Source organism: Athene noctua, chromosome 16 (assembly GCF_965140245.1).
Source record: "Athene noctua chromosome 16, bAthNoc1.hap1.1, whole genome shotgun sequence".
Lineage (NCBI taxonomy): Eukaryota > Metazoa > Chordata > Aves > Strigiformes > Strigidae > Athene > Athene noctua.
This window is the reverse complement of record NC_134052.1, coordinates 15,885,866-16,005,874: the sequence shown is the minus strand read 5'-3', so window position 1 is coordinate 16,005,874 and position 120,009 is coordinate 15,885,866. Positions and strand designations below refer to the sequence as shown.

Here is a 120,009-nt window from a genome sequence, read left to right as displayed (position 1 = left end):
GTCGGCACCGCGCTGCTGTTCGGCTCATCTCTGCACGTTCAACACTACGCCTCGGCCTCACGGCACGGCCTCCACAACCAAAGGGCTTTGCTTAAACAAAAAAACCACAAACAACCCCCGCTGTTAACTTCAAAAAAAAAAAAAATCCCAAAGAATGGATTTTTTTCTTTGGGAGAAAACTAGAAACAGACCCTAAATCCTCAGAAGTTACAGCTCTTCCCGGCCCTCTGGGTTTCTCTCCGCCCTCCATCCCCCAGCAGACCTGGGCAATGCGCCGCCACCTCCCTCACGAGAGCTCCCGCTTGTTTCTGCCACCCCAAGCCAGCACCACACGCAGAAGCCAAGCTCCGGGGGCTCGGGCCCGCGCCGCCACGCAGGGCACCCTCCTGGTTCCGATGGCTGCACCCCCCCACCAACCCCCCCACCCCCAGCATCTCCTCTCCCTCCCCAGAGCCCCCGGGGACGGGCAGCGGCCGGTTCCCCGACGCCTGCCCCGTCAGTTCACACCCGAGCCCGGATCGGTGCCTGCTCAGCGCTTCGCCTGCTTTCCCTTCTGCTCCCGCCCTCTCCCTGCCCTGCGCCCCAGCTCCTGCGCCCCAGCTCCTGCCCGCTCCTCTAAGGGATGCTGCTCCAACTACACCTGCAGACAAGGCATGGCTGACGAGCTAGAACGGAATGAATATTCCAAGAAAACAGGGGAGGAGAGCTTTATATAAAAATAAGGTTTTTTTTCCTCTCTCCTCCAAACAGGGCAGAGCGTTTTTGTCTTTCCCTTCTCCTCCCGCCTTCCCTCTGACCTGAACCTCCTCGTAACCAACGTGAGCTGCTCTGAGTCTCGTTAACCCGTGCCCCTCGTTTACACCGCTCCTCGTCCTGCAGCGCAGCCAGAGAAAAGGCAGTTCCACCCAGAGCGGCACGGCCAGCGTCCCTCCAGGCAAGTCCCCCCCTTCACTTCTGCTCCGCCTCGTCGGCCACTGCTGTCACCTCGATGGTGGTGGCGGCGTGCTCGTCCCCGGTGGCCTCGGTGGCACCGGACGGGACGGTCACGACCGTGCTCCCGCCGGGAGCCATTTGTGTCACGTTCTGGATGGTGGTGCTGAGTCCCGGCAGCGTCAGGAGCTGGAAGGGACTCACCACCTTCACCACGGTGCTGCCGTCCTGCACCGCCGCCGTGCTCAGCACCGTCAGGTTGGAAGCGTCCGGGTGAATCTCCACCGTCCCGGGGAAGGTGGAGCCGGCGGAGGCCAGCACCGTGTACCCGCCCAGCAGCGGGGAGGCCGGGGAGCTGGCGGCGGGAGGCTGCGACGGGCTCTTCCCCAGCACCGAGGGCGGGAGGGCCGAGACCACTTTGCCGAGAGGGAGGTTGGCAAGCTGGGAGACGGGCACACCGGGGGTGACGGCGAGCTGCGCCGGCTGCGACAGGACTTGGGAGGTGATGGCAGCTGGGCCGGAGGTGGCCCTGGTCAGCCGGGGACGTTTCAGAGGCGCGGGGACGGAGACGGGCGTGAGGGTCATCAGGACGTTGTTGAGATGCTGGGATTTGTGCTTCAGCTCCTTCGCCCGCTTGCGGTGCTCGTCACACTGCTGCTCCAGAGCTGGAGGGAGGAGAGCTGGGCTCAGCCTGGAGCCCCGGGACAACCATCCCGGGGACTGCGGCAACACCAGCAGCAGCAGCCGGTCCCACCGGGGCCGGTGCAGCGTGCGCCAGCTTTAGCACAAACCCCACTTTCTTCCACAGAAAGAAAACACATCAGCAGCGCCAGAGCAGTGGCACATCCCGGGAAATACCTGCTAAATCCCGGGCGTACTGCTCCCTCGAGCGATCCATCTGACACTTGTGGCTGGCCAGGACCTTCTTGACCAGGTCCAGCATACCAAAGTTCTGGACGACATTGTTAAGTAAAACGGCATCTTAAAAAAGAAGACACAGATCTTTGAAGAAAGCACAATTCCCCGTGCAAACTATACAGGGTAAAAAGCCATACGAGAACAAAAATGTTCAGCTGAGACAGGCAAAATCTGCAGGAGGGTAACACAAGAGGCAGGGGAAGAGGAGACAGAAGTCATGAGAAAGTGCAAGAGGTCACTAGTGGATAAATAGCACTCTCCTGCTTAGCAGGGGTGATAAGGAATCTGCTGGCAGAGTAGCTGCCTGCTGCATCGTTATGCCAATGGCCTAAATTCCACCTCAGCTCCCGAGCCAAGTGTCTGTTCAGACCCAGAGCCAGCACACAGGAAGCTCCAGGCACAGGGAACTGGACAACTGGGGCCACCTGAAGCATCCCCGAGAGTCTGCCTGGGGAACAGCCAGAAACAGGAACGAGTTTTGATGAATTATGTCCCTATAGAACCGTCCGGATATCCCTAAGGAGAAAATAGTCCCAAAGTCCCTCTCCTGAGAGGCCTCCAAGTGCCCGTGCCCAGGCCTTACCACCGAGCTGCAGCGGGGGGTCCTGCGCTCGCTGCTGCAGGCCCTTCATGGTCTCCACCAGCTCCTGGTGGAACTCGTGGATGACTTCTTCCAGGAGACCTGTGTCCTTCAGGCCTCGCCAGAAAGCAAAGGTGTCATCTGGAGAAAAAAAAAAAAAGCAAGGGAGAACCTCAAAATCTGCTCTGGGCTCCCCTCCTGGCCCCTACAAGGGTGCAGTCCTGCTGGGCTGTAGGTGCCGGGGCAAAGCCCAGCTGGTGCACGGACCTGAAGGAGCAGCTGAAAAGGGACCAACTACCCCCATCCTCCCTCACACACAAACAGGACACCGGTACTACAGAAAAGCCCATTCCTCAGAGCACGCCAGAGGAGCAAGAATGATTTTTATGACTCCTCTGTTGGTTTTGTTTTGTTTGCCCCCCAGAGCCACACCAAGCCTCCGCTTTGACACCTTAGTGCTTGGAAACAATTTCACCCCGAGACGCCGCCGCAGTCAGAGCGCGCCCAGGCAGGACGCACGGCAGCGCTGCGCGCCAGTAAGCGCCAAACGAACGACCCCAGGGGAGGCTCCAGCAAGAAGGATCCCGTTCCTCGTCCCTGTCCGCTGCTTCCCCTCTTCCCCTACAGCTCCTCCACCCCCTGCCCCGCACAGGATCCCGAGCGGTACCTCCGATGCTGGTGCTCCAATCGCTGGCATCCTCGCAGGTTTCTATGGTGATCGTAGCTGGGGATCCGTTCACTGCAACCAGTAGCAAAAAGAAAAAAAAAAAAAAACAAACCTGATTTTTTTCTCAGTATTTTTCACGGGCTGTTTCTCAAGGAAACAGCTCCCTTGCTGCGTTTCTGCAACTTCTCCTTTTCTCTATTTGGACGCAGCTCTCGCTGCTGCACGGACAGAGATGCCCAAGCGGATGCTGAGGCAGCACGCAGTTGCTGCACCAGCATTACTTATTTTTCCACACTGGAGTGCAACACCCCGGGGATTAATTCTGCAACCCTTGCCCAAGAACACGCGCCCAGGAGCAGCGTTGCCCTCCCGTCCCCCCCCCGTGTACCCAACTAGTACCACTTGGGGCAAAAGTCAAATAGATTCAGAGTCTGATTTTTGGCAATTTTTTTCGCCCGGCTTAAGCTTGCAGGACTGTGATGTCTGGAGGGTTTCTAAAGCCTCGAAAGGGAGAGCACCCCCCTCACTGTGCAGGGACGCAGGGGGGCTCCCCCCCTCTCTCCAGCTCTGTCAAATCCCCATGGTTTTGTCACCATAAAGCCGGGGGAACCGGCGTCGTTCGAGCCGCGTGCAGGAGCAGGACCAACGGGAATCTGGCCAGAGACTCCTTTACTCTGCAGCCTTCAGGGCTCTGGTAACTCCGTACGGGAAGTGTCTCCCCGTTAGTGAGCTGATGCCCGTGCTCAACGGGAGGGCTCAGGCCAGGCCACATCAGACTCCACCACAACAGCCGTGGTGCCGGAGCACGTGGCAGAACCGGCCATGGGGCTCGTCCTGGCCTGGCTCAGCTCCCACAGACACCATCGGGAGCTCGGGGCTCTCTGAGGGCTGTTCTTAACTCTCAGAAGCAAAAGGGGTTTAGAAATATATAAGTACTTAGAAATGAGAAAGCCTTCCTATAAAATAATTGTCTGTAATTACAGGTGAAATTAAGTTTAGGGCTACAGCTACGCAGCCACAACATCATTTAAATCCAGTTTTGTGAACTACATACACAAGTGCAGATAAAAAAAAATAATCTGTTGTATCCCCTAGTTCTCTTCAACCTTTCATCAGACAAAGCCAATAATAATTCAGCCAGGAAGCCTTAAATGAAAACTCTTGAATTATTCCAGAAGTTAGATTAGAGCTGGCAGGAGGAGGGATTCCTGCCCTGGCACCCTGCGCAGCAAAAGCTGAGCTGATCCCTGTCTCCTGGGACGAGCACTATGGACACACACCCGAGTGGCAGCGAGGACAGAAGGGGACTTCAAGCAACAACTACTGTTTTCTTACAGATTAACTGCAGTCGTCTGAATCCCAGAATCCTCTGGGTTGGAAAAGCCCCTGCAGCTCCTCCAGCCCAACCATGACCCTCCCCCTGACCCTTCCCAACTCCCCCAGATCCCTCAGCGCTGGCTCAGCCCGACTCTTCAACCCCTCCAGGGATCCCGGGGACTCCCCCCTGCCCTGGGCAGCCCATTCCAACGCCCAACAGCCCCTTCTGCACAGAAATCCTTCCTCAGAGCCAGCCTGACCCTGCCCTGGGCAGCTTGAGGCCATTCCCTCGGGGCCTGGCGCTGGGGCCTTGGCTCCAGAGACTCATCCCCCCTCTCTGCCCCCTCCTGGCAGGGAGTTGCAGAGGGCCAGGAGGTCTCCCCTCAGCCTCCTCTTCTCCAGACTGAACCCCCCCAGTTCCCCCAGCCGCTCCCCAGCAGACCTGTGCTCCAGACCCTGCCCCAGCTCCGTTGCCCTTCTCTGGCCACGCTCGAGTCATTCAATGGCCTTTTTGGGGTGAGGGGCCCAAAACTGAACCCACTCACCGAGGGGCGGCCTCCCCAGTGCCGAGCCCAGGGCTCAGATCCCTTCCCTGTCCCTGCTGGCCACGCCAGGGCTGACACAAGCCAGGATGCCATTGCCCTCCTTGGCCCCCTGGGCACACCTCTGGCTCATTCTCAATCCCCCCAGTCCCTCTCTGACTGGCAGCTCCCCAAGCCTGTGGCACTGCTGGGGGTTGCTGTGGCCCAAGTGCAGAACCTGGCATCTGGCCTTAGTGAACAGTTGGTCTGCTTTGGCCACACAGTCCGGGGTAAGGCAGGAGGCCAGAAGGGCTCGTCGGGTCACGCAGCGTTACAGAGCAGTTAGGTGAGTCACTGCATCGCCGCCGAGACGCCCTAACGACTCTGCCCCGCTCTGCTACGGGGAATCCTGCAACAGAGCAGGGTGAGAACGCAGAGGGTGGAACAACCCACAAAGCCCAAGAGGCGAGCGCAAGGGGCGCTGGTTACGCGGCGTTCCCTGGGCTCTAACGCTCCGAAGCCGCCGTTTCGGGTGTGAGGAAGGGCTGGACGTACCATCCGCAGAAGCGGGAGTCAGAGGGATGTACTCCGTCGATGTTTGGCTGGTCAAGGACACTCTGGCTCCTGTCAGGTCGATTTTGGTGCTCCGGCAGGTGTTGGAACAGACCTTCGTGTGCTGGTAGAAATCCAGCTCTCCCGAGTCCATGATCTTCCTGAAAGACAGGAGCAAGCCCAGGGACAGGCACGTCGGCGGGGGCAGAGAGCTCCCAGGCACAGCTCCTGGCAGCCTTCACCCCCCCAAAATTCTCCAAGGCCCAGGAAAAGCAAAAGCCAAGAGAGCAGGCAGAGACAACAGTCTGCATTTCCCTTGACAAGTCCCTGTGTCCTGACCTTAGAGGCAGCACTAACTGAGCGTTAATGAAAATAACATCCACAGCCTGCCACACGCACAGACCCACCAACACGCCATACTCCAGTGCTGGCAAAGCCTTTCAGGAGGCTGGGATGGGGAGGAAAAAAGCCCACTGTGCCGTAGCTGCAGCAAAGGACTGGAGCAGATTCGGTTTCTGATCACTTCCCCACCACAGCCTGCATCCTCCTGCAGGATGGAGGAGGAGAAGCGGGACTCGAGCCCGAGTCCAACCCAGAGAGGATGAATTTCCTTAGTCTGAGAAAGTCCTTTTCTTCACCACTGGAGCACTCAACTTGCACTGAGAGGCTCAAGAGGCAGATGAGCTTTTCCTAAGGATAGATCCCTGTAAAACTGAACATACCTTGAGAAGTTTGTGACAAACCACCCTGCTCCCAGCAGATCTCCTGCTGGCTACAAGCCTTCAGGGAAAACGTGGCGTTTAGAGCCCAAACACTGCCGTAACGAAGCAGGGAGAGCTCTTCCCCAGCAGCCTGGGCCACGCTCCCATGCAGCAGTTTTATCCCTACCCTGTGATGCTGAACAGGGTCGTCCTCCTCCCTGGGATCTCCTGACCTGCTCTGAGGACACCCCCCCGCCTTCACCCGAGCCACACACACCTACCCCCAGCGTGCCCACGCGTCTGTGGGGCTCCTCTCCCACTTCCTAACAGCCTGGCCTCCAAACAAGCTGGTTTCAGAGCTAGTCCTGCCTCTCTGAGCAGGCTCCTCTGCATGGGGGTCTGTAATTTTAGCTAGGAACCCTCACTGGGACTGATGAACATCTCATTCGTTGAGGGACGGAGGAAGGAAGGAGAAGAGAAGGTCCCAGTCTGGTCCCACCAGCACCTTCCCCCCCATGCCCGCCTGCAGCTCCCAGCAGGACTGGCTGACGTCTCAGTTCAGGGTGAGACAGCAGGAAGTCTCTTCCTTCCCTTTTTGACTCTACACCTCAAAAAGAGATGAGGCACAACTCTATTTATAAGCTAAAATAAGATCTCTCAGCTTAAGCAAAGGAGGTTCCAACACTGGCATATGTGACCTTCCCAGTCTAAGCACATTCCCTCCAAAGCATCCCCAGACTTTGCTGGCCAACAACCACCTCAGCTTCCCAGGATTTGCTCTCATGGGTTGCTGGGTTTGCCTTCATATATTTCTCAAGAAGTTTTTTTTCCCTTGAAAGACCTGCCTTGCCAAAGCATAAGCCTATTATGTGAAATCTATGTAGAGCAAAAGCTGCTTAGAAGGAATATGGGAGGCGCCTGCATTGGAGCAGAAGAACAGAGGCAAAGGCAACGTCACCCTGTGAAAAGAGTACAAACTCACTGACAATTCCTGGGGAAAGAGGTGATGCTTTTTTATCCTGCCTACAGGCAGAGGCAGGCTTTAATTAAATCACAGTCTCAGGCTGGTGTTCAAGGCCATTGAAGAATTAAATTACTGTAGTTAAGATTACAGAAGAGAAACGCTTGCATAAATAAGCTTTAAATAAGTCTTTGGCAGGAAAAAAAAAAAAAGGTGATGTAAAGCTGACATGCTGCAGTGGGAACATAGCTGACTGACTGCCATTTGGTAGGTCACACTGAGAACCCGTGGACACCACGGCCTGACCACCCGTGGCTGTTAAAACTCTCAGTGACCTTACGCCAGCTGGGAACTCGGCGCAGTTCAACTCCTAAGTAGGTTGAGGAAACCTTTTGTGCCCCAAATTACTCCCTAGGCACAAAGATAAAGCAAAGCCATTGGACAGAGCACGTGTGGGGCCAGGCTGTTATTAAGACAATCGTTCAGTGGCACATTTGCTCTCCCAGCAGCAAAACAATCATGTCAAAGGCTCTGTTCCACCCCGTTATCCCCCAGAAAGAATGAGTCCCCGCTGTTGCTCCGTGGATACAATCAGAGAGACTAACCGGAGCATGATCCCGTTCATCCGGATCGCCCGCTTCCAATCCTTCAGGGTCGACTTGCCCGCCAAGTGGACAAACTCTTTGGGGCTAATTAAGTGATCGTCAAACTGCAAAAGGCAGAAGTGCAACGTCAGGGTGAGAAGCCATCAAACAAGGAACGTGTGCCCCGGGAACGTGATCCCGCAGCGGGGCCAGGCTGCCTGGATGGCAGCTCCCGGCGCCCAGCAGCGAAGCAGACAGCTCACACACGCTTCCCCACCTTAGAGAACACTGTCAGAGTTCCAAAAATTAAAGCCAAATATTGCTTTGAGTTAGCGGCGGCTCAAAGCCAAGGGTTTGGGGGGTTTATGCAGCACTGAGGAGTTTGCCAAATGCCCAGGCAGGACGGTTGGGAAAAAAACCAGTATCTTGTGCAAAATATTATTAACAGCCACCCATGTTCCCACTAGCTCCCGAGAGCCAGCGCTGCCGGTGACATTTGGGTCCAGGGGCACGCTACGAAGGAGAAGCCCGTTTGGCCTTTGACCTCCTGCTACCGAGCCCATCGATACCAGGGAAACCTCTGGCCTCTCGCAGCACACACCCACTTCTACCGAAAACCAGCCGGAGGGAGTTGGCACCCGGCGTGTCAGCAGGCAGCTCTCCCCCTTCTTTTATTGCCCTACACGCCCAGTTCTGCCTGAACCCACGTGCTGACCTAAAAGCAACCCGTAGAATCAGGCAGTCCTCTACAGAGCTGCTTTACAGCCCGTCTCCAGAACCATTTCCCAAGTCCAGGCTCTTTTCAATGCCCATGTTGACCAACATAGAGCTCACTCACCATTACTGCACGAGAAAGTGCTTCTCTGAACACGTACGTGGGCTTTGGTGCAAAGAAAGGGCTGATTTTAGGCAGCAGCATTATCTGCAGCAGTACCTGTCCTCTGTCTCAGGGATGGAAAAGACCATCTCTCCTGTGAAGGGCAAGGAGAGCCCTCTTGCAACAGAGCCCAGGGGAGACACTCCTCAGCGGGGTATTTTAGTCCGTGTACAAATGCTTACGACAGCATCACTCACGGGATGTTCCTGAATTCAGGCAAATTTTAACTGTGAGTTATCCAGGACACAGTAGAAGCTCTTCAGTGGGTCCCCTACCAATAAACTTCAGCAAATTCTCAACTGAGCAAACACTGGAAATGCCCAAATTTCTCAAACCCTCCCACAACGCAGTTAAATTGAGGCAGCATCTCCCCAGCCAGGACTGCTCGACCTGGCTGAGAAGTATCACATACCACAGCACCAACGTCCTCCTTGCCCACCACGATGGGGTTCTGATGCGAAGCAGCTTACCAAAGCTCATCTAAACCAGGACAAGCCAGGTGAGCTCACAACGCAGGCACGGGAAGGCACGAGTCAAGCGTTGGGGCCCTTCATTCTCACCTGCACACACTTCACGTTGATCCCGGGGCACACAAACTTCCTCCAGATGAGGTTGGCTTTGCTGTCCCCACAGGTGATGGGGTAGACAATCTCTGCCTCCAAACTGTCCTCATCTTCAGCCATCTTCACTTCTCACAGGGAACAGAGGAAGGGACAGATTAAAAAGAAACATGAGTCGCAGCCCCTGATCCACCACCCCGAGGCACAAACACACACACAGAGTGATAAAGCACTCCTGAAGCTTGGGGTTTAAAAAAAAAAAAAGCAGACGGTGCATGGTGGGGTGTGTTGGGGTTTGTGGCCACCACTCACTTGCACTTTGCCACTAAAGCATCCAAACACCCAAATTTCTTGGGCAAAACAGCACCAGCAGATTTATACCGACCCAGTGGCAGCTGAGTGCATGACATCCGAGCAGTCAGTGGCCAGGGCTAAAAAAAAATTCATTTCTTGATAAAAATGAAAGGAATTATGTTCTTTGGATAATTATAAAGACACCCTTGGTTTTAGAATAAAACTGTTTTTAAGTCCCCTCCAGCTAAACTGGCCACAGCCTTCGCTCACTACATTCACTTCTATTTGTAACCATAGCCAGCGAGTTTGCTGCAAAACCAACATCCCCTGCGCAAGTTGGAAGGGCAGGAGCCAGCCATGGCCAGACACAGGGTCTCATCCTGCACCAGGAGAGGGCAGCAGCAGCCCGGCCAAGCTCCCTCCCTTCCCATCACCCAGCCCTGCAGCTCGCTGGGCTCCCCTGGGTGCCGGGTACCCCCGGGGGAGCACCCCGGTACCCCCGGGCCAGCCAGCAGCTCTGCACAGCAGTGCCCGGGCCCCCTCGGCCAGCTCCAGCACAGGATTGGGCCACGTTGGGGTGGTGGAACCAGCACGGCTCAACCGAGGGGCTTCGGCATGGGCCGGACCTACCTAGGACGGCTTCCTTCAGGTGCGTGGAGGCTGTGAAGGCGGCAGCAGCCGCCGCAGCTGCATTTTCAGTCTCCAGAGTGTCTTCGTTTATGTCACCGCTGGGAAGAGAGTGGAAGAGGCAGAGTTAAGCCACATGCATGTGCCACCCCCCACACCCGATGCCTCATGGAGACATTCCTCCAAAAGTCACTCGGACTGCATTTTCCCACAAGAGCTACAAGTCAGCTCGGGTTTTGAGAGGCTCAGCTCCATTTTTCTGCACAGAGATGAAGAGCCCCGCGGCAGGCAGGCAGGGAGGCTCGCTGCCAGCAGCCCAGCCAGCTCTGCCTCGTGTCACTTTTAATCCCAGCCCCATGGAGCTGCCTCCAGCGCAGCCCGTGCTGGGAGGTGGCGTGGAGGGATGCTGTCAGCACGGTCCCTCGCTCAGAAGCTGCTGCCAGCCTCTGGCAACTTCTCTTGAGATTTCCCCAGGAAAAAACATGTGTGAAACATGCTGCTGCTGTCTGGGCAATGGACTGGCTGAAGCTCCTGGTACGTGTCTTATGAGGAGCGGCGGAGGGAACTGGGGGGGTTCAGTCTGGAGAAGAGGAGGCTGAGGGGAGACCTCCTGGCCCTCTGCAACTCCCTGCCAGGAGGGGGCAGAGAGGGGGGATGAGTCTCTGGAGCCAAGGCCCCAGCGCCAGGCCCCGAGGGAATGGCCTCAAGCTGCCCAGGGCAGGGTCAGGCTGGCTCTGAGGAAGGATTTCTGTGCAGAAGGGGCTGTGGGGCGTTGGAATGGGCTGCCCAGGGCAGGGGGGAGTCCCCGGGATCCCTGGAGGGGTTGAAGAGTCGGGCTGAGCCAGCGCTGAGGGATCTGGGGGAGTTGGGAAGGGTCAGGGGGAGGGTCATGGTTGGGCTGGAGGAGCTGCAGGGGCTTTTCCAACCAGGATGCTCCCAGCAGCAGGACCTCAAGGAGACACAAATACACTATAAAGGAGTTTGACAAACCCTAACAGTGGATCCATGAGCAGAGATGACAGTGTGAGCTACAGGCCCTCACAACCTGATCTCTGAGCCTCTTACAGCACGATACACCCAGGACATTAACCAAGAGCTGGCTGTCCGACTGCTTTCATCCTCCCCACCCTGGAGATCTCCAGCTTCTCACAGTGCTGCCCCGATGGAGACCCACAGCTGGTCCTGCACCGCACCCACCCCCTCACTGCCGGCCCGTTCCGGCTCCCACCGCGGCAAAACAGAGCCCCAGCCCCTCTAAGGAGCTCCCGTGCACGCTCAGACAGGGTAGGGGTTGAGGGCTGTGACCCGGGACACGCTCCTCGCCCCCTGGGCTGGGAGGGAGGAAGCCCACACTGGTGCCCATCGGGATCCTGGCCAGCTCTAAGCATGGACCATTCCTAATGGTTTTTAAGATGTGCGTTTGGTTTTGTTATTGAAAATGTCTAATCACTGCAGCAAGCTTGTCCTGCAGGGATGGGGAGGGAAAACAATTAACTTTCCACATACTTCAGCATATAAACTTCCCAAGCAAGACTGTAAGGAAAAAATAAACCTGAAATCCACCCCAGTTTGGTACCACGGGAGAATTAAAAGAATGGTCCTAGTGACTCACTGGCAACCACAATTCCCACCTGCCGTGCCACAGGGACAAGCAGATTCAAGAGCAACTGGTTTTTCCATCCTGGCCTCCTAACACTCAGCTCCGGGGTGGAACTGCAGCTTCAAAGCATCCCCCTCCCCTTGGCAGCTGCAGGGCAGAGACCTGGTGGGGAGCAGCAGGAGATAAGGGAACGGGTGTGGGCGGCCGCTCCGCCTCACCGGGGAGTAAGGCAGGAGATGCTGCTTCAGAGGAGAGCTGAGGGCAGCCCCAGCTGCGGAAGAAAGGCACCGCGGGACGTCACGCTGCCCCTGCCCCTCGCAGGGACCAACCACCCAGACCCCAGGGAGGGAGAAAGGTGGTGGATAATGCAAAAGGACTCGTAAAGGCAAACTCAGAGCTAACGCGTTTGCGCACAGGTGAACGTTACAGAAGTGGCAGTTTGGGATGAGAAAAATAGAAGAATTGTAACCTGGTTTTTCTTCATCCCGTTGCTGCTTTCTTGCATTTCTCCAGATGTATTTGGAGAAGAGCCAGCAAAGGTGCTTCCGCAGGGCACCAGGGCTGCAGGAGGCAGCGGCCACCTCCGACGTGCAAAGCCCAGCCCTGCACAGCCCGGACTGACCTGCCACCAGATTAAAAACCTCCACCGACTTCTCTAGAAAAAACACCCCAGCAAAAAGTCAGCACCTGAAACAGGGCTTCCTCCGGGACTCCATCGCATTCACACCGCTCCAAAAAATGACCAGGAGGCACGACTGGACTGGGAGAAATAACCCCCATCCTCCAGAGAAAAAAAAACCAACCAACTTCAACAGCTTGTATGAAAAAAGCAACTAAAGTCTGTGTCTGCCACGGAGATGTAACGGGGTGGGGTGGAAGAAAAAAGCACAATAAAAGGTGAATTTGTCCACACTGCTTCCCCCATCCTCTTGCAGAGGAACAGACTGAGGCAGATGTAGGAAAAAAACCTCAAAACACCTTCCAAGCCCCAGCGGTGCATCCCACCAAGCCGGTCCTGCCTTCGCCGGTTGCCATGACGAAGCCGGGGGAGGATGGCTCTCATCTTCCTCCCCGGGAGGATCCATAAACCAGATGGGAGGAAAAGAAGAAAGCGCATGCTGACAAAGCAGCGGGCTTGCGTCTCCTTTCTGCTCTGCTCCTGCCTCGCCTGGAAACTTGAGAGAGAGAAAAAAAAAAAGTCTCCACCAGAAACCTGCGCTGGGGACACTGATCAAAAACACAAACACCTCACTGGAGCATCGAGCACCGATCCCTTCCAATTGCAGATGAAAGAGAAAAGCTTCTTGCTGATTATTCCTATTTTCCCATTTCCCTCTGCCTTTTCCAGTCTTAAAACCACATGAACTCAGCTCTTCACCACTGGTTGTGTATATTTTTTTCAAATAGCAACATCATACCCAGAGGAGCACTAGAAAGAGGCACCAACCCCCAAGCTGAGTTTGGTTTCTAAGTGCCGCCTAAGACAAGCTGAAAGCCCACGTCCCGTGTGAGCAGTGACTGAGGAATCCCAGCCCGGGCTTGCAGCTCCTGACGCCAGCTGGGGCTGCAAAGGGAAAACAGAGAGGAGAGGGAGAGGGAGCCAGTGCCACTATGGTGTTGCTTCAGGAGAAGCAGAGCCCAGTGGAGGCAACCTGCGAGGAGAGTCCCAGCAGGGAGTTTTGCTCCATGAGAACGAGATCCACGTCCTTCCCAATCACCCGGCGCCATCCCAGAGCAGGGGGGGAGCGAGGAGCCTGCCCACCAGCCCTTCTCCAGAGAGCTGCATGGAAAAAACCCCAGGGAATCTCATAATGCCCACTAAGATATGCTCTGCCCCTAGCTGCAACTAAATAAAAATCCTCCTCTCTCTGCTGTGTAGAGCTGACCTGCCCCTGACCATCCAGGGGACACTGGGAGGGTGAGAAAAGGTTTCCAAAGAAAAACAGGGTGGGAAATAAGAGAAAGGAAACCAGCCTCTGCCATGATCCATGTTCCCAGACAACGCTGCGCTGCTGCACGTGGGTCTGCAAAGGCTCGGAGCCACATTAAAAACAAGAAACTGTTCTGCATCCAAGAGCTGCCACATCCCAAGTTCCACATCTGGCTGCTTGTCCAGAGAGGGAGCCAAGGAAGTCACCACGGGCCAGAGAGCGAGGGGAGCGGAGCCTTCCTGCCCTTCTTTTGGGAACGGAAAAGGCTCTCGGAAGCGCTTGCGGACCCGGGATGCGGAGGAGCAGGGCAGCTCCTGCCCGCAGCACCCCCACTGCCCGGCTCTCACCCCCTTCCACTGCCACGGGGAGAGGGGAGGAGGACGCGGGGTGTCAGCAAGGCAGCACCTCGCTGCTGCCGGCCCCTGCCAGGAGAGAACAGGTTTGATATCAGTTACAGCAGAGCGAGGCGAACGACACCTGCGCTGTAACATAAGAGCTGTCCCCTGACACAGAAACAGCAGGACGTACTTAAGGGAAGGAGATAAATGTGTTTTGTGGAGGGCAATAAACAGCCACTTGCTACCTGCTTGTTTCAAATGCAGGAACTTCTGGATCAGACAAACCTGCCTGGATCCAGCTCTGGGTGTGAACTTGGATTTTCTGCCCACCGTAAGAGCAAAGCACTGAAATGTCTCTGGGCACCATCCTGTGAAAGGCTGCAGAGAAATAAAACAACGGGCCCTTTGCTACACGGGTGAAGGTACCAGCCAGGACCTTTGGCCATGGAAACCAAGACCTGAGCGACCTGCAGCTGAACGGACCAGACCTGGCCCAACAGCAGTCCCAAAATGCCAACCAGAAAGGCAAAAATTGGGCAAAGCAGCAACACTTTAAAAATTCCCCCCTGTTTGTTGTTGGTTTTTGTTTGGTTTTGTTTGTTGGGTTTTTTTTCTGAGGAGTGTCACCCCACCCCACACAAGGCCACCTCCCTCCCTCCTACTGCCGGCAGCGGCAGTTCCCGCAGAGCTCTGCCAAAAACCACGGCACCAAACCCGCCCTGGGGAGGGGAGCTCTGCCCCACCGCGCTGCGGACGGACGCTCACCCCTCAGACTTAGGCAGCTTAGTGAGGCAATCACAAAATAAACAGCAGAAAAACATTGATTTAGCTACTGGTGTCCTGTTCCAACCGGATTTGTGGCCATTCCAACATCGACATCACTGAGAAAAGATGTTTTGGTTTGGTGGCTTTTTTTCTTCTTTTCTCCAAAACAAATTGTTGCTCTGCTTTTTATTCTGGGTTAACACCAGCTTAAAACCACCAGTGGTAACTCCGCTTTAACAGAAAAAGAGCAGAGCCTGCTCTGCTCCATAAGCTGGGAGGTGCAGAGCCCACAGCCCTGGGTACGGTCCCAGGGGTGTCAGCGAGGACCCGACGAGGAACCGGAGACTGCCCAGACGTCGCCGAGGTCCCCGCTGTGATGGACGAGTCAGATGTAGATGATTAAAACCACCCGACTCAGCTGACCGCGACCACAGTTGGGAGGTTTTCCTGCACATCACCTTGGCGTGCGCCGACCCCGTCTCTTACCCGTGCTGGGACAGGTTGGTGGTGACCAGCACCGTCTTCACCTCCTCCACGCCGGCTCCGTCCACCGCGCCGTCGGGTGTTGTCACCACCACCACCTCCTCCATGTGAACGCTGACGTCCGGAGTCGCCATGGCCAGGCAGGAGCGGGCAGCAGCAGGCAGGAGAGCCCTCGGTCTGCGGAGAAACGAGGGGAAGCCCCACGTGAAAAAGTCTCCCTGCTAAAATGGGTCGTGGAGAGACCATCGGCAGGGTGGGAGCAAGGGGGCTGCAGGGAATCCGTGCTCCTACGGAGAGGGGGATGAGCAAATCCCCAACCGCTCCAGAAACAAGGAAGGGATGAAGGGAGGTTCGTAACCCAACACACGCTCCGCAGGCTGGGTGAGGGTGATGGGCACGGGAAGGGACTGGGGCACGGGGGGCGAGGGGCAGAGCGTGGGAGCAAGAAACCAGTCCCGGCATTCACCAGAAACTCTGTGAAGATACTCAAGTTTGCAGGTGCGTTTCCAAACGTATTTCAAACTATCTCAAAAGGATTTCACGCTGCTGGAGGAGCTCAGCACTGTCTCCTCCACCGCAGGAACTCTCCCCTCCTCCAAAGTCACACCCCGAAAAATGAAATTAAAAAAAGCCCTTCAAGCCTGCAGAAACGAAGTGACATCTGAAAACTATTTCCAAGCGTGTGTTTCTAATAAATCAGCAATAGATTTAGGATACCACTTAAAACCGACTTCAGCGCCTACCCCTGCAAAGCCATTATTTCACATGCAAGAAGAAACCTGGGAAAAAACCCCAAAATCTCGTGAAGGCCCAAGGAGACGGGCATCTTTGTGCTCTCACAGTTGCAGCACAGCCCTGGCTCCTCCAGGCTCCACACCCGGAGCACAACCCAACTCATGGGGGAAAATCCTGGTCCCCCATGGACACCATCGCCCCCCCCCCCGCCAGCTCACGCCCCAGGGAGTTTAGGTAACTCTAGAATTAAAAGCAGCTTTAAGTCATTTAAGCAACATAAGTCAAAAAAGCAAATAAATATCCTTTACCAAGCTTAACGTTATCGTTAACATTACAAGCAGAGCGCGATAAAACCCGCGTACGCTGTTTAGAGTCACCAAAAAAAAATAATTTCTTTGCAAATCAGCTTCTGAGGAGAACTTCATCCCTGTCCCACGAGCGAAGCACACCTGCATTTCCCCCCAACCCCCCGGCAGCCTCACCCACACACCAACACCCAGGTTTTGAGAAGCCCGGGACTACACAGCACGTCCCCTCGCACCGGCGCAGCCCACGCGGGGGTACGGGCAGATTTGGGGGAGCCCTTCGGGGCCGCTGGGCTCCCCCCACCTTCTCCCAGAGCCGTGCGCTGACACGACGTGTCCGAGCTGGCTCTGCAAAAACACCCGTGTGGACCCCATGGGGTGACCTACCCCCTCTGTGGGGTCCCCCCGAGCCGAGGGTCCCCCCGAACAGCCCAGCACGAAGCCACCGAGGGAAGCGCTTCGGTTCCTGCAGCAGGCGGCTGGGCTGAGGGCGAGAGAAACCAGAAGGTTTGCTAAAAAATAGCATTTTAGCGAGCGCAGAAATGGGGCAGACCCACGCCTGCTCCCCACTTCCCGGCCCCCCTCATTCCTGCAGCGGGACGGCAGGTCCCCACCGGGAGCTGTGTGAGGGGCACAGCGCGGCGCAGCTGCCTTCAGCTGAACTCCTGCGGGTTTTTTTGTCGCTGCTCTATGCCTCCACTTTCATTTTGGGGTAAAAACTTGCAGCGTTAGCATCACCCACGACAGCCTCCGCGGCAGGGCCCGGTTTTGGGGTGCTCTGAGCATCCTGCCCAGCTCCCACCAGGGCTGGCTGGGGGAAGGCTCAGCACTGGGTACCTCCGGGCAGGAACGAGCACGGGATGGGGAAAAACTGGGCTGAAAACACAAAAAATCATCAGTGGGGGGGCAGCTGGAGGGGGACAGGGAGCACCCCAGCTCTTCCAGGGCTGGAAGCACCCTTGTGCACGCCGCATGGCAGCTCCAGGAAAGATTTGGGGTGCGAAAAAAAAAATAAAAAAAAAAAGGCAAGAAAACAAACAAACAAAAAGGCATTGCACCACTGAAAGGAGGATTTTTGGGGTGCGCTGGCAGTGGAGGGGATAGAAGCAAGCAAGGGGGGGTGCACGGGGGACACCCAAGGAGGGTGCGTGGGGTGAGGGGGGGGGTGTAAACATGGGGGTGCCTGGGGTGGGCTGCAGAAAAGGGGGTGCACGGGGAGGGGGGTGTCGGAGGGTGCGGAAAGAGGCGACTGAAGGAGGGGGTGCGGGAACGGGGGTGCACGGGGGGGGGGGGTCGTGGCTGCGCAAACGGGCCGAGGCGGTACGGGGGGGTGCAGGGAGTGGGGTGCAAAGGGGGGGGGTCGGTTGGCCGCGTTCCTCGTGGCGGCGCCCCCCCCCCCCAAAAAAAAAAAAACCACCCTGTGGCGGGGCGGCGCGCGCGTTCCCGCCGGCGGCGCCGGGCGCGAGGCCGCGGGAGGGGAAGGGGGGGGGGGAAGGAGGGGGGGGTGCGCGCTCACGCTGGCAGCGCCGGGCGTGCGGGAGGGAGGGGGAGGAGGAGGAGGAGGAGGAGGAGGAGGAGGGGGGGGGGAAGGGGGGGGCGCGGGGCGGGCGGGCGGCCGGGCGCTGCCGCCGTCTCCTGCCGCTGCCGTAACGTCCTGACGCTCCGCAGGGACCCGCCGGCCGGACGGCGCGTACGGAGGCCCCGCGGCGGGGGAGGCCGGGCCCGGCTCTTACCTCAGGCCCCGCTGCCCCGCTCCGGCTCCAGCGGCGGCCGCTCCGGCTGGGCGGGCGGTGGGTGCGGGGAGGGAGGGAGGGAGGCAGGAGGGTGGCGGTTGGGGGGGGGGGGGGGGTGTGTGAGGGGGGAGCGGGGCTCCGCCGCGCGCGGCTCTCGGCCCCCCCCCCCCCCCCGCGCAGGCGCAGGGCCGGGCCGGGCGCCCGGGACTTATTTCGCGGGGGCGCGCGCGGCCCGAGCGGCTGTGAAATAGGGACCGGGGCGGCGCGGGGCGCATGCGCGGGGGGGGCGCGGGCACGGGCGCCGGCGGGACGCGGTGGCTGCGGCCGTGGGGGATCCCCCGGGACCTGCGTGTCCTCCTCCCCGTGTCTCCTGCGTCTGTGTCCCCCCGGGGCCTGCGTGACCCCCCCCACGCGGTTCTGCATGGCCCCCGTGTCGCCTGAGTGTCCGTATGTCCCCCCCCGCGGCCCTGCGTGCCCCCATATCTCCTGCATGCCCCTCGTGCCTCCTCTGTCCCAGTATGTTTCCCTCCCCGGGGCCTTGCGTGCCCCCCGTGTCTCCTGTGTGTCCCTCTCTGGGACCTGCATGCTCTTGTGTCTCCTGTGTCCCCCCCCATCCTCCCCCCCGCTATCCCACATGCCCCCCTGTCTCCTGCATGCTGCCCCCCCCCTCCCCCAAGGTCCTGTATGTCCCCCGTGTCTACTGCATGTGTATGCCCCCCCCCCGGGCCTCAGTGCTCCCCGTGTCTCCTTGATGTCCCCCCCATCTCCTGTACCCCCCCCCCCTCCAGCTCCCCCCCTGCATTCCTACCAGGACTGGTGCATGACACCAACTGTGCATCACCCCCCTTCCATTCGCCCACCCCCTTATATACACCCAGCATCTGTGTGCCCCCCACACCCCCAAACATGCCCAGGGCTCCCACATGCCCCCCAGGTCACAGCTGATATATGTACCTCGGCCTTTGTGCCCCCCCCAGGGCTGTGTGGGCACCTGAGGCCCAGCGCAGTGTGCATGTGGGGGGGCCCGGGTGTGTATTTCTTCCCTCCCTGGGGGTGCACGTGCTGTTTGGGGGTGCAGAGCAGCGCTGGGGGGCAGCTTCGGGTACCCGCCTTTGCCAGCACTGCCCCACACCAGCCCCCCCAGCATTTCGGGGTGTCCCGCACCCCACATGGGGGGGGGGGTGGCTAGGCCATGTGGGTTCAGAGGAGGCATCAAGGTGGCACCAGTGACCTCCAGCCCCCCCCGCGGGAGAGCTGCCGGCCTCCCCTTCCCAGATCTCTCGTGTTTACGGGACACGCCGCAGCCCCGGCGCTGCTGCGCCTCGACTCGAAAGGCCTAATAAAAACCAGAGATAAAGAAGTTCTCCGCGGCCTCTTTTTACTGTCCTTATCGGCGGCGGATTCTAACGGAGAGATAGAAAAGCGTGTCTTGCAGCTGGGAGAGAAAGTCCCCGTGCCCGTGCGGTGTTTATAGACTCAGCGGCGGTTTTTCACGCCGCCCTGCAGCGTTACGCTGGGTCGTGTCTTCACTTAAGTTACTGGTAAGTCGTGATCTGACTTAACTCGTTAGAGGGTGACCACGCTTGGCCTTTCTAATAAATCTTGAATTTTGTGGCACCGAGGTGCCGTGCCTGTTTTCCTGGGGCAAACGCAGGGGTTTCCTGAGCTGCGGCCACTTTTTTTCGGAGCCTGGGTTAGGGCTCTAGAGTGAACCTCAGGCAAAAGGCGAGCGGTGCTGCGTCTCCGTGAGGTCGTTGTCTCTCAAATCCCTCTGCCCAAGATGTCTGCGGGCTGTCCCTGAGCTTTGCAAAGCCCCAGTGCAAAGGCCCTTCAGCGACAGAGAAGTGCTCTTGTCCCTGGAAAGTCGTTGGGGGGGGGTAGAGCCGGGGGGGTGCGATGTGCTGGGGCTCTGATCCGGGGTCTGCGATTCCCTGCCCGTGGCGGAGCCCCGGACCCAAGTCCCCCAAACTGCTGCACCCAAGAGGTGCTGCTGCATCTCGGCACTAAACAGGATGCTGAGGGTTTCCACCTCGAATTCTCACAGGGTTTTGGTGTCGATTCTGACGCCGTTTCTGGGCTGACCCCGCAGGCTGTGCCCGGTGCGGGGGGGGGTCAGGGCTTCCAAAGGCCTGCAGTGATTTTTCGGGGAGGACTCTTCCTACGTTGAGCTGTTTCTGCGAGTGGGGGTGGTTAACACGTTCTGAAAAAGGAAGAGCCAGACCCGAGGCCCGCGAATCTCTTTTTGAAACGCTGAGTCTCGTTTCTGAAACCCTCGATGTGTTTTAGTTCCGTCGGCTTTTCGCAGCTACTTGGCGAGTGGCTTTTTCTGCCTGGCGCTGGGTGTGGCTGCCCCAGTTTGCTCTGGTTAGCAGTATTTTCTACATTAATTTCTAATGAACCTGTCTGATAGATTTGTAGTGGCTTATTTAAAGCTTATTTTTCCCAAGGCTCTTCTTTTTCTTTCCCACTCCTCCCCATCCACACCCTCCCTGCCCCATAACCAGCTGCCAGCTCTTTTTGCTTTCCAGTTTACCCAGGCGAATGCTCATCAAAGTGATATTTCACGAGGAATTGTATTTCTTTTCCTTCTCCAAGATAACCAACGGTCACCAGCCATCTTCATTCACCCTCTAGACATGGTGACGCCCTTTTCCGTGGAAGCCTGTCTGTATTTCTACCAGCGTCTCTGTCAGCGGCTCCTCGGGGACCTGCCCTGGCAGCTGCGTCCTTGGGACCTACGTGGGGCTGGACGAGGCAGATAAAAGGCCCCTCTGCCCCCACCACCGGCTCCCTGCGGCGCCCAATGGCTTAAAAACGGTAAGAAGGTGGCAAACCCACAGCGACGCTGCCCTGCTCCAGTTTTCCCAGCAGCCTGTGGCCTCTTGGAAAGCAAAACCTTGTTTTTGCCATCACACCCCAGGCAACGGGAACCTCCCTGGGCTCCTCCCCAGAATTTCCCTCCTGGCACCTTATCTGCTCCCTGCCTCACCGTCTTTACCAGGTGCCAGGCTCCTCTCAGCCCTAATGCCAGTGAGGTTGCTGAGAATGGACGCCCTGTTTTCTTTCAAACCTTTAGCAAATCACCCTGCAAATTTTTTTTTTTTTTTTTTTTTTTTTTTTGCCTGCTCAGGTGTGTTTCTGCATTTACCTTGCCAGAGCCGCTGTTCTCTTCCCCTCGCTCAGACACGGCTCGAGAACACTTTGTAGGGATCCTTCCAAAAGTTACTTAGATATTTTGCTTTCTTGGCCTGCTTTTGATCTTTGAAGCAGCATTTTGGTGCGTGCTACAATCTGGTCCAAAACTTTAGTATCGTGTCTTTAAGCCCCCCCGCTCCCGGTGCTGCCCACAGGGCTGCAGGCGTGGGCAGCGGCTCGAGGGTGGTGGGAGCCTCTGCATCGCCTCCTGCTCCTCCTGTCCCCCCTCTCCCCACCACATCCCATTCCTCTGTGGTTTTTCTCCTTCAGATCTCAGGAGGATGAAGGATCTGACTTATATTAACTAGTTGGAGGGTGACCACACTTGGTCTTTCTAACAGATGTTGAATTTTGTGGCACTGAGATGCTGTGCCCGTTTTCCTGGGGCAAATGCAGGGGCTGGCTGAACTACATTCACTTTTTTTCAGAGCCCGGGTTAGGGGTTTAGAGCAAACCTCAGACAAAAAGCGAGCGGTGCTGCGTTTGCCGCGAGGTCGTTATCTCTAAAATCAGGAAGGTCCCGCTGCAAAAATAGAATTCCTGTTTGTGTCCCCACACCCAGATGGGAAGAGCATCAGGCACAGGCGCTGTCCTCCCCGCTCCGATGGAAGAGCTGCCCTGGGAATTAAAATTTCCCACCTCCTGGGCTGAGACACCAAGGTGGGGGGATCCTTTCCGCAGCAGCTGGGGAAGCAGGCAGGCACCTTCCCCTCAGGTGTCCCCGTGGAGCACAAAGTTCCGTGTTTTCAGTCGCAGCTTTTTGGGGCATTTTTGTATATGTGGCCCCCCGGGATGTGATTCGGAGCGTTGGCCGTGCGAGGTCTCCTGGGTTAGGGGCCCCTCTCCTTGGGAACCACGGCCCTGCTCCCCAGGGGGGAAGGCTGGATCATTTCTCAGGAAAAGCTCGTTAAGCAAGCACGGGATTTCTTTTAAAAAAGAAGCTCACGTGTTTTCCAGAACTGGATTGATGGTATTTGTAATTGTCTTTTATCTTTTTCAACCTTCCTCTGCAAAGACTTGGCATACCCACACCTTTCCAGCCCCGGGGGATGTCAGCAGCACCCTCATTCAAGCATTTTATTATTTTTTTCCTCTGAGAATGGTGACAAACTGTGGGTCTCTGCCTCTTCTATGCTGGGTGCAAAGTGCTCATTTAGCCTACAGATGCTTAAAGTCTATTTTGTTAAATCTTTAGGTCAATTTTCTGTTTAATGCATTTTATTAGTATTCTCACAATACAAAGAGAAGCCTCAGGACGAAAACAATCCATTTATGGAGAGAGACGGACACATATGGTTTCATACCAAGTTTATTTCTTTTTTTTTTTCTTTTTGTTTGGTTTTGTCTTGGGTTTTTTTTTTTTCATAGTCACTTCTTTTGCACAACAACAACCTCAAGTTGACAATGAAATGCACGCGGTAGACCGAAGGGAACCGGACAAGGCTCTGTTAGTGATGGAAAGTCCTTCCACGACGCCGCGCCAGCTCCCCACCCGGCTGCCCCCGCCCCCGGCACGAGCAAAGGTGGCCCAGGCTGCGCAGGAGGAGCGAATCCTGCCCGGGAGGGCAGCCGGGGTGCTGAGCCCTGGGGTTCTGGCTCAGCCCCGCGGCCACGCAATCACCTTCCAAACCTCTGCCTGCAGCCCTGGGCCACTTTTTTCCTCCCGGGGTGGACGGCTGCGTACCACGACTCGGGACTTGGGTACTTTCCATTTTCAGAGCCCTTCAGAGACGTGGATGCGTCGGCTCTCCCGCAGGCCCTGTGGGGGAGGGAGCGTCCGTGTCCTCTTGGCACGGGGAGGGGGGAAACTGAGGCACGGGGGGTACCCGGGGCTGGGATGCCCGGCTGCCCCCCGCGCCCGGGTCCCACCTTCCTGGCGGCGGGTGGGGGCAGCTGCCTCCCTGCACCCCGGGGACCCGGAGCACCCAAACGTAGGCGTTGGCCAGCGCCCCTCTTCTGCTTTAAAGACAACTGACTACAAAGGTGGAGTTTATTGGTCTTACTATGTCATCTCATCCCTAGCATGGATAGTAAGAAATCTCTAGCACCGTAAACAGCCATTCCCTGACTCGTTTCAAGTGGTATAAGAGTGTATGTGCATATATCGTTTCCACGTATGCATTTCTGTGCGTGTGTGCACAGCCCAGTGCACAGCCACTGCGAGGGGGGGAAGTAATGCAGCGGGAGGGAATTAAACGGACCCCATGAGACGGGCTTTGCAGAGCCAGGGCCAGAGACTCACACCGGGCTAAGCAAAAGCAAGCAAGCTGAAGGTTACATTGGAAAAGGAGCAGCGATACCGACCTACCCCCAAGGTAGGATGCATGCAATCGTGAACTGCCACCGGCCTGGAAGGTCAACTCAAAGGTAACCCCACGTCCGGGTCACAGCAAGATTTTTTTAATGACTCAAAAAGAATAAGACAAGGAATAGGCTCAGTCCAGAAGCAGTCTGAGGGGCCAGCAGCCTTGAAACGCCCGTTCATGGACAGAGCTGAGCTCTTTGCTGTGAGGGATGATGTGAGCACAGAGCTTTAATTTGGGATACGAGCCCAGTTGTCCCGGCTCTCCCGCAGCTTCACTCACCACCCGGCTGTCGGTGCCAGCTGGGAGCTCATTTAGCTTCAGCATCTCTGTCTTGCTCGAATCAGAGGCCCTTCTCCAGGAGAGCCCTCTGGAAGGTGTATGCATGCACGTAATCAATTGCCACCATCTCATCTTTCCTCCCTCACACAACTGCAAAGGGTCGTGCTCCGGGCAGGGACGCTGCCAGCGCCCTGAGGATGTTCTCCCTGCCAGGCACGAAGTGTTCATACACTGACGCAAAAACGGGGCTGCTAATTGTGGTTACAAAGCTTAATTCATATCATATCAATGAAGAACCTCAAGCCCGACCATAAGGAAGGGGACCCCGGGAATTGGGGGGGCTGCGTGTCACGCCGGCGGCCGCGGTACGTGGGAACGGTCCGGGAATGAGGGAGGCTGGGACGGTAAGGATGTTAATGAGGACACTTAATTAGTCTCGATTGAGGCATGAAGTATGCTGCCGCACACAACCCTGGGAGATGGAAAGGCATGAAATGACCACGATCCTGGGCCGCTGGCGCCGGCAGCGCCGTCCCGGTGGGTTTGGAGCGGCGGGCGGGTGGGGGGACACCCCTGGCCCAGCCGAAACCGCGGGAGCTGGTGCAGGCAGCCAAAGCAATCACACATTTCCCTGATAGCGTCCAGTGGCACTGGACAAATGTCAAGCTCCCGATCATCCCTGCTACATTCACTCGCACCGGGCCAACCTGGCTCTGCTGCACCCAAAGCATCCGGCCCCACGGGTGAGGTTGTTTCCTTGGCAGCAGTTCCCTGACGCTACCGATGCAAAACTCTCCCTGCACATCCCTGCTCCTCTGAGGCAGGAGCTTACCCTGCAGTAACACGTTTTCCAGCCACGTCCACTGTCCCTCACAGCACCGACCCGACAGAGGGGAGAAAAAAAGGCGTTTCCCAGTGCTCACACCCGCGTGAGCACCGTGTGCCGGGCCGCTCTCCTGCACGTTTCCCACGGGATTTTTTTTGCCAGGCGAAGCTATTGCAGGAATAAGTCCCCACCTGAGATCCAGGCTGGCCTCCGGGGAGCGGGAGGAGAGCAGGACCGGGGCTCTAAGCTGGCAGCACAAAGGCAGACGCAGGCAGGAACCGAGTCCGGGGACTCGGTAGCTGTTTGGGGACGACGGCTCTACCCAGCGCAGCCCGTCACACACTGCTCCTGCTCCAGCACACCCCAAACCTCGCGGCTCCCCCGGCCTGCCCCGGGGCTGCGGGGAACAGCCTGGACCCCTGACAGGAGGAGGTTTGGGTTAACACTAAATGATATGTACCAGAATCGAAGCATCACCTCTACTACATACAGCTCTCGGCCCTTCCCTCTCCTCCGCAGCCCGAGGAGCAGCTTGTCCCCCGCTGTCCCCGCTGTCACCGCCCTGCCCGCAGGACTCAGCTGCCTCCAGCTCCCGACGCCGTGATTTTCCAGCTGCTCTGGTCCGGGATCCCACCCCGCCAGCAGCCTGCCTTCACCCAGCCCAGCCTCCGACTCCTTCTGAGCCCCAAGGAGGGAGTGAAAACGGTCGTTTCTCTTGTTTTAAACTCCTGCTCGTGAGTACATTTCTGATAATAATAATCATAATAATCATAGTACTAAAAACAGTATTTACAACAAGCTCCAGGTCAGAATTACACACCAAGCAAACACTCAGCACCACAGAGAGTAGGACAGGGTTAATATCTCGCAGATACCTTCTCAGATCCCACCAACGTGGGACACAGACATCTGACAGTTTCAACCATTTCTTACACACGAACATTTCGTTTAAATTACTTTTAAATTCTTTTTTTTTTTTTTTTTTAAACTTTTTAAAATTTCTCGTCACTATATGAATGAGGTGATGCTGGCGGTGATGCCGCGCTCTACACAGATGCTTATCTAAGACAGCTGCTACTATAAACTGATCATTAGCTACTGTTAAGAAATTCAACCCTCAGTTTCCTTCCCTTTTCTCTCTTTGCCCTAAATATTTATTTTTATTTTTTTTTTGCCACTGACAGCGCTGGGGCTTTCTAACAGTCCTGTCCCCTGGCCCAGGCGGAGGGGTTTGGGAGTAAGGTAGCCCTTCCTTCTAGGAGCAGAGTCCCCTGACATCAAACCGTGGCCATGGAGGGATCCCTCCCGAATCCAACTGGGACTTCTGGGGAGATTAGCAAAGAGCCCGGGATTTGATCTCCAGCAGCTGCTGCTCTTTGCCTTTTGGGGGGGTTTCTGCAACCGCCTGATGCTCACCCCAGACTGTAATCAATTCTTTACCTAATTAAAGAACAAGGTAGACAGAAAACTCCAGCTTCTGACAAGATTCAATGATGATTTCTTTTTCAGAGGGGAGGAGAGGCAAGGGTGGTGGCCTCTCGCCGTTCCCCGTGCAAACCCCTCATCTCCTCTAGCTCCTGGTCACTGCCGGCCATCGCCCCCCCAGGGAGCCCCGCGCCCGCCTCTGCACCCCCTGCGCACGTAAATGATTCCCCAAAGATCCTGCAAAACCCCCCAGAACGGCTCCTCGGAGGCACACCTAACTACCAATTACTGTTAATTAAACATCTCCGTGCCTTGGATGCCCCTTTGGTTTATTCTGGGGTCTGAGGGGGTGGCCGGGATGGGGGGGCCATCGGGAGGAGGAGGGAGCGGTACCGCGGGGTCAACACCACCCAGGCACCCTGCGCCTGAAACTCTGTTAAAAAAATAACCCCCCGGCAATCTCCAAGCGCGGGACAGAGGGGAATTCTTGTTACCTTCTGCCTCAAATGAAAGCAGCTTCCACCATCTGCTAAGCCTCGCCGCAGAACCGCGCTCTGGCAGGGCTGAGTCCCCCGCACCGCGTCCTGCCAGGCCGGTCCCCGCTCTTCAGGTGCAACATCTCCGCTTTGGATTTCAAGGCAGGAGCAGAGCTGGGGCCGGGTGAGCGGGTCTGTGGATCTCGGCGGGAGGGTGGCAGCCCCCCGCAGCGCGCGGTGCCTGCCTGGAGCTCGGCCACCTCCATCAGCCGTGACACGAGAAGATGGGGAAGTCCGTGGGCCTTGACAAGTCTCCTCTTTAGCTCAGACATGACTGCCATGCTTGCACGTTCTCTGCTCATCCCTACCTCCATCAAGAGACAAGTTTTTTCTTAAAAATAGGCCTTGAAAAGCTAAAGATAGACAAGGAATGAGCATGGGGACATTTCTTCACCCCTTACTGCAGAACTGCTCCCCTCGTAGCTCCATCTCACCCAAAGCCACGGGGCTGGAGGTGCCCTGACTCCCCAGCCCAGGAGCCAGAGCTCCGGGGCTCATCTGGCAACCTCTGGTCTCAGTGTCTGCCCTGTGACGGCACCGAAGAGTCCCATCCGTCTTTGGAAAGAGGGAATTATGACTATTCTGTTCACTAACAAACTACTTCACAACCATGCACCGTCTCTACTGGATTTGCTTCCTTACTGGAGTGAGAGCTCGTGTTGCGGGAGCGCCGGAGAGGCCGCAGACCCAGCGCCCTCTCCCAGGGCTCCCGCGGAGCCGGGGACACAATCGCCACCCGCGGTTCTCCCGGGCTGCTCGGCCAAGACCTCTCGGTCCCCGCTCTGCCAGGGAGAGGGTGGCTCAAGTCTACGGACTCCTCCAGCCCACAGCCAACCAGGGCGTCCGGCGGAGCCCGCGGTGCCAGGGCCTTGCTGTGACGGGGACTCCCCTCCCGAGCTCTGGGTGGAGACCCCCGCCTGCCTCCCCACAGGCTGTCAAAGAATCACCCCAAGGTGGGGACCCTGGGCCACCGCCTGCCTGGGCTGGCTCCCGGCGCAGCCATGAGATGGGGGTTTCTGCACAGCACGACGCCGGAGCCATCCCCTCCCTCTCTCCTTCCTCGCTCCTATCGCTGGCAAACATGGGGCTGTTCCCTATTCCACTTCACACACAGAAATTGTCACTTAACTTCCCATTATTCCGAAACTGATATTTGGCTCAGAGCAAACACCAAGAGGAGTAAAAGCCCTGGATAAGAAATCCGTATCTCTGTGACACTGCTGGTTGAATTTATTAATATCTTAATTATTTTTTACATCAGTTTAAGAAATTTTTTTGTTTGTTTAAAAAAAGGACAAAACCCTCCAAAGAAGCTGTTTGATTGACTGATTGATCAATTGATTCTCTATTTCATGTGAACTAGTTGCTATTCTGCTTAGAGGTCCCTATGATCTGTGAATCCCCACAAGTACTGACGATTAAGGATGCAGAGATAGAGAAGCGTGTAGCTGGGGGACGAACACCAGGGGAGGGGGGGATGGAGAACCGAACGTCGCATCTAGACAAACAAAATAAAATGTGTTGGTTGGTCGATTGGTTGGTTTGTTAACAGGAATCAGGTGCTAGGTGTGTAGAAAAGCCCTTTATCCAGAGATCTCCTCCCGCTGTTCCTTGTTCCTGCGAACTTCAGCTGCGTGCAGTTCCTGCAAAGACGGGAGAGACGACACCAGGGTAACACTTTCTGCTCTTGCGCTCTCCTCCTCTCCTGCACACAGGATTTGCATCAGGACAAACAAAAAAAGTGACCAGGTTCCCATCCAGCACCTCGAGGACAGTGGGTTACACCTGCAAGGAGCGAAGCGTCTCCTCCGCAGGAGCCCGGCGGTGACACGAACCTACAGCGAACGCGCTCATGGGTCCCCTCGTCTGCAAATCCCCTCGGCCACGCAGCCCCTGCGCACGGTGGGCCGGATCCTGTCCTTTGAGCTTATCAAGATCAGCCAGACGGTATTTTCTCTACTGACCTTGAAGGACACATCCCCCCTCCTCGTGGTGGATGGATGTGGACGCTCCACAGCCGGTGTTCCACCAGCAAGGAAACGCCCGCTGCCCTGTGCCCATCGCTCCGGGATGACCCCCCAGACACCCCCCCAGGTGTCAGCACCCAGCCCTGTCCCGGGACACCGCACTCGCCTTCTCGCGGAGCCGCTCCCTCAAGGCGGCGAGATGTGCTTCGCGGATCTCCCTGCTCAGCTCCATCTTGTAGTTGAGCTTCTCCTCGGCCAGGCGGCTGAAGTTGTTGTTCTCCTCCAGCGCCTTGTGCAGCACCTCCCGCTCGTGTTCCCGCTTCTCCGCCAGCTGCTTCAGCACCTGCGCCTCCTGGGTCTGCGAGGCAAGGCGTCGGGAGAGGTGTGAGCAACCCGAGAGCCTCTTCTAGCCTTCAGCTCCCCCAGGAGGCTTTCTGACCGTCTCCTCTGCTCCGAACCTCTCTGCCACCCGCCTCCATCCCATAACCCTCTTGCCTGGAAGACGCTTTGACACCTTTTTCCTGCTACGGGGCAACATCTGCTGGGTCCGTGCTCCGTGCAGGCGGGTGACACAACGCTGCACCCACCGGCTCAGCAAAACCGAGGCGACACGTCTGCAGGCGCAGAGTCCCCCCTCCGAGTGTCACCTCATTCTTCAAACCATTTCAGCTCGCTCTCCTCTTACCCACCGACATTTGTAACATTTCTATTTCTTTTTTACTCTGCCGGTTTTCCCCTTTCCAATAGTTTTCCCCAGAAGACATTTTACACAGCGCTCACCATAAAGGGGGGCACAGCCAGCTGGTAGAAACACAAAGCTGTGTTTAGGTTTGGAGTTTCGGTCTGTGTGTGACCAGCTGCTGCATCTCCTGCAGAATTATCTGGTGAGAACTGTCCCCCAGCCAGGTCACACAGGAGGAGCGAGAGGACCCTGTACTCTCTGGTTTTAAGAACAGGAGGAGGACGACGACGATGAGCCCTGAGTCCAATTTCCTGCCTAAACCAGGCTGCAGAACCTCACGCCATGACTCATCTGACAACTTACAGTGGAATATAATAATAAGTGCAAAAATACTATTTCCAGACATTTTTGATTGCTCCTGCTAAACCAGTTTTAGGGTTTGGTGCAATCAGTACCCGTCACAGCTCTACAGCACATCTCGTTACCTTCCTCCTCTCTTCTGCAGCCTCCAGCCTCCTCTGCAGCTCCTCCAGGGACAGGTCCTTCTTCTTGGGGGGGGAGGAAAGGATTGGGCTCTCGGGAGATAAATCTGAAGGGGACTTCAGGATCACTTCGAAGCTCTGGCCCGATGCCCTCTTATCCAGCTGCTTCACCTCCATATCTTTGGGGAGGAAAAAAAAACCTCAGAGGCTCTGTGGACCTGTGACCCTCAGGAGAGAGTTCACCCGAGTGCCCCAGGGTCTTCACATAGGAATTAGGGTGTGCCCACGTCCTGACCTGGGTGATTTTGTTCCGTGTTCAAAATTTCCTGATTAACGATCAGCTTCATCCCCCCCCAGGACAAGGCAATTCATTTCATTTCACAGCACAATTACAGAAAGGCCAGGCTGCTGTTAACACCTGGTACGTCACCCCAGTATGAAGCAGCCGGCCCGCACAAGCGGTTTCTTTCTGGGATAAATGTAGGTTACATAAATAAATTAAATTGTGAAAGAGACAAAACACGAGCCGAGCTGTGGATTGCTGCTCCGGGATGGGACAGCCCAGTGTGCTGACGAGCATCACGCAAGCGATGCCGCCGCTCCCGCGGGAGCAGGTTACGTACCTCCATACTGGTAGATGGTGTTGGGATGGGGCTGGGTGTGGAAACAGGAGCAGATGAGGGAGAGCAGAGACAGCTCCTTCATTTTCTCCTTGTAGGCTGAAAAATACGAAGTAGCAATGAGAAGAGAGTCTAATGGCAACGGCAGCTCTTTTTCGTGGAGAAATGAAGCAAGTGGACACAAGAAAACCCATTGGCAGCTACCGGACTCCCCGGAGGCTTTTCCAGGCTGCCAAAGCTTCCCAGAAGGTCCCCACGGAGCGTCCGTTCTAGAGCAGACTGAATTATTTGCCAGAGTAGCAAATGTCACAGGAAGACATGGAGGAGGAATTTACCATCTAGAGTTTCTGTGCAGGATTTTCCCTCCAAAGGAGCTGAAACGCTGCAGCCTGGGTAGTTAACCACATCGGGACAGCTGCCCAGCTCCTTCCTCCACTTCGCTTCCAGACTCAGAGGTAAAATGACGCCCATCGACCCCTGAGAACATTGCTCAAGCCCTGGCACGTTTGGAATATTTCACAATTCAGCATTTCTGACATCAGGGTGAAGAGGTAAGATGTGGAGAAAAAAATGGGCATTTGAGTGATGAAACGGTTCAGGGGTGCTGCTATCAGGGGGAAGTGCTGCAACCCAGCTTCCCCAGGTACCTCCTTCCCTGCAGGAGCAGAGGAAGGAGGATGTAAGTGGATTCTGTCACCACCTGGGCCCACGTAGGCAGAGGTTGATGCTGGTCTGCAACCACAGTACATCACAGAATCACCGGAGAATGGTTTGGGTTGGAAGGGACCCTAAAGATCACCCAGTTCCAACCCCCTGCCACGGGCAGGGACACCTTCCACCACCCCAGGTTGCCCAAAGCCCCGTCCAACCTGGCCCCCAACCTTCTGCAAGGGACAGGGAAATACATAGTCCCTCCAAGCCCTCCAGTTTGCTCATCATCCCTGTGACTGGAGGATCCGCCGCAGCATCCTCAGCGACCTCAGGTGCACAAGGTGCTGCCCTAACGACAGCAGCACCCACAGCTCGCTCTGCGCTTGTTTCTGGGGCAATCTTCATCTGTATTTTCAATATAGCACATTTAAGACAGCAAACGGTCAGCACACGCTTGACAAAGAACCTCAGAATAGAAGGTGGGACCTGCTCTCTCACAGCAGCTGTGAGGCTCTGGCCTGGCCTGGCTGCTCAGGGGACACCCAGGCACCTGGGGACAGGGTCTTCATGGCCACGTCTGCTGCCAAACCTGCCCTGAGCCTCCTCGTGCTGCCCTTCCTCCTGCCTCCACCACAGGGCACAGGAATTCGGTGTCCAGCCTTGGCTCTGCCTCTGGATTTCCCGTGTCCTTGTGCTTCTGGCCTGGGTTTGTCCCTTCCTTACTGAGCTCCTGTTTCAGCCTCTGGCCAGGGGTGAACCCGCAGCCTGGCTGCCGACGCCGCCTTCATAGCAAGACCCTCCACTGGGCCAGGAAGGGGAAATGCCCAAAACTTTGTGATATGGAGATGCAGAACAATTGGGAAAAGAAAAAAAAAAAAAAAAAAGTCACCCTGTGTACTCTATGCCCTCAGGAACACCTTTCAGCTCTTCTCTGCCTTCCCATGGCTACTCAGGTGGGAAAACCAGCGGTTTCCATACCTACTGCATTTATTTTTCCTCCTGGGTACAGAACTTCATCCTAATTAACATGCTCCTTCTGCTGACCGACAGCCCCTGCCGCTCAGACCTTTATTGAACATTTTCCAGTTCACTCCACCTTCTGATTTTAATACCCTGCCCAGTCCTGCTGTTAAATGTAAACCAAACAGGACCAGTTTACACCAGTGGTGCCAGCCACAGAGCAGGCCATCTTTGATTTTGTTCTTAATGAGAAAAATCTTTGGAAAGCCTCTGAGAGGGCTGTATCGTGCTAGAAGTCGTGGCATGCAGCAGCAAGCTAATGTATCTCGTAATGTGCTGCCAGGAGCCCCGAGGAGGGTCCCCTGGATGAAATGAGAGACGTTATCACTTAACAGAGACAAACCACGCACCGAGGTCGTTGTTCCACCGTTATGTCTGGCCCTGGGTGAAACCAAGACGTTAAAGCAGACGCGCCCCGGCCCGCTTGTTTAATTGTCTCCTCGCAGTTGTGACAGAGCACTGAGCTTTGTATTTCGTGACTTGAACTTGAGTAGTTTCACGGCCCTGTCAGACGAGGGTGTGCTGCAGGCCCGGCCCTTCGGGAGAGCCGCTGGAGTGATTTCGCAGCTGCCTCCGTTCCACCGGGATCCTCCAGAGCGACCGTCCCCGTCCGTCCATTCAAATGAAAAGGAGCGAGAGGACAAAAGGACGCGGCCCCACCGGGCTTTAATGAGCTCTGGAAGTGCTGCGTTCCCCCGGCTGCACCCCGGCGCCGGCCGGCAGGTGCGATTCGCTGCACGGGGGCACGGGACGGACGGGGCAGCGGGGCGGGGGGTCCCGGCGCCCCCCGGGGGAAGAGCCCGAAGAGCCCCGAGCAGCCCCCACCGCTGCGCGAAGCCGCTCCAGCCTCGTCGCTGCCGGGGGGGGGGGTTGGGGGGTGTTGGGGGGGACACGGGGGAAGCAGCGGGAGCGGTGGGAGCGGACCGAGACCCCCGGCCGGGACCGGGGGGGGCCCGCCCGGCGCCGCCCCCCGGCGCTGTCCGTTCAGCACCACCGCCCGGCGCTGTCCGTTCAGCACCACCCCCCACCCCGGGGACCCCCCCGGCAGCGCCAGGGCTGGGGGCTCCGGGATGAAGAATCGGAGGGGGGGGGAGGAAGGACCGACCCCTGAAGGAATCACCCCTGACCCACCCCCTGAGAAATAAAAGGAGCCCTGCGACCCCCCCGCCTGTGCGCCGGGACCGGCCGTTACACCCCGGGGGGGGGGACACAGAAACACCCGCAGTGACACCCTCGTCCTCACGCGCTTTTGATCTGGGCTGTCCTGAGAGAAAAGGCACGTGGTAGGTGTGTCCAACGCGCTGTTGATGGGTTAAAATAAGAAAAGGCGTCCTGCGAGGAGAGGCAGCTCCTCTGGATCCGTAAGGAAAAGTAAAAAAACAGAACCTCCGGGTGACTGTTTAGGAGATTGTGTCGATGAAGATCAGGCCCCCGCTCTCCTGAAGCAAGACGACGACTCAACCACAGCCGCGTCAGAACGGGCACCCTTAAAACTCACGAGGGTAAAAGGTCACTGCAAACCTCACCGCTAAAATTTACTTCAGAAGCGCCCGCACTCACACTTGCCAACAGATACGAGGTTTTGAGAACATATTTATGCCAGTGGACAAAATCCTTGAACTGAGGTAGGCCAGCTGGCTGGCTAGAACGTGACATGGCCAACAAGTCCCTTCCAGGAAAGACTTTATGTCTTCCAGTGCACCATGCACGCACTTTAAGAACAATTAGACGGGAAATGGTGAACTTCTATTTTAAGCATCGATTTGCATTTTTTACTTCTGCTAAGTTAGTAAAAATAAATTCAGCTTCCACTGAGCAAATATTGTGTATGTGCATAAATCAGCGAGGCTGCCTGTCTCTGTTCCCACTATCCGTCTCCGTTCCCGCTGTCTCCCCTCCCAAGGGACCGCTTTGGTCTCGGAGATGCAACAAGAGCTTTCTCTCGCTGGTGGATAGAGGATTAGGCCCGGCTGCTTGCTCAGCATCAGCCACCGGGAGGATCTGGGTGCTCCTGGTTGCTTTCTCTCGAGCGACTCATTTCCTGTGCTCCCTCTAGTGCTGCACGGTACCTCCTGCATTTCCCTGGCCCTGCTGCCTTGCCTGAGCGCTACAGACCACATTTCTTCATGCAGAGGGTTTGTTTGTCTCCAAGTTAACCCCTGGAGACACCGTCCAGCTGCTCCCCGAGCAGTTGGGGAGCAGGAGATGGAGGAACTGCCGGGGATGGGTGCGGTGCGCAAGCAACGGGAACCATCCTCCTGCTTGCGATGTGCCTGGCCAGTGGGCCTCACCCATTCATTCACTAAAAAGTTTCGTTCTCTGCTTCCTAACCAGATAAAATGAAACTGCAGAGTGTTTGAGCAGCCTGTCTTTTTGTTCAGTGTTTCATGACGTCCAGCAGAAGAGAGAGAGGCCATTTAGGCACAACACCGATACAGAGTCATTTATAATGAACCAGAGGCACAGCAAGACTAATTTATGTGAATTCAGGCAATTTAAATGGATGAGACTGGATGGGCTATGTCTGACAGCAAGGTCAAAGGAAGGTTATTACAAGAAAATAATTTGGTTTGCAAAGATAACTTCGGAGAAGTGAAAAATTGCTTCCATAAAGAATATTATATCATGAAAAAAATGAGAATAGTCCGATTATAGAAAGAACCAAAGCACAAACAGAAGGCAGAGAAACGAGAGGGACTGGGAACCGAGTCCTTCAGCACAAAGACTGCAATGCCACGTACACAACAAATGCAACCGTAGTCCCCGATAAGCCTTGAGAATACAACAGACTCTAGATGCTCTCACCTGCTACCAATCCCGTCATCAAAATAATGGCCAGGCCTTCACTTCAGTCTAACTCACTTCCACCTTCTTGCTTCCCAGATTCCAAAAACAAGTCAGCAGGAGAGCTCACACAACCAGAGAACACAACCAGAGAACACTAGAGGGTTGGGGTTTTTTTCAGATCAGCTCTTGTAGTTCACACTGATTCCACACACCATCTCAGCTGCTCACCACGAGATTTGAGGCCCAGAAATTACTGTGGGCTCACGTGGAATCATCCCTGGGAACAAGCAGATGTGAGGGTTCCTCTGCCTTCTGTCGGACATCTGCTAAACTATCACCCAGGAATGCTTTCCAGCCACCCAGCTCCTTCCCCCCTTGGTTTCATTTGCGGCTCACAAACGCCACAGCAATCCGTGTTACGCACAGCCAATGGATGGGCAAATCACTCAGGCTGGAGCACTGGGACATGTGGGCTGCCCTCAGGAAAATAACCAGGGAAATCTCTTCCATGTGCTCAGCAAGAGAAAAGGGCCTGAGCTGGATCCACAGCCTGGGCTGGGCGGGTGATTGATCGTCAGGAAGAGGCATGGCCTGGGTTGCTTGATAAAGCAGAGGAAGGAGCCAAATGGAGGCAGCTGTCCCAGGGTGTCTGTGGATTTGGGGAAAACAGAGGTTCAGGGGGTCAGGTTTGGATGGACAAAGAGCTACAAAGGAGCTGGGGATGGGCTAAGGCAGCGGTTCATGAGACAGGCAAAGTCCAGTGCCACGATGTGTCGGGTACGGACACGCCGTGTGACCACAGACGGTCATTTGGTCTCTTTGGGCCTTGGTTTCCTTTGCATTAACTGAGGATTATTGTACCTGCCCACTGTGCAGTGGTATTACTTGTAGAAACACAACCAGAGAATATAAGATTCTCTAGTACGGCACAAAACACGTATAGAGGCACCTTGAAAGAATAAAAGGATTGTTTGGAAATATGCTGAGCAGCTCTTCAGTGGTTGGGCCGTGCTAAAGTGCTGCAGCACATGCACATGCTCTCTGATTGCTCTCCAGCTCTTTTGTGTTTCTAAATCACAGGCAAAAATTTGACCATTGGTTTAACTTCCCTCTGGATAGAATATTTTTTTTTTTTTTTTTGAAAAACATAAGCTTACACCTGGAGGAATAAAGCCCACACCAGTAGGGCAACTGGGAGGGATTAGCCAGGCATGTTGTTTCCAGTTAATTTAGGGCGACAGAAGTTTGAGTGAGCTTCAGGTCCCTCCAAGCGTTGTCATCAAGAACCATCAGCTCCGTTCACCCCAAGAAAGCCTGAAGTTGCAATCTGTCCCGCTGCCCACACTGTCACAGAGATCTTATCTGCAGCCTTCCCGTTGCCACATCAGACCACTAAATCTCAGCTTTTGCTTTGCAGGAGAATGTGCTCGTCTGATAAAACAAGGCATTCGCCAGATCTGAACCAACAGTGGTGGGCTCTACAAAAAGGGCTCTTTTGAGATATCGAAGGGATCCTCACAGAGGCCACATGGTGCTGTCAAAGATGATATGATTTATGTTTTAGAAAGAACAAATATTTTCCAAGGATTTAGATCCCTCGTTTGGATACAGTGGCAAATAAATATATATAAAAAATGGTACAATAGATTATTTTGGCTTGTAAACTGAAAACTCGATAAAAGTACCATCAATTTCTAAGGTCATATAGACTCCATCAACACCTGAAGAAAAAGAAAATAGTGATTTCTTGAGAACACAGAGATGGAGAGCTGGATAGAACGGACTCTGACTCTCCAGCACGGGCAGTAGCAGCGTCAGGACAGGGCGATACCATACGGTGTCCACCAGCACCATCCAGAAAAGGGATTAAGGGGATAGCCCAGACCTACCTAAAGTCACACAACTCTCACATTTCGGGGTAGGAGGGGAAAAGCTCAGGATCTGTTGAGGCGCATTTACCATGCCCAGTCGTGAGGCCAGGAATGACAACCTGGTGTTTCCTCTTGGCTCCACCTTCTCAGACACGCTAACGTCAGAGAAAAGCCCATGAGGCTGTCACCTTACTGCATCATTTCATAATCTCGAGTCTCTTTATTCAACCCAGATGCCTGCAAATGGTGGGGAGAGTTACGCAGCCCCGCAGAGTCCAGCCAGACGCCGCTTCTGCGGTGTGCAAAAGCACAAAGCCTTGTGCAGCTGCTGCGGGGAGGAGGTGCGAGGGCTCTGCCCCTGCAAGCTCTGCCCGGCAGCAGGGCCAGCACCGCAGCTGAGCCCGCACTGAGCATGTGCCGCCGCGTCCGCTGCTCTAGCACCAAACCCAGCCACCGCGGCCGGGAGAAAACACCTGAGCGGGCAGGGAGGGAAGAGAGAGGACTGCTGGGCTGGGAGAAGCAAGCCCCGTTTCTTTTCATCCCAAGGATTGGTTTGTTTGTTTAAACAAACCCAAGAAAATCTTCCCAAGAGGGATAAGCCCCCGGGCACTAGCTGCAGACAATCGCAGCTGCTCTCCCTTCAGCACGGATTTGCTCTTGCTGCGGATAAAGAAGAAAATAACGAAGAAAGCAAACAAGATTCTTTCCTTAATTTAAGGATTTGCTTGCCTTTTTCTCCTGCCGTTCCAGGGCACTCTCCATTCATGTCTAAGTGCTGTAGGGATGAGGAGCTGCTCCCTGCAAAGGCAGCTGGGCGAGGTTCAGCCCCGCTCCCTCCCTTGGCAGACATCGCCCTATTCTCTTTCCTCCTGCCACAGCACTGGTTTCCATGACTTTCTACTCCTTGAAATTGTTTCTCTACTTGCCCTGAGCCACAAGGAAGCGTGGTTTCTCTGAAGCACACACTTCTTCATGATCCTAAGTCTCCTGAGACAGTAAAACCACATCTTGGGGAAGACGAAATACACCATGAGCATGGGGTGGGTTAGGAGGGTGAGAAGGCACCGGTGTTATGCCCACGCGTGTTTCCTCCGCCACCTCGTCCATCTCAAGTTCGATGCAACCTTGGTTTAGATGGCTGGTAAGTCTGATCCATCCCTCCCACCCCCACTCTGCAAACGAGGTCCAATCCTGTTCTGTAGGAGAGGAAGGCAGATGGGTGGGACCTCCTGAGCGTGCGCTGCCGCACACGTTCATTGAGACAGGGACACTCGCAGAAATATGTACAATAGCTGGAGATTTTCTATCACAGACACGTATTTTTTCAATGCTCCTTTACCATCTTTAATTGCATGCAGAGCCCACTCGGGATCAGCTGCACCCTTGCACCTCCCTCCATCTCGCTCTGTCCCTCTGCCTTTCCTGGTCTTTCCGAAGGAGAAAGGAATAGAAAATGCACAGCAGGAGACAGCAAAGGCCAGTGAAAGAAGCACAAAGTGTTGCCCGGTCTCCTTCTGGCTGGTTCCCTGCCTGGGGGGGCACAAAGCACTGCCCACTTTTCCTTTTTGTTCAGCTCTGTGTCCCAGCCCTCCAGGATTTAGCTTCCCCCGCCCAAGCCCCTCTTTAAGGACTGCAGAATTCAGAGCCATTTCAAGAATAAACTTGTTTGGGGTTTTTTTTTTTTGTTTTGTTTTTTTGTTTTCTTTTTTTTTAAAGAAAAAGACCCTCCAACCCCCCCCAACTGTTCATTGTACCATTTCAGGCTTTTCTTCTCCATCACCCCCATTGCCAGTTTCGACCATTTGAATCCCTCCTCTCCCCAGTTAGAAGGGCCAAGACACATCTTTAGGAAAGAGCTGGACGGAAGCAGCGCAGCATCCTCGGGGCAGGCTGCCCTCCTGCAGGCAAACCCAACCCCGGCGCCGGCGCCAGCCGCGCCGCGACTCCGTTAGTGCTGCAGGAGGGAGGAAGGGCTTCCCTTGCAGCATTTGCTTTCACCCAACGCCATCAGAGAACCGCTCCCCTGGAGCATCTTCCGAGGAAGAAATGTGAGCTGGGAAGAAATCTAGGGATGGGAAACTGAGAATACACAGAAACCCATCCAGGTTATTCTGGTTGGGTTTGAGAGGATTTTTTAGGGCATTACTGTCGGTGTCTGGTCCATGTTTTCCTTTCCATTACCCACGTAGGCACTACATGATCTTCACAAAATAAAATGTAAATGCTGATTTCTCTGCATCCAGTTACACAGCATGCAGATTTTTCTTAGGGGGGGGAAAAAAAGAAGCTGTATCACGTTACAAAAATAATAACTGATTGTCATGCAGCAGCATCTTCTTGTGGCACAATGTAACAGCAGCAATATTTTACATTGGCAAGTTTATCACATGTGTATTCATATTAAAATAAAAAGCCCACCTGCTATCTTGCATCAGAGGGGTGTGAGTATGGGGGAGGAAGGGGAACAATGCTGCCATACCAGCTGCCTCCTCATCAGAGAACTCCCCCGAAACGCAAGGAAAAAAAAAAAACAACCAAACCCAGACCTCAAACCATCAGAATAATGATAAAACAAACAACCAAACAAAAAAAACCTGCTGGTTTTCTAAGCGGGTTGATGACAAGCACCCCCCCAAAAAGATGTCTGTCCTACCTGAGACGGTGCTGGCCATGCTGCGGCGGTGGGAGCGGAGCGGGTGCTGCAGGAGCGCAGGGAGCTGCGGAGGTGCTGCAATGCTGCGGGGAGGGAGGACTGACTCAGCTGGAGGGGGCTGCAGCCATCCGCGGCGGGGAGAGGCTGGAGAGCCCAGAGAAAGGGAAGGGGTGGAAAGAAAAAGAAGGGTCACTAGTTCAGAATATTAATTAGCGTATCAGGCCTCCTTTCCTGGGTGGCTTTGACGGCAGATCCCTCCCAGGCAAGTCTGCCTGCCAGAAACACAGACCCGCTGCGGGGGGGGGCGAGGAGACACACCCAGCTGAGCTCTGGCAAAAGATGATTTTTTTTCTCCTCTTCCTCCCTTTCTTGTCTGCTCTAGACGGGCTAAACTGCTTTTTCCCTTGCTGAAAGCAGAAACAAGCACATTCATTGATTTTTATTTATTTATTTTTTTTAAAAAAAAAACATCCATTCCAAGGCGGTGCCCACCTGCAGGGTCAGGTCTGGGGTCTGGCTTAGCTAGACTGAGGTGTAAAATCCAAACCCCAAACCTTGCAGCAGCTTTAAGCAAACAGCAAAGGGAGGAGGGATCCCGGGCAGGTTCGGCATTTTTAGATGCAGGGATTTTTTGTCCCAGTGCTGGGGCACAAAAGGGGCTGCAGCTGGGGGGAAAACTGCTGTAAAAGTAGACGAGGAAGAGCAGGATGGAGCCTTCTGATTTCAGTGGGACTTCCCCAGGTTTCTCCACACCACCTCAGGCATCAGGAGCTTTTATTTCCCTTTTCAGTTCTGTTTTCTATCATTTCTATCCTTTCCATTTGTGGCTGTTGCTAGGGGCCAATGCATCTGTGCTTTTGGAGTATCAAGACACACAGCTGGGACCAGGGCAATCGCCAGCTGCACCCACCCGAGCGGGGCTGCACAAACCCCAGGGATCCTCCCGAGCTCTGGCCCTCTCCAGCCAGACGTTATCCTGCTGGCTGCACACCCCCTCGGGCTGAAAGCACCCCAAATCTCCCAGCACGCTGCAATGCAGACACTCCCAAACAATTCCAGCAGCTGCAGGCAACTACAGGTTGCTCGAGTAGCTTGGCCAGGGGCAGAAGCTGCAGGCACTGCCTACTGAACTCAGTTAAAAAGAGAGAGATTTTCCTTTTTTACCTATTTTTTTTTTCCCCCCAGTCTCCAAGTGTTCTATTCCTTCAACACTGTATGTAAAAATAATAATGAAAAAAAAAAAGTCCAATTCAGAGTAATATTAAAACTATCCACAAATTTTCAAAGCGTGTTGGGAACAGGAGCTTTTTTATTACCATTAACTGCTCCCGGTTCTGTCCAAGGCTTGTTTTGTAGTTGCAGTTCTCTCTGCTTTCTCCTTGGGTTGAATCTCTCAGGTTTTACAGGTTTTCTTGAAGCCAGCAGGCCGAACTGTACGTGTTCCAAAGCCCCACTCCCCATTAACAGATGAAGGCAGCTGTCCCGGGCACCTGCACGCTGGGATCATTTCCCCACTCAGGATGAGCTCCGCCTTGGACTTACCCACCAAACCTGAGAGGGTCTGTCTACCTCTTGTGATTAGTCTGGATCTTCTGGGCCTAAATCCGGTATGTATTTTATTCCTTTTATTTAGAAAAAGGAACAGAATGCTTCCAAGGTGCCGTGGCATGTGTCCCAGTGGAACACACTGCATGAGAAATGGTTTTTAATAAGGATTTATGTGGCTGCGCCACACATCATACACTTCAGCTCCAATATCATTCACACTTTCTAGATAACCTGTCATATAAATAATGTTAATACAGTTAATTCTTGATCTGTCTGTAACACTGGGCGATAGATCTTCCTTAGTTTAACTGTAACTATCTTTTCAAGTTCTCCCGGATTTTCACTAGGAAGCATCAGAAGGCGCTGGGTAATTTTTTCAACATGAGGATTAGGGAAAATTGTTGAGTATTTGGCTAACGTGCCTTCATCACACGTGACACCTAACTAGGCAGACTACTGGGAAACAGCAGATTTTCATGGAGAATCAGCAAAGAAATTGATTTTGTAGCATGCACTTCTTTCACTGCTTTATTGCAAATGTTTGCAACATTTCTAACAGATAAATATTCCTAAATGCCTTTCAACATAGGAAGAGCTTCTTCCAATAACGTGTGCTTTCAACAATGCTGAAAACAAAAGAAAAATTCCCAAACTGACAGAAAAAATTCTCTCTTCAACACATCCCCAAACAGGGATCCGTAACAATCCTCGTGTTTCGCTACAGGGAACGCTCACCAAGGGCAGCCCACAGAGGAAGTTTTCCAAGCTGTGGTTGTTACCAAAGGGTCATGGGCCCGACACGCTCTTTGTGGCTGCAGGCCTGGCGGAAACACGGCTTCCAACAAGGAATATTTGGGGAATAATTTTATCTAGTGACTAATGAGATAATATAGGAAGATGAAAATCTTCTGGTCTGAAAGGAGGAGCCGGGGCTGCGGTGCAGGAGGCTGTAACCGATGGCACCCAGGCAATCGCAGCGGTGGGAGACCTCCAGTACCATTTGCAGTCTCCAGCTGGGAGAAGCTCCCTTAGTTGGCACGAAATAATAATAATAAAAATCCCACACAGTGCAGCAGTCAACCCCCTGACGTTGTAAAATAGTATGAGGAAAAGGAGAAAAAGAATTGAAGGAGAGAAACCAGTGACAGCAACATCAGCATTAATCCAGGAAAATGTTTCCCTGAGGGCAAGAGAAACAAGAAGGTCATTCTGATCTTTCCTCTTTAGCACCCGCCATTGAGAAATGAGGCCGAGCTGTACAAAGGGTCTGGATGAGGAAGAAGAGGAAGAGTTGTACTGAGTCAGTCCCGCAGAGGGGTAAGGGAAAGTGGAATTCAGGTCACCCCAGGGTCCGCTCAGCTGCCACGGGAACTGCGCGTGCATGAAGTGAGCGGTGCCAAGCTCCACGGCTGAGCAACTGCAAATGGTAACGAGCAGCAAAATGTTGAACACGTGAAGCTGTGAACTCTGCTCTGGGGGGTCCCTTCCGGCCCCCACCAAATCACTAATCCCATCCGCTTCAGTTCCTTCGTCTGTAAAATGAGTATTTACTCACCTTCCTAATAACAGGATGATTGTGATTAAAATGGGAGGGTCAGAGTGGAAAGTTGTTTTGTTATTTCCTGACGGTAAAGAGACAGAAAGGCTCTGGATTAGCTGGATTCAGAGGAATCACATAATTTTGTGGTCAAACAAGAGTTTTAGACTGTTGCTATGGGAACCACCACATCTCCTCCGAAAGACAATGAATGGCAACTTAATCCTCTCCTATCTGAGAGGAGAAAAATAACCTTCACATGAACTGCAGGACTGTCACCGCCTGTCATTGCTGCTCCTCAAACTCTTTTGTCCCATTCCTCAAGATTCTTGCTTGTCTGGGAAGAGAAATCCTGCCTCAGCGGCCTCTGAACACAAATGATGATTGTTCACTTTGTATTTCTGTACCTCACCAGCTTTCTGCTTGCTGGGTTCTCTGCAGCTCGGTTCAGTCACTCACACCTCCACTTCCCCACAGAGTTTAAGGATCACCGTTTCCATTTTCTTTCCCTTGAAGGCACCACTTCAAATGAAATACGGTTCATTCAAGATCTTCACCATCCACTAACGAGCGAGCAGTGAAGACGCCCTGGTTCCTGCTGTCTGGGTAGCACGTAGATGCCGTTAGGGGTGTAGGGACTGGCCTTTCATAGAATCCTCTGTGCTGCTCTGACAAACTTTTTAAACCTTTCCTCTTCTCCCTCATTCTCCCTCTCCAAACTCTTGCCTTGTAAGAATTCAGGGTTATTCCGAGGGAGGCAAACACCAGAATGACAATCCAGGCCGACGACCAACGCCTGCCTTTATCATGTCTGTATCCTGACATAAAGAGCTGCCGTAGCTTCAGCAAACCTTCACAATTCTTTTGCAACCTTAACAAAAAAATACATTTTTCTCTTTAAACTTACAAAATGTTGTTTCCTCTGCTCTCAGCTTTTAGAGGAAACCGGTGTAGCAATGCTGAAGAGAGACTCGCCAGTGCTGGCACTGCAGCCTTGGTCAAGTAAGGTAAATGGTGCAGAGGAACCACCCTCCAGAAGGACGAAGCGCGCAGCCAGTGCTGACTCATGTTTGCCGCTGGACACCGGCGCATCTGCTGACTCACACTCCTTTTGGGCTTTGGTAACCTTCCAGCTCTTCTCTCGGAAGGTAACACTGCCTCAATCAACCTCACTTAAATAAGTTCAAATAATCTGATTTGATCACCGCTGATATTCTTCTTCAATGCAGGAAAGATGGGTTTACAGGAAATAATGGTAATGACACAGTATTGCACCTATTTATGATGAGTTTTAAACCTTTATCCTCCATTATAAATACCTTATCCCACGCTCTCATTTTACAGCCTTTACAAAGCAATTTCTTTTGCAGCTTAATTCTGCATAACTGGTATCAAGTCAAAGAGTTCACCATCAGAAACACGCACAAAATCAGTCATTATATTTTGCCATGAAGATCCGAAGGTGTAACTCAGCGCTCTCCAGCCCATTTGCTAGTTTAATGCAGTTTACAATCCCAGCAAATTCAGCTCAAGGTAACACCCATAATCCCCCCTAATTTAACACCTGGAATACACAGAATGTACCAGAAGTTTGAGAACAGATTATGTAATATACTCGAATTGAAGGTGTGTTCCTTTTGTTATTTTTCTTTTAAATAGTAGAACACTTCTACATACTAACAAGCTATGCAGCTTGCTAGGAATAAATGCATTTTAGTTATAATAAACCATAACCCATTCTACATCTACACGTAACCCATCTAACAGCATGAGATGCAGCAATGAAGTACAGAGAGATGCGTGTAAAATATCTTCTTCCTCCCTTCTTCCTCATATAACTACATAAAGCATGGTTTTGCAAAATCCAAACCCCGGGCATCCATTTATTAAAACGCATGGTTTCCTAGTCTTAGAAACTGAGTAATTTAGTTTAGTTTTTTAGTAATTTAGAATAACTGAGTGTTCAGAGTTCACTACAGTCACACAGATGTGGAACCAACCCTCAGCCTGAGCAACCAAACCGCCGACGCAGTCATTCCTGGCCACGGATGCACTGACAGGGAACTGACGGCTGAAAGAATCGTGCTGGAGCAAAGCAGGGAACAAAGGAGCAGCACATCCACCCCTAACAATAGGCACCCGTCAGAATTCATTGCTGTTCTTAATGCAGAAGCTACAAGGCTCAACATAATGACACACAAACCCTCGTATCATAAATGCAAAGGTTTTCAACAAAGAATCCTGTAGTAGTCTGCCTTCTCCTAAACGCAGCACCACTGAAGGGTGGCAGACGTGCAGCACAAAGCCCAGCAGCGCACTGGAGACCAACTGTGGTCAAGGGCATCGCTTATCCCAGGGCTCCCCTGCGAGGTTACTGAAGGGGAGAAACGTCAGTCCCGGGCGGCCCTTGCCCAGGAGCACTCACACGCACCAGGGGAACCAAACAGGGCTGAGGAGGTTTAGTAATGTGGCTGCTTTGCTACTTTTCACGAATTAGCCGATCTTCTGCCTCTCCTTGGGCTCTGCCAAGGGATCTTCCAGCCGAACCACCCAGGCCCGGGTCCCGCTTCCCTCCAGGCCCGACAGGGCCCAAACCACACTGAACCTGGTCCCCTCCCGCTCGGGGCCCCTCGGGCCTCCACAGCAGCTCTCAGGACACGGCCCCAGGCCCCCCCGCCCAGCCCCGCTGGCTCTCCGCCCCCCGACAACGCGCAGGGCCCGGCCCAGGCCCCGCCGCCGCGGCCAGGCCTCGCCGCCGCCCCGCCCCGTTGCCCGGGCAACGACGCCGATCTCGCGAGACTTCCTGGCGGAAGTGACGTAACGCGTGTGCGCGGGCACGTGATTTAGGCGCGGGGATTCCGAACGGCGGAACGGGAGGTGAGGGGCGGTTGTCGCCATATTGCCCGTGTTGCCATGGCAACCGCCGCTGGGCCGCACCGGGGCGGGCGGGGGGTCCTGGGCAGCCGGGCTAGGCCGCACCGGAGTGGATGGAGCGGAGCGGAGGGTGTTAGGCCGCGGGCCGGGCCCCGGGTACCCGTGAGCCTCCTGCCCCGGTCGGCTGGTAACGTCCGGTCCCGAAATATGAGGCGAAATTCGGCCCTTTCAGCATTTCGTCGCGCTGATGAACCTGCCCCGGTTCCGGTTCGTCGCTCTATGTGACACCGGCGGTACAGCCCGCCCCCCCCGCGGCGTGGCGGCAGCAGGGTGAATCGCGGGCCTGCGCTCCGTTGCAGGTACTTGACGGGGAAGATGCCCAAGGTAACGCTGAACGGCGTCACGGTGGATTTCCCCTTCCAGCCCTACGAGTGCCAGGAAGCCTACATGGCCAAGGTGCTCGAGTGTCTGCAGAAGGTGAGTCCCCCCTGCCCGAGCCGTTTTGGTTCATTTATGGCGTTTTATTTTTAACTAATAAAGGACTTCTCTAAAACTACGTTGTCACAATTCAAGTTCGCTTTTTGTTCTCTGTATCCTGCCTTTGTCAAGCCTTCTCTGACTTGTATTTTTATTATATAGCTATTAAAAACCCCTAAGTGTGCAGTCAGTGGTCAGTCGAAATGTCGATAGGCTGTTTCTGTCTAATTTGAGAAAATAAAGAGAAGCTGAGCAAGTTGTCCTTGTGTCTGTGCAGTCTGCCCTTAGCTATCTGGGATTTGTTAGTCCTTAGACTTTTAGTGTAATTCTTCCTTTTATCTACGATAGGATAATCAGTAAGAAAAAGCTTTTAATAATAGTTTTCTTTGTTCTGGGGTTGGTGAACAGGTCTTCACAGTCCCTGATTTTTCTGAGAGATCAGACAAGCCTGTGGTGGAAGCTTTGGCTTTCCACGTGACTCAGTATTCCTCTATATCATGGGCAATGGTTTGGTTCCTGCTTGGTACCTCCTTGTTTTAAAGTAGAAGTGTTGTATTATTATATATTATATATATATAAATTCTTTTCATACACTTGAACATGAATTGTCACAGCGGTGCAAGCTCAGCTGCTGGTTTTTCTGCAACTTGTAGTATTGTTGTGCACTTTAAAATGGAAGCATCCAGGGGGATAAGGTGTTAGAAGTGGTTACAAAATTTTCTGCCTCAACTATGATGTGGCATATAGTCCCAGTCCTGAAGGAAACTAGCAGTCTCTAATCGAAGAGTCACTTTCTGCAATGACTTTTAATATTTTAATGTTCTTTTTTGCTGAAATGTGATGCACTCTAGTTGCTCTAAGAGTGGAGAATTCCTCTGCTAAATAAATGGTAATAGTTGGCTCTGGGGTTTAGACTGACCCTCAAGAAGTTGATGAGAGGGGTCCTACATGTTGTGCATTTATAACAACCTCGCGTGAGGTATCTGTGTGTTTCTGCCGTATGGTAGAGCCTACCAGGTTGTGATTATTTTTTCCTGAGGACACGCAGTACTGCCCAAAGTCCAGTTCTAGTTGAATCTCCAAACTGCTCGCTTTTTAAAATTTTATTTCTCTTCAATAAAGAAGGTCAATGGCATTTTGGAGAGCCCTACAGGCACAGGAAAGACCCTCTGCCTGCTGTGTTCCACTCTGGCTTGGCGGGAACACTTTAAAGATACGATCTCAGCCCGCAAGATCGCGCAGCGTATGAACGGAGTGGAACTCTTTCCTGAGAGACCCGTGTCATCCTGGGGCAGCGCTGCCACCGACGCCGATATCCCGAGTAAGTACTGTGGGTTTTATGCTCGGGGGGTTGATACAGGAACGCTAACGAACACTTGCTTTTATCTATCTTGTGTAGTAAGTATGTAACTGTAAAAGCCATGGAGCCGTTGTTCAGCAGCCCAAGTGCAGTTTCACCCTTTTGTAGATTTTTAAAGGTGTTTTACATATTGTAAATTTTTCTTAGAACATTAGAAACTCATTTAGCTCATTTTGTGTGTGAACAGTTAGATGACAACATTTCTTGCTGTCTCTACAAGGCAAACTGTTACCATAGTACCAGCTGGGAAAGGAAGCTAATAATATCTCTAGTTCTTTCCATGCTAATAATGTTTTTCTGCTTTTTTTTTTCTCCTCTGTTCGGCAGCTTATTACACTGACATTCCTAAAATAATTTATGCCTCCAGAACTCACTCACAACTTACACAGGTCATTAACGAATTAAAGAACACAGTCTACAGGTAAATATGTTTTAGGTTAATGTTCCTATTCAAAGCAAAGGTGGAAAAACCCGTGTGATTCAGTTATTGTTTGAATTTATGTGGATGAATGTATAAAAAAATTATATCCAGTGTAAAGTAGTTCTCTTAATGTGCATGTATAGAACCTGGATTTCTTTGTTACTGGGTTTGGGGTTTTTTCATACTTCACAGCTTCTCTTATCTCCTTTGATCATAGGATTTCCTGAATTTGGTCTGGTTTTGGTTCTTTGCTTCACACATTTACTTCTAAAGTTACCTTTTTTTTTTTTTCCCCTGGAGTATTTCTTTAAGGCAGTGGGAAGCCATTGCAAAGTTGAATTCCTTAGGCTGATGTAAATCTATAAGGAACTTTGTGGTTTTGCTGTACTGTTGTCTGTGATAGTTTTCAGCTGTTGATGTGGCCGGAGCTCTTTGAACAAGCAGTAGTAATTTGTTTATATGTTTCTTGTAACGATACAGCCTTGTAATAAGGAAAAAAATGTATTGCAGACGTTTGTAGTCCATCAGTTCTTGCCATAACCTTTCTCTAAAAATCACAGCCAGCTTGGAGTAGCTTGTGACAGATGACAGAACCCAGTTTATTTGGCTGAACTGTCATAACAGAACCCAGATTTTACAGTGGATGGTGTAAGCTGCTACTCATTACCTCCTGCTGTAAGCTGCTGCTTACTACCACCCACTGCTACCAGGAGAAACGCAGTACCGTAAAGTCAAATAACATCTATAGCTGTTATGGGCTGACTCACTGTTTCTGATTCTGACCCTTATTTTGGGCTCATCTATTTCTCCTGAACCTTTTCCTTTTGATATGTTACACCCAACCAGGAATGTACAACCATGTTCTTCTCTGTTGCCTTATTTTTAACATCGGTTTTGTGTATTCTCTTTGAACAGGCCAAAGATATGTGTGTTGGGTTCCAGAGAGCAGCTTTGCATCAATCCTGAAGTGAAGCGACAGGAGAACAGCCACACGCAGGTGCGAACAGAGCCTTGAAAGCTGCACGGTGACAACATGGAGGCTCTTTGTTTTGGTGGATGGCATGTAATCCTTAACTCTGACCTTGCTTAGCTACTGGAGGCTGTAGGGAAAGGTAGTAGTTCTACATGTGTTTCAGGGAACTTTTTATTTCTAGCTGTGTCAGTGCAAAATTTAATTCTGAGTCTCTGGTAACATTTTCCATCCCGAGAAGGATGTCATTGTGTAGAACATGAAAGTTAATGTTTACTTTCTGATCTGCCACTTAAATGTTTTTCAAGAGCAACAGTAATTTCAAAATAGTGCTGCAGCGATTGATTTGCCCATTATGTTTATGAGTAATAGCAAGTATTACTCTTTTGAAAATTAGTGGCAAAATAGAACTGAGTTTCCTCTGAGCATCTGAGTGTTCTGTGCTGCATAAGAGATGAGCTTTTATGTTGGACAGAAGAGCAGATGATTTTTAAAATTGGAGAACTGGGATTAGCACTTTTTCATTAGCTGGTGTCACTGAAAACTAATAACTCTTCACCCTTTAATACACTTTTCAGTGCTTGACAAGCTGTGCTACTCTTGGCTAAAATCTGCTCTGTTTTACAGATCTACATGTGCCGAATGAAAGTGACGGCTCGTGCTTGTCACTTCTATAACAATGTGGAAGGTGAGTTTGGCTGTGGAAGTAAAACCCTGGTTTTGGGGGAGGGAGAGATTTGCTAGGCAGGTAGAGAAGTTTGGAAGAGTTGGCAGAATCTGCCTGTGCGTGCACGTGTGGTGTTTTGCTCTGTGTTAATGTCTTTTCAAGAATGAAATGTTAGGAAGGGGATGAGCGTGATGATCAGGGTAGTGACAAATCCTTGTGTGATGCCTTTACCTAAGCTCGTGGGTATAATGTCATTTTTCACAGAAAAGAGTACAGAGAAAGAACTGGTCGAATCGATCATGGATATTGAAGACTTGGTTAAAACTGGAAACAAGCACAGGTAATTTATCCCCTGATCTTCCTCCCCCTTCCTTGTGAAGATAGCAAAAACTATTTCTCTGCTCATTTTTGTTAATACCTTGGTATGAACTTGACATACGCTGAAGTAGCAGAACGATGATGAAAGCCAAGTGGAGTGGCTGAACGTGTTGCGGAGACAGCTTCCAACGAACTCATGTCCACGCTAAAGCCTTAACTTCTGTCGCTGCGGTTTTCATCATACATGAATTTATTTCAGTCCTCCTGGTGTAAAGACTGAATCAGATCCGAGTCAGGCTCACCAACATTTTCTTTCTTGCTTGAGCAGAGGCTACCAACATCATCTGACGTGACAAATGATATTGCAGGTTTGTTTCAGATCTAAGAGGATGAGGTGACCGCTTTGTTGAGATCCAATAGTCTAGTCCATCACTCCATTCTAGCCTGAAGGGGTGAAATGATAATGCAGTAATGAATGCCACTCTTTCTCCTTTAATATTTTTTTTGTTCTTTGTTTTGTTGAGCTGCACAGCTGGGTATTATTTTCTACACTTCTTTTTACTTGTCTCCTGTGAATAGAGCTAACCATCTGCCCTAAAATTACAAGGACCAGTTTCAGCTCCTTAAGAAATTGATTAGAAACACTTGAGAGTATGAAACATAGTACATGAATCTTGAGTGCACTCTTAATATTTCTGCAAGTATTATTTTATAATTTGTACTACTTTTTTTTTTAAACAGAGCTTGTCCTTATTATCTCTCTCGAAGCCTGAAGCAGCAAGCAGATATTATTTTTATGCCTTACAACTATTTATTAGACTCTAAGGTAACATACACCTTTGATTCTAACTGCTATTGTTCTTCTCTTTATCCTTTATTGGTTTTTAGTGCATAAGCTGTAGAGAACTGCTGGCGAGCAAGTGAATGCTTTTTGTGGTATACTTCAAAACTAATCAAAACCCAGTTCAAATTCAGAACCATAGAGGATGCCATTTTGTGTTTTTCTCCATCAAGTTCCCTCTCGCAGTTAAATATTTCCTTTTTTTGTTTGAGGTCTTGCTATTTTTATAGAATTAGCTTTGCAGAATGTGATGCCCTTGTTGTTTGGTGATATTCACCTCCTGAATATAAATCTTCAGTCACATATTGTGCAGTATTTTTGCCTCAGAATTTCTGGAGTTCTAGAGTAAGGAAACTTTTTCTAGAAGAGATCAGACACCTCTCTTGGAAATAATTGCTGGCTTTGTAAAAGAAAAAGCTGTGGCAATAAGTTGTCCATATTTCATGGATAGGAAATGAAACGTTTGAAAACTCCTGAGGAAACAAATCTGCTGCCATCTTTATGCAACTTGGAGTAATTAATGAATTGCAGTAAAGGCCAGATTACATTCCACTGCTACAAAAGGTAAAGCAACCAAATGTTTAATAAATTAAAAACAAACCATAAAAAAAATCTGACCACCTTAAGCAAAGAAGCATCCTGAAGTGAAGTTATGTGATCTGGTACTGTTGGGGGGTGTTTTCAGAGCATCCGCTTCTTATAAAGATGACACAAGCAGGAATTTGTAAAACCAAGGCAAATCCTCCTGCTTCACACCCCACTCCTCCCAGATCCCTATTGGCAAAAATAGTGACTGAAATGAATTTTGATCAACTTGGGCATCCTAGTATGGTACATCTGTTTTCTTCTTTATTACAGTGTCAGGTGTAACCTCTGTAGACTTTTACATGATGCGTTTTAGCACCTTCATTTCCAGAGAAAATGATTCTGTGGTTTCTGTATTAGGTAACCACAGTGGTTACTTGCTGTATGTAAAAATAAATCAAAATACGTGAAAACCCAGATCTGTCTCGTGAGCCAATTTCTCAGTCAATCAGATCTGTGTTTCTGTATTTCTTGGTGGCCTTTTTATCCATTTCTTTTTTCTCTTCTTTGTCTTTAGAGCCGGAGAGCTCACAACTTGGATCTGAAGGGGACTGTGGTAATCCTTGACGAAGCTCACAACGTGGTAAGTTGTTTCTGGTCTGGTGCCATTTTTCAGACTTCATCCAAAGAGAAAAATGAACCCGTGCCCTATTACAGTCCGTAAAATCTGTGCTTGGCTGTTTCAGTTGTTAAGGTTCATCGTCATGAATGTTTCTTGTTTCTGTGACAGTCAAAGCTTTGTAGTTCAACTAACAGTTCTTTGATACTACTGGGATTTTCTACAAAGTGATAGATTCTTCCTGGAGGGTGGATCTCCAAATTTATGAGGGCGCTCGTTTTCTTGTTTGGAGAATTCTCTTCCAGGTTGTCAGAAATCATGAAGGATCCATTCTGGAAGCTCAGCTGCATCAGCTGTCCAAGTACAGTAGATGGCAAACGTGACTCTTGTAATATTTCCAATTCTTCACTCATAGATGGGGGAAAAAAAGGAAAAAAAAAAAAAGTGCTCCATCATTGAGATCATCCTCTCAGTTGGCTCGAAACCGCAGCCCTTTGCCTAAATAATGACATTCAAAGGAACATTTGAAATGTATCCCTTTTCTGCCACATGAACAACCTCCCAGAGGGATTTCTGCTCAACAGCTGCAAAGTTTATTTTCTGCTTGTGTGTTCTTTCAGTAAACAGGCCACTGGAGGGTGTGTTGTGTTTGACTGGGGATGGTCGCAGGGTTGTGTCCAGAATGTGCCACTTTGATCAGATTGAAAAACGTGTGGAAATCCAGTCGTAGTTGTTTGTGGGTTTTTTACCCTTTATAGTGTTAAAAATTATTAATTGATGCCTGCATGCAGAAATTAACCACAAGAGCTATTTCTACAGCTACGAGGACTACTCATTTTGCAATAGTTCTCCCACGGCACTGTTCTTTCCATGTGGAAAGTTAGTAATTACTCCAAAATAAAATTGACTTCTGATGAGATCGCTTATACATGTAGCATTTTTTGTTCTTTTATAACTTATTTCTTCATAGCTATTGCAGTCAAATTTTTGTGTGGGTTAGTCCTTACTATTTTTCCCCCTCAGGGAAAAATGATTCTTTTCATGAATGAAAAATTTGTGACAAAACAAATATGTGACTTATTTTTCAAGGTCATAGAGTTTTGTCAAAGTTATCATTTGGTGAGTGTTCAAACCATTACGCTTTTTTTTTTTTAAAATAGCAAGTTAGTATGTTTCCTGCTGTGTCTATATTTGTCCTGGCATACGTTTTGGCCCAAATTTTACATTTGAATAATACGCATTTTACTGTGGCTTTCTTGTGTTTGTTTTGGTTTTTTTTTTTCATGGCCTCCTTCCTTTTTTTTCTCCATGCCTCCAATCTCTGCAAGGTCATGAGGGGCAAGGACCATGTCTTTGTATGAGTGGATATAGGGATAGGAGTATTTCTTAAGAACATGAGAGGGACCAGGAAATAGCTCTTTCGAAGGATAAACTGATTCTCTAACTAAAAAAATTTGCTACTTGGACAGGTTTTTTTTATCAGACAGCAAACAAAAGGATGTCAGGAAAAAATCTATTGGCAGCAACACTGAGAACACAGAGGAGGTGACAACTGTTAACAACAAAATTATCACGGTGGTTTGCTACTAGATGGGAACGGTAGAATGTTGATATCATGGAAGAGGCAAAATTTGTTCTATTTTTCAGAATAAAGTATGCCTAGTAATAGTCAAAGTCCTTGTGTTCACAAAATGTCCTGGCCTGAGCTGGAGATCAGAAATGAGATCAAGCCTGGTCATCTGGTCTTTATCATCTGTGAAACTGTCTGAGCCAATAGCACACTGGGCAGTGCAAGTAACGCTTCCATCCCTTGATATTTTAGGAGAAATTGTGTGAGGAATCATCTTCTTTTGACTTGACACCCTATGATCTGGCTTCGGCAATGGATGCTGTAAATCTTGTACTGGAAGAACAAGCCAAAGTAGTTCAACAGAATGAAATAAATGCTGAATTCAATATGGAGCTGGCCAGTTCAGGTGTGTGACAACTACAAGCCACTGCTTCACTGGGATTATAGGGTGCCACTACCAAGAACTGGAAAAGAAATTTTCCAATCAGTTTCTGGAAAACCTTACCCTCATAAATAGCTAAATTGTCATTAATTAGTAATCACTGCCAGACAAGTATGATTTGGCTGAACACATTTGGCCAAATCGGTGTGACATGAGGGGTCATGAAAGAGAACAGTGGGTGAAATACAGAAGACTTCTTTCCACATACACAGTTCTAGCCTTCATATCCCTAATTTCCAAAAAGACATAAGGGAACTAGGAATGAAACAGATATGAAACATCCTCTTTGAAATCTTTCCTTTCTTCAACAGGACTGAACATGGAACTTGAAGATATAGCAAAGATCAAGAGTAAGGTTATTTTTTGTGTTGTTGAAAATTTGATGTTGAAACAGTTTCAGAAGGTCAACAACTATAAACAGGGTTCATGCAGTATTTTTGTAGGTGTTGCTCATAACTGAGAAATTCTTAGAAATTTAATTTGTCTCTCTGGAATTTTAGTTACATTTTTTTTCCCGGGAAGATGACAGATTTGGCAGATGAATGTGTTGTTTCCTCCTTTTCTAGAAGTTCCCTTGTTTTCTAATCTTGTCAGTGTGCTGGTATTATATTAATTGCATCATTCTGCTGTAGGAATGTGATACATAAAGTTAATAGAAAGACCTTGAGATTTCCAAGAACAGCTTGTCCTGTCTGTAGAGTTTAACATTTTGCTGACAACTTAAGCTTCATCTAAGAATTGAGGCCATAGAAGTTCTTAAAGTTGAATATGAATATTTAGAGATAGTATCTAGGAAATTAGTTTTGATCATTTTGATTTGTTTACAGGATCAAGAAAACAGCTAGGTTGCTGTCTTTGATAACCGCCTTTGTAATAAAGTAGGTTTGAAAAAGAGGCTTAGATGTGTCCCAGAAATAAGTTTCTGTGAACCCTAACTTTTTTTCCCCTCTTGATTCTCTTCAAGAAATTCTTCTTCAGCTTGAAAGCGCTATTGATGCGGTGGAGCTGCCACCGAATGATAGTGGAGTCACCAAACAGGGAAGGTGAATTTCTTCTTGTTAATTTGTTTGCATGTTAAAAGCACAGCAAATTCTAGTGAAGCTGTTAGGGTGGGTAGTGCTGTTCTCATTTCTGAGAATAGTACTTATTCAAGGTTTTGGATTTCCTTAAATCCCCTTTCTGTAGTAATCATTATTTCTAGTGGAACTACCTCTTAAAGTGTTTCAGGAGTGGGAAAGCCTGTGCCGTTGTATGTCTGTCAGCTATTCTGAACTGGAAGAAGCTCCTTACTGTGCTCCTTTCAATTTTGTGTTGATTTAAACAGAGGTACTAGTGCTGCAGTGATTTCGTTTGAGGTATCTCAGAGCTCTGTAAGTCTATTTCTAAGCTAATGCATAGTGTATGTTTTTTAAAAAAAAACCATGGAAATGGCATGCAAATCAGTTTCTAAATTAATACGCACTGAATGTTGTAGACTAATCATGGCAAATGTGAAGGATGAGGTCAGTATGCATTCTGTCATGGCAATATTGTCTGCTGTCTTTATAACTAAATAGTTACTGTAAGTTATTCTTTCTCCTGGAGACATGTTTTGCTACTAGGTGGTGAAATTGTTGTTATAAAAGAGTAACTGTGTCCATGTGATTATTTACAGTATTTACCCATTTGTGCTTTTTATTTGTTAAATTGCAGCTACATCTTTGATCTGTTTGCAGAGGCCCAAATAACATTCCAGACCAAATCCTCGCTCTTGGAGTCACTAGAGCAGATTTTACAGTTTCTTTCGGGCCGTAAGTGTAAATTTATTAGTTGCTTCACTCAGACTTTTGGGTGTAATGGAAGTAATTGGAAGTTTGCATTGTCTGGGGAGAGGAGGAGAAAAGCTTCTTTGTTTATGTTTAAATTATAAAGCTTTTAAAAGCCAAACTCTGACCCTGAGGACCTGTGTCTTTTAAGACTTGCTGTGAGGTCCTCTGCTGGGAAACGTGGTTTATGTCTGTTCATGCACCAGAACTAGTTTTAAGAGCCACTTTGTGTCAAAACCTGAGTGTGTACCAACATATGTGTGTGCACACATGTGTGTACATAGATGATTTTTGCTCACAACACTGGTTTTCCCCAAAACCAGAAGGATTGTGGGGTGGAGCTTGCTGACATTTTGCTGATGATGCTTTCAGTGTTTTGAGTTCTTCCCTGGTCATGGAGTTATGAAAAAAGAATGTTGGGAATCACATAATGTGGTTTTTTTTTTCTTGATTTAGCAAGCTTCTGTCCTACTGTCTATCAGCATCTTGTTCTTAATTTGTCCTTCTGCAAAGAAAAATCTCCTTCTACATGTGCTAAGAGAATGATTTAGTTCTTACTAGCAGACTGAAGAGAGTGAGCCCTCTCCTTGGAGACTAGAACTGAGACTGTCAGTTCTGCATCCTTTGAGAACACATCTCTCCTGCCTTTTTTTTTTTTTTTCCCCCAGCATCCTTCTCTTTTTAGGCTGTTTGGCCTCTGGCTTAACAGGTGCATCTATTGATCATTTCTGTGGTCAAACTCTCATCATCAGTGTATTTCAGATGTTCTTCTAACTGCTCCTCTGTAGTCGCTGTTTTAAGCATACTAGAAGCTTGGAAGTGACTGTTAATGCTATTTATAGCTATAGTAAAGGTTAGTTTTCTCTCTGCATACCTGGGTAGTCAGTTTTCTATTTTTTTCATGAGACTAATATTGTGTGAGCTTTTGTAAAAGTAGCCAAACAGTTTAAGCCTGCTTATCTTTGTTTTAATTATCTCCTTTCCAATTTGTAATGTAGAAGAGCCTTAAGAAGTTTGTGTAACTGTCTCGGATGACAGCTTCCGAATCCAGCAGGGACGTGGAACATCCTTTGGAATGCCAGTTTTACATTTCTCCTTGGATCTTGAATAATGATGAAAAACTTGAAATGGTTTATTTATTTCAGATAATATTTTTGAGTCATTGTTTTTAGTGTGTTGTGCTGTTCAGGCAAGATAAGGGCATAAACAAATGGCTGTGTGTTTGTGCTGTAAAAGTAACCGTGTTATTCTCTCTAGGCACTGGGATATTTGTCAATACATCTGGACTGCATAAGCTCTCGGATATTATCCAGGTAAATCATTATCATTACTTCTATGTATGTCTAAAGGAGAGAAGATTTGATTTTAAAAAATGTGGAAGGACATTGGATTCATTTTATTCTTGATTGTACGTAACTTGTGCAGTGATGGAAGTCTGAGGTTTTGAGGAAGCTGCTGCCTAATGCAGTCTCCTTTGATTGTTTTACTCAGGTCGTTCTTTTACAGTTTTGATGTCCCTTTTTGGAGATACTTGACTGAAATTTGTCCAGTTTTAGCCTCCACCAGGTGGAGCTGGGTTATTGTTTACTTTCTAGCAGCATGTTTGGGAATGAGACCTTCTCATAAAACAGCAGGACAGGCTATGCAAAAACATGAAAGAAATATAATTTAACTGTGCTTTTTGTTTCATTTAACTATTCGATGAAGAGATCTGTAAAATAAAAATCTTTTTAGTGCCACAGGACCTGAATGTGACACTTGTGGGTATCCATATGGCGCTGTCAGTCCTCTCCCTGCTGTGCACTTGCAAAACATTGATTATGAAAAATCTGGGTCCCATAAAATTAGAAGGTGCAGTGAGCCAGTGGCCTGAAACTCAGTTTCTAGCCTCCCTCTGAAGTTGACCCAAGCTCTAATATTCTTGAGTGATACTCAAAAAGAAGGTAATGTTTGGACAGCTTAAAGTTCAAACAGAACCGTGTCTTAGCCATAGTGTTACGTATTAGAAAAGCTGCTGATGTTTGGGATTAAGTTCACTACATTCCCAGAATTTGATGATTTCTGAGCATTGTCTTGGCCCAAGTTACTGGGTGTCAGGTTGGATTAGATCTTTTCCTGACAGTGAAATAAGGCCTTTACTTCCCAAATACTTGTGGGTTTTTTGGATCAAAAAAGATCTCTTCCCCCACATCCCTAGTAGGTGGGTGACATTTTAATGTGTGTTAATAATTACTTTTCTGTCTTGGTTTTAAGATTATTTTTTTAATATTAAAAATTACAATTCAGCCACTGATGCAAGAAATTCCATGACGTTAGTCTTTTGTGGCTGGCAGTGTTCAGTCTCTTTGTAGTTCTCTGGTTTCATTCTACTTAGTGGTAGCCTGCCTAATAGATGAGCTGTCAGACTTCTTCAGAAATCCTTAATGTCATAGGTCTATCTTCTGGAAAATGTGCTGCTTACAAGTGTAATCTTATGTTTATAGGAAGGAGAGGAGCATCAAAAAAAGTGCTGAAATAATGGACACACAGGCAGGAGGGGAGTGAAGTCTGTAAAAGCAAAAAATGAGGAAAACCACAGCGATTTATTTAATCTGAAAAGTTAATTACTTCTGTGTTCCACTCTGCCTTTGGCTGCAACAAATGAATTCTTTCTTTTCTGTCTGGGTGTGGTACCAACTATGTACTTCAGTTTTTCCCTTTTTGCTGAAGGATTTGTAACAGCCTCACTTAGGTTTCCCTTTACCTGAGATTATTACTGTTTATACCTTTTAGTGTCCCTTTCAAGTAAATTAAGGGATTAAATCATCTAGATTTAAATTTAGCCATATTCTCTAAAAGTCCTATCCTGAGTCTTGGGTTTGATTTCTTTGAGGTGACTCAGGTCTATTTTGTTATATGTAGCAAAACCTACTGACAACATTCAGATTGTCTTCCTGCTGATTGTTGGAAAATCTTGCGAAGAGGAGGTATACATTGTTCAGTATTGTTGCTTTTCACCTAAGAATTTACTTGCTGATTGTAAATCTTCTTCTAGAATTGTAATTTCATAGAAAAGGATAATCTCTATAATTTAAAATTTCCTAAAAAAACATTATTAGGTGCTTGTAGGAGAACAGTGAGGTCAAGTTAACACAGTAACTCCTATAGCTGATTTGTTTTTCTTAGGAAGTAAGGCTTTCTGTGCTGACTTTGTTTCGTGGTAGTGTAGGAAGTCCTTTCTGCAGGCAGAGAGCAGCCTCCGTGTCCAGAAGGACCCCACAGAATAGTGCCCTGTCTCCAACTAAACCCAAAGAAACGTATTCAAACTTTGTGGACCTCATGATACAGACAAGTTATCTAGCTGTATTTTGAACGGCCCTGGTAGGCTTTTAACACCGAACTTGTCAATACTTGGGTGTGTTTGCGGTGGCATACACAGTATTTATGTTTTTATAGCTGTGGTTCGAGAAAACCTTGTCTGTGTGTTCTGATTCAGTAGTAGCAGTTTGTGTACACTGATAGCAGAATGATGTGTACTGGCAGGTGAGTGTCACCATTCGGTGGGGGGTGAGGTATGCTTAATTGAGATTAGTTTCCCAGGGTTGCAAAGCTGAGAGATGGGAAGTTTCAGAAGTAGGAGCCAGGTCTCCTGATCCCAGTGACTGGAGCCCACAGATCAGTGTGTGCTGCAGGACTGGGGATAACTGAACTGTCTGTGTGTGCTGCTTTAGCCTGGGGATGAGATGAAAGGTGACTCCAGTTGGAAGAGCAGTTTTTTGCTGAAAGCTAAGATCCCTCTGCTGGTGCTGCTGAGGACACACACATGGACAGTTATTGCAAATCATCTGCCATGTGATAGTCTGTTACCTTTGAGATCTTTTTAAGTAGGACTAGGTCAGTCTTCCTAGGTTAAACACAGTGCTTTCTTGTTACAGAGCCTTGTCTTCAAAACTTAATTTATAACCAGCTTGTTTTTATTAGCCACAAATTTTTTTCTTCCCTAGTAAGAACACTTACTAAGATCTCTTTTGTACACCCTGTCTTTGGTCATTTTTCAGAAGATAGTGTTTCCAGGAATTGTGCTTTTTTTTTTTTTGACTAGTGGTGAACATCTTTATTGTTGTAACCAGCTGATATTTTTATGAGCTTGGATAATTCCTTTTAAATGTCTGAAGAAATTTTGTTTAGAAAAATTAACAGAAGTTATAAATATTTGAGAATCACAGCTGTTTTAATTGAAGCTGCACTGGAATGCCATATGTTTGAAAGAGCATCACCCCACCCTTAGTCATAGGACATCACATACAGGAAAGGGGAAGAAGCGTAACTGTGCAGAAGAGTTGGTGTAAGCTTTTGATTTAATATAGAGACAACGAGATACGGTTACAACTTGATTTTTCTTTCTAAGCAGAGTATTAATAGCATAGGGTATCACAGCTGAAACTTTAAGGGAATTCAAAAAGTTTTTACACTCAGTTGATCTCATGAACACGTAGTGTGTTTATGTTCATCCACAGCCAGGAGTCATGAACAGTGTGAAGAATAATACTGTCATTTGTGTAGTTTGAATATATTTAGATACTGGCTTGGCCTTTTTGGAACAATGAGAAAGTCATTACAGGAATTACCTGTTTTAAAAAAAAAAAAAGGAAAGTATTTATTAAAGATTCTCTACCTTTAATAACAGCAGTGAGATAGAGTTAAGGTTATCACAGCAGTAACTTTTGTGGAGATACTTCACCGTGCAAAGATACCTTAGGGATTTTGCTGAAAACAGTTGTTAAATCTTTTAATTTGTTTACATGCATCTTCCAGACAGTATTCAACATTGATCCTCCAGAAGGCACAACAGGTTTCAGTCCACGTCAGTCGATATCTAAATACTATAAGGTATGGGATGCTTTGTGTTCAACACTTTTCCTTGCTGGTATTTAATGTCTGTGCTTAGTGTATCCAAGACTCGGAATGATGTGGATAGTAGAGCAGATGATGATGTTGATTAGAGGCAGGATATGTAAGTTCTTCCAGAAAAAAACAAAACAAAACCAAAAAAAACCCCACAAACAATCACCACAAAACAAAACCAAATGAAAAAAAAACCACAAAAACCCTTCCCCCAACAACAAAACAAGCAAACAAAAAAAAATTCTACCAAAGGAACTGTGGTTTAAGTTCCAAGGAATAAAGGGAGCTACGTGGTAATTTTTAAAGAAACTCTAAAATGAAATTAGGAAAGTGCGGCAAAAATGAATTATTGAAAAGTTTGATACTGCATAGCATGCAAGATTTGTTGTGTTCTTCCAATAATCTGTTCTCCTGACTCTAGTTTAGCCTTTTACCAAGCAAGTACAGTAGAGCTGCTGAACCTCCCCCCAAGTCCTTATTTCTTTAGCATTTGGGGCTTGTGGGCTGCAACGCATTTAGGAACAGATTTTTTTTTTTTAGATAAAAGGTAAATTTCATATTAAGTTTAAGACTTGATCCTTTTTGTTGCCAAATGAAGCAAGTCTTTCTAACACAATATTATTTTATTTTTCTAGTCTGGGTGTTTTGTTCTGGTGGACAGTACCCAAATAATTGGGTTCTGTGTTTCTGCTCAGGGCAGCCTGTGAGAAGCTGCTCCCATAAACTGACTCAATGGCTGGTTAAAGGGTGATATACCTCTTTGCTCAATGTTAGATATGTTATGAAAGACTGAACACAACCTTATTAACACTATAAAAGTGACTACCCTTAGTATGGGTTAGCTTTTTTTGAGGGATGAAGTGCAAGCTCAGTTCTGTATCCATCTCTGGAAATGTTTCTGTTATTTTTCCTTCAGGTACACATTCATCTGGATAACAGTAATCAGAAGAAGAAACAAAGGACAGATCTCTGGAATTCATTGTCTGCAAAAAAACAAGGTACAGGACTTGGTTTTGGTGAGGCTCGTGCAAAAGCTGGATTGCAAACTGCTCAACTGCTCCTTTCTGATTCACATAAGAGAAAGCAGTTGAAGACATCCCAATCTATGTGACTTATGTTTGTGAACAGGGAGTCCTCTGGCAACATTTGCAATGTCACTAGGGTTTTGAGTGAAACATCACCTGTGTTACCTTAAACGTTAAAAATGACTTTGAGGAACGAAGGGCTGAACAGAGTAACTCCACGAGGGCGTGCTCTGGATCTGTCGATATGCAAAAAAATTTTTAAACCCAGATGGCGTAGTAGTGTTCCTCCAAAGAGCTGGAAAATCTTAAGTGCATGATTAGTATGCCTTGTTGCCATGGTCCAGCTTAAAACCATTGGTAGATGTGGGCTTGGGAAAGATTTTTTTTTTTTTTTTTTCTCCACTCAGCAGAGAACCAGTGGGTGGTTTGGTTGTAGCTTTTTTTTTTTTTGGCCATCTTCTGTAAGATGAAGAGACTCGGAGCGTTAGTCTTGTCCCGGAGCTCTGTTTCTCTAGAACGGGGTAGGTTTTTAAGGCTTTGGGCCTTGAACTAGGATTGTTTGAGGGTGTTCCTTTGCACTTCCATGTTTCCAAGTACAGCTCCATTGTGGATACGAGCAGTCAAGGGTGTTCTTTTCACTTTTATCATTACTTCTTAAAGGGGAGGTTAGGTAAGCAATCTCAACCTTTTTGTACCAGTGCTGCTTCTAGTGCAGTTATTTCAGTGAAAGAAAATCAATCTCCATTATAGAATGGTTGCTTACATTGGTGTAGAGAAGATCTTCAGACCAGCCCAAGAACGGGAAACCTTCAGGATTGACAGTGAGGTTTATGAAATATTCTGTTATCCTCATATCAGCTCTATTTTTCTGTATAACTGTGTTGTGTTAAACACAAAATTAGTGTTGCTAAGGCTGTAATTATCTTTTACAAGAAGGAGATTCATGTATAGATACGATACTGAAAATGTGTGCCAAAGTATTACAATAGTAAATACCATGAAATTACTCATATGGTGAAGGACTTGTTGTGGGTTGGCTCATTCTAAAGCTCTGTAGTGAAGGTTCATGTGATATGCCAGAGAAATAACACTCACAACTGAATTCTTAGCCAGAAAATGCCATGCCAGCTAACAGCCTCAGGGCACTGTTACCTTCTCTGACCTTTTTTTTGAGCAACTTCCTAAGTTCTCCGGGGCATGTCGTCACTTATCGATAGTTTCAGCCTCAGCTACGCTCTTCAGTCCTCCTTGCTCAACTGAGACTTCTCCCTCTCCTTGTCTCTCTCCTCCCACCTGTTTTGTTCCTTATGTAGACTCTGCAGAACTTGGTATCTGGAACTACCTCAATATAACTGAGCTTCAAAATAGCAGATTTAGAAGAAAATGAACTTGCCTTCTGAATCAGAGGCTTATCCTAAGGCTCCTGTAAGGCAGGACTGAGCTTGGCTTTGTTGGACTTGAACATTCATTCTTTCTGTTATTTTAAGTGACTTCTAAAAAAATAAATAGGTGGAAACCAAAATATTTTCCAATTAGATAAATGCAGATCCCTTTACCTAAGCCTTCTTAATAGAAGACTCTCCAAGGACCTTTTCCAAATGCCTTGCCTCAGAACTGTCTCCTTAATTACTCAGTTAAATGCTTTTGAGAATGTAAGTGTATGTTTCACAGAAATCCTTTTCTTAAGGAAAAATGTAACAAAGAATGAGTTTCCATGAATTTTGTGGTTTTGCAGATAATGTCCCCTTAAGTGTTTCCACAAAGTAAGTTCTCTGTTTATGAACAGAAGCATGCTGTTTGTTTTCCTGCGATATTGCTCAATTGGAGTTTGAAGTTACAGGAATAACTCGAAGTAGATGTTGTTAAATATGTGTGCAGGAAAAGACTAATAGGAACACTTAGATTTATTGCATAATTTGGAGGATTGATATACAGAAACAGTACAAAGCAGCTGCAGATTTTTGTGATTTAGTAGACACATATTGATAAAAACAGTCTTTGCAAGTACCTGTGCAACAGACTGGCAGTTTGTTGACACCTGCACTATGTGCAAACCTAGCAGAGGCCAGACAAGACTGATCAAGTCTCCAGTTTCCTGGAGTGGTATAGTAGATTGTATAGAAATAACGCAAACCTTTTAAGAATAGTTGTTGTCACAGGATTTTGTGGAAATTTTTCAGTCAAGCGTAATTCTCCATAAACTGTAATTAGTGAGAAGTGGCATAGCTTGGGATAGCTGATGAGATCACTGCCTGAACTGTGTTCTGTGCACAGATGCTGCTTGTGAATGCAATATTGAACTGTTGCAGTTTTATGTTAAGATAAAATGCTTCTTGCTTCGCTGTAAATCACTGTGTTGTAAACTATTAGCAAACTATTTCTTCATGGATTAGCTGTCCTTGTCCCAGGAATGGAAAAAGCTGCAGCAGACATCTGTGTAACATCCAACAATTCCTGCTGATGAATGGGACCTTTAAAATGGGTTTCACGTTGCTCAGCTTGAAGACATAATTGCAGAACGCCGGGCTAAAAACCTGCTACAACTCCAGCCCCTCCAGGAGCTGGGCAGCAGGTGCCTGGCAGCCATCCTACAGGGTTGCAGAGAGGGTCTGTCAAACTGAGGGAGGAAAATACGAGTGGTTGGGCTTCTTCCCTCCTAGGCCATCCCACGGCAGCACCGTTTGCTTCTAGCGGAATTTCTTAGGCCCCTTTGGCACTTCTATAAGTGACTTTGCTCTTGGCTGTAGGTACTTGCTGGCCTGTCCATATACGGATCCTAACTGTAGTTTGTACCAATTCTAAGTGTGAATTACAGAAATACAGAATTTGCTAAATTTTGGAATGGGATTCTCCGAGAATCTGGATGTTGTCTGGATGGATTTGCCCAAACGAGATGGAAAAATTTCAGCTTAAAATAAATGTTCTCTTGTAATTCTAACCAGTAAGTGACTCACTGGGCACATATTAACGGGGATTTCCTGAAACGGTTTAGCTCCTTTTTGGAAATAGTCTTTGAATGAAGTGTGCCCATTTAAGACATGCACTTATATGAATGCTAGATTTTAGGGGTTTTTTAATGAAGCTAATCATGCAAAACAGAAGCAAAAGCTAATGTTTTACTTGGCTGCTCTTGTTCTTGACTGATTATTTCATTCCCTTTTTCCTTTGACTGTCTGAAAAGCTGATGTGAAGTTTTCAGCAAGACAATGGTACAACTATAAGCTGAGTAATGAAGGAAATTAGTAAATCACATTAGTTATTTTTCTTTATATCCTTTCTGTTGATAAATTATAGTATGCCAGACTTTGTGTCATGCCCATTTTATATCCACATCCATGAAAGGTCTGAACAGAAGTTGAAAGGTTTGGCAGTTGACTGGGAAAATGGAAAGTTTAGCTAAAAGGTTTATAGCCGTTGGAGATTCCCGATGGAGAAGGAGATGTTCTCTTTTCAAGCAAGGGTAGGGATGGAGATTTTTTTTTTTTTAGTAACTTCAGTTGTGTGTCCTTTGTCCCAGTATTGTGCAGTTCTTCTGCCATGCTTCCCCTTCCAGTTGTCCTTAAAGCAGAAGTGAAACAGTGGATGGAGGACTGAGCAGTTTAATCTGCTCAATCTGCCTGTTACTTGCTGACAAAAAGATCTGATGCTCTGTCTTTTCTAGAACCATCTTTTGATTAAAAATATAATTAAGGTGCGAGGGAGCAATGACCTTTTAAACTCTACTTTAAACAGCCATAGAAATTAAATCTGGGAAGGACCAAAACAGACTGTACCGTACATCTGGAATTTTAGCTCCAGATGCTGCCTGGTTTACTCTGAGAAGTTCAGATGCAATGTGCTATATGCTAGTCATATTCTAATTTTTCTTGGTGTTTTCTTTTTGTTTGATACAGGAAAGACCTTAAGCTATTGGTGTTTCAGCCCTGGGCACAGCATGCATGAACTTGTTCGACAGGGAGTCAGGACAATTATCCTCACTAGCGGGACCCTCTCCCCCCTCTCATCATTTACAATGGAAATGCAGATGTAAGTGCCTGGATGTGTGAGCACTATCGTTAGTGAAAATGCACAATCTGCTCTTGTGTTTTTAGGTTTTATCTCGGGATTTTCAAGTGTTCTGGACTGATAACCAGTAGGGAATTGTATAACGAGTATGACTGGCATCTTGCTTTTGTGTTTCTTCAGCCCTTTTCCTGTTTGCTTGGAGAATCCTCATGTTATTGATAAACACCAGCTCTGGGTTGGGATCATTCCGAAGGGGCCTGATGGAGCTGTGCTTACTTCTACCTATGAAAGAAGGTAATGAACTACCTGGATTCTGCTTCGAAGTCTTGGGTTCTGACATTTTGGCTTCTGTTTACAGGAGAGTGCTGGAAAGCGGTCTTTGTAGTTCTGTTCTTGGATAAACACTGTGCTGAATAACAACACTCTTTAACCATTACTGTTGAAAATTTAGAACTGGAGGCTTGGAACGAGTCAAAACAGACAGCAAGGAAGGTCAAAGCTTGGTTTTGTTGTATATTGACTTCCATTGTGCAGTGTGATAGTCTCACTGGCATTTCTGCATTTAATTTTAAAAGGCAGTTTCACGCTTTGGTGCGCATGGCAGAAGGTTCTGTGCTTGCCACTTCTCTGCAGTTACTAAAGAGTGGCATCACGCTGGTGCTAGTACTGTGTTTAGGGATGGAATCCTTCTGCAGCGTTGTTGAAATGAGAATCAGCTCCTTGGGTATGAGACACGTGTTCTTCCATTTAACTTTCTTCCTGTAGTACACATGTTTTTGTGTTGGCACATTCCTAAGCCTGTTTCAGTTTTAACATAAACAAACCTCTGGCTGAGAATTCTGTAATTTAACCTGCTGCAGGCCTGACTTACTCTTTTAGCAATACAGAAAAAAAAAAAATCTTAAAAAGCTTTTACTTAAGGGAAAAATGCCAGATGTTCACAGACTTGGAAAGGGACTTGGCGACTATAATTGATTTTTACAGAGAAGTCTGGAAAACCCTCAGACTATTTTTCATTTTCTGAAGCTTAGTGTGCTGTTTCAGTGTATTTTTGTCTTCTGAAGTGGGAAAGTTGGGGATCCCCCCCCTTAAGGCCTGGAATACTTCTTTTTTTGAAGGGAATTCACAGTGTTTGCTGTGTTTTGACAACATCTGTATGGTGATTTGGGTTTTTGTAGGTATTATATAAATAAGCACTTTTTTTTTCCCCCCCTCCTGTATAGGTAAGTTTCCTGGGAAAACAGTATGCAAAACTACAGGGCACTAAAAAGAAAGAAACATAAAGGCATGAGAGAACAGGTGACTTGTCAGTCAGGGCTGGAAGAATCATAAATACTGCTCATTGTAGAGCAGTGCTCTTTCAGTGAAAGCAGAAGTGATTTACTTGGCTTATGCCACAACTAAATAATAACCATAGTAACAAAATTCACACTTTTTGCCCCTGCAGCCTCACCACACCTGATTAATCACTAATTTAAATAGTTTTAACATTAGTCAGTCTCGGCAGCATCTGCAGACTTCTCTGGCAGAACTTTTCACCTTTAAATTGTTAATATTAATCATTAAAGCCATACGGCTGCCCCTTTCCACTTGTTACAGTTTGATCAAAGTGAAGCTTAGCTTATCTTCAGTGCTAATATTTAATAGTAATGTGTGGTCAAGGTATTATTAATTTTGTGTCCTTGGAATGGGTGCTTGCCCCAGGAAGGAAAGCAATCGGGAGTGTGGATATGCTATTTTAGATTAATATTGGACAAAGTCTCAGTATGTTTGAAAAACGCAGAAAAAGAAATACAATGATGTTACTTGATTTCTCTTTATAGGTTTTCAGAGGATTATTTATCTTCTCTGGGGAAAACAATTGGTAAGTGAAGTGTGCAACAACCCATTTCTGAAATCTGCACAAGTTTTTTAGAGATCTATTAGAAGGAGGAATACCAGAGAAGACCCAATAAGACAGAGGAAGGTAAAGGATTGCATTGCATATCGAAATGCTGTCTGTTTTTTTATGCTTCTGTTTGCTCAGGCAGCTGGCTGCTGTCATTGTGTACAAAAATGAGTCTCAGTCCTTGGTCTAATATTTCCAAGTTAGGAGTTCATTTTTACTGTCAGGTGTTCGTGTTTGGGGCAAAAACATGGTTCCTAAACACTCAGAAAGAGGAGCACACTAGAAAATCAGTGCACAGAAACGATGCAGCCAAGCATCATTTGCAGAGCAATTAAGGATCACAAAAAGACAATGCAATTTCTTGTGATATTTCCAAAGACACTGTGTCAAGCCCACCTTAAATCAGCATTTATTGTTTTGGTAATGTTTTACAAACATGATAGAGCTACGACATTTTTACACATGAGGACAGAATAAACGAGCCTTTGTGTAGCTTGGCTGAGGTATGTTTGAAGGAAATGGAGGGGAGTGCTCCGTGGTGTTCAGCTTGGCCTAAAAGGTGAAATTAAGAAAATGCTTTCACAAAATACCAGGTTAATATTTTTTTCAATAAAGTCTAGACTACTTGAGTAGAAAAGCATATCCTATTTGAGTAGAAAACTCTCTCAAATGCAATCTTGTGGTACCTCATTCATTCCTTTGAATGTTTAGACTGCAGTGCACAAAATGATCTAAAACTAGATCCTACTGTCACAAGGGGAAATATGGCAAATGACACTCTATTTCTTTCATCTGTAGTGTTGGTGTAGCTCAATCTTTTATCCTGTTAACACTACACTTCAGAAAGCTGGTTGGGCATCTGTATTAAAGTTTATACCTTGATTAGAGTTTAAAAAATGAAGCAACTTCTAGACACGAATCTTCCTGTCAAGAAAGCAGAAAAGATTTTTGGAAGGAACCCGTGCTGTTAGTGTATTTTTTCCTGTGTACTCCAGCCCAGATGAAAATGCCCTCAGCTGTGCACTTGCCTGTCTCGTTGCAGGTAACCTGGTGCGAGTTGTACCCCACGGGCTGTTGGTGTTCTTCCCATCGTATCCTGTCATGGATAAGAGCCTGGAATATTGGAGAGTATGTTAATTGCTCTGCCTTTATTAGGTGGTTTGGTTGCATGCATCGGATAGCTTGTAGTTATGCTGTCTAACCATACTCCTTAAATTTTATTTGTTAATAGTAAACGATGAAATCTGGAAAGTAAAAACCCAGGTCAGGCTTCTCTTATGTTGATCACAATACACTGAAATGCAGTGTTGTAGATAACAAACTGAAAAGAATCTTAATACATTATCTCATCTGATCTGATTGAGTTCATCTAATTTCAGCAGACTTCTCTATTAACCCTCCAAACTATAGATCTGGAGGGGAAAAAAAAATATCTCAATATGAGCATTTCTCTTTATTTTTAATTTGGAACTGTTACAACTAACTTTTGTAACTGCTGTGTTCATGACTTGAGTCTCCCTGGTGAGACTTGCTTCTGTTTTAAACGCTCCTTCTCCTTCAAAGTGAATGCTGGGAGAGGTGTTGTGGGTCTCTGGGGGGTGGATGTTGGGAACTTGCAAGTCGGGAAGAAAAGAAACGGGTCTCTTGTCTGCACAAGGTCCAGGTTGCATGAGCCGCAGGGAATCACTGAGGGTGGTGGATTGAGTGGTTCTGCTTCCTCCTCTTCCTCTGTTTGGGCAAGAGAGGAAGGGGTTGTGTTGGGGAGCTCTGTGGTGACCACTCCTGAGCATTTCCTTTCTCGTGGGCCCTTCTGGTATGTGCTTATGTTCATGTAGCCCTTTCTCATGTGTTCGTTGTCTGTTTAACAGGAGCATGATATTGCCAAAAGAATAGAAGAAGTGAAGCCAATGTTTGTGGAACCCAGGAACAAAGGAAGCTTTGCAGAGGTTGATTACTTGCATTACATACCAGTAACATTTTCAGAAACTCTTCAAATACCTTCTCTAAGATGTGCTTGGGTGTGAAACACTCAAATTTTATCCTAGCATAAAATTAAAACTCTGAGAGTTTCTTTGAAGTATACTTCTTCTAAACGTCATTCCTTTACTCGTTGGGCCTGTTGGGCAGGATACAGTCTTCATCTGCCATCCAGCGATGTAACAGTGGCCAACATCTGTCTGTGCTGAGCAATGAGGATGGTAGAAAGCTGCCACTTCAGCAGTCAGCACCTCTTAATGTTCCACGGGACACTTCTGCCAGCTTGTCGTGCTTGGGGAGTAAAGGAATTGTGCAGTGTTGTCTTTTTTTGTTTATAGCCACTGTTTGATTCTTAGAGTAAATTAAGATCTTTGACTTGCTTTCCTGGTCTGCCTGTTTCTCTCAAACATCTGCAGAAACACAGGACAGACCATGTTTTACCTTCTCATCAGAAGTATCTGGCAATCTTTTATGCTTACTCGGGTGTATTCTAGATTTCACAGTAACATAAGGATTTTGCTAAGCAAATGGCTTCTCACATTTGCAATTAGTAAAAGTAAAGAAAATTATACTAAGCCAAATTAATCATATTTTAGATCATAATGTGCAAGTCAGATTTAGCTACTGCGGGTTTCTATTTCTGCACATGTAAAGGATAATCCTATTTTTGCTCTTGCTTAAACTAGTCTTATCTTTTAGGTAATGGGTGCATACTATGATAAAGTTGTCTGTCCAAAGTCCAGCGGAGCTGCTTTTTTGGCAGTATGTCGGGGGAAGGTAACGTAACTGAGAATTTATTTCATCTGAGATCAGACTATGTAATCGATGGAAAAAGCATCATTCTGGATTTCAGTGCATTTCTGTTCTGTGACTGATTATATGTGGAAAAAAACAAAAGTAGGATGCACTGAGGCCTTTTGAAAATTGTGTCAAGTTTACATATGCCCATTCCTGTTTTTATTGAACAGAAACATCTTTGAGTTCTTTAAAAGGGATGAGCATCATACTTATCTCCTGTTGGCTGCTCACCGAAAACTCAACCCATTAGATAAGAACAACAGTTCTGGAGGAGAACTAAACGAAACACTTGTGATCAAACATGTTAGAATAACACTGCTGAAAACCAAAAATATTAGCTTTAAAAAACTTACATTAACCTCAGGTCCTCTGAACGCACTTGATGGCCTTTCATTTACAGTTCCCAGTGCTGATAAGATGATTTATTATTGTCAGTGGAAGTATTTTCAGGATCATAAATTACTCTTAGAGCATTTTTGCTGCTGCTTACTGCCTACCAAAAGAAGATTCAACTTCTTTTGAACCTTCAGTCCCAGTCTCCAAAGCAGTTGTTTTATCAGTGAAGACGGAGCTCCTTTTGGGTGGGACTCAGCTGAATATCCCTGTCCTTCCAAAAGCAGTGTGTTACCCTGAGAGGAGCAGAGTCAGTGGAGAGATCGTGCTCTGGACCACCATGCAGCTGAAGGATAGACTGCTTAGTCTGTTGCAGTCACTGGGTTAATAGTGTGACTGCAAAACTGGAAGTATTTGAGAAGATAAACCGAAAGACACGTGTTGTGAAAAGCTCTAAAACTGGCTCTTCTCAGCCATTGCAGGGGGAAATCTTGAAGCAGGTTGTTGCTCAGTTTTTACATTGGTAGTAGGTTCCTGCAGGCTTTTTGGGTTCTCTGTTCCCTGAAAGAAACCTAAAACACCCAGTCCTTTTAATGAAGAGGAGATTCTGTCCCAGTTGCTCTAGTTCTTTTGCTGGCTGTGTCTAGGCCTGGGGTGTCTTTAAAAGTGGGTTAAGGACAAGTTCCTTCTGTTGGCTTTTTAATTTTTTTTTTTCTTTTTGTCTAAGGTTGGTTTTCTCCGGCTTTTATTAGCCTGAGGGATTTCCTTTATGTCCAAAATAAAATGTCCATAGCTCCAAGTACCCGATTCCTAGCTCCAGACAGATTATATGCTGCTCTTAGTGCTGGCTTAAGCTGAGCAGAGTTGGTCATTCCACCTGCCCATCCATCCCTGATGTTATATTCCCTCGCAGCCGCTTGTCTGGCATGGGAAACGAGATTAAAGAATTGATTGAGCTGAAAAACAAACCAACTTTGGGTTTTTTTTTTTCTCCTAAATTTTTTTTTGGTCTGTTCAGCTCTGATTTTTGTTCAATTTCCAAAGTGATTTGCCAGCACAGCGTGGGATGTGAGCATGTCTAGGGGGCATGAGTGACAAATACTTGAGTGGATGGAAGCAGCACAGCTGGTGAATATGACACTATGATTCTGAGCAGATTTCTGGTAGCTTTCCACTATTGTTTTTGAAATTACTCTGTTCCTTTTTAATGTCAGAGAAGGGTTTTTGTGTTCTTACCATGTTTGGGGTGTGGAAGGTTTAAACAGAGGTACTGACTAACATTTAAGACGTCTTCTGAATACAACTGTTCTGCTTATCCAGGGATAAAACACATGCATTAATGGCGTTGGCTGAGGTATGCTTTGTCCAGGGCCTCCTAGAGGAAAAAAACTAAGTTTAAAGTCCTGGTAATAAAAGCAAAAAATCTAGTCGCAACTATTTATAACATAGTCATAAGCGACACTTGGCTAGGGATTTAATTTAATGGAGGAAAAAGGCCATTAACTGCTGAATTGCTCTGAAATGTCACTTCAAATCCTGTTGATGATGGAAAACGCTGTCTTTATAGGCCAGTGAAGGTCTGGACTTTGCAGACATAAATGGACGAGGAGTCATTATTACCGGGCTTCCGTTTCCTCCTCGGATGGAGCCCAGAGTCATTTTGAAGATGCAGTTCCTGGATGAAATGAGGAGGAGTGGTGCAGGCGCACAGGTAATGCTGGGCGACTTTTCACTGTTGTCTGTCTACAGGTTTGTGTCCCACTTTCTCCCTCTTGTCTCTCTGGATTTTGGCTTTTGTTATCCTCCCAGCCTCATGGGACCATGAACATCAAAATGTCAAACAACCTGAGGAGTTTGGCACGAATACAATCACCTTTTTCTTTTAATAATGTTAAGCATTCCAACTCTTGTCTCCAGTGACATGGTTTCAATCAAATACAGGCTCAAAAAAATAGCATCATTTAAAGTTTCAGTCAAAATCTTTTTGCATCTTATCCAGCTATCTTTCTGAGGGAATTACTTCATCCAGGGAGAGGGTGGGCAGGAAGAATTGCCTGTGCTGGCTGATTTGAGGAATTTTGTTGTGATTTGGGGGTGTGGTGAGTATGTGTGTGTTTGGTTTGGGGTTGGTTTTTGTTTTGTTTTTCTTGGGTTTGGGGTTGTTTTTCTATTGTCAGGCATGACAATGAATGGCACTATAAATCTAGTTTCTTGTCCTACAGGATAGCTGTTAGGTCTTAAATAATATGGTGAGTCTGTTGTACTACCAAGGCTGTCAGGGCATCGTATATTAAATAGGCCCTCAAATATGATGTTAATGCCTGAGTTTTCTGTGCACTGTAAGTTCAGTGTGATACTTGAGCCAACCTGTATTTTGTTTTGCTGGAATTTTAAGATATTTGTCAGTAGATCTGATTGGATATATATTTTTTAAATTTCTTTAGAAAGAGATAGTGGCTGTACAGCATGGAGAATACACTTTACCTGGTAAATAATGTTCATTTTTCCTCCCACTTATTGCAGTATTTATCTGGGCGTGAGTGGTACAGCCAGCAAGCTTCCCGGGCAGTCAATCAGGCTATTGGCAGGGTCCTCAGGCACCGCCAAGACTATGGAGCCATCTTCCTCTGTGACCACAGGTGAAACCTTGACTCTGAACATAAACCTACATCAACATCCTATGTCCCAACATGGGTATTGGTATTTTGTGTATAAACGTGTTGATGTGACTGTTTAGAGAAGGTTTAGTTCATAAGTAACTAAACTATCTTATGGAATTGATTATATAAGAATTGCAGTACTTTAAGAAAGTAACTGGATTGTTACCATCTGTTCTCAAAATATACTGTCTTGGAGCTGCAGAAAGAGATTAACGGTATTAACGCAAAATAAGCCAATTTGTTGAATTCATGTTTGTAATGCTGCTGGAAATGATGTGGTAATAACTTGGGGATTTGCATTTTCTCCGTCTCTCATTTGAGAAAGCAATTGCCAGCACTGCAGTTTGAGAGGAGGATGAAAGTGAGGAAAGATTATACTGCTGAAACCATATAATCTATATTATATATCCATTAATATTATATGTATATAATAGGCAACAAGTTTAACTGATAGCCCTCAGTGCTGAGGCACGAGGACAGCGAGCACATCAGTCCAGTACTACAGTTACAGTGGCACAATTAAAGATTTTATGGATGAAAGGTAGGAATTGGCTGATTGCGTGGTACATGGTATCAGCAAAGCCCTTTTCTCCTGAGTGAAGACATCACCCCATTATATTTTCTGCACCGTTTCAATCTTCTATTGTCTTGCTGCTCCTCCTGTGTCCTTATGGACCCTGATGTAGCATTTAATTCATGCAGGCCAACCTGGCAAATAATCCTCTCCTTTTCCAATCCTACACAGGTTCACAATTGGTGATGTAAGGAACAAGCTGCCTTCGTGGGTCCGCCCGTATGTGAACGTTTATGACAACTTTGGACATGCAGTCAGAAGCGTCTCCCTCTTCTTCCGCGTTGCTCAAGAAATTGTAAGTGTCTTAAAAACCCAAACAAAACAAACCCACCAGATTTTCCTGATGGTGTTAGAAACTGAAAATACGAAGCCAGGTGTGAGATGTGGTGGAGTCACTTCTAAACACTGGAAGCTTTACGGGAAAGGAGATATGCCTCATCTTTCTTCAAGAGTGAGCTGGGACAGGATGTGTTGTCATGCTGGGAAACTCATTGGGTTAGATCACAGAAATAACTTCCTTTTCCAGCTTCTCCTAAATAAACACAGCTTTCGTTGGATGTTATGCAAATAGTGGAACTGATGCATCGAAAAGCTTTCTACCTCACCCCCAGGGAGAAGGTATACGTGCAGAAGAATCAGTCAAACCCTTAAATTTAAATTAAAGCTGACTAGTATAAAGAGTGAGACAGATCCATCAGTTACTGTTACAGTTCACTGCTGGGTCATCTCTACTAACATGAATTCTCTCTTAGCATTAAGAAGCTCTTTTTCTCAGTAACATTCTTTGATTTAAAAATTTATATGGTAAAAAGGCTTTCTAATTGACTGAAGAAAGCCATAACAAGAAATGGGCTGGAAGACAGACAGAATGGGGAAACTTTTGTCCCCAAAATAGAGATTAAGATTAAAATAATCACTTAGAATTTCATGTACAGACTTGGATGACTTCCTGGAAGATGCTTTAGCCAAATAAAAATTGTTCAGAATAGTTACAGAAGGATGATACCGGATGACTGGATCTTTTCTGATCATAAATGGGAGTTTCATGGTAAATAAGAACCACAATCCAGTGTACTTTGCCTGAAGGAACTGTGTTGCAGGGAACCAAATTAGGAAGCGAGTTGTTCTTTAGTGGGGTCATGACCTTTTTTCTGTTACACAGGTCACTTAGTGCTAAGCCTTCTTACTACCCTTCATCTCTCTGTATCACTTCTGAGTGATTTGATCCTTTTTTCAAAAGCACATAAATCCAGAATGTGTAACAATCTTGCTGTCATGGGTTATTTGGGAGGAAGGAGGTGTCTGGGTTGCTGAGATTTTTGGTTCCAAAGGGAGTGAAGTGGAAGAGTGGCTTTCTTACCTACTGTACTATTTTGGGAAACTGCTTGCAGATGCCCCCACCCCTGCCACAATGCCCTCCTGGTTCTGCGGGTTCCCTCAGTGAAAGCAGTTCAGCACCATCTACTTCATCTGAGCAAATCCTCTCCCTGAAAAAAGCCAAAAACTTGGATGACCACGTTCCCAGTTTGAAGAAAAGAAAAGGTAGGTTTGGGTCCTCACAATACACTTTTTTTGTTTTAAGATGAACCAAAAAAAGGAAGGGCGAGAGATGAGAAACTGGAATGGGAGAGAGAGCAAGGAGAGCTCAAAGGCTGATGTAAAAGTGATCAGAAGGGACTTAGCTCAGCATTATAAAATGGAGGAACCAGGTGCAGCTACAGAGCAGAGGTGCAGATGGGACCTGAAAAAGTGGCCTGCAGAACAAAGAGCACTTTGGGATATCATAGATAGTTTAAAAAATAAGAACTGGAAGTCTGTTCTGACTAGCACTGACCTTCATATGTCCTTCTTCCACCCCGTCGTATAAATGACTCTTGCACAGTAATCTGACTAAGAAAGCAGAAAGAGGCCATTGTCCTTGGAACAAAATGGTGTTTCAAAATTTGTGCTGAGCTAATGCCAAAGAAATAAAGTATTTCTCCCATCAGATATTCTGTCAGAATGCTCCACTCTAGATCACTTGTTTTGGAACAGAACAATGAAGTTGTGTTTCAAACTGTGGTTCCAAACCAGTTAATGACTGAGTGTGAGGGTGATTTCACATCACGTCTAAGCCAGTGTGAGCGCAGGATGTCATTAAAAGAGATTACTTTGGCCGCCACTTCTTTCTCCCTTGATTTCTGACTGCGTGGTTATGTTCCTTCCCTTGATTTGAATCCATCTATTGTGCAACTGCAGAGCAAGGAAATGACCTAATTTACCTTTTGTTCATGTGACGGGTAGATCCACCTCAGAAATGGGCTGGAGCACACGACTGGAGGTGAAGGAAAGGAGCTGCAGTCCCTCCTTCGACACAGATTTTTCAGTTGCATTGCATTAGCTGTAACATCAAACTGCACCTGTAATCGTAGTTTTGGCTAATGTTTCTTGCTCTGACTCTTTAATTTATAGCATAATATACTCCGTTCTTCTCAAAATAGTGACTTTTCTTAGTTAACCGACTGTTGAAATGATTTTGCAAAATAGTGGAAATATATTTTGAAGAGAATGCCTTTTAGAAGGAGCAAACTGATACTAATTTAACACTACCTGCAGCTCTAGCTTCTTATATTTAAAGCCAAATATACCTGGATCTTGATTAGTGAGTATGTGTTCTTGGGACCTGAGGGTGACTGTGTCTTCTAGGTATTGATACTGTGAGAACTGCAGGCTTTACAAAAACCCACCTTGTTTTGTTTAAAAAATAAATCCTATTTCAAGCCAGAATCTCTTCAGCAGGAACTCAGTTTTGGAAATCTATAAAGCTGAAGTAGTTAAACACAGACAATTGTTGGAGAAAAGTTGTTTGGGTTTTTTTTTTTCTTTTCCCTTGATCCTGAGCTATTTTGAAGCTAAATATAACCACCACTTAAAGAAAAGTTTGAGAGAAGTCCACCAGGTTGTGGTAACAAATTCTTGAGCAACTTTGGGAGTGATTAACCAAATCAGTCATCTTCCCAAGTCATATAATGAAATTTTGCAAGATGTGGAAGATTAAACCAACACGTCTTTGCGGATTGCTGTGTAAAAAATTTTGAGGTATTACTAAGGCCAAAAAAAATGCAAATAATAATGTGGAATGTTAATTTGTCATCTGTATTATGTTGTGATGCCAGTAAATGGAGATGGAGCATCCAGCCTCTGCATGGAATATGAACAAGAGCTCGTCTCGCCTAGAGGACAATGTACTGGGCTCTTGGATGCGTTGGAGCGCAACGAGAAGGGCAGCGAGGATGCAGAGGAGGAGAGTGACTTGTCAGGAGAGGAAAAGGTAATGGCAGCGGTGTGGCAAAGTACTTGCTTGTAAGTAAAAATTGTAGTCTCTAAAGCAAAAGGAGTTTGGTACTGATTTAAGAGTACCAGTTCAACCCGCTTTCAAGGAAAAACTCCCCGTAGTCGGCACTGGTAACTGCAAGTTCTCATAATTAAGCTTAATCAAAGGGTTTCCTTGCCACATTCAACGAGATGGCCGACGGGTACCTGCTTGTGCTGTGCTCTGTAGGTGCTGAGCACGTAGATTCCTGGCGGTTACCCACGCTCTCCGGAGAGCAAAGGGCTCTCCCAGGAGAGGTTGGTAGGTGTGCAGTTCCTCCTGGGTGGGATCTGTGTCAGCAGATTCGAGGTGACCAGATAATGAATTAAAGGGTGGGAGGAGTGTTTATGGATTAGATAGCACTTTCAGATGAAAATCTTTTGGTTTGCTTCTGAGAACAAAAATTGCAGACATGTGGAATATTTTTTTGTCTGAATCAAAAAAAACCACTATTGCATTAAGATGATCAAAGCTGCTTCTGTGCTGTTCCTTCTGTCCTCTTGGATTGGTATTTTTAATACGTCAGGGACGAGGCTATGTTCTTCTTGCTTTCCCCAAATCCCTCTTGCAGCTGGGGGTCGTTCCCTCACCTGGCTGCCATCAGCAGGGATATTAAACTGCCTGGGGACTCGGTTTGGCTGCTGACTGCCGTGTGGACTCCAGGAATGCCTATTGCAACACACCTGAGCCCTTGGCTTAGGGGAAGAACTCCTCGGGGAAGTGTGGAGGTGTAAGGAGTATCTGGGGAATGTCTCAGGAGGCCTAAGGGGGATGGATGGAGACGTGTACAGAACAGAGGGAATGTACAAACTTGGAGAAACCAGCAAGAGTGAAGAATGTTTAACTTGTGTGCAGCTGATTGAGAAATTGGCTCCATCACCTATGGGCTGCCGCGGTACAGACACCAGAAATTATTATTTGGAAAGCTTGGCACGTCTCCAGGCACTGGATCACTCAGCTCTGATCTGTTAAGTGCAGCTGCACTTCTTTTGGCCCTGCTCGGCATTTCCTGAAGTCGGTGAAGTCGATGGTCCGAAGGGCGCGGCACTGCGCCAGCTCGTGTCTGCTTTCTATATTTGGCATTACTACTCATCTGTGACTTTTTTTCAGAGGACTGTGGGGTCATCCTGTGCTGCACCTAAACCCATGATCTCCAGCACCAGAGATCTGGGGAGCGTAGTCCCGAGACATGCAGTGCCTCTGAAGGAACCAGCTCCCACCCCGGGGCTAGTACTGAGCTGGTTCTAATCAGCATTTGGACTGACAGTGGGGTTGATGTGCTTTCGTACCAATCTGCACCATCCATCACATCATTTGTGTTACCATTTTTAATTTTATCAAGGTTATGCTGTTGTAAGGAACTTTTTGGACTTTTAGTATGTCTCAACATCGCTGTCTCCACGACGACCACTTCCTGACTCAGCATAAAGGAGCACATCTTGAAGGAAACACAGTCCCCAACGAAAAGCACATCTGCCCTAGAGGAGACACCCATTGAGCTGCGCCTACGCGTGAGCCGGGTGGAGGGGAAACCGCGGTGAGACAGATCGGCCCCTCGCCAGCACGACCGCCATGGACACCCGGGCATGCGCGCACGGAGGACCACGGGGTGGCACCTACAACAACGAGCCCTGTGGAAATGGGCGGACAAACTGTGGGGACGGGGACTATAAAAAAGACAGACTGTGTACTCCTTTGAAGAGGGAAACCAACTAGAAGAGGGGAACCAACTCGGAGCCAGGAACGTGGAGCATCATCGGACCGACAGAACATCGCCGGATCCCCGGTCGTGGTGGTGGTAATTAGTTGCGCCTCTACTGTGTTCTTGCTTAGGGATTCCGACCTTTTCCTTTCTTTTCCTCTCTGTCCTATCGCTCTTATTAGTTGTTATAGAAAATAAAGTTCATAAGGTTATGCAGCATCTGACCTCGTTTGTGTCTTAATCTTGCTCTCGGGATTGTTTAAGAACCCTCCCTGATATTGGATCGGGACAACTGTACCCTTGGTTCCTAATTAATGGAAATTAAGCTGCTGTCATTCTGAAATTTCCTTGGGGTGAAAAAGAAGAAAAGCAGCCTTTGTAGTCTCAAAAAAATCAAAATACAAGAGTTTCTCAATCCGTTTAAAGGATGATTTGTCAGTTCCCCTTAATCAGTTTTCCTTGTGAGATTTGCCTTATGGAAACTTGTCTTTCAGAAGCCTTATTAATTCTGGACCATGCTATTCAAGATGGTGCCTTTACATAACCCATCATTAAGATGATATTTTTGATTATTTTTCTGACTTACTGCATGCATCATAAATGTTTGACTTGCTGCTTTATTCCAATTCTTCCTTCCTTTACATGATGCTTAAATGTATTTAAATGTGCACTTAAATCATGGTCAGGCTTCTCTGGAATTCAATATCCTTGCAGTATTATGAGTGCACTGAGGGTTGTATTTCTAAGTATCAGCAACTCTACAAACTGGCAAATCTGAGGTTATTGGCTATGGGGTTGGTGTATTTTTAGTCTTCTTTTAGTTTAATTTGACTCTGAAGCTCTATGATCGGAATACACATTGAGAAGTCACAGTGGAATACAGAGGTACCGTTATTTCACTGTTTCCTCTCACAAGTGAACAACACTATCCTGTAACTGCACGGATAATCGCATACTTGCTGTTGAATTCTTTTATTGGACAAGACCAAAGAAATAAATCACTTCACATACCTGCTTTCTCAACAGCCCTCAAGATCAACTTTGTCTTTATTTTTCTCTGGTTTGGTCTCCCTGAATTGCCCAGTAGGTGGTTATCTTCTAGAAACATGTATGTGTCTCAGGCTGTTGCAAAAATTTAGGTTGACTTGTTTCCCTTTCTTGAATGGTGTCACAAACAGGGTTAACAAGCTTTACTACTGGAAATGGCTAAATTAAACACACAATAACTTTGAAAAGTCAGGGTTTTTGGACCTTTCTTCTTTTCTTTTTCATCTTCACAGGCACAACGTCTGTCAACACTTTCCCTTCAGTACGAGAAGAGGTTAACAGATGAGCAGAAAGGAGGAAGGAAGAAAATAAAGCTAGTCAGCAATACAGTATGTGTTTCCATGTCTGTGCTGTCCCTTTGATCTGCAGACTGCTTTAATTAGAATTGGAAATTTCTAGGCAGACAGATGACTGATGCCAGAACAATTATGTTTTTTCTCCAAGTTATAAATACTCATCAACGCACATCTGAAATCTTTTTTTTGCCATGCTTTTTCTTAAACCTAGATATCACAGACCCAGTCAGGCACAGTTCCAGGTAGGGCTATTAGGTGAAAAAAAAAAAAAAAAAAATTGTTTCCTGTCATTGACTACCTTGTGAACATCTCCTATTGACCAGGTGTGGTGGGTGGTGTCACTCTTTGATTAGAATAGACTAGAATAGTTCAGTTGGAAGGGACCTACCAGGATCGTGCAGTCCAGCTGCTGGTAGAGCCTCAGGGGCTATAACTGACCAGTTCTCTTCGGGTAAGCGATTGCATCCTAACCCCACCTCTGGTGGGTCATTGTGCGTTACGTTTGCAGTTGTGCACTATTTTTTTGCCCTGTCTCCAGACTCACTTAACTGATTAGACAGATATAGATATATATCGACAGAGATATATAAAGAAGATGGAGCCTCCCTTTTTACAAGGAGTCACATGGGAAAGACGAGGGGTAATGGGTACAAGTTACTCCTGGGGAGATTCTGATTGGACATAAGAGGAACATTTTTCACAATGAGAACAATCAGCCCCTGGAATCATCTCCCCAGAGAAGTGGTGGATTCCCCAACACTGGACACTTCTTAAGATTCAGCTGGACAGGGTGTTGGGCCATCTTGTCTAGACTGTGCTTTTGCCAGGAAAGTTTGGACCTGGGGATCCTTGAGGTCCCTTCCAACCTGGTATTCTGTGATTATGCAGCTAGTTGCTTAAGAGTCATGATCAATTAATGGGAATCCCCTGGGTGATTGTGTGTGGCAGTAGTTGTCCAAGGTACTGTCTTAACTGGGTGCTGTCTGTCAGACTCCCAGTCACCTAGGAAACGGAACTGATGAAAGCAGTCACAGATCCTGAAGCTGATAATATTCAAGGTGTGAGGAAAAGAAGCAGGTTCATTGCAGAAGGTTGTGTTTTGCAGTTTGTTGCTACCTGATGTCACCATGAGTCAGCCTTGCCCTCAAGGTCTGGAGTTAAAGTCATTTCTCTTATTAAGCCTTCTCCTAAGAATAGAATTGTGCAACGAGACTTGGCTGCCTTCTCTAGGAACATTCCTCTGAAGCAGTCAGTTTTGACAGCGGAGAAGGTGCATAGCATCGCTTTTCTGGGGGGGAACGGGTGCTCACAGATGTAGATGGGATTAATGTTTTAGAAACAGATACAATAATCAGCTGGAGGACTTAACAGTATACTCGTCCCTCAAGAGTTTGCCCCGTTGATGCTGGGTTTTGTCACGAAGTCACAGGACAAGGGTTCTACAGCTTATATGTTTGAAGTGTGTGAGCATATTCCAGCGCACAGTCACTTTCATAAAGGAGAAGTTGTTTTGAGTCTTTTTCAAGTCCTTGCTGCTTGTGATTGTAGAATAACGTTTCCCAACACGAGGGAGTAATCTAACTTGCTCGTGTGTATAGTGTCTTCAAGAAGTGTCCCGGAGGAGCCAAAATGCTTGAACACCCTCCGTTCTTTGTGTCTCCTCCTTCAGAGATTTATGATTTTCAGTTAATGGGACATTTCCAGGAGGTAGACCAGTTAGATTTGTGTTTATTCTGTGGCTCTGAAGCTGGTCAGGTTTTTTGGGTGGGGATGTGTGTTTGAGGTTTTTGGGAAATAACACGTGGATACGGGGGCAACTACTATATTTGCAAGAGAGAGTAACCTGTTAGTTTTAAGCACTCATTGTTCTGTGTGCTGGCGGAATTGTAAATATATTGCTTCCATCTGAATTCATTGGGAGTAACTCCTCAGGTTGTACTATTTACTGAAGAGTCTTCCTGGCTTTGCAGGCAGCTGATAAGAAAGCAGACCTGACGGAGCCGAAGAAGGCCCGAGCTACGCTGTACATCGCAACAGTGAAGGAGACCCTAAGCCAACAGAACTATGATCTCTTCTCTAAGGCTCTTCAGCACTACAAGAAGACAGATGACTTCCCTGCTATGTTATCTCAAATGAGCTCTCTCTTTATAGAGGATGAAAAAAAGCATATCTTGTTACGAGGTGTGATGGCTTCCCTAGTATATTTGTGATGTAACCTTCAAATTTTAAATAGACTTGGGTATTTTCAGAGGTGGTTTAGACTGGAAATCCAGATCAATCAGGATGATAGCCATTAACGTGCATCACTTGATATTCCCAGATCACACAGAAAATCTTTTCAGTCTAATTATCATATGTTAGTCTGCATCTTGACAGGCATGAAAAAAAAAAAAATCACATTCCACAGAAGCTTGTGTCAGTGTAAACTTGCGTAACAGCAGTACAGCTTATTCCCTGGGGTTTAGGAGGTGAGATAGGAGTGTGGCTGTGCAAACCCTTTGTAAGGGTTCAGTGTTAAAGCAGTGAATAAGTAGATAGAATATCTAGAGAAATTTTCTACTTAAATAATGGTGAGTATAAAGCAAGTGATCTGGGCAAGCATGGGTAGTTTACTGGTTTAGCTGGTTATTTTCTTGGCTTTTAACAACTGCATTGACAGGAACTGGACTTCCACCAGCGTTTCTTCTAGTTTAACAGAGTGTTTTCTCTGAATTTTTGTTTCCCTCAACTTGTGAGCAAATGGGCAGATTTCTCTGACTTTTTTTCATCTACTAAAATAAAAAAGCATAGTTACACATCTTGTAAATTGTTAAAGGTTAATTTTAAGGTTAAGGAATGGGAGGCTTAGTATGAGCACTTAGTACTAATAGTAGCCACAATCTTGTTTCCCAGTTTGCTGATCTACCGTATAGATGAGAAAATACTGAAAGGCCCAAGTCTAGTTTTCAAAAGTGTCAGGCACCCGAAACCTGAAGTTCATTTGACGTTTAGGCTTTTGGTTGGCAAATATTTTATGGTAAGATGAGGTGTAAAATTAACAGTATATCAGTTATCCGAAGTATCAGCCTAGCAGATACTTTGGCCCGTGATTTATGAGGTAGCTCGTAAGTAGAGTTAAGCTACTTCATATTTGCCGTGAAAAAATTACAGTTATTACCTACTGGAAGTGTTATTGCTGGAAGTTTGCATGATAGCTGACCTTTGTGACACTTCTGTTCTTATTGTATAAATATTAGATAATGATATCTTTATTTGAAGTTATTTAGCTGCGCTTTTTTTACCTTCATGTTACCGAACCTGGAAGTCCTGCCATTTATTACCTGTTATGAATTGATTTATTTTTTTCTTTCTCTCTCCTCTTCCTTCTCTCTAACGGAAGAATTTTACCAGTTTGTTCGACCTCAACATAAAAAACAATTTGATGAAGCATGTTGCAGTCTGACTGGAGTGGGGTGTGGCTACAAACCTGAGCACAGCCTCCTGCAGAAAGAGAGGGAGCTGCTAGCCAAGAAAATGGGTGAGGAGCTTGTTTCAGCACTGTGCAGGCAGTTGTATCCCTTGACAGACACTGCCCGGTCGCAGAGCAGAACTGCGAGAATGAAAGGCAGTTTAATTTAATCAGTATTGAGCTAAGTCTCTGCTCTGCCTGGTCCCCTTGCCTGCCTTCCTGTGAGCATATGCAGATGCCTGAGCGTTACTTACTGCGTAGTTAGTAATTTTATTTCAGAAAGGGATTTTACAGATTTATTTAAAGTGTGAATCTAGGCTGCGGATTAAAACCTTTGTGTATATCTTTGCTACTCAGCTAGTGCCACCAGAACTGTGAGTAGAAGGTAATCGTTTCCTCGCAGAGCTTGTGAAGTCTTTTGAAACCCTGGAACAATGAAGTCCTAAAAAAAGCAAGGTGTTAGCTCATCCCCTCTTACCAGAGAAAGACATCTACATCTTCAGGTGTTTTCAGCATGCTTTGAAATGCACCATTCTGTGTTCATTCTCCTCTAAGCTCGCTGTTAACAGACTGGTTTGATTTAACAGAAGACAAGCAGAGTCAGCAAAAAACATCATTCTCAGAGGACTCGTGTGCTCAGCTAAACCCTGGACTCCACTTGAACCAGGGAGGATTCCACCTGACAACAGGACTGAATAGTGCAGGTACCCTTCATGTTCAATAAAAACCCAATCCCGAGGAAATACATGTTATGTTTTATTTCATCAGTGACTGTAACTTCTCCTGGTGGGAACCAATGTTTTTTGAGGTCACCTAGCCCAGTGGCTCCCTATCCATAGGTAGGAGTGATGGTAATTCGGAATTTTCAGCAAGGATTGTACAGAACAAAACCCAATTAAAAAAAAAACAAACCCACCAGAAGCTTGCCCTGGAGACTGACCTGGCATACATCAGTGAGGGAAAGGGTGAGTGCTGGGCTTTGTTCACCCAGGGCTCCTGAAAGAGCCATTTGGGGAACGTAATTTTAGACTGGCTCAGCGCAAATCCAGGTGTGAAGAAGAAAACGGTTCCTGTTTTGTTACTGGTAATGTGGCCAGTCTGTTTTTTCTGCAGAAACCGAGACTAGCAAATGTATTATCACAATTGCACGTAATCTCTATATGTACCCCCCTTGTCTCGTACTGTCCAGTATTTATCTTTGAAGTCAAAGGTTCAGTTGTTGTTTGATTACAGATTTTCCTGAGAACAGCTGGGAATTTTTTGTATTTCTCACAAGGAAATGAGTAGGATAATTGGACAGCTTAGAAGTTTTTCGAGAGTAAAGAATAGTCAAAGGCTAATCCTTTTCTTTAAAAAAAAAAAAAGAAGAAATAAAAATACAGGCCAGTGTTTCCTGCAAGGCTTTAAAAGCTTTTCATATATGAAGCCATGTTGTTTCTTTTGACTTGTTTTCCTGTTTTGTTTTGTCTTTTAAGAACATTTGAACAAAACAGAATCTTTGGTAATTATTTTGTCCTGAGGTCCATCAGATTTGTTTTTCCCAGAAACTTGTTTCCACTAAAAATAATTGTGAAAATAATAGCAATAAATGCACGTGTTATTTCTCTTGCTCACTCCTTAAGTAGGGTATGCTCCTGTGAAAATGTCAGAAAGCTGTGTGATACGTAATAAAAGATACTGATTATAAAATTCACACCTATGTTTTTCCCCTTTTGGAACATTGAACCGAGCCTATCTTTTAAAACTTCATAATTTTCTTTAACTTCTTTAGAAGTTCTTTAGTGGAAAACAAAGATCTAAATACCAAAAGATGAGGCTGGTTAATTTAAATCAGTTTCTTTTCATATACTTCATCCATATTTGCATGCCTGCAGTGTGCAAACCACAAATTTTTGATTTCCAATACATTTTAGAGGAAAGACTTGACATTTTGAACACAAGTCCACTTGGAGTTTAGCAGGATGTTCACAGCTACTCTTGCCTTCTGTTGTGCTCCTGCATGGCTCTCATGCCATCTTGTGTGTTATTTCAGGTTAGTTATTCATTTTTGACACTATGTTTTCCTGTTGGGAAACACATACACCCCTTTTCTCCTTTTTATTAATAAGGGGTGAGGAATCTGTTCTTTAAAATTGCCCTGACAGTTTCCTTGCCCACGTGTCAGGCCAGCATAGTTGCTTGTGCCATCCATTTCAAATGCTTCTGCTCCCTCAGTGTAGCACAGACTCTGATTTATTGCTGACCTTCATGCACAGTGTCTTCTCTGTCACCTTTTTCTCATTCCCTAGTGACCATCTGACGCATTTCTCCATTTAAAAGATAAAAAAAAAATCCTCCAGGAGATGCTAAAAGCAATCCCCAGAATACATTTGTGCTCAGTTGCCATTTCCAGGAGCAGGTCTTGGCTCTGCCCAAGGCTGTGCCAGGGGGAGGCGTGTGGCTCTGCAGGCCTTCACCACTTTCAGAAAGGGGTTCCTGGACTACTTTAATGAAAAGAGCGGTCGGTACAAAAGAGTGACCTGATTGTCCCTCCCCAAGCCCTGCTCACGTGTGTTCTTTGTCTCTCAGGGCAGAACACCAGTCAAGCTGTAAGGAGAGACACTGAACAAGCTTCGAGCTCTAGGAGAGATCACCACCAGGTCCTCAGGACTACCTACCTCAACGATGTGAAAAGGGCTCTGGACAAAAGCGCTTACAGCCGGTTCTATGAAGCCTTGTTAGCTTACAAGAAGACAGATAACTATGATGCCATGATAGCAGTGATAGCAGCCCTCACCACTGAGAGGCCAGAAGACTTTCATCTCCTACAAAGTAAGGGTTTCTTGTCTAAATCCCTCTCCTTTAATTGAAAATAAGACGTGGGTGTTGTGATCTGACGTGAACAATAACCTTTCACTGGTCATTAGTTTGCAAATTTTCCCCTTTTAGGAAAAACTGTTAGCGTTGGTAAACTTCAGTCCTCCCATCTCCCAGTTTAGCAAAGCAAATAAATCGAGCAGCAGGAAAAATGTGTTTAAATGAATCATTCAGAGAGCAAAAAATGTCAAGGTTATGAAATATTATCTCTGTTTAGTTAGAAATTATCCGTTAAAAACATTAGGTAATAGCTCAGCAATTCCAGTCCTAATCTTCAGTCAAATGATTTCATTGCTTTTTTTTTTTTTTTTCTCCTCAAGAAATCACTTTCTACAAGTGATTGCTCTTTAGAAAAGACAGTGACTATTGAACTGACTCCACTTTTGTTCTCATGACCACTGATTGCTATACTGGTGCTGAGCTCTTAGATCCCTTACAGATTTTGGGATAAGAAATCACAGTTGATTCACTATTCTGCAGAGCTTTACCTGGAAATAGTTACGGGACTGTGTCATCATCTTATATCCTTACCATTCATAATAATTATTGAGACATTTCAGGCTGATTACTTATTTTCTCAAGTAGTTTGGTTTGTTTTTTTCCTTTCATAGTCTTAATGATGAAAGGATTTATGAAACTAGAAGTTTTCAAAATTTGAGTCAGGCTTTATTGTTTAAAAAAAGGAAGAAGGGGGATTCCATACTGATCCTGATTATCTTGGTGGAGACATCTTGTCTCGTGCTGTGTAACACCTCAGTTCCACTTTGTCCCATGTGTCTGTTAATTCCTCTGCAGGAAATGATGCAAACGGTGTAGGCTGGGAAATGCTGGTGTAGTGTTGTTTGTTTGTCTTTAGGAAATAATAATAAGTACTCCACTGACTGTGAGTAGATGTCATCGTCTCCAAATTTTTAGAAAATATTTCTTCTGGTTCATTCACTTCAACACAGCGAAGAGTGGGAGGGAAATTAATTGTGTGGCACTGAGTCATCATCACCTCCTGAACATTTTCTTTCACAGAGAGTCAGTATCTACTGAGAAAAAGTTTTGACCTCAGAGGACTTTGGTAGGATTGTGCTTGGCAGTGAGTCATAATCGGGATTTTTAAAAATTTTTGTATGTGTTATAAATTCTTGTCAACCAAATAGTAACAAAGAATTTGAGAGAGTCTCTGCAGATATTGTGTATATACATGATTTTGCTGGATCAGTTGCCAGGTGAAGGGCTGGAGCAGATATTTGTCTTTAGCTGTAGAGAATGGAAGAATTCCAAGGCAAGTTGAGGTTATTTTCAGTACTAAATGCTCAGCTGTATTCTGTCAAGGAAAAGCCTGTAATTAGAAAATCAACTAGGAATATGGCTGATTCTGGCTTAGCTTCCAAAGAATTTCTCCTCTCCAAAACACAGAGTCTTCCATGATCAGGCATTTATTTTCCTCTTCATTTGACTGTTTTCTTTTGGACAGGGTTTTACATGTTTGTGCGCCCTCATCACAAAGAGCAGTTCAAAGAGATGTGTAAAGATTTGACTGGAATGGTCTGTGGCCAGGGAGAGAAGCAACTGCAACACCAGGTTCAAGGTGAAGGGGTCCCTCTGAGTGCGGAGAGCTGGTGCACGAACGGAGAGAAAAGCCACGTGCAAGGTTGGGAAAGAAATTTGTCTGAAGTTTAGAGTATTATTTGTTAGTATGATGGGTAGTGTCCAGCAGCCTGAGCTGTGCGCTAGGGCCTTCCTGCACGAGGTGTGTAAAGGAAGAAAACCCAATTGTCTGTGTCCAAATTGTCTTAAAAAAAAAAAAACCAAAACAACACAGGTGTAAGCTAGAAGGCAATGTGAGATGGGGAAATGCAAGGAAACAAGAAAAAATTATACTGCTGTGTTCTTTAAATGGTGAAATGTGTTGAGGGTGAAGGCAGAATTTTTTGCGTCTTAAGTGGGGTGGGAGCAGGAGTGGATTGAGATCCACTCTGTCTAGGAAGAATTTCCACACAACTATTTCAATATAAAGGGTCCTTTTCAGTAATAACGTGTGGGTTGGTTAACAGGTGTTTTGATACTAAGCACTGTGGCATAAAGAAATAGTTATTCAAATTGTGTTTTTCTTATACAATGAGGAATTACTGAACTTACCGCCGATTGTGCTTTGTGGAGTCTGTGTATTGTGTTCTGCATTATACTGTTGTGTTGTTTTTTTGTTGTTTTTTTCTAACCAGTTGCAGCCACTTTTAAGGGTGAGGCACCAGAGAAAATTCAGAGGAAGATTTCCTCCTTTGGCTTTAACCAGGAAAGCAAACTCGGATTGCCAAAGATCAAAGTATCAAAAGAATCCGGTAACGTGAGAGCACCCACCGGCTCTGGAGCTGTGCCTATCTTTCCCCTAGAGATGGAGCCAGAGTGTGGTAGGTATAAGTGAGGTTTCAGATGCAATTCTCTATATTAAGAAAAGTTACAGAAATGAGAGTTGTGTTAAGGATCTGTGAAATGATGACTGGTTCATGCTTATATTTGCTTAAGTGCGATAACAATTTGTGTGATCTGCTAAATAGCATTTGCACTTTCTGCCACTTGCATATGGTCTACCAAAGCCCTTCATTGTCCTTATCACAATGGTGTAATAGTTTCCTCAGAACTTACATCTTTTTCTCCACAACTTCCTTGTAAAGTGAGGATGTAACCTCAGTTTGTAATTGAGACCTGAAGCACTGAGAGACTGAGTGAGGTCATGTGAAAGAAATCATGTAATAGGGCCAGGTATTGCCCCGTGAAGGTAGTTCATAAAGCTCATGGTTATTGTTTTCTGGACTGCACTGGGAACTTGTATGGATGAGAAATTTACAGGTGATTACTGGAATTTAGTCATTTCCTTCCTCTCTCTCACCCTCTCCCCATCCCCACCTCTCTTCTAGGAAGATTCCAGTGCTCTAACTGCAAATCTGAGGATGATGTGCCTTTTAAATGTCCATTATGTGACTTCACTTGCTGCAAAACATGCTGGGAGCAGTTCCTAAAGGTTATCTTGTTCATTGGTTTCAGTTTTTCCTGAAACTGCTGGTGAATTTTGTGCTTTTGGGGACAACCATGTGGACAGCCCTGGAAACAGAATTTCTCTGTTAGAGAGAACAGCCAAATCCCAATGGAGGTTTTACCGCTTGGTTCATTATTTTCCGTGCTCTGCAGTGTAATTGGAGGCAGACCTCTGCCTTACGCTGTGATTTTTTTTTTTTTTTTTTTATTTTATTACACCTTTGCACCTCCTCCAAAGCTACCTCCACATGTTTTCCCATCTAGAGCTGTTCAGGCAACAAGCTGTGGAGTCAACTTGAAAAAAAAAAAAATATATATATATATTTTTTTACATTTGAACCTTTTTTTTTTTCTTGCTTAGTTCCATAACTTTCTCCATCTAAAAACCAACTATAAAGCACAACTGTGAGATGAGGCAAATCAGGAGCAGGCTGCCTAGGGAAGTGGTTGTGTCCCCATACCTAGAGGTGTTTACAGGAGGTGTAGATGTGGTGCTTAGGGATGTGGTTTAGTGGTGGGCTAGGTTAACTGTTGGACTCCATGATCTGAAGGGTCTTTTCCAACCTAAATGTTTCTGTGAATCTATGATTCTAAATTCATGCTCAAATACCCTGTGTTATCTTCTCCATTTAGTTTTCCTGGCTGAGTAAATTGGTGATTGAAATTCTTTAGGTAAGAGGATGTTGCTGCTCTCATGTGTTTGGTAGCATCTTACCCAACGTTTGATTTGACAGCCAGGTATTAATAATCTGTGAGCCTGGAGATGGGAGTCTGATAAGAGAGCAGGGTGGTTTCTAAACATTCATAGGTGGTGGAAAACACTAATCAATGGAGCTCAGGGACCTACAAAAACAGTACGGAAGGAAAAGAAATTTCTTCAACCTATGGATCTATAAGTAAGTACAAAATTATCAGTCGGTCCAAGTTCCAGGGAAAGGTCTTTCTGGGGAAGACGACACTAAATTATGCCAGCTAAGTGTAGAAAATAAACAGTATACTAATATCCCAATAAAATACAACCAAGAGCTGGTCCAAGAGGAATATAGAGTAGTAATGCCCTGACTGATGCTCTCAGACATGTATCTCCTAGAGGGAATTCAGGATAACTGTTCAAATAAATGTCATCCTCAGTCTTCTATGCCATATTTCTTCAAAAATGTGAAAATCTGAATGTATTGGATTATAAGGAATGTGTGTAAGAAAATACAAGACAGCTGCAGGTCAGGCAGTCAAACCAATTGCCCTTGCATAGGCACTTGAATTACCACTGAATACTCAATTTTTCCTTTTATGCTCAAGTAGCATGGGGATGAACATCTGACAGTTGGCATACTCCACTTCAGAAAAGACTCTAGGAAAATCATGACAAGAATTTTACTGGCATGTGTTTATAATCTCTGCTGCTTGAGACTTGATTAAGGAACAGAAGGAGCTCCTTGGGGAGTTTGCCTTTTGGTTAGGCAAGCATTTGTTATCCCACAGCAATTATGTTATCTCAGCCCATAAACTTTTATCTTGTAAGTGGCTGGGGAAAAACTCTCTCCTTTTGCCAGTAAGATGTAATTGTTGTTTCGTCAGTTTAAGAACCCACAAAATTAGAACTGGTGTATATTGAGCAATTGTACTGCCCTGTTCTGTGGCTTTTGTCTTGAAATTAGTAATTCTGAGGTCTGGTTTTCTCCTTAATCCTCAAGTTAATGTGAGTTTGTAGCTCATAGATAAATCACAGAACTTGTTTAGTCTAAACTTTTTTTTTAATCACTCCTTTATCTGATTGCACATCTCTTAGACTGGAGATTAAAATCGTTGGGTTTACTAAATTAGACAGTATTTCAGATCGAGGTACTAGAATGGCTCTAGAGGGGGGCAGTGAAGCTGGTGGGAGGCTGGAAGGTGTGTGCTGTGAGGAGCAGCTGAGGACACTGGGTTTGTCTGGTTTGGAGAGAGGAGGCTGAGGGGTGACCTCATCACTCGGGCTTCCTGAGGAGGGCACGTGGAGAGGGAGGTGCTCTTCACCCTGGGGGCCAGCGACAGGAGCACGGGAGCCCTTCAAAGCTCTGTCGGGGAGGTTCAGGCTAGATGTTAGGAAATGTTTCTTTCCCAAGAGGGTGGTCAAACGCTGGAACAGGCTTCCTGGAGTGGTGGTCGATGCCCCAATGCCCTTCAGGTGCTTTAACTTTTGGTTGATCCCAGAGGTGCTCAGGGAGTTGGACAAGATGGTTGCTGTAGGACCCTACCAACTGGAAGGACTCTGTTCTATTCAGGTATCCAATACAAAACAATGTTTGGGGAAATGAGTCATTCCCCACAGGTTGTTTGTTATTAATGACTTCCGTATTTGCCACTTAACCTGAATAATCTTGCTAGTTATGGTGAAACTTCATCCCACGTTGTACCAGGTGATATCAGAGGAAAGAAAGTATCTGTGGTTTTTTTTCTTAGCAAAGTGAATCAGAGCTTTGTTTTGTGGTAGCATACCACAGCTCTGATTGAACACAGTCTTCTAATTTGTAAAGATCAGGAAAGACAGATAAAGTTTGAAGCAAGTAATCAGAATACAATAGCAGGCATTCTGAGTCAGAGTGAAGGTTTATCCAGCCCAGCACTCTGCCTCTGCCAGTGGCCAAAAAAGGATGGCTAGGGAAGGATAAAAGAATGTGGCAGGCATGAGTGATGATACTTGTAGGTGATCTCTCAGCCCCGAAGCTATTTGCCACACAAGAACTCCCTGAGCCAAAGGTTGCCTCTGTTTACTCAGAAACCTCTGCATTTCCATCACCTCGTCCGATTCCCTCAGAACACAAACGAACCTGCCGTCCGTGTCCTGTGGCAAACAGCTCAGCCAAACGTTAGGTGAAGAGCCATCTCATTTCTTTTTTTTTTTTTTTTTTGTTGTTGTTGTCATTTTGAACCCGCTTCTTGCTAGTTCAGTTTAATGGCCCACTTGTTCAAAAAAGGACAAACAAAATATTCTTCTAGTTCTCAAGAAAATGCATCCTGGCTATCGTGTCCTTCATGAGTGCCCCTTGGAGTCGTCCTGCGTTCACCAGCAGGATGATCCATTTGCCTCCTCCACAGACAACAAACATCAAATGCCCTATTTCAAATAATGTGGGGTTTTTCTTGCTTTAAACAACAAACTGTTGGGTGTGGGGGATGTAGGAAGCATCTTTTCACCAGCTGAGCCCTTTGTCCCACTGTTGAAGCACCCCTCAGGGCTCAGCACGACCCACGTTCCGTAGCCTTTGTTATGGAGAATGTGAAACTCCACGGCCTGGTCACCTCTCACCTTTCGTAGGAGATATCTTTGTAATGATGAATGGTTCTCAGTGGATCTACACCCACGTTACCTCGCTTATAGTGCGATCCAAGTGTAGTTCAGTTACTGAAAAATCAAATATCTGGTAGTTTGGGGTGTTACTTGAGGACTGATGCACAGAGACTCTTCTCCCCGTGACAAGACAGTTGTTCTCTGCTAGTCACGCAGATGAGAAGGAAGAACAGCCTGGCTCAGAGCACAGGATTGCAAACAGGAAGAAGATTATTCCGTGTTTCTCTGAAACCAATCCCAGAGGAACCATCTCCCGACACGTCCATCCGCATCCCCGCTGGGCTCGGGTTGGTTGCACAGACAGTCGATGCTGTTGGGGCTGTTTGGGATCAAGGTGCCTTTACCAGCAGGAAATGAGCAACTATGGTTTCTGTGCCTGAGCTCTGAACTCTCATCAGAGGCATCGGGCTTTGTCACCACTGACTGGGCTGGATTTGAAAACTCTTCTGTGCTAATAAGTTACTCACTGTGTTTAAGCTCAGAAACACTTTCATGCATATTGTCCTCTGAGGAAGTGACTAACAGCTTATCATTCAAAATGCAATGACTTGGGTCTTGCAAATTGCAGTGTCTTTTCCAATTAGTTATCTTACTGAAAGAGCTTAGTGATGAGGAGAGGCAGTAAATAATTTTGGAGTGGTTTAGAAGCTTTTGGAGGAGCAGACAGAACTCCCTGCAGCTGGAGGGGTGTTAGAGGGATCCGTGCCGGCGCCTGATGGTGATTTTCAGTGCACTGGGGGAAAGTCTTGTAGATGCTGTGCCAGTGTGTGCTGCTTCTGGTTTTAGTGTTCTGTGCAGAGGTCTGCTGCTGCTTTTCAGTGTTTAAATGCATCGTTTATTCATGCTTTTTCTGCAGGTTTTCCAGACAGAAAATAATGGGCAAATAATACGAGATTTCACAATTCTATATTACGGTTAAAATTTTCAGAGCTCTTTTGACAAATCATTGTCTACCGGGAGGTAAAGTGAGTTTTCCTCTCCCCCTCCATTTATGGTATTTCAGTTAATGTTTTTAGACTCAAAATACTAGTGCCCAAACCCCCTTTGCAGTGATTAACTTCCATACTGCGCAGCCCCACTGCTGTAGGTAACCCTTACTTTAGCCTTTGGAGCTGGCAATTTTCTCACAAAGATTAATTTAAAAAAGCACTTTTTTTTTTTACTACATCACTTTTGAAATAAGCAGAGCATTTTACTTTTACCAGTAATTTGCAAGCTATCAAAAGAACAGTTGAGGTTCATCTGCAGGTCAAATGGCTGAAGACCAGACTTGAAGATTAGCGAAGAAGCGAAGTGAAACGTGGCTGGAGACATGTTGCCTCATGAACCCAATCTTCTGCTGTTAATTGAGAAAGGTGTGGGGTGGTATGAAGAAATAAATGTGCTTGTTTCCCCTACAAAACTCTTGGTTGGTCATGACCACATCTGTCACCAATGTCCTGATATGCCCAGGCCACTTCCTTCTCATCCGTGCAAGAGGAAGCAGGAGTTCAGGGAACTCATCAGCCATCTTACGGGATTTCACTAACGACAAGAACACCCTTTACTTCACAACAGCTCTTCCAGGCTCTGTATTTCCTCGTTCCTGTATTTTAGTTTTCCAGACATGTCATAGCTGTAATTAATTTGCGATAACTGCTGTAAACTTCTTGCTGCTTTACTGAGAGGCTTTCTTTCCCCTCCTTTTATTACTTAAGTTAAATAACTGACTGCACAGTAACACTGCCTTGAAAAATAGCAAAACCACAATCTTGGGGACTGTAAAATGACTACACATGGCTTATGGTTCACATTGGACAGTTGAAGACTTGATAGAGAAATTTAATATATTATGTATGTATTTTATTCATTTATTTATACAGATGGTGAAGAAGTGCCCAGAGTGCCACAGTGATGTGAAGAAGCAGCGATTAATCCAAGTTTTCTTCTGGTCCTAATCTCACTGACAGGAAGGACAAGTACTTTGCACCAGCAGGAAGAAATCGCTGCACTCTGGCTCTCGAGCTGAGCAGCAGCAGGATGAAGGTTCATGTAAATATCTTTGATTCATACTGTGCACCAACACGTATCGGTTCTTCCTACAGAGGTGATCGAGTCTGAAAGGTCTCTCCACCCACTGGCAGGAGACAAAGCAGAATATTGTCCTCTGTTGGAGCTGAGAAGGTTAATTTGTTATTTTAGCCTGTAAATTCTGCTGTGGCCACTCGGGCTGAAATTTTATATCCTGGGGGCGACTGTCCCAGGCCCTTCAGGTAATACCAGATCCTGGAAAACCCCTGGTGATGGCAGGAGAGTGGAGCCAAGCTGCCCAGACTCCCCATCCTTACCCCCCTGGTGTTCCTGGAAGAAATGATTCACACTCGCTGTCTGGCAGCATCTGCTGTCTCCAATAGCAGAAGATACTGAAAGGGTGACTTTATTTTTTAAAAACAAACCCAATTCCCTTTGGTGCACCCCAAAGCCTGATTCCTTCCATCGTGCTGGGCTTTTTTTAAAACGTGCTTCTAAGGAGACTATTTTCTGCTCAGTACTGATATTACCATTGTGCCTGCGTTATCTGATGTTTACTTTCCAACAACATAAAGGAACTAATTGATTTAAGAGTTTAAAATAAATCAACGTTAGATGGGTTAAAAATCCTTCATACTTCCACTCTCTGTGAGTAGTGGCTATGAGCGGTTAACCTGAAAAATTGTGTCAATTTTATATCTTCAGTAGTGACTGTAAATTAAACTAAATAAAACCATTTTTGTCTTAATTGGGTTTTGTTTGATTTTTTTTATAATTAAAATTTTACAAAATATAAAAACATTGGGTAGGAGTAAGTGGAAAGGTTTATACTGTGGGATTTTTGACACTTGAATATTTTTATTTCACAAAAATGAGCAAAGGGTTGTATTGTCACTTGCTAATTAGTTTAGGGGTTCCTGTGAGGACAGAGACCCTTCATATAGCATATGTGTTCAGAATTGTCTGGAATAATACATTCTCTAGTAATTTTAGGGGTGGTTTTATCCCCTCAGCCTGTTGGTGGATTTTCATACCAATGGAACTTCGGAAAATTTGATGACGTTAATTGATAAAATTGAAAAGTGAGCTGCATTTTAACAAAAATGTCAATGGTTCTTATTTCCCCCAGATATGGAATTCAAAACTGGTGTCACCTCAGATCTCACAGTTGCTGGGATATTGGTCCTCCCTGAGGAAATGTCTTTTTTCAGACTGGAATCCACTTTACATAGAAACAGTCTCGCAGTGTGTGATACTGTGCCTTGGCACTAACGTGTTGAATAACGTGTGTCTATTCAAGTCGGTTCACTGGTCAGACTACCTGAAGCACAAGAGAAGTGATGTTTTTAAATGGCAGTGAAACAGGAACTTTGATTATTTCATTAACTAATAATTAGAAATAACGGAGATTTAGATGGGAATGGAGGTAATTTTGGGGTAGCATATATTCTGACATGTTTAAATCGGAATGAATTTTACCTTCTACTTGTGTATTGAATGTTCAGTGGTTTAGGTTCTGAGAATGAGAATAAATATAATGCAGAGAAAGCTCTAGATATTTGAAATCTGGGGGAAAAAAAAAAAAAAACAGAAAAATGTAAAAATGAGCAGGAAAGGATTTCGAGGGTGATGTCCAAGGCAGCAGTGTCTTGCAGAAGGGCTCTGAGTTCTTTGATGATGGAGAAGCTGCGTTTTGCTGGACTGAAATCTTGCCAGAAACATGGAAGAAGACAGTTTTGTTTCCCAAAACCAAAGCAACTCCATTCCTGAAATGTGCTTAATTTCATTTGTTGGTCAAGGGTTGTTTTTTTTTGTTGAGGCTGCACCTTCACAAGTTGTGCCCTGAGTGTTCTTTATCATTTGTTCTCTTTTGCTTTTTTTAACCAGTATAGCAATAACTATTGCATTACAAAAGTGGGTTTTTTAAGAAGATTGATGCTCTTGGGAAGGCAGGTCAGGCCAGTGCTGATGGTTTTCAGTCAGCAGCTGCGGGGTGATGTGGATTCCCTGTGTGGGACAGGGCTCGTGGCCGATTCCGAGCGGGTCCCTGCAACTTCTCCCGGCGCTTCCTTGGCGAGGAGCTGGGTGGGGAATGGGAGAGCGCGGAGCGACGGCTGGAGCAGCCAGCAGCATCCTCTTCTTTAGCGGTGGGGTAGTCCAGTGCCTCGTCTGCTCTGAGACCTCCCCGTGGGGAGAACTGCAGCTTGCTGCTTGTGCCACTGGAGGGAAGCCACGGCCCAGGCCACGAGCTTGTGCTGCCAGCGAGGCAGTGAAATGATGGCTTTGGGTTTGCCCGCTGGGAACTGCGGAACTGCTGTAGGACCCACCGAGACTGGGTGAAACATTTAAAGGTACGTGTGATTTGCTGGGACAAAGATTATTACACTTTTTTTTTTTTTTGCTTCCTTCTCAATCAGAATATTTTTCTAGCTGTGTTTTTTTCCTTGCCACTGGAGGAGTTAGTTCTGAAGATTGTTCCTACCTGGGCACACTGTTGTTAGTGAGATGGAGCAGAGGAACTACGTTAAAAATATCTCGGTGCCATCAAGAGATTCACGTGTTCCTTCCTTTACTCTTCAGCAGCTGGATCACCTTGCTGCAGATTTACTGTTGATGTGCCTTCGCTAGCTGAACCCTCTGACAAGCTCTGAAACGCTTCTGTGTCCCCATGGGTGAGTCTGCTGTGCACAGATGGAATTGATTCGGAGTTAAGTGGCTTTGCTGCTGCTTTCTGCTGCAGTGGGGATCAACTGCAGCAGGTCTGGAAGTCTGGTTCCCTGCTGCCAGCAGCTCTCGGGCAGGACGGAGGGATGCGAACGCATCCTGGAGACGGGAGAGCATCCAGCCTGCAGGAGGTTTCCTTGTTGGAGCCTTATCTGCTTAGTTTTAGTCTTAATGACAGAATTTAATGATTCTGTCGTTCCTGACCTTTCTTGGAGAGGTTTGCTGAGAAGTTATGCCTGTCAATTTTAAAATAAAAAAAAAAAAGAAAAAAACCAAGCTGCTGCAGCCCTGACTGGTGAGAGCAAATAGGCTTTTACATGGCATTGTCCTTCAGCAGGTTTTACTGTAAACCAGAAGCAGAGTGTTCTCTGTGGGAGAACACAACTCTGAGCTTGAGGTCTCCAGGTCTCTACCCTTGCAGATCACTTGGTGTCACCGAAGAGCAGCCCCGTTCCCCGTTAGTGTTTACGCTGGGGCGTCCCTGCCCGGTTTCTGGGAGCCGGGTGCCAGCAGGTTACCTGGCCTCTGGCCCTCCCCGGCCTCTGCCCCGGGGCCGGGCACCGCGGGCTCCACGTGCTCCCCGTGGCAGGTTGCTGAGGAATCCAGTTCTCACAGAGGGCTGTCCCCACGCATTTCCACTCCCCAAATTCCAAAGAAATGTTCCGAGGCTCGTGCGTCACCGAACCTTTCGTGACCCCAGTACGAGCCTCCTGAATGTGTTTAGAATGCTGCTTCCTCCCCCACTGCCCCAGCAGTAAAGCTGCTTCCAATGAAACCTTGAAGAAGAGGGTCTGTAGGAACCAGCTGTCAGGACGTGCTGCAGATACTGATCTCTTGTTGTCTTGGAACTAACTGAATTTACAAGAAAGAGACACAGAGAGTACATCACTTAGGAAAAGCAGAAAGTGAAAACAAGAGTTATTTCAGACAAAAAAAAAAAAAAATCTTCATTGCTCCAAGTGATTAGAGGAACTGATCCCGGAGGAGTGCTCAGGAAGAAGAAAACCCATCGTGGACACTCCTTGCTGATTTGGGGCAGAAATGACACATGAGTTACAGATCATGAAGGAAGTAGATATTAATCTCTGTTTATTGCCATTGCTATGCCTGTACCTGGGATAGTGTCTTGTCACTGAAATGACAGTGTTTTTCCCACATAAGACTGAAAGGACTTGGGGAAAAGACCAAAAATAACAAAAAAGCTGTTTTATCAGGAAGATGTGTCTTTGCTTGGAGGAGTGGCTACTGATTGGGAGCGAGGAATTGCTTTGCTTTTCAGATTTTTCTCTGAATTTTAGTGAGAAGCCTGATTTTGCAAGAGTAGTTTCGAAAAGCAGTGCTGCGGGGCACCCCAAAGCTCCCAGCAGTGTGAAATGATGCCCTGTGTGGGGAAGTGAGATCAGAGCCATGAGAATATGATGCTGAATCCCTTTGCTAAGCTACCTCTGCAGGCCAGAAAGTCAGTAGTGAGTCAAGTTTTTGCTCTCCAGTGACCCCTGGTAGGTTCACTGGGCAAGTGAAACAACAGAGAAAGATTAGTTGAAGGTGGTTGTTCTACTGGACTGACTCCCTAAAAGCTTGGGGTTGCCTTGTCTGACCCATTGACATGGTATTTCACACTCTAAATATTAATCTGACAAATTTTTAGGCACTGTTAGATTGAGAAAAAAACTAATTGATGATGCTACAGAGGTGAGGAGCTGCGGGCTCAGAGCTGGCTGGCGTCTTCCATCGCAGCGGTTACCGTGAGGAACGGCCCTGAGGTGCCCTCCAGGACGTTCCTGCCTTTGCTTCGTACATTTTGTGGGTCCCTCCACCCACAAAGAGGTGTGAGCAGGTGCTCTTTGGTTTTCTTTCAGTCGAAGCAGAATATGCAGGGAGACAGAAGAAACGAAGCCGTTCGGATAAACTCTTTTGAGTAATCCTCTCACAAACGTCGCAGCATGACCCTTGGTCACTTTAAGCTACTCATGAGTTTGCAAAAAGGCTCGATGACTTGATTTCTGTTGCAGTTTCTTGGAAAAGTCCAGATATGTCAGCAAGGGGGCTGAAAACAGGCTAAAGAACCATGTGAAAATCATCGTAGGAAAATTGAGATCAGGCTTCTGCCCACCAGAGGAGGAAACGCGTTGCCCTTGCTGAAGGCTGCTCTGGGGTGCCAGGCTGCCCTTGGGTGGGGTGAGCCCAGACTAAAGAGGCTTTGCTTAAACTCTGCAGCCAGGGCAGCTGCGGTGTGGGTCTCGGTGCTTGACTCAGACTAGTGATGAATTTCACCCAAAAAATATCTCCAAGAGGATGTGCCTCAGTCCCAGGGGAGTGCTGGGAGGTTAATTGATACATTTAATTACTGAGATGATGCATGCTGACAGAGCAAAGCCCCGTTAGTCCTTGGCTGGGGGGCTCATGTCAAGAAGTGTTACAAATCATGGAGATTACTTTGGGGAGCTACAAGTGACTCAGATAAACCAGCAGCTGAATTAAAATCCGTTTGAGAGTGGCCTGTGAAGATCAGCCCCTCGCCTGTTTGGTGCAAATAAACACAGCCTGGGCCCTGCGGTCAGAGCGAAATCCTGAACCCCTTTGACTCCAGCTGGAGCCACAGTTTTTTCTTTAACCGTGGCTGTGAGAAACTGATCTTCCTGGAAGGAGCTTTGGATTCCTTCTGGCCATCGGGGATTGCTTCTTCCTGGAGAGCAGGAAGCTGGGTTGGATTTTCGGTGTAAATGGGGTGGTTTAGCTCTTGTAGGTTCCATCTTTAACAGCGTTAAGAATAAAGTCCAGGAGATTCACCAGGGGCTGACAGGGGGAGGCGAGAGGCTCGTCCTGGTGTTGCAGAAGGCAAATGCTCAAATGTTAATTCTCTGTAATGATTTGGCTGCTGGCTCCCGGGGAGAAAAACCTCCACATCCTCTCAGCACCTCACTAGGGCTCCACCTTCCCGGAGACTTTGCACTTGGTTTTTGAGGGCCTGGTCTGGTTGTGACTGTTCACAACTGCCTGTTCAGAGTCTCTTTGAGACGGATGCTGCCTCCTCTCCTTGGGGGTGGCTGGAAGACAAGGGGGACTGTAAGGGCCTCCCCAGCCACAAATGCCTCCAGCTCCAGCCCTTGTTACTCCTCAGGACACCTTCGAGATAGTACCCGGGTGTGAACAAGGTGTTTGGGCCTGGGCTGTGCACGTGGGATAACAACAATGTACAAGGTGTGAGTAGACATGGAGGGAACAAGCCTGAAAAGAATATTTGGGGGCACTGAGAGATGGGGACAGGAGGAGCCCAGTTTTCTTGCAAAGGAGAAAGCTGCTGCTCCAGAGGGTTGTGGTTCAGACCCACAGCTCAGCCCTGTGTGTCACAGCTCTCAGAACACTGTGGTGTTGGGCCTCCCAACACGAAACAGTACAAAATTTTCCCAATTTTTTTCTGCGATTCTGTAGTTGGTGTTTGATGCTTGTAATGGCTCAGTGGCCTGAGCTGCCCCATAGAGCAAAGAACGTAGGTGGGAGTGGGAGAAGCTCAAGAGAAATACAAATTGTAGAAGTTGCCTGAGAAGCTGATTTTGAGGGTATTGAGCTGGCTTGTAAAAACAGGTCCTATTCCTTGTGGGCAGCCCTATTCCCGTGTGGAATTGCTTTCCTGAAGCTCAACGGGTGGGACATTTATTGAGAGCCCCAGCACGGGTACCAAGTGCTGCTGTTTGTCAGAGGGCTCCAGCCAGCAGAGCCTGGCCCCAGAGCAGTGAGACTAAAACCAGCACTTCCACAGCAAAGGACTTGCAGGGGGATTTTTTTTAGCCCCTCTGTGTCTCCAGAGGGGGATGTTTGGGAAGTTGGATGTTAAACAAATGCATTTAGGGACTGGCTACTGGGTTTGGACTGGTCTCTCCACGCTGTTCCAAGCCAGCAAGGCTTTGCGGGCTGGTGGTGGTTATCCCTGGTTTATCTTGAGAGACCAGACGGCTGGTGCCGCTCCCCTGGGGTCAAACCTACCAGCTGGTTTTGTTCCCACTGCTCGCCGGCCCTGGCAGAGCCCTGCCTGAGGCCGGGGGGTGGCTGGGGGGTCCCGGCACCCGCGGGCTGTGCCCGGAGAAGAGGCCACGGGGAGTTTGTGGCGCAGGACGGGCGGGTTGGTTTGTGTGACGGCGGCGGGGGGCAGGTTGCAGGGCCCTCTCCTGCCCCTTTCTCAGATGAAGACGTGAAGGGGGAGCGGTACAAAACTCCCCGGATTCCCCAGCTGCCTGCTCCGGGCGTCAGGATGCCATTTGTTGGTAGGTGTGTTTGTTTTCTTCCCTTCCACTGATTGGAAAGTTTAAACCCAAGAAGAAAGCTGAACTTTTTTTTTTTTTTCTCAGCTGGCTCTTTGGAATCACTTCCAGCTTTCCCCCTTTTCTCTGCCTTGCGGCACTGTTCCGACAGGAGGGATGGTGTCGGGGAGGAAATGCAGGGGCAGGGTCTCAGTTCAGTCTCCGCTCTGTTCATCACGGGCTCGGTACGGAGCTTTCCTGCTTTTACACGCTTCTTTACATCCTGTGCTTTTCCTTCCCCCAGGGCTTGCGGCGTGGGGGGCACCCAAGCAGGCGCAGCTGGAGCGGGGGGAGCAGCAGCCCCCCAGCCTGCACCTTGCAGGGGTGCCTTTGGATTTTCTCAGCTTCAGAGAGAATCGGGTGAGACGGGCGAAAGGACCCAGGACCTGAGGCTGACGGATTTACACCGGGGCCGAGCGGGCAGGCAGGGCCTGGCTCTGCTCAGGGCTGTGCCTGCGGGCTGAGCGCTGTGTCCACTGAAATCTTTGGGGTCTCAGATTTACAGCGAAGTGGCACCTCTAAGAGAGTTAAACGCCGACCTCCTCCGCGGCGGGATGTCGTTATCCCCCAGCAGGTACTTCTGAGTGTTTTAGCGTTACAGTCGGAGTTCGGGTGTCATCCTCTGCTCCTGAGAAGGTTCGAGCTTCAGGACTCAACACTGGGGCTGTTTTAGCAGGGTTAGTGCCCTGGGCCCAGCGCGGGGGTTGCTCCTGTCCCTGGCTGGAGCAGCCCCCCCCAGCACCGCTTTCACTGCTTCCAGCCCTGGCCAGAAAGGGCTCCTCTGGGCTGTGGTTTGGGGGGGAACTGTGCCCCCAGCAGCCAGAGGCAAAGGCTGTTCCTGGGAAGTTATTTACAGCCTGGGAAGAGCGTGTTCACGGGGCGCATTTCCCTAGACAAACAAACAAAAAAAATAATCCTCAACGCGCCCCTGTTCGACTCGCAGCTCTGCGCTTCCCACCTGCCTCCTGGTTCCGCACAAGTCAAAAAAAAAAAACCCACAACTTTTGCTGCCCTGAGAGCTGCCTGCCTTATCTGTGAAGCAGAAACAGGAGCGAAGGGAGCGTTCGGGCTGGACGGGGCCGCGGAGCCGGGACCGGCCGCGCCGGGAGGTTGGGACGGGGGGGCCGGGATCCCGCGGGCCCTTGCGTAAGAGGGTCTTTCCCACGGGCTGGGCTATAAAGGTGCTGCCCGGCGAGGGGAGAGGCGCGGAGCGGCGCGGAACGGGGGTGCGGGACGGGGAGCGCTCCCGGGGAGGAGCCGCTGCCGGGGGCTGGGCTGGGGAGGGACGGGGCTGGGGAGGGAGGGCAGGAGCTCCCGGGGGATGCGATGGGGAGGGATGGGAGCCCTCGGCTGCTGCCCCACCGCCTCGCCCGCAGCCACGGCTCCCGGATTTGGGGGGTGATTTCCCTCCTCCGAGCGCTTACGCATGTCGGGGCGATGCGTGAGTCAGGAGCGGGGTCTGCTGCTGCCCCTGGGCCGGGAGAGCCGCGTCTCCCTCGGAGGAAGGTCTGTTATAAAAACTCAGCCTTTCATCACCGTCCTTACCCGCCCATCGCTCTCTTTCAGCTTTAAAGCCGGGGCGGCGAGACCGGTGCTGCTGCCGAGAGGAGCTCCAGCCCCTGAGGAACCGTCTCCGTGTCCCCAGGCTCCTGGTCGCGGCGCTCGGGGCGATGTTACCCCACCACGTGCTGAGCCGAAGGCCCCTGCCCCAGGTAACGTCCCGTCTGCTCCGAGGGCTGGGAAAAGGAAAGGGGGGGATAGACACCACTTTGGGATTTTTCCGGTCCTATACGGAGCGTCTGGGTTCCCCAAAAAAGTTTAGTTCCTGCGGAGCACGCTGGGGATTTGCTAGTTTGAAAAACTCCCCTTCTGCTTCTTCATCTGCAAAGGTTTTACCCCAACCGGGGTGAAAAGAGGGGGAGAATGGGCTGCAGCTGCTTCTGGCGCTAAAAGAGGGAAAACGGGGTTGCGAAGGCTCCGCAAAATGGGTTTGAGAAGCATCGTTTGGGGAGGGTGCTCTGACACCCGGGACCCCAAGCGCAGGGCGAGGGGGAGGCACGTGGGGGGCAGCGGCGGGTCCCCGGTGCCACCGTGGCTTCACCCCTGGGGCCGGGGCCAGCCAGCGAGAGGCGGGGGGATAATTTCTCCCGTCTACAGCGGTAACGCACCCTGTGATGCGGGAGCCGCGTTTGCCTCTGCAAGAGGACGAGCTGAGGGCTCTTTGCGCTGTCTCTGCTGCAGTGGATGTTTGCCCCTCTCCTCCTCCTCCTCCTCCTCCTCCTGCCTGAGCTCGGCTGCAGCGCCCAACCCACTTACCGATGGAAGGATGCGGTGACCAACGAGAAGCTCACGTGCCAGCAGTGCCCGCCGGGGACCTTTGTGGCACAACACTGCACCAGGGCCAGGCAGACGCTGTGCCAGCCCTGCCCGGATTTGCACTACACGCAGTACTGGAACTACCTGGAGAAGTGCCGGTACTGTAACGTCATCTGCGGGGAGAAGCAGGTGGAGGTGCAGCAGTGCAATTCCACCCACAACCGCGTCTGTCAGTGCCAGGAGGGCTACTACTCCGAGATGGAGTTCTGCATCAGGCACTCCGAGTGTCCGCCGGGCTCCGGCGTAGAGAAACCGGGTAAGTGCCCTCATCAGGTGGCCGTGGCAGTGGTGGGTGTGCTGGGAGGCTCCTGGCACATCCCAAAATCTCTACTAAAGCTAAAAACCAGGGATGGAGCTAAAAATCAAGAGGCTGATGGTTGCCCATAGCCTGACCTCCTCCCCTTGTGCTCACCAGCGTGCTGCCGTCCTTGCTAGCACGTGAAGCTGCTTCCCAGCTCCTTTTCCAAGGAGTGATTTGTTGGGTTTTTCCCTCGCTTTTGCTTTGAAAAGCCTTTGAAATCCCCCAGCACCACGCTCAGATAGGACATGGCAACCCTGATTACCTGCTTCACGTGCCGCAACAGGCAGAGCTGGGCCGTGATTCACCCGTCCCAGGAGCAGCAGCTCGTCCCACCGGGGCTCTCGGCGGGTGGAAAAGTCTGAGCAGCTCCAGCTCCTCTGTCAGCTCCCTTTTCCTCGCACGCGGATAGCCAGGGAGCTAATTATCTGGTCTGAAAAGGGCTGCTAATGATGCAAGGGTAGGACTGGTGAGTGTGTAGCTCTGGGGCTGGGTTTTGTGGTTTTTTTACTGAGTAATTTGGAGCAGCTGAATTCAAAACATGAAATGGATACATGGACAGGTTCCAAAACCATAAATCAGCCTCGTTTCATTTCACGTCTGGGGGAGATTCACGAGGCTGAGACACCGTCTCCTGGTAAGATCTAAGTCACAAGACGTTTTAAGGGGGTTATTTTTCCGTTCTTTCCCCAGCACAACTTGCCTGATGCCTTAGTTTCTCCCATTGCCATCTGGGCAAGCTTTCTAAAAATACAAGTTGCCGACGAGCGGGTTTCGCTCTCGCTGTCCCCTGAGTGACCGAGGACCAGGCTCTGTCAGGAAACCACAGCGTGGGCAGCATCGGCACAACCAGCCTTATCCTGCTTCGTGCTTTGAACTGTGGAGGCTTTTGAAGTCCTTCCATGTGCGGCACAGAAAAGCTCCAGGCTCGCAGGCCAGAGGAGAAATACCTGTTGTTTTCAGCTGATGCTGATGGTTAAGCATTTAGCGTTTGATTTTTTCCATGTGACTGTTAAAAAAAGCAGCGAGAGGTGAACCAGGTCTCCAAGCAGCGTGGGGAAGGGCTCTGAAATCAAACATCAATTCTGGCTGGAGGGTTGGCTGGAGCACTGAGGAGCCATGTGAGCAAGCTGGGGCGTTTGAGGACAAGCTGATTTTTTGTTATTATCATCAATTTTTTCTTACAAATGGCTTCTCGTGTGGAGAATGATGCCAGCCCAGACCGCCAGACCCAAGGGCAAGGACCAGGGTGGGTGGGCAGAGCCCGGGGCTGTGAGCTCTTGTGGCTGGTCGGGGACGCTCAGGGCCCGGGGGAGAGCTCGCTGGCTCCGGGGTGAATGGGTGCTTCGATCCGTGGGACACAGGGGGTGTTTTTTTTAGGGTTTTCCATTTGCAAATACTGCTTAGGCCTTGGGGTCATCAGCTGCATTTCTGGCAGAGCCACAACGGCCTGAAGCGGGTTGCAGCGAGGTGGAAACCTTGTTCTTAACTGTGCGTGTGAAGAGGAGATGAAAAGGGCCGTGAGGTTTTCTGCCATCGCGGCCGTTCCCTCTTCTCCCAAGGAATGTGGGAGACACCCTGGCGCGATCCTGCTCCCGCGGCACCGTCCCTGTGATCCAGCGGCGGGTCTGGCCCGGAGCCAGGGGGGGAACTGCAGAAGCTGCAGAAGCAAGCGAGCGGCTTTCACCTTCTCAGCGACTTTTGCTTTCACTTGGCCAGGAGCCTCCTGACTCTGCTGTGAATCAAAGGGCCAGTTCGTCACTCAGTTCACCCGTTGTCCCCGCTGTGTCTCCTGCCCAGGACGTGGCCCTTTTCCATAGCAGAGGAGATGTCCTGGGTCTGGAGCCTGGTGACAGTTTATCAGCACGTGCCAAACGCTTTGGCTTGGGAGATGAGGGGGGACAGTGCTGCTGTTTGCCCTGCGAGAGGACACACGCGTCCTGGGGAGGAGGGGGGTGTGTTGCAGGCGATGATCATTTCCAAACCATCACCCTGGTGCTCAAATGGTGTCTGGCACTTTGCTGACACGTCCCCAGCTCCCAGCCCTGCTCCCCTGCCAGCTCGTCACCCCGGGCTGACGCTCCCCCCTTGGCTCCCCGCACACAGGTACCCCCTTCGAGAACACCCAGTGCCGCCCCTGCCTGCGTGGCTTCTTCTCCTCCTCCAACTCCAGCACCAAGCCGTGCCAGCCGCACCAGGACTGCGAGCAGCAGGGGAAGGTGACCAACGTGCAGGGCAACCAGTACCACGACACCCTCTGCACCTCCTGCAGACTGGGGGGGACCAACAGCACACAGGCACCAGGTGAGCCATGGCTCTGTGGGCCGGGGAGGGGGGTGCTGGCACCAAGAGTGAACTTTCTGGTGACATTTTCTATGTAGGTGAAAAACAAGGTGAAACAGCTTGTAAAAGTATGGAGTGATCCATAATTAATAGCAATTATGGATAAAATACAGACTGTCTGCCTTCCTCTCCCTCCGGGGTCAGTCTGCTGTCAGCCAGAGCCCATGCAGGCTCCTCACTCTGCGAGAACAAAGAGCTGGCGGTGAAATCCTGCTGGTTCTCCCCAGGAACTGGGGTAACTGGGAGTGCTGGGACACGGGGACAGTTTTGGCGGCTGTAGCCGATCGCTCGCGGCGATGACCGATGGCTGGTGGCTGTGTAAACAGGCACGGTGTGAGGGCTGAGCCACCAGCTCGGCTCCTGACGTCCTCCCGCGCTCACCTCTCCCGGCTTTCAGCCCATTTTCCAGGAAGTTTTTATTGCGGCCGCAGCCTTGTCTCGTGCAGGCTGGATGGGGCAGAGTCCAAGGTGCATCGGAGCTGAGCGCAGGGTGGATTTTGACCTGTTGGGTGAAAAAGTGGAGACGTGGTGTCAACTGTGTGACCATGATAGTGCAGACGTAGCGCTGAGCCTCGGCAGAGGCTGAAGGTTGGGCGGCAGCTGCCAGTGGACACAGATTGTGGGATCATCAAATACCAGGTTGGGAGGGACCCCAAGGACCATCTGGCCCAAGCTTTTTAGGTGAAGGAACTGGGGAGAGCGATGGGCTGGCCCTGGGGGTGCTTTGTAACATGCACCCCGAGAAGTTAGGTTAACGGTTGGACCAGGTGAGCTTCAGGGTCGTTTCCAACCTTGATGATTCGGTGATTCTGTGAAATTAGGGGATAAGAAAGGGACTGAAAAACCTCTCGGGGGCCTGATGTCGGCTGAGGTGGGGCAGGCAGCTGTTTTGAACCACCCGCTCTGCCCTGAGCATCCAGCCTAGAGAGACAGGAGATGGACTCAGCCTGCCTGCTCTGGCTGGCAGTGAGCCTGCGCTCTTCAGAAAAATCAGTCACAGAGCCATAGAAGAGCCCAGGCTGGCAGGGACTTTGAAAGTTCATCTGGTGCAACCTTTGATGGGAAAAGGGGCCTGGATGAGATTAACCAGCGCCAGGTCCAGCCTCGTCCTGAAAACCTCCAGCGATGAGGACTCCTCCACATCCCTGGGGAGGTTGTTCCAGTACAAAAAAAAAATGCAGCTTGATAGAAGAGCTTCTCGAAAAGCTGCTTCTCCACAGAGCAAGGGGGCTCTTCCCCCCAGCAGCGTGGGAGAGGAGCTCTCGCCTTTCCATCCTGCCCTGGCCCCGCCGCCGTGGGGCATTTCCCCCCACAGAGCCTGACTCAGGCCCCTCGCCAGAGAGGGGATGAGAAGCTCCGTCGTCAGCGGGACGCGGTCCCGGGGCGCTGGGGGGGCCAGGTGAGAGCGGAGTCAGCAGCACGTGCGCTGACGCTCTCTAGGCAACGGCATCCGCGGCCAGCCCAGCCCTTCAGCTATTTATAGAGCGAGAGAAGCCCGTGAGCGATGGGAGCCGACGGGTATTTTTAACTCTGGTTCGTCGTGATTTCACCCGGGAGGCGCGCAGGCACCTGCCTTCCTCCTGCTGCAACGGCCACGGCCGAGCGATTCGGCTAAACCCCGAGTCTGGAGGAGAGGCCGAGTCTGGGCAAGGCAGCCTGACCTGCCCCACTATAACCAGTGAAACCTTTCCCAGTTTACGATGACACAAAACTGGGCTAGTCTCTCCTTGATTGAGTAATCGTTTGGCCTTGACTTCTTGAAAATTCTTTGTGATTTCATTCCTTAGGCTGGACGCGCTCCAGCGGCGCTTTAGCCAGGACAAAGTCTGTCCAAAAGCCCCAGTCTGGGCTATGCCTGGAGCTGATCCTGTCCCAAGATGTAAAAAATTTGTGTGGGGAAATGAAACTATCAGGAAAAAAATAACGTGTAAATATTTACTGCAATTACTTCAGGTTTTTCTGGAGTTTCCCCTCTTCCCCTACTCCCTGGCAGGGAGGAGCATGGAAAAGGTATATTTACTTTTTTCAAAATTACAGGAACTTTTACACATTGGTTTCTAACCGGCCTGTAGAGGCTGCTGCTGGGAAATCCAACCTGTGGTGAGGGCTGGGCCCGGTCTCCCAGGGCAGTTAGCTGGTGGAGACGGGCTTTGGCCAGTTAATGATGCCAGATTGGTGCTTTCCTCCTTCTCCTTCCTTCCAACCTCCCTTTGTAAAACGTTTACTCTCTTTGTTCCACCACACACCTGCCGGCGGCTGCCCTCCCTCTTCCCCCGTGACTTGGGCAAAGGACGAGCCCGCCGTGAGGCAGACGCTGCCACCGGGACTCGTGCTCTGCCCGGGCAGAGCGGGGTGGGCGTTGGACGTACGTGGCCGGGGGAGCTCAGATAACCCCCGACGGGGGAGGGTGGGCTGCGAGAGGTCCCTGCTCTGAGCCGCAGCTGGAGAGCGCTGCCCGGGCGAGGACAGCGTCGCAGGATCAAACAGTTTGGGTTGGAAAGGGGCCTTCAAGGGCCATCCAGCCCCACGGGCAGGGACATCACCTACATCAGGCTGCTCAGAGCCTCGTCCAACCTGGCCTTGAATGTTTCCAGGGATGAGGCGTTTCCCCCCTCGCTGGGCCGCTGACCCACGGGGAGGCTCGGTGGAGCCGTGACCTCCCGGTGTCCCACGGTCACCTGCCCTCTAACCTCTGGGTGTTTTTCTCCCACCAGCTCTAGGAGACGACGACTGTGAACAAGCCATGATCGACTTCGTGGCGTATCAGAACATCCCCATCCGAAAGCTGAAGCGCCTGCAGCAGATCCTGGAGCGCTCGCCGAGGAAGCAGGCGCTGGGGACCAGGGCGGCCGTCCAGGAGAAGTTCAGGACTTTCCTCACCCAACTCAAAGAGGGGCACTACGAGGTCACCAAGGAGCTGCTGGACGCTCTGCGAGCTGCCAAGCTGCACTCCATCGAGGAGAAGGTCCGCGAGCGCTTCCTCCTGGACTGAGAGCACGAACTGAACTTTTCGGGTGGTTTTGATTATTTTTTTTTTCCTTTTTTTTTCTTCTGTGGCTTCATTAATTTATTAATCTTTCCAAACCTAACTTGAAACGCAGCCTTAGAGAGGAGCGATGGGTCAGAGTCAAAGTGCTGTGGCAGCTGCAGTGGGTCCTGCTCTGCGGGCGGAGGGATCACTGGCCGCTGATTTTCCAGCACTCAGCGAAGGTCAATATTTTATCAGAAGAGAAACATGTGGCCAGGGTCCTTTCTTCTGGGGAAGAACCCAGCTCCCCCTTTTTTAGAAAACTGTCTGGCTTTGTTTACAGCTGTGTGGGTTTGGTTTTGTCGGGTTTTGTTTTTTTTTTTTTAGTTTTTTAACAGTGTTTCCCACAGAGGATTCACTTGCATTGGTTTGTCATGCTCTGTTTGGAGAAGGGAGTTTACTGCTGAGACACACGTTGGGTGTAGGATGCCTCTGAAGTCACTGGTACAGCCAGCTTTAAATTTATTTCTAAACTATCTGTTTTTATACCATGTGCGAGAGATGTTTTCTAAAGAAAGAAACAAAAGAAGTTATTTTATTATACGATTCTCTGCCACCAGAGCCCTTTCCTAGTCTCATTTGGAGGAGAGAAGTGGTGTTGCCAGTCCCAGCCCATCACCTTCTGACTCTGCTAACCCTCGCCTGCTTTTTTGCAGGTGCTCCACCCCCTGATCACACCACACCAGTCACCCACACGACACAACAGCCCACCGAGCCCAAACCCGGCCTCCCTGAGCCACGGCAAAGCGCAGCCTGTCTGCGCTGGGATCTGCCACCGGTGCGGGCCAGGGTGAAGGTCACATCTCTTGGGTCAGACCCTGAGCCCCAGGTCTGTCCCCAGACCTGCTGGGAAGCTGTGGCATGTGAAGAGGTGTTTAGTTAGCCAAGAGCTGTGCCTTGGGGCACTTGTGCTGGCTGTAGGTCGGGTTTTGTTTAAGCCTTGCAGATGTCACTTAGGCAAGTCAACAAGAGTGACCCTCTCAGGCACTTTCCAGTCTGTAGCAATGATGACACGGAGCCTACATCTTCTGCTTTGAATGAGTTTGACACTTTTATAGCTCCTTTTTTAGCTGAGTAGCTGCCAGGAATAGTTTGTGGTTCAAAAGAGGAATATTTTCCCCCAGCTAAGAGCTGTTAAAAGCACTCTGAAGCATGTGCTATGTGGAAATGCCCCCACACTTCCCCCAGGCGGGGACATACCAAAAGGGGATTTTAACCTTCCCTCGCTGCCCACAGATACTCTGGGGATGAACCAGCTCCTGACGTTGCCCTGGGTCACTTCAGCCGGGGACAAAGAGAAGCCAAAGAGTGAAAGGAGCAGAGGGGACCCCTCGCTCGCACCTCTGCATTGAGCCAGGACTGATCCTGGCAATCCCCTCGCTGCTTTGTCAAGCCCAGCCTTGAAATCCTACAGCGGCGGCTGCACGAGGGGCTGTAACTCCCCTGCCCAGCGCTCAGTTATCACCACGTCTAATCTCCACCCTCCCGAGCTGCTTTATTCCAGTGGGCTGCAGCTCCGTCCCCAGGCGCGACTCACCCCGAGTCCCTCGGCAGCAGCCAAGTGCCGATGGCACGGGCCAAGAGCAGCCAGGGCAGGAGATGAGGAGCGTTTCCACGGGAGTACTGTGAGGAACGAAGGTCTAAAGGAGAACAGGGACGGAGGGTTGTTAAGTGTCAGAACTGTTTCCTGTTCTTTGTCCACGCCACCCTGGCTTCGTGAAATAGATACCTGAGAGTCAGGGGGGAGAGAGGGAAAACGAGAGAAAGTGGTAATTGTTATCTTGGATGCTGGTTTAGTTGGGTGATTTTTTCAGAGAAAGTTGTGCCTTTTCTGTGTATTTTTGGGGATAGAAGGCCTCACTCCTGAGTTGGAAGTGCCCATGGGACACTGTAGCTGAGCTCAGGGTCTCGGGCCACCTCGTGTTGTCCTTGGAGCTTGTTGCTCTTCTCACCATCAAGGCAAAATCTGGGGTGCAGGCTGGAGGCTTCCACCAACTGCAGAGCGAGCCAGGAGGGGGCCAGTTCCTGCCCCCAGGCTCCCGGCTGAGCTGGGGGCTCCAGGGGAGTCCGGGTTGGACCAGACACGGGCAGAGCTGAACGCAGAGCGGCTGCAGTCCAGCCGTGCTCGGTCCTGTGCTCCTGCAGCAGCTGCTTTTGGAGGTTTGCTCCCACCCGGAGGTTTGCAAGAGTTTAGGTCCCACCACTGTGACTCCAAGGGGCCAAACACCCCCAGGTGTAGGTGGTGCGGGGGTAAGGGGAGCCACCTGGCTCCTTCCCATCCTCCTGAGAAGTGTGGCCTTGCCGAGCCCCCGTGGCCCTCCCAGAACCGAGTGTGGGTCAACCACATCCAACCCCTCCTTGGAGGGGACGCAGTGGGTGTCTGTCACCCGTGTGCCACGCCAAGTTGCAGTGGGGGACACAGACCTCGGCTCAATGGAGTAGCAGAGGATGGTTAAATATCTGGGGGTGGCCCAGCCTGTGTCAGACAAGCCCTGGGCTACCAGGCTGCCCCAGCCATTGGCCCGTGCAGCCGGGAGCGAGGGCCTGGGACAGGCAGGTGATGCCTTGTGCCACCCAGCAGCCCCCCAGCTCGGTGCCACGGGGGCCACTTGCTCTTCCAGGATGTGCCGTGAGCACCCGTGTCTTATGATCTTGCTCTGCCAAGGTGGTTTTGCGTTGGAGGGGGCTCGGTGGGTGTTTGGGTGTTGGGTGCCTCGGGACCCTTCCCAGGCAGGCGACGCCCCGGGTGCTGGTGCCGTTTGCGGGTGGTTTATCAGCAGTGCTCGCCCTCTCCCCAGGCCTCCTGCTGCCGTAGTCCGTGTTCTCCCCCTGACCTGCATCCCCTCATGCCAAGTTAGTTGGAATTTCTTGCACAACAAAGTTTCTCCTCGCGTGGGCTTGAAGATAATGTGACAGCAGGGGATCTTTCTGGTAAATATTGACCTTTATAACAGCGTCCAAACACCCCAGCACATGAGTCCTGTTTGGCTTCCAGGAAACGGGCTTTGCTGGGAAAGGCTGCGGTGCTGACCCCAGCTCTGCCCACCAGCCCCGCCCTCCCCGGCTCCACTCCCATCCCCTCACACCCCCGACCACTGCAGGAGGCCACTGACCAACCTCGGAGTGATCATAAGTTTAATTAGTCGAAAAGGTGAAATAAGAGGATAAAAACCCCTTCTGGTTTTCACTGCAGTTTCCAAGTCCAGAAGGAGAAGAGGAAGAGTCAGCAGCGTGAGCTTCTGTCTGATAATTACTGGTTTGTGTAGGTACTGGGCTAAAGACAAGTACGTGGTAACATCTGAGAAGTTGTGGCAGTCCAGCAAAGTTCCTGCTGACTGGAAAAGGGGAAACATAACCCCTGTTCTTGAAAAGAGAAATGAAAAGGACCTGGGGAACCACAGGCCAGTCAGCCTCACCTCTGTGCCTGGTAAAATCATCGAGTGGATCCTCCTGGAAAGTGCTGGGGCACATGGAAAATCAGGAGGTGGTTGGTGACAGGCAACTTCACTAAGGGCAAATCCTGCCTGATGAATTCGGTGGCCTTCGATGACAGGGTTACAGCACTGGTGGGTGAGGGAAGAGCAACATCATCTACCTGGATTTGTGCAAAGCGTTTCACACTGTCCCACCTCCTTGTCTCGACATTGGAGAGACGTGGATTTGATGGAGGGACGCCTCGGTGGATCAGGAATTGGCTGGGTGGTCGCACTCCAAGAGTTGCGGTCAACAGCTCCACGTCCCAGTGGAGAGCAGCGACGAGTGACGTTCCTCAGGGGTCGGGGCTGGGACCGCCGCTGGTTAACATCTTTGTTGGTGACAGCGGGATCGGCCCCCTCAGCAAGTTCACCGATGACACCGAGCTGTGTGGGGCGGTGACACGCTGAGGGACGGGATGGGCCATCCAGGGGGACCTGGGCAGGCTGGAGAGGTGGGACGGACAAACCTCATGGAGTTCAACAAGGCCAAGGGCAAGGTCCTGCCCGTGGGTCGGGGCAATCCCAGCACAGACACGGGCTGGGCGAGGGGTGGCTGGAGAGCAGCCCCGAGGAGAAGGACTTGGGGGGGTCGGTGAGTGGAAAACTGCCCGTGAGCCAGCACCGTGCACTCACAGCCCAGAAAGCCAACGGTGTGCTGGGCTGCACCCAGAGCAGGGGGGGCACAGGGCAAGGGGGGGATTCTCCCCCTCTGCTCCTCTCTGGGAGACCCCCCTGCAGGGCTGGGTCCAGCTCTGGGGCACCAACATCAGAAGGACACGGACCTGCTGGAGCAGGGCCAGAGGAGGCCACGGAGATGCTCGGGGGGCTGGAGCCCCCCTGTGAGGACAGGCTGAGAGAGTTGGGGGGTTCAGCTGGAGAAGAGAAGGCTCCGGGGAGACCTTAGAGCGGCCCCCCAGGGCTGAAAGGGGCTGCGGGAAAGGGGGGGGACTCTGAATCAGGGAGTGCAGTGACAGGACAAGGGGTAACGGGTTTAAACTGACAGAGGGAAGATTTAGATCAGATCCAAGGAAGAAATTCTCCCTGTGAGGGGGGTGAGGCCCTGGCACAGGCTGCCCAGAGAAGCTGTGGCTGCCCCCTCCCTGGAAGGGTTCAAGGCCAGGTTGGACGGGGCTTTGGGCAACCTGGGCTAGTGGAAGGTGGCCCTGCCCGGGGCAGGAGGGCCTGAACTAGATGCTCTTTAAGTTCCCTTCCAGCCCAAACCAAATTACATGCGGACGTAGCTCTCTCCTGAGGATGATTCAGATATTTAATACACACAAGATGATCATTTTCCCAAACGCTGTGAGAAAAAAATCCAAGCCCACGCTGTTCTCTGAGCCAGGCTTCCCTATCACCCTATGCTGTTAAAATACTTAAAGCAGGGATGGGAAAAAAAAACCAACAGAAAACCACTAGTTTATTTAAACTATTGAGGCCCGGCTGGTGCCACGGGCTGCAGCCAGGTGCGGCGATGACTCAGGGCCCTGGAGCCCACGGGCCGCCGGCGGCAGGAGCCGGCTCACTCATCACCGGAGCGGTTCGGGCACGTTCTGCCTCAACGCGACGAGAACGCCACGAGTGCTGACCCAGCGCCGGGGGGTTTGAAACGGGCTGAGAGAAATGATTAACAGGAGTTTGAGGAGTCAGTGGGAATTTTTCTAGTGAGGTCATGCGCGCCTCGACGGGGTTGCTAGAGGAAACGGAGGGGGGATTTTTTTTTTTTTTTTTTTTTTTGAGGTGTGCGGGGGGCTGCAGAGGGGATGTGACCAGTGCAGGTTCGTCATCCTGCTTGTCAAAACAGACTCCAGCCGCCCTTGGCCCTCGGGTTACGGCCGAGTCGCAGGACAGGTAGATTCGGTCCTTTGCCTCCAGCTTTGCCCACGGTTTTGGCGTGCTGGCGGCAGCCCCTCGCCCCTGCCCTCCGTGTCGCCTGGCGGCTGACGGCGGGCTGAGCCCCCCAGATGCAGTGGGAGAGGTCTCAGGGGTGCTGACACACCCCAAACCTGCTCGACTTCACCCATCGCTACTCCAAAGAGGCCCTGATTTTATCTTTTGAAGCATGGCCCTTTTTTTTTCTTCCGACTGTAGGGATTTTTTTCCTTCCGATTGCAATCCCCTGACCGTCCCTGCTGGACTCAGCCCTCGCTGCTGCACGACGTGATGACGGGCCCCAGCCCCTCGGGTGCTGGTGCCACAGGGGAGAGCACCGGCCACGCCAGGGAAGGAGCAGCAAGACAGAGAGGATGATGCACGAGGTATAAATCAAAAGCTACAAACCAGGTCTCTCATAAATTAGGATTTTTTTTTTTTCAACTATGAGATTTTGAAACCATAATATCAAGGATCCCAGGTATGAATTAAACAGGAAAAGATTTGTTGTCCCACAGCATTACGAAGTTCCGTACCTCAGTTCCTTAAAGACGGGTGCATATAGATATGACAAATAATCACCGTATTCGTTCAGCATTTGTTCAAGGAAAGGAGAAGGAAGGGAGGAAGAAGGGAGGTCAGAGGTTGTCCACACAACAAGTGTGGACAAGTCAAGTGTGTCCAAGAGCAGGAGCAGAGGAATAGCTGGAGCACGCAGGGCAAAGCAGCTTGTGCTCAGCTCAGGGGATCCTGAACTGGGGGGCCAGAGAATGTGACTGGAGACAGAACCCCCAACTCAGGCAGGGAAACTGGGGGTTGTGACGCTCAGGATGAAGCCGTTGCCACGGCCCCCACCAGACCCAGACCTGCTGCGATGCTTTCGCTCGCCCCGCGATTATTTTCCAGACCTCCCTTGCTGCGGGAGGTCTCTGTACACATTTCTTTCTGTCTGAGCCTCCCACGGCTTCCAGGGGGTTAAGTCTCAAAACATGCATGAGAAGCAGAAGTTTTCACATCCCTGTTTTTACAGAAAAGGCACCGAGCCCGAGGCAGGTCTCCTCCCACAGCGTCACCGCCGGGCCCCGGTGCCAGCGGCCTCGGCCACGCGCGTGGCACCAGGGAGCTGCTTTTCTCCCACAGGGTCTCACTCATTCCCCCACCTTTGCTTCTTCCCCTCCTCAGTTTACAATTTCTGTTCCCTTCTGTGTTGAAGGAGCTTCCTGAGAGCGGGATGACTCAAAAGAACAAGCAGGAGGAGGAGGAGGAGGAGCCGGCGGCTGGCTGGACACAGGGAACCGAGAGATCAGAGCAGCCCCGTGGCTTGGCCGTGTCATTCTGGGATGTCAGGTGAGGAGATGGACCGAGAGCTCTGGGGCTGAGCGTGACTCAGCACTGCTGGGCTGCACGTGGTCAGGGCTGGGGGAAACTCTGCCTCCTCATCACTTTTCCTCATACTTCTGTTAATGAAATGAGAATTTTCGCCTCATGCCAACCAAAACCAGAATCTGACTGATAAATCCTTGTAATGAAAATGTGAAAACCTCAGTGAAAAACATTAATGAAAGTTTGGTTTCTCAGTATTGTTCCTATTAAAGAAACTCAAACGTTCTGGCCACCTGATGACCCTCCAATTGTTGCCAAAGGGTCCCCGCTTCAGAGCCACGCCTGGCCTCGGGGTGCAGTGCAGGCTGGCGGGTCCCCCCCACCCCTTCCCTCCCTGCCTGCGTGTGTCCCCAAAGGCCCCTTCTCTCCCCCTCGTAAAACGGGATGAGCTTTCTAGGTTCCACATTCCAGAGGTGTTCGGAGGTCTTTGCATTTTCCAAAAAAGCAAATTGCTGCCGCCTGCCGCTGCGTAAGGCGAGAGCGGGTGACAGCACCCTTCACCCGCGGTCTCCCCAAGTAGGTTCAGTTATTTGGGAGCATTTAGTACCCAGCAGACTTGTTCAGACAGGGCTGTAGTGCTGAGTCAATAGTTAAAAAGGGAGCTAAAGAAATATTAGCACGAAATTGCCTTTTTTTTAACAAAACCGTGGAGCCAGTTTCTTGTGGCGCTTACAGAGCACGACACTCTAACTTTCACTTATTTCCAGTGTTTGCTCCCAAGCAAGTGCTGGGAGAACAGTTGTCCTTTACAGAAAAGCCTGCTTTTGCCCCAAGAGTCTTCTTTAAAAGGTCACTTCCAGGAATTCATCCCTCAAACTGGGTCACAGCTGAAGCACATCTCTTCTACTCAGTCAGCCATTGTGTGGCTCCCCTGAATTTGCTCCCAAGGTACTCGGTACTCCCAAGGTCTGGGTGCTGACTCCTCTTAGCTTGACTAAAAATAGAGCATATTAGTAAACTTTCTGATGCCCTTAACCTTACATCCATTTCTGGGAAACACGGTCAGGAAGCTTGCAATGACCACAGCTACAATATCCATACACAACACCCTCACTGTTTAGAACTGCAAGCACTTTATGTACTATTATCTGGGTCAACACAGAATAGTCGTCTTCGCAAAGCAACTGTTTGCTTACCCTTTCAAAACAATGACATCTTCCATCTTACACAATGTTTAGGGAGAAGGCTATAACAGTTTGCTGTGCCGAAATGACTAAGCAGTAGTGGAAATCGGAGACCTATGGCCATGGCGGGGGGGATCAAGGCCCCGGTTGTTGCGTGTGCTGTCCCCGAGCACTGCTCACCCGGGGAGAGCACCGGGCGTCCGGCGCGCGAGGAGCCAGTCGTGTCCCGTTGCTGGGTTTGGGGCTTTCCCAGCTGCTCTGAACGTCGTGGAGCTCCAGCTGTGCCGTGGCTTCACTGTAATTCAGGGGAGTGGAGCGGGGAGACTCGCTCATTTTTCTATGGAAGTGCAGGGAATGATGACATCCCAGCTCTCGCGGCGAGGCTGGGCGTTGGGTGGTCCGGGTGCTGCTGCTGAGTCTCAGGCATGTGGGCTTAAGGGCGTTTTCGACTCTGAAGCGTAAGGGACTAGATAAAGCTTTGGGGAGTTCAGACTGGCTCCAGGGACACGCTCCAATGTGCTTATTCAGCCTCAGTCAGATCGTACAGATACCTCAACGCTGGTTTCTATTTCTGTCTCTGTACTTCTTTCTGCGATACTGGAACTCGGTAGGTGATTTATGTGACTTCTCTTGATCTTCCCAGAAGTTAAGACAAGGACTCTTTAGCAGGGAAACTTGGAAGATAAGGAGTGTACATTCCCCACTTCATGACTTTGAACCTGAAAGAACAAATCAGCTCTGACAAGATCAAACCCAATTTCTTCTTTCAGCCGGTTTCGTGTGTCGCGCCCTGACGTGACGTCACGCAGGAACAGCCCAGCCCGTGATTCAGCACCTCTTGTTTTACAGATTCCCTGCCCTTTATTGTACTCATGGGGCATTTACTAAGTCTTTCAGAGTCTGTGGTGTAGCCCGTCCTGTGATCCTGCCTCTTCTCATGGCAGGGGGATGAGCTGGCAAAATTTCCACCCCGCTGAGGATGTGGGCGCAGACTTGGGAGAGATTAATCCTTGCAGGGGACAGGGCTGTGTGGGATCAGCTGCTTTCAATTCAGTCACTGGCCTTCCCCCTTCCGCAGGTGGCCAGCTGCTTCTGCTCCCACTGCTTCCATCCCCAGGGCAGGGACCTTCTCTTAAAAGCGTGGTGGTCAGTGTAGGTGGGTGTTACGCATCGCTGCAAATCTCTCATGGGAAAATAAGCCTCGTTTTGTGGTAGAGGAGCAAAAACCTTGCAACAGAGCGGGATAACCCTTGGTATCTCACAGGTCCTCTCGTTCCCCAGATGGAAAAGCACATCTGGACGAGCAGCAGGCTTTGCTCACAAACCCCAGCAGGACCCAGAGTGAAACACAGGGGCTGCCTGTGTATCCAGTCCACCGGTGCTGTTCAAGGGGGCAGGCAGCAAGGAGGTGCTATTTGTAACACCAGCTTCTGGGAACAATGAATTCCTTATTCCTCTATACAACTCTCTTATAGAACCCTTTTTTTTTTTTTTTTTTTTTGGTGAGAGTGTGACTCAAAAAAAAAAAAAATTGCTAATCTACAGCTGAGATGGTATCAGGTTATTTGACTTCTGAGAACTAGCAGAGGAGTTCCCAGCTGTGAATGGAACTGGAACACAACAGAAAACAACACTGTAGGTTTCTGCTTCAGGAAAGCATTTAAAGATACACTTAATTTTACAGTGAATTTAGTTAATTTTACAGTGAATTTAGTTTCTCCACTGAGCAGTGCTTATGGCACGTACTGAATACGGACATCCTAAGGCTGCGCCGGATCAGAGGTTTGAACTAGTTCCTCCAAGCGTTTAGCATGACATCCAGGCAGCTGAAGGATGTACTCTTCAAATGCTGGAGCTTTTCCTAAATAATGCTGCGGCTGCCTCGGCCAGCTGCTGGGCAAGTCCCCGCAGAGCCCAACAGCTGTGTGGAGCTGCCTGCTCGTGCTGCGGGTCCCAGGCTCAGCTGGAGGCAGACGAGTCCGGCCGTGAGGACCAAGGGTTTAAGCACGAGGGTTGCAGCACTGGAGGCCTCCGTGGTGTGTGCCAGGGAGCAGCTGCTCAGGGACGATTAGACGGAGAACTAGTAGTAATGCATTTGTGGATGGTGGAAGAGAGTTATCATCTATGGCCATGCACAAAAAGAAGTTATTACTCATGACTTAGTAGCATTAGTAAAGCTTACTACATATTCGTCCAGTGAGGATTTTGTTTCAAGGAAAGGATGCTTCATCCTGTGAGTTCCTAAGCAAATCTATCTACTGTCTCATCCCCACAACTGGCTTTGATAGCACGGGACAACATTATTGTGGGAAAGGTGAGACTGCTGCGAAGACATCCGCAACAAAAAGATGTGGGGAATGCAGTGTTCAACGGAGGATGGAATCAGCAGCTTTATGGAAAGACAGTGCAACCGAGAAGGAATGAGGAGATCCCTGTCTCCAGAAAGGGATTTTATGTATTTTAAAAAAAAAAAAAAAAGTCAGGCAGAATTCCACAACTGAGTAATTCACTGCAAATGTTACTCCTCCTCTTGTTTCCACTTGACAAGCACCTTGTTTACGGAAGAAATTTAGGTCATTGTTTCCCCAGTGATGTTTTATGCTCTGCTGTCCAAGTTTTCTACGCCA

At 48.6% G+C, this 120,009-nt stretch overlaps 4 protein-coding genes and 1 long non-coding RNA gene across 8 annotated transcripts; 3 read left to right on the top strand and 2 right to left on the bottom strand.

Moving 5' to 3' along the window:
- Positions 1-470: 470 nt before the first annotated feature.
- Positions 471-18,075, bottom strand: GMEB2 (glucocorticoid modulatory element binding protein 2). Of its 3 annotated transcripts, none has more exons than XM_074920579.1 (10): positions 17,980-18,075; positions 15,210-15,383; positions 10,093-10,190; positions 9,169-9,296; positions 7,753-7,856; positions 5,489-5,646; positions 3,096-3,167; positions 2,432-2,569; positions 1,789-1,911; positions 471-1,595 (listed from the first exon to the last, which is right to left on the bottom strand). In XM_074920579.1, the coding sequence occupies exons 2-10, from the start codon at positions 15,338-15,340 to the stop codon at positions 949-951; spliced, it is 1,599 nt and encodes a 532-aa protein (XP_074776680.1). In that variant the 5' UTR covers positions 15,341-15,383; positions 17,980-18,075; the 3' UTR covers positions 471-948. The 3 variants fall into 3 exon arrangements, with proteins under 3 accessions (XP_074776680.1, XP_074776681.1, XP_074776682.1); XM_074920580.1 differs by lacking the exon at positions 17,980-18,075 and adding an exon at positions 16,634-16,726; XM_074920581.1 differs by lacking the exons at positions 15,210-15,383; positions 17,980-18,075 and having other exon boundaries at positions 9,169-9,291.
- A 778-nt stretch (positions 18,076-18,853) lies between these two features.
- On the top strand, positions 18,854-22,811 carry LOC141967140 (uncharacterized). The gene is made up of 3 exons (XR_012634658.1): positions 18,854-19,520; positions 20,575-20,796; positions 22,543-22,811. It is a non-coding gene; the product is annotated as an uncharacterized LOC141967140 (long non-coding RNA).
- A 125-nt stretch (positions 22,812-22,936) lies between these two features.
- STMN3 (stathmin 3) lies at positions 22,937-39,547 on the bottom strand. Its single transcript, XM_074920582.1, has 5 exons — positions 39,280-39,547; positions 30,301-30,396; positions 29,681-29,856; positions 28,680-28,871; positions 22,937-28,189 (listed from the first exon to the last, which is right to left on the bottom strand). The coding sequence occupies exons 1-5, from the start codon at positions 39,296-39,298 to the stop codon at positions 28,130-28,132; spliced, it is 543 nt and encodes a 180-aa protein (XP_074776683.1). The 5' UTR covers positions 39,299-39,547; the 3' UTR covers positions 22,937-28,129.
- Positions 39,548-45,207: 5,660 nt separating this feature from the next.
- On the top strand, positions 45,208-95,169 carry RTEL1 (regulator of telomere elongation helicase 1). Of its 2 annotated transcripts, XM_074919979.1 has the most exons (36): positions 45,208-45,241; positions 45,598-45,715; positions 46,838-47,036; positions 47,403-47,496; positions 48,412-48,493; positions 49,094-49,154; positions 49,398-49,473; positions 50,193-50,277; positions 51,395-51,460; positions 53,259-53,412; positions 53,760-53,798; positions 54,413-54,491; positions 55,141-55,238; positions 56,511-56,566; positions 60,048-60,122; positions 61,054-61,135; positions 65,056-65,188; positions 65,348-65,461; positions 66,991-67,031; positions 68,098-68,183; positions 68,924-69,001; positions 69,732-69,809; positions 71,731-71,874; positions 72,687-72,802; positions 73,569-73,692; positions 74,789-74,939; positions 76,553-76,707; positions 79,732-79,827; positions 81,765-81,975; positions 83,174-83,311; positions 83,830-83,946; positions 85,811-86,053; positions 87,564-87,740; positions 88,312-88,497; positions 89,005-89,108; positions 94,316-95,169. In XM_074919979.1, the coding sequence occupies exons 2-36, from the start codon at positions 45,614-45,616 to the stop codon at positions 94,388-94,390; spliced, it is 3,915 nt and encodes a 1,304-aa protein (XP_074776080.1). In that variant the 5' UTR covers positions 45,208-45,241; positions 45,598-45,613; the 3' UTR covers positions 94,391-95,169. The 2 variants fall into 2 exon arrangements, with proteins under 2 accessions (XP_074776080.1, XP_074776081.1); XM_074919980.1 differs by lacking the exon at positions 89,005-89,108.
- A 7,843-nt stretch (positions 95,170-103,012) lies between these two features.
- TNFRSF6B (TNF receptor superfamily member 6b) lies at positions 103,013-110,094 on the top strand. The gene is made up of 4 exons (XM_074919981.1): positions 103,013-103,197; positions 103,727-104,117; positions 106,266-106,463; positions 109,217-110,094. The coding sequence occupies exons 1-4, from the start codon at positions 103,156-103,158 to the stop codon at positions 109,492-109,494; spliced, it is 909 nt and encodes a 302-aa protein (XP_074776082.1). The 5' UTR covers positions 103,013-103,155; the 3' UTR covers positions 109,495-110,094.
- The last annotated feature ends 9,915 nt before the right edge of the window (positions 110,095-120,009 follow it).

Bases quoted from the DNA above. Each gene is read 5' to 3' on its own strand.
- GMEB2 (XM_074920579.1), bottom strand. From the start codon at position 15,340: ATGGCGACTCCGGACGTCAGCGTTCACATGGAGGAGGTGGTGGTGGTG. The intron at 5,647-7,752 runs GTTAGTCTCTCT...CCTGTCTTTCAG, and splicing joins ATGAACGGGATCATGCTCCG to GAAGATCATGGACTCGGGAG. The intron at 2,570-3,095 runs GTACCGCTCGGG...TTTTTTCTCCAG, and splicing joins TTGGAGCACCAGCATCGGAG to ATGACACCTTTGCTTTCTGG.
- STMN3 (XM_074920582.1), bottom strand. The intron at 29,857-30,300 runs GTACGTAACCTG...TCCTCCCCAAAG, and splicing joins CACCATCTACCAGTATGGAG to ATATGGAGGTGAAGCAGCTG. The intron at 28,190-28,679 runs GCGAGTGCGGTG...CCGTCTTTGCAG, and splicing joins GGGAGCGGCTCCGCGAGAAG to GAACTGCACGCAGCTGAAGT.
- RTEL1 (XM_074919979.1), top strand. From the start codon at position 45,614: ATGCCCAAGGTAACGCTGAACGGCGTCACGGTGGATTTCCCCTTCCAG. The intron at 45,716-46,837 runs GTGAGTCCCCCC...TCTTCAATAAAG, and splicing joins TGCTCGAGTGTCTGCAGAAG to AAGGTCAATGGCATTTTGGA. The intron at 53,413-53,759 runs GTGTGTGACAAC...TTTCTTCAACAG, and splicing joins TATGGAGCTGGCCAGTTCAG to GACTGAACATGGAACTTGAA.
- TNFRSF6B (XM_074919981.1), top strand. From the start codon at position 103,156: ATGTTACCCCACCACGTGCTGAGCCGAAGGCCCCTGCCCCAG. The intron at 103,198-103,726 runs GTAACGTCCCGT...TCTCTGCTGCAG, and splicing joins GCCGAAGGCCCCTGCCCCAG to TGGATGTTTGCCCCTCTCCT. The intron at 106,464-109,216 runs GTGAGCCATGGC...TTCTCCCACCAG, and splicing joins CAACAGCACACAGGCACCAG to CTCTAGGAGACGACGACTGT.